The 143,582-nt window shown below is 45.6% G+C and overlaps 3 protein-coding genes, 1 long non-coding RNA gene and 1 pseudogene across 9 annotated transcripts in view; 2 read left to right on the top strand and 3 right to left on the bottom strand.

The window, feature by feature from the left end:
* The window catches only part of GSN (gelsolin), a 116,897-nt gene extending 104,008 nt beyond the window's left edge, over nucleotides 1-12,889 (top strand). For all 6 annotated transcript variants that reach the window (XM_032633809.1, XM_032633807.1, XM_032633811.1 and 3 more), the window contains 10 exons: nucleotides 239-327; nucleotides 497-712; nucleotides 2,551-2,684; nucleotides 5,908-5,998; nucleotides 7,883-8,053; nucleotides 8,663-8,837; nucleotides 9,921-10,045; nucleotides 10,291-10,368; nucleotides 11,818-11,878; nucleotides 12,469-12,889. In XM_032633809.1, coding sequence (XP_032489700.1) covers nucleotides 239-327; nucleotides 497-712; nucleotides 2,551-2,684; nucleotides 5,908-5,998; nucleotides 7,883-8,053; nucleotides 8,663-8,837; nucleotides 9,921-10,045; nucleotides 10,291-10,368; nucleotides 11,818-11,878; nucleotides 12,469-12,638 — 1,310 coding nt within the window. In that variant the 3' untranslated portion in view covers nucleotides 12,639-12,889. The remainder of the gene's footprint in view (nucleotides 1-238; nucleotides 328-496; nucleotides 713-2,550; nucleotides 2,685-5,907; nucleotides 5,999-7,882; nucleotides 8,054-8,662; nucleotides 8,838-9,920; nucleotides 10,046-10,290; nucleotides 10,369-11,817; nucleotides 11,879-12,468) is intronic.
* Nucleotides 12,890-59,159: 46,270 nt separating this feature from the next.
* Nucleotides 59,160-87,642, bottom strand: STOM (stomatin). The gene is made up of 7 exons (XM_032634694.1): nucleotides 87,470-87,642; nucleotides 74,185-74,288; nucleotides 73,186-73,258; nucleotides 72,077-72,159; nucleotides 68,694-68,897; nucleotides 67,585-67,719; nucleotides 59,160-61,239 (listed from the first exon to the last, which is right to left on the bottom strand). Exons 1-7 carry the CDS (start codon nucleotides 87,528-87,530, stop codon nucleotides 61,045-61,047), a joined length of 855 nt encoding a protein of 284 aa, XP_032490585.1. The 5' UTR covers nucleotides 87,531-87,642; the 3' UTR covers nucleotides 59,160-61,044.
* Nucleotides 87,643-87,902: 260 nt separating this feature from the next.
* LOC116755357 lies at nucleotides 87,903-92,599 on the top strand. The gene is made up of 4 exons (XR_004350334.1): nucleotides 87,903-88,270; nucleotides 90,498-90,605; nucleotides 90,941-91,020; nucleotides 92,202-92,599. It is a non-coding gene; the product is annotated as an uncharacterized LOC116755357 (long non-coding RNA).
* A 4,456-nt stretch (nucleotides 92,600-97,055) lies between these two features.
* LOC116755356 lies at nucleotides 97,056-98,472 on the bottom strand (annotated as a pseudogene).
* Nucleotides 98,473-123,900: 25,428 nt separating this feature from the next.
* Nucleotides 123,901-143,234, bottom strand: LOC116754960 (N-acetyllactosaminide alpha-1,3-galactosyltransferase-like 1). The gene is given in 4 exon segments (XM_032633850.1): nucleotides 123,901-124,588; nucleotides 125,033-125,173; nucleotides 132,362-132,410; nucleotides 143,210-143,234. Coding segments are annotated over 4 exon segments (903 nt in total).
* Nucleotides 143,235-143,582: the final 348 nt, after the last annotated feature.

The raw sequence follows: 143,582 nt of genomic DNA, 5'->3' as shown, positions 1-143,582 counted from the left end.
TCATTTTTGTATAGTTCTGAGCTCAGTAAATGGGCCACAGTGTGCTTGCCATCATCAGGCAGGACCCCCAGCTGGCGCCCCCGAGAGCTCATGGTGTGATCAGCTCTGAGTTCTCTGGCCTTGGCTGTCCACAGTCTAGGAAGAGGAGGGAGAGAGGTTGGCCTTCTGCTTTCCCTGGACCATTGGATGCGGGGGCGCAGCACTGACCCCCGGCCCCTTACCCTCCCTTTGCTGACAGGCAGGCAGGCCAACGTGGAGGAGAGGAAGGCTGCCCTCAAAACGGCCTCCAACTTCATCTCCAAGATGGACTACCCCAAGCAGACCCAGGTGAGTCTTGGAGCCAGGTAGGACAGTGAGAATGGGTCCATTTTGGGTGGGTATCCCACCTCAGTGTGGACTGGGTGTCTGAGGCTCCCTTGAGGACCCCTGCTGGGTTGCCCCTGTCCTCAGGGGGACCCCAAGCCAGCATGTCCTGCTCTCCCCCCTCCCCTTCCAGGTCTCCGTCCTTCCTGAGGGTGGCGAGACCCCACTGTTCAAACAGTTCTTCAAGAACTGGCGCGACCTAGACCAGACGGATGGCCTGGGCCTGACCTATCTCTCCAGCCACATCGCCAACATAGAGCGCGTGCCCTTCGACGCCGCCACCCTGCACACCTCCACTGCAATGGCCGCCCAGCACGGCATGGATGACAATGGCACAGGCCAGAAACAGGTACCTGGGGGGCTGGGGTGGGTGTGTCCAGGCCCCTTCCTTGCTCCCTCCCTGGCACCTCTGGCCCACCCACTGCCTCCTGCTTCTCTGAAGATGTTTCTCTAAGAGATTTTGACCACAGTTTTTGGTGGATGGAATTATTTTGTCTTGCTGGATTATTGCAACCAACATACCCTAAGCACCTACTGTCTTCCAGGCTCCATGCCAAGTGTCTGAGACCCCACCCTGCCCATGAAGAGTGCCTGGTCTGGGAGGGGAGGTGACCACAGCCACAGCTGGTTGCTCAGACCTGTGTGGTCAGTGGGAGATGGGAGGTGCACAGGGATTATGGGAACACAGGAAGGGAAGTGAAGGTGGGTGGTTGGGGCAGTCTTCACAGAGGTGGGGACCTTTTGGTTGGGCCTCAGAGTATGAGTAGGAGTTTGCTGCCAGAGAAGAAGAGTAGGTATTCCAGGCAGGGAGCTGTCCTGGGAGCCTGGTGCTGATGGCATCCTCAAGGAGGGGCCTTGAGTTCCATGTCCAGGGGTGTGGACTTGATCCTGTAACCATTAGGTGCTAGTGAGGGTTTTTTTTTCTTTTTCTTTTTTTTAAAGGCAGAAATATGACAGGCTCAGTTCTGTGCTTCCTAAACGCACTGTGAAAATGAATTTAGAGACAGGATAATGACGGTAGAGACCTCATGAGGAGGTTATAATAGTCTAGGGAAGAGATAATGACCTTGAGACCAGGAAGGTCACAGTGAAGATGGAGAAGTGTGGGGGGGTGGAATTCAGAGATGTTTATGAAGTAGAATCTGCTTCAGGCAAACACTGATTCCATCCTACATAATAGAAATAGCAAAAGTGTTAATTTTTATTTATTATTGTTTTTGTCATTGGTGTTATTATTTTTATTTCATCACTCATTCATTACTTCAGTGGGAGGGGAGGATGCAATGAAAATGATCAGGATAGGGCAGTGTGGAAAGAGCCCTGGCAGCTCAGCTGTGTGACCTCGGGCAAGTTACTTAACCTTTTTGAACCTCACTTTCCTCACCTGTAAAATGAGGCTTAGTCCACTCCATCACCTTCGAGAATTTTCAAAGTCTGGAGATTGTTTCCCGGGACTTGCAGCACCACCAGGTGGCGCTGCAGGGCTTTGTGACCACTTTGACACCGTGTTACCAGAGCTCTGCAAAGAGATCTGCCAGCAGGTGTCATTCTGAGGTCACTTAGTGATGGCCCCGCCTCTGCAGGTGATCTATAAAATTCAGACAACTTAATAATGATACAGATAATGGCAACATTAATAATAAAATAATAATAGTTCTAAAAATTAAGAGTAGCTGCCACCTGTAGAGCCATTACCCTGTGCCAAGCCCTGTGCTAGACTTTCATGAATAGACCAACGTCCTTTATTAGTCTCATACTGAGGCTCATAGACAGTAAGCAAGCTGTCCCAGGCTGCACAACCTCTAAGGGGGTGGATCCTGATTTGGATCCAGGTCATTCGTTGATTTGCACCCTTAGCCTGTGTTACACTGTGTAACACCCACTAAACCCATTTTGCAAATACTATCATGCAGGTCCAGTATACTGTCATGCGGCTACCAGTCCCTGTGCTGATTTCTACAAGGAGGAAGTGCAGGGTGGGGCAGGGGTGCAGTATAAGGATCCGGAGCAGGAAACATGGGTTTGAATCCTAGTGGCTCTGTGATTTGGGCAGATTATTTAACTTTAGTCTGAGTCCGAGTGCGGTCGTGTTTTGTAACCACTACCACCACTGTGTGGTTTCTCATCTGGTCTGAGTTGGGGACTGGGGGTGCTGCACTGTGTCTGAACCCAGCTTTGCTCTGGTAGATCTGGAGAATTGAAGGCTCCAACAAAGTGCCCGTGGACCCCGCCACGTATGGACAGTTCTACGGTGGTGACAGCTACATCATTCTGTACAACTACCGTCATGGCGGCCGTCAGGGACAGATCATCTACAACTGGTGAGGGTCTGGGGCCCTGTGCTGTGGGGCGAGCATGGCAGCAAGGAGGGATGTGAACAGGGCTGAGGGAAGCCTGCGAGTGTGTGGACCTGAGCCGGGGCAGCCACCATCCACTGGGAAAGGCTCTCGTCCACAGGGCAACACCTCTTGTCTTTTTTCTCTAAACAAATTTTAAACTATTCTCATAAAAGCATTACATGTCCATTGTAGGAGACATGGGGACTAGGGAGAAACAAACAAACAGAAAATCTCTCCCACAATCCCACTCTAAGTACTGTTCATCCTCCCACCTTTTCTAATTAAAAATTATTTTTAATTCTTTAAAAATAGATAATACATTCACAAGTCAAGGATCGAAACAGAATAAAAACGCATGTATTGAGAAAGCTTGTCCCCATTCTGTCCCTCCCCACCTTGCTCTATGACCCCCACCCCTGCATGGATGCCCACTTTCATTAGTTTCTTGTATACTCTTCCAGTAATTTTTGATGCAAATATAAGAAAATCTCACCCTATATTCCTAGTTCTTTTCCTTCCTTACAAAAGCTAGCAAACTATGTATTTTATCCTGCACTTTGCTTTTTTTCACTTAATACTTCCTGGAGCTTAGTCTCTGTCAGTACATAAAGAACTTCCTCACTCCTTTTGACAGCTGCATAATATTCCATCACGTGGCTAACCTGTAGTTTATTTAACAAATTCCCTGCTGTTGCGTACTTGAGTTGATTCCAGACTTTTGCTATTAGAAGCATTGCTGTGATTAGTAACCTTAAACAAACATCAGTTTGAATGTGTAGAGAAAAATCTTTGCAGCAAGTTCCCAGAAGTGGGATTGCTGGGTCAAACAGTAAATGCACTTGTCGTTTTGATAGACAGCACCCAGTTTCCGTAGATGGAGTTTGTAGTATTTGCATTCTCACCCGCAACAAATGAGAGTGTGTGTTTCCCCACGGCCTCACCAGTGGACTGTGTTATCAAACTTTTGCTGTTTGTCAACCTTATAGTTTATGAAATGGTATCTCAGTATAGTATTTTTCTTTTTTCATTTCGTTTCTCTTATATGCAGTCTCAAACTTTTTGAAGATTGACGGTTGGGTTTCTTTTTTTTAAAACTTTTTATTTTGAAATGACTTGCTGAAAAGTTGCAAAAATACTACAGACAGTTCCCATATACCCATTACACAGCTCCCTCTATGATCATGTCTTAACCATAGTTCAAGTTTCAAAACCGGGAAATTAACATTGTTGCAATACTATTTACTAATCTATAGACCTTACTTGAATCTCACCAATTCTCCCACTAATATCCTTTTTCTGGTCTAAGATCTAACCCAGGATCTCACATGCCATTTAGTCATCACGTCTCCTTAGTGACATTTAATCATGTCTTTAATCTGTGACAGTTCCTCAGTCTTTACTCTTTCTATTTTTTTTAATAAATTTATTTGTTTTATTTATTTATTTTTGGCTGCATTGGGTCTTCGTTACTGCACGCAGGCTTTCTCTAGTTGTGACAAGCGGGGGCTACTCTTCATTGCGGTACACGGGCTTCTCATTACAGTGGCTTCTCTTGTTGCGGAGCACGGGCTCTAGGCGCATGGGCTTCAGTAGTTGTGGCACGCGGGCTTCAGTAGTTGTGGCGCACGGGCTTAGTTACTCCGCGGCATGTGGGATCTTCCGGGACCAGGGCTCGAACCCGTGTCCCCTGCATTGGCAGGCGGATTCTTAACCACTGCGCCACCAGGGAAGCCCTCAGGCTTTACTCTTCTTTCACAACCTTGATACTTTGGAAGAGCACTAGTCTTATTCTGTAGAATGCCTCTCAATTTGACAACCTCAGATTTCTTTTTTAACATCTTTATTGCAGTATAATTGCTTTACAATGGTGTGTTAGTTTCTGCTTTATAACAAAGTGAATCAGTTATACATATGTTCCCATATCTCTTCCCTCTTGCGCCTTCCCTCCCTCCCACCCTCCCTATCCCACCCCTCTAGGTGGTCACAAACCACCGAGCTGATCTCCCTGTGATACGTGGCTGCTTCCCACTAGCTATCTATTTTACGTTTGGTAGTGTATATATGTCCATGCCACTCTCTCACTTTGTCACAGCTTACCCTTCCCCCTCCCCATATCCTCAAGTCCATTCTCTAGTAGGTCTGTGTCTTTATTCCCATCTTACCCCTAGGTTCTTCATGACCTTTTTTTTTTTTTTTTCTTAGATTCCATATATATGTGTTAGCATATGGTATTTGTTTTTCTCTTTCTGACTTACTTCACTCTGTAGGTGAAGTACTCTAGGTCCATCCACCTCACTACAAATATCTCAATTTCATTTCTTTTTATGGCTGATTCCATTGTGTATATGTGCCACATCTTCTTTATCCATTCATCCGATGAGGGACACTTAGGTTGCTTCCGTGTCCTGACTATTGTAAACAGAGCTGCAATGAACATTTTGGTACATGACTCTTTTTGAATTTTGGTTTTCTCAGGGTATATGCCCAGTAGTGGGATTGCTGGGTCGTATGGTAGTTCTATTTTTAGTTTTTTAAGGAACGTCCATACTGTTCTCCATAGTGGCTGTATCAATTTACATTCCCACCAACAGTGCAAGAGGGTTCCCTTTTCTCCACACCCTCTCCAGCATTTATTGTTTGTAGATTTTTTGATGATGGCCATTCTTACTGGTGTGAGATGATATCTCATTGTAGTTTTGATTTGCATTTCTCTAATGATTAACGATGACAACCTCAGACTTTGAAAAGCAGCTTGAAAGAAATTTTTTTGGACAAGGTAATACACACACGGTACAAAATTCACGAGAAGCCTTTTCTTTTTTTCTTAATAGCTGCATCAGCACGTTGATTTGTCAGATTGTTTGCTTATACAGATAACACATGTTGGTTATGAGAAATTTAGACAGTAATAGGAAGAGGTGGGGCAGAAAGCCACCCACTATAAATATCCCTGCAGGACAGATTTAGGATGAGGAAGTCTGTTGGTTGTGGTCAGATCTCTATAAGAGGTGAGATGCTGAGCTGGGGGATGTGGCATGTTGGTCTGGTTCCTGGCACTGGTTGCTTTTGAGAGAACCCCTTTTCCTCTCTGTGTCTCAGTTTCATTACCTGTAATCTGGGGATTTGTGGGTTTCTCAGGCCCAGGGTAAAGGAGAGACTCGGGGCTCTTTGCAATCCTCAGTGCTGAGTATCACTTCCCTTCCAGGCAGGGTGCCCAGTCCACCCAGGATGAGGTCGCCGCATCTGCCATCCTGACTGCCCAGCTGGATGAGGAACTGGGAGGTACTCCTGTCCAGGTGAGCCCATTGTGCCTCGGGGCCACACCCTGGGCCCTGTCCATCTGTTCACTCATCTGTCTGACTGTCCATCATTCCATTCATCCACCCATCCTTTCAGCAAACATTTATGCAGGGGTCTGACACTGCGTCTGCAGCCATGAACACACAGATCCCATCCCTGCCCTGCCCTGAGCTGCTGTGATGTGGTTTACAGTCTAGGGGGGAGAAAGATGTTCAGCAGACATGCAGGCAAAGGTTGGACAATCACACATAACGACGTGTGCAGTGAGTGAAAATGATAAGACACGAGAGGAGCAGGAGAGGCAGTGTGGTGGTTTAGTTCAGAGGATGGACATGGAGCTAGCCTGCTTGGGTTTAAATCTAGTCTTCACCTCTGGGCAGCCTTGGACAGGTCACTTAGCCTCTCTATGCCTCTGTGTTCTCAAACTGGGGTTAATAACAGTACCTATCTCACAGGATTGCTGTGAGGATGAAGAGTTAACATTTGTAAAGCATTTAGAGCCATGCTTGGCCCATAATAGACCCCTTATACAGGTGTGTTAAGTATAAGGACACATACATCCCAAGTAGGAACTAATTGGATTAGACAGGGCCCCCATCCAGGGAGGGAGTTTTCAGCTGGGACCCAATGGTTGAGTAGGAGTTAGCCAGGCATATTCCAGGTAGAGGGAAGGGTACATGTAAAGGCCCTGAGGTGGGAGGGGGCACTGGTTATTAAAGCGAGGGGAGGGTGCCACGATAGGAGCCTGGGGAGATGATCAGAGGGACCAGACCACCCAGAAACCACCGTGAGGATGTTGACCTTGACCCTGAGAACAAGGGGACGTTGCTAACATGGTAAATGTAACGTGAAGGGATTCATGGGTTTAAAAGGTTGCTCTGGCTACAGTGTTGGGCCCTGGAGGGCAGCAGGTGGGGGAGACATGGGAGAAGGAGACAGAATCCTCCTTTCTCTATCCTACCCTTGGAGTGAGCAGGGCTCTGGATTCAGATTCGGGGTTGGTGCCTTGAACTTTGACCACGACAGTGGGATCCTCTGGGTCCTGGAGGCTGGGTGCCGGGCGCCCAGTGGGATGGTTACTGCCTCAGCTCATCCCAGCATCAGCCTTACGAGTAGCGTTCTTGGCCCCATTTCACAGAGGAAGAAACTGAGAGGTTGAGGCCCGTGCCTGAATTCTCGCTGTCAGGACGGAGCTTGGATCTGAGCTCTGACCCAGCAGTGGTGGCCCACGTTGGGAAGTGACTACAATACCCCCGACCCACACGTGCGATTGTCTTCTAGATTTAGCTAGCCAGGGTCACAACTGGGATCCGAAATGAAATGGGCACACAGGGCAGAAGCAGATGTGATACATCTTAGACCTCCTTGCCCTCTCCCTCCCACCACTGAGCCCTTGACTGCAGTCTGCTTGTGGGGTGCACTGGCTGTGCAGGAGGGGTCTCTCCAGATCTGGAAGGCTCTATTCTCACCACTCTGCCAGCTTTCATGCCTGAGGCTGACATCACCATCCTGGAAGAAAGTGCACGAACAGTCCCTGTGCTTCCATTTAAGGGAATATTTGCAAACGTGGGCTCTCTTGGTTCTTGGACTAGACTCAGGCTCAGCAAGGCAGGGCCTCGTGGGAGGGGAGCGGCCGAGGCAGTGCCCGGGGGGCCTCAGGCAATAGTGCTGTGTCCGGCCTTCCTGGAACTCCTGTTCCCCTGCCAGCCCCTGTGTGCTGTAGGGTCATACACCACCCGTGCACAGACCCAAGTGTGACGGCCTTATTTGAGGGGTGAGCCCAGGCTGTGCTGGCTGCAGGGGGTGGCGGTGAGCCTGGTGTCGTGCAGGACTGACGTTCCCACCCCCTTTCCTGACTTGCTCTCCTGTCTCCCTCCCAGAGCCGTGTGGTCCAAGGCAAGGAGCCTGCTCACCTCATGAGCCTGTTTGGCGGGAAACCCATGATCATCTACAGGGGTGGCACCTCCCGCGAGGGTGGACAGACAGCTCCTGCCAGTACCCGCCTCTTCCAGGTCCGGGCCAGCAGTTCTGGAGCCACCCGAGCTGTTGAGGTAATACCCAGGCCCTGGACCCCAGGCAGGATTGGCCTCTCTGAAACCTCCCAGGCTTGATGGGGAGATCTCCGGGCATGGGATTGGGTGGGTTTGGCTGAGGGGTTAAGAAGCAGCTTTTTGTACCTTCCTGCCCTGGCAGCAAGATTGTATGTCTTAGATTTCCCCTTGTTTCAAGAAATGCCCATTGCCCCTTGCATACCTTCCATAACGGGCAGCTCACTACCTCACAGGCAGTCCATTCTTCACAATCCGGACGTTGTTCTTCATTACGTTCCAGTTGGCTGCTCTCCCTTTCATGGTGGAAGGTGCATATCTATTGAGCAGCCTAGAGAATGGGACTATCACCTTCTTTGTTCTGGGCGCCCAACTTCTGTTAATGCAGCCCAGATTTCTAGAATCTCCTTGGCTAGCCACAGTGCACTAATGACTCGTGGGAGTCAACTAAGGCCCTCAGTGCCCAAAGTCTGTGTCCTCAGCTCTGATGGGGTGTGTGCTCTTCCAAGCCCTCACCTGAGAGCTGGTCCTGCTGCAGCGTCTCCTGGGCTACGAGGAGGGGGCTGAGGACATTTTATCTGGTTCCTGATTAATCGAGGACTGCCCTCCCAGGTGATCCCCAAGGCTGGCGTGCTAAACTCCAACGATGCCTTTGTCCTGAAAACCCCCTCCGCCGCCTACCTGTGGGTGGGTACAGGAGCCAGCGAGGCAGAGAAGACCGGGGCCCAGGAGCTGCTCCAGGTGCTTCGGGCCCAACCTGTGCAAGTGGCAGAAGGCAGCGAGCCAGGTAGGTGCAACGGGTGGAGGGGCCTCTGCTGCTTCTGGGGATGCAGCTGTTACGTTTCCCTCCCTTCTGTCTGCTTGGGGGTTTCTATATCCTCCCCCCTCTCCTGAGCACCTGTCCCCTAATGTGCGTTAATAAAAGTGAGTTAGGGAATTCCCTGGCGGTCCAGTGGTTAGGACTCTGCGCTTTCGCCACAGGGGCACGTGTTCAATTCCTGGTCGGGGAACTAAGATCCCGCATGCCACAGCGCTGCCAAAAAAAAAAAAAAAAAGTGAATTAGATGAAAATGAGGGCTATGGTCAGTGAGAGGGAGGCGTCCACGAATTAGAGAAAGGAGAGCTCGGTGTGGGCTGGGGCAGGTGGGGAAGTCAGCTGGAAGAGGGGTCACAATGCCACAAGCCTGCTTTGTTTCCAGAGCATGGGTCAGGAACACCTTTGTTATGCCAACCCTAGGTCTTTCCATTCTTACTTTTAAGCCCAATCCTTCCTGCCTGATGCTTAGCAGAAATGGGGAAGAGTAGTTCTGTCTAGAGCAGCACAGTCCACTGGAACCTTCTGAGAGAATGGACATGTTCTATGTCTGCCAGGTCCAATTTGGTGGCCACTAGTCACATGTTTAGGTTAATGAATATTTAAATGTGACTGGTGGGAAAATGCAATTAAATTTAAATAGCACATGTGGACAGAGCAGGTATAGTGGAAATGATACGTGGCGTCAGGTAAGGTGGCTTTACAGCATACTAGCTGTGTGATGTTGGGTGAGTTGCCTAACCTCTCTGAGCCTCAGCCACCTCATAGGTTGAGCGGGGATAATTATCCCCATCCCGCGGTGCTGTCGTCAGTCTCAAACAAGAAGTAGTCCTGGCTGTGTGTCCACTGCCAAGTCTTCCCTCTCTGGGCCTCTGTTTCATCACCGTCGAATTCCTCAGGCCCCTTCCTTCTTTGGCGCCCTGGGATTTTGAGATGCAGGCTGCGGATTGAGAGCAGTTTGTTGTGCTAGGGTAGGGTTTGTCCCAGGGTCTAAAGAGAAGTGCTGGAGGGGGGAGGGTGGTGTCAGTTGGTAACTGGTGTGGCCTCCCCTCACAGACAGCTTCTGGGAGGCCCTGGGTGGGAAGGCCGCCTACCGCACGTCCCCACGGCTGAAGGACAAGAAGATGGATGCCCACCCTCCTCGCCTCTTCGCCTGCTCCAACAAGATCGGACGTTTTGTGGTGAGTCCCAGCGGAGGGCAAAGGGCGCTCCCTCTGCTTGCCCCTTGGGAGGTGTGTTCCAGGGAGCGGAGCTGTTGCAGCCACAGCAGGGGCAGGGAGTGTACCCTTCTGACAGACCAGCATAGACCCATGCAGGTTGGAGGCAGCTCTGCATCTCACTCAAGGGGGCAGATAGAGCAGGCCTACCGGGGCGGGGAAAGCGGCTTGCTGGTGTGCTGTTATTAACCTCTTCCATTCCTTCCCAGATCGAAGAGGTCCCTGGCGAGCTCATGCAGGAAGACCTGGCCACCGATGACGTCATGCTTCTGGACACCTGGGACCAGGTGGGTGGAGCACGGTGTTGCAAGTCACTCTCCCTTTCTGAGCCTCCATTTTCTCATCTGCAGAATGGGCATGGTGGTACCTACCTTGCATAATCCAAACTGATGAGAGGTAGATAAAACCTCCTTGCCAACTGCAAAGCACCATGTAAATGCAAATCAGACGACCAGGGTTATTTCCAAGGCCTTAGGGGAGCCTGAACTCTTCCTTTAAATCTGTTGGTAAAGAAAGTTGAACTTTGCAGCATGTCACGTGCAGGCATAAACTGTCCGGGGTGTCACCTAGAAGTAAACATTTCCCTGTCCCCACAGGGCTTGCATTCTCGTTGGGGGTGGCAGTCCATAACCCCTCCTATCAAGCTGGCTTCTCCCAGAGTTGTCAGGGTTAGAGATAGCAGCCATGCAGGTGTAAGACTCCCCTCGACCCGCAGGGCTGTTTCTTGGGCTCCCCAGTTGGAAGATCAGTACCAAAAGGTTTGTGGTTTAGCCGTTCAGCTGCTGGCAACTTTGTTCCGTTTACTACTTAATCTGTACGTTCATCTGTTTTTCACTCACTCAGCCAACATTTATGAAGCACCACTGTCTTCCAGGCAGAATGCTGTGATGCTGGGAGTCCTGTGATGAGCAGTACAGTCACAATACCTGGTGTTGCAGTAGGGAACACATTTGTAAATAAGTGAGGGCAAGGAAGTCTGGCATTTTATTGTCTGATACCATCTTATCAATGACACGCTCTGTATTTTAGATACACATCAAAATAAATGATACATAAAAATCAGCTGGATAGGTTTTTTGGTGTAACAAGCTTGTCATAAGATTCAAGATGGTGGTAGTGGTGGTTGTTTTTATTCCAAGCCTTAGACCATGTTGGCTCAGCACACGGAGACTGGCACATAGCAGACTCTTAATGCATATTCGTTGGGTGAAGAAACCAGTGAGCATATGTTAGGCTGCTCATTTGTTGAACGAGTAAATGCCCGGAAGGGGATCATTCCTGAACTGCTAGAGAGGGGTCTCAACCTCAGTGGCTGACGGTACCTGTTAGTGAGTGAAGCAGGCTGAGCTGGGGAGACACGAAGGCATGGTGGAGTCTGAGGCAAACTGGAACTTCCCATTGAGAGGGGCAGCTGCTACTCAGCTTCGTCCTTCACGTGCAGGTGAGGCTGCCAGATCCTCCCCGTTTGGAAGGGAAGTTGGAAGTCTGGATTGAATGTAATCCGCTAGTCACTCAGTTTGTCTAAAAGCAGACCACCCCCCCAGAGAGTGGTGGGCCTACAGAGCAGGTTGGAGGTCACCAGTTTGCCGTCTCTGTTCCAAATCCTTGGAATCCCGGTCCGCGGGCTCTGTCAGCCGAGGGGGTGTCTGGTCCACACCTGGAACCTGCCGCGCTTCCTCCAGGAGCGTGTAGAGTCAGCACGCCTCACGCCATTTCATCTCGCGCCTCTCTTCCAGGTCTTTGTCTGGGTTGGAAAGGATTCTGAAGAAGAGGAAAGGACAGAAGCCTTGACCTCTGGTGAGGACCCAAGGGTGCCTGTGGGTCTGTGTCATGCGGTGGGGTGGAAGCAGCTTCCTCTGCGGGTCTGGGCGTTTGTGACGGTGGAGGTGGGGACTTTCGCATCCGTGGTCAGCCCCCGGTGAGCCCTCCCTGGGATGGTGAAAGAACAGCTCACTTTCTGCAGAAGCCTTAGGTCCCACCAAAAGGAAGCAGCAGCTAGGAGCTGCTTCAGATTCCCAGAATGCCCAAGGACCAAACTTGTCAGGATTTAGATGTGGGAAAGCAGATCCCTGGTAGCTGAGCAGATCTGATTTGGGAGCTGGAAACCCAAAAGCTGGTTCTTTGATATCTTCCAGTAGGGAACGGCTAGAGAAAAATGACATAAGCTTCGTGAAGCTGGAGGTTAAACTGTGACCCCCGTTCCTTCCCATGTTCCTGGGCAGGGCGGTGGAGGAGTCATGTGGGTGTCATTGCCTTTAAGGGATGGTGGTGTCCAGTGCGGGGTTGGGCCTTGGGGACAGTGGGACCAAAAACCATCTTAGGCAGGGAACCATGTCTCCTTGGCGAGGGAGACCCTAAGGATTCTTCTCCTGCCTATGTGTCTGCAGCTAAGCGGTACATCGAGACAGACCCAGCTAATCGTGATAGGCGGACCCCTATCACCATGGTGAAGCAAGGCTTTGAGCCTCCCTCCTTCGTGGGCTGGTTCCTTGGCTGGGATGACAACTATTGGTCTATGGATCCCTTGGACAGGGCCCTAGCTGAGCTGGCTGCCTGAGGAAGGCCCCACCCTGTTACTGGTCAGTGCCTTTCAGAACTGTCCATCCCGCAAGGAGACCTTACAGCGAGCAGGGCCACTCTGGTGTGTGTGTGTGTGTGTGTGTGTGGTGGTTGTTTTGTTTGTTTGTTTGCTTTTTTACAGTAGCCAAAAACAGCCCTGCAAAAATTCAGGGTGCTTGCAAAATTGTCTCAAGTATTTGTGCTTTTGGAAATAATTGAATTCAATAAAAAGCTTTTTGAAGTGTGTTACCCTGCTGTGGCTCATTTGTCCTAGTCATTGTTCTGAGAAGGGCCCGAGTGGGGCGGGGGAGGGGGGGGGGGGGCGGGGGGGGGGGGGGAAGGGGGAGGCATGGCTTGTATCTGTGAACCAGTGAGTGAGTTTCATTCACCTCGTGTGTGAATCACGGTGCGCTTTGAAGCAGTGAGGTGAAAGGGGTATAGATTGTACTGGGGTAAAATGCTTATGTGGAAGGAAATTGGGAGGGAACCAGGAGGCTGGAGAGCCATCAGACTGAGATGCAAGTCTGACCCCAAGTGAAGGAGGGAGGAAGAGGGGTTGGGTGGATGCATCTTAGATGGCCGTGCAGTCCAGCAAGCTTCAGCAAAGCTTTTGGGGAGTCCTTGAGCCAAAGTAAAAAAAAAAAAAAAAAAAAATTTAATGTAGAGTCCCATTTTTGTTATTATTTTTTATTGTAGTAAACTATACATAACATAGTATTTTATCACTTTGACCATTTGCAAATGTACAATTCAGTGGCACTAAGTACATTTACAATGTTATGTAGCCGTCCCCACTGTCTATATCCAAACCTTTTTCATAATCTCCAACATAAACTCTGTGCCCATTAAACAATAACTCCTATTCCCCCCTCCCCTCTGCCCCTGGCAACCTTTCTTCCACTTTCTGTCTTCATGAATTTGCCTATTCTAGGTACCTCGTATAAGTGGAATCATGCATTTGTCCTCTGTCTGCATAATGTTTTCAAAATTCATACATTTTACAGCACGTGTAAAAATTACATTCCTTTTTGTGGCTGAATAATATTCCATTGTGTGTATATGCCACATTTCATTTATCCATTCATCCATCGATGGACACTCAGGTCATTTCCACCTTTTGGCTATTGTGAATAATGCCGCTGTGAACCTTGGTGTACAAATATTTGTTTGATTTAAAATGTTCTGGAGCCCAAGTCAAATCAGCCAACGAAGGATGTGAAGGTCTCCCAGGGGTGGGGTGTGTCTTATCTCCCCACTACACTCAGTCATTGGGAGGCCTGGCCTTGGAACACTGTCAGTAGGAGTTCAAAGCCAGCAGCTGGACCCCTGAGTCACTTACATTCCCTGTAGGAGAACGTGGGCAAGGTACCACACCCTGTAACATCTGCCTGCATCTTCCTCGCTTCCTCTGGTTCCTCCCACGAGTGTTTCTGCTGACATGAGGTGCTCCTGGATGCTCCCGAAATTTGCAGCCTTTGGGGTGTGGAAGAGGGACTTCCTCTGTGCCCCACTTGGTCCCCCAGACCCTGACTCTTCGCTGATGCTCCATTTGTCATGAAGTTCCTCTTAGATGTCTCCATGAACTTATGTCTCTAAACCTTTTCTCCATGGAGATCCCAAACCAGTCCAAGGAACTGCTGGGAGACAGATCCCCTTCCCTCCCCTCTATCCTTCTGGTCTTTTCTCTCCACGTTTTCCCCTTTTTTGTTCTATGCCTCTCCCCCACCCATCCCCATCAACTTACAGAGGGAAAACTCGTTCATAGGACCGCGGAAGAACAGAAACCAGTGTGAGGGTTTATGTGGTGGGATGGGTGTGTGTGTGTTTACACTGCTGTTTCCAAAGCTGGCTGATCACACCAATTGCCCAGGGAGTTTTTAAAACCGTAAATTCCCTAGGGGCCCTACCTCAATAGAGTCTGATTCATCGCAGAAGTGACGGGAGTAGTGGGGAAGGAATTTTCCAGGTGAAACATGGAGTGGTCGGGAGTCAGGTCATCTCAGGCAGGGTATGGAGCTATACAAAGATGGAGCTCTGAGGGAGAATGTTGTACTCAGGGACAGACTGCAGCCCAGGGGGCTGGAGCAGAAGGTGGGAAAGCAGAGAGTTCACAGAGGGCCTCAAATGCCACGCTGAGGGGTTTGAACTTGATCTTGTAATGCCTACCTCTACTCCAAAGGGCCACTTTCATGGTCAAAGCTATCAACTTGACAAATGCAAAGTTCTGGAACAAAGGCAGCCTTTACCACCTCGAGGTTGTAGGGCCTTCACTAGAGGAAGGTGGAGGCTTGTCTAGACAGAGCCAGCTCGCTGTGGAAGGTCAAAGGCAGGTGAACCTGCCATGCATTCTTCATTTCCAGTTATTGGCATTCAAGGCAGTTTATTGGCCAATTTCGGTTTATTGGTGTCTGTAGCTTGAGAGAGAGAGGTCTGCCTACTCTGAGAAAGGAAGTTGTCTGAGGCAATAGAGTTGCTTGGACTCCATATTTTTTTCTCTCAAAGACAAAATAATGAGTCAGGAACACTATCACTTCAACCATATAGTTTTATCTTCCTAACGTTTTTTGAGAGACGTTGGATTCCATCGTCTACAATGGAGAAGTCATTGTGAAATGCCATGACAGGTGCCCAGGGGGCGTCTCTTGGAAAGAGGTTGGTCTGGGCTTGGATCCTGAATCCTATCTTGGACAATTCAGTTCAACAGATACATATTTATGCCAGGCCGTGTGCAAGGCACTAGGGATAGGACAGAAAATTTCTGTGAGCCTCAGCTTCCCCACCTGCAAAATGGTAATATTGTATTCATATAGTACCTAACTGGAGGTGGTACAATATAGGGGCTGAAAGTGGGGCTTTGAAGTCAGACCTGGGTTCAAATTCTAGCTCCACCACAGCTACAATCAGCAGTGTAGTCTTACTTCAATTCTTTGTAGCTTCCTTAGCTGCAAAATGGGAATAAGAACAGAGCCTACCCAACGAAGACTTTTATGAGATCATGCTTAATACAATACCTGGCACATAGTAAATGCTCAAAAATGGTAAACATGTTATTATTTGGTAAAACCAAAGAGCCTAGTCCACAGCAGGACTTAGTACATAACCATGGAGGTAAAGACCCACTACACTGTCGATCAGACAGGATATTTTTGGCTGTAAGAAGTGGAAAACCGACTCAAATCAAATTAAACCATAAGCACACTTATATGCTCTCATAAATGGTAGTGCAGAGTTTCGGGGGCCATCTCGGTTGACTAAACCCATTGGGTCTGTCTGGGTTTCTTGTTGATTCTCTTGGCTCCGCCCCTCCCGATCTGGTACTGAAATACCTGTAGGCGTCCTGTCTGTCACACCCGTGCATGGCAACGCCCAAAGGAAAAGATAAAGGATTGTTTTGAGAAGTTCTCCCAGAAAAGGGAGGCGGAACTATCCCCCAGTCCATAGAGAACCTCTCCTCAGATCTCAAGAGCCCGTATGGGGTTACATGACCATTCCTGACCAAATCATGGGCTGGGGGATAGAATTATCAATAATAGCCAGTTAAATTCATGACAGGAGCTGGGATTGGATTCTTCTTCCCCTGAGATAAGAGCTCTAACGGGGAGAAACCTAAAGTCATGGTTCCTAGGAAGGAGGAAGGGGGTAAATGGACACTGGGTAGACAGCCATTTTGTGGGAGACTTTTTTGGAGTCAGATGCTAAAAATAATAATGAACGGTAATGGTTCCTTACGGTTTTATGACGTCTAGTAATTTTCAGAGGGCTTAATTTCCAACCTGTTTTTTTGTTTTGTTTTGTTTTTTGTTTTCAGAATCTTTGTGGGAAGATTCCCAGCCTCCATTATGGTTACTAAGTTTCTAGAGCTTCCTGAAATCTGTTAGTTGTTTCAATTTCCTTTGTCAACGAACTCTGGCTATAGGGTGGATTGAAAAGGGCTGCCTCCTATTCGCAAGTGTGACTCCTTTAGGCAAATCTCAGCCTGATCTGAGCCCGGAGCTGCTGAAATTGGGGAAGATCTTAAAGATCATCTATCTAGTCCAAAGGTTCTCGAGTCTTTGGACAGGCATGGCGGTGGGGTCAGAGGATCATCTGTCTAGTCCAATGGTTCTCGAGTCTTTGGATAGGCATGGCGGTGGGGTCGGAGGATCATCTGTCTAGTCCAATGGTTCTCGAGTCTTTGGACAGGCATGGCGGTGGGGTCGGAGGATCATCTGTCTAGTCCAATGGTTCTCGAGTCTTTGGACAGGCATGGCGGTGGGGTCGGAGGATCATCTGTCTAGTCCAATGGTTCTCGAGTCTTTGGACAGGCATGGCGGTGGGGTCGGAGGATCATCTGTCTAGTCCAAAGGTTCTCGAGTCTTTGGACAGGCATGGCGGTGGGGTCGGAGGATCATCTGTCTAGTCCAATGGTTCTCGAGTCTTTGGACAGGCATGGCGGTGGGGTCGGAGGATCATCTGTCTAGTCCAATGGTTCTCGAGTCTTTGGACAGGCATGGCGGTGGGGTCGGAGGATCATCTGTCTAGTCCAATGGTTCTCGAGTCTTTGGACAGGCATGGCGGTGGGGTCGGAGGATCATCTGTCTAGTCCAATGGTTCTCGAGTCTTTGGACAGGCATGGCGGTGGGGTCGGAGGATCATCTGTCTAGTCCAAAGGTTCTCGAGTCTTTGGACAGGCATGGCGGTGGGGTCGGAGGATCATCTGTCTAGTCCAATGGTTCTCGAGTCTTTGGACAGGCATGGCGGTGGGGTCGGAGGATCATCTGTCTAGTCCAAAGGTTCTCGAGTCTTTGGACAGGCATGGCGGTGGGGTCGGAGGATCATCTGTCTAGTCCAATGGTTCTCGAGTCTTTGGACAGGCATGGCGGTGGGGTCGGAGGATCATCTGTCTAGTCCAATGGTTCTCGAGTCTTTGGACAGGCATGGCGGTGGGGTCGGAGGATCATCTGTCTAGTCCAAAGGTTCTCGAGTCTTTGGACAGGCATGGCGGTGGGGTCGGAGGATCATCTGTCTAGTCCAATGGTTCTCGAGTCTTTGGACAGGCATGGCGGTGGGGTCGGAGGATCATCTGTCTAGTCCAAAGGTTCTCGAGTCTTTGGACAGGCATGGCGGTGGGGTCAGAGGATCATCTGTCTAGTCCAAAGGTTCTCGAGTCTTTGGACAGGCATGGCGGTGGGGTCGGAGGATCATCTGTCTAGTCCAAAGGTTCTCGAGTCTTTGGACAGGCATGGCGGTGGGGTCGGAGGATCATCTGTCTAGTCCAATGGTTCTCGAGTCTTTGGACAGGCATGGCGGTGGGGTCGGAGGATCATCTGTCTAGTCCAATGGTTCTCGAGTCTTTGGACAGGCATGGCGGTGGGGTCGGAGGATCATCTGTCTAGTCCAAAGGTTCTCGAGTCTTTGGACAGGCATGGCGGTGGGGTCGGAGGATCATCTGTCTAGTCCAAAGGTTCTCGAGTCTTTGGACAGGCATGGCGGTGGGGTCGGAGGATCATCTGTCTAGTCCAATGGTTCTCGAGTCTTTGGACAGGCATGGCGGTGGGGTCGGAGGATCATCTGTCTAGTCCAATGGTTCTCGAGTCTTTGGACAGGCATGGCGGTGGGGTCGGAGGATCATCTGTCTAGTCCAAAGGTTCTCGAGTCTTTGGACAGGCATGGCGGTGGGGTCGGAGGATCATCTGTCTAGTCCAAAGGTTCTCGAGTCTTTGGACAGGCATGGCGGTGGGGTCGGAGGATCATCTGTCTAGTCCAAAGGTTCTCGAGTCTTTGGACAGGCATGGCGGTGGGGTCGGAGGATCATCTGTCTAGTCCAATGGTTCTCGAGTCTTTGGACAGGCATGGCGGTGGGGTCGGAGGATCATCTGTCTAGTCCAAAGGTTCTCGAGTCTTTGGACAGGCATGGCGGTGGGGTCGGAGGATCATCTGTCTAGTCCAATGGTTCTCGAGTCTTTGGACAGGCATGGCGGTGGGGTCGGAGGATCATCTGTCTAGTCCAATGGTTCTCGAGTCTTTGGACAGGCATGGCGGTGGGGTCGGAGGATCATCTGTCTAGTCCAATGGTTCTCGAGTCTTTGGACAGGCATGGCGGTGGGGTCGGAGGATCATCTGTCTAGTCCAATGGTTCTCGAGTCTTTGGACAGGCATGGCGGTGGGGTCGGAGGATCATCTGTCTAGTCCAATGGTTCTCGAGTCTTTGGACAGGCATGGCGGTGGGGTCGGAGGATCATCTGTCTAGTCCAATGGTTCTCGAGTCTTTGGACAGGCATGGCGGTGGGGTCGGAGGATCATCTGTCTAGTCCAATGGTTCTCGAGTCTTTGGACAGGCATGGCGGTGGGGTCAGAGGATCATCTGTCTAGTCCAATGGTTCTCGAGTCTTTGGACAGGCATGGCGGTGGGGTCAGAGGATCATCTGTCTAGTCCAATGGTTCTCGAGTCTTTGGACAGGCATGGCGGTGGGGTCAGAGGATCATCTGTCTAGTCCAATGGTTCTCGAGTCTTTGGACAGGCATGGCGGTGGGGTCAGAGGATCATCTGTCTAGTCCAATGGTTCTCGAGTCTTTGGACAGGCATGGCGGTGGGGTCAGAGGATCATCTGTCTAGTCCAATGGTTCTCGAGTCTTTGGACAGGCATGGCGGTGGGGTCAGAGGATCATCTGTCTAGTCCAATGGTTCTCGAGTCTTTGGACAGGCATGGCGGTGGGGTCAGAGGATCATCTGTCTAGTCCAATGGTTCTCGAGTCTTTGGACAGGCATGGCGGTGGGGTCAGAGGATCATCTGTCTAGTCCAATGGTTCTCGAGTCTTTGGACAGGCATGGCGGTGGGGTCAGAGGATCATCTGTCTAGTCCAATGGTTCTCGAGTCTTTGGACAGGCATGGCGGTGGGGTCTGAGGATCATCTGTCTAGTCCAATGGTTCTCGAGTCTTTGGACAGGCATGGCGGTGGGGTCAGAGGATCATCTGTCTAGTCCAAAGGTTCTCGAGTCTTTGGACAGGCATGGCGGTGGGGTCAGAGGATCATCTGTCTAGTCCAATGGTTCTCGAGTCTTTGGACAGGCATGGCGGTGGGGTCAGAGGATCATCTGTCTAGTCCAATGGTTCTCGAGTCTTTGGACAGGCATGGCGGTGGGGTCAGAGGATCATCTGTCTAGTCCAATGGTTCTCGAGTCTTTGGACAGGCATGGCGGTGGGGTCAGAGGATCATCTGTCTAGTCCAAAGGTTCTCGAGTCTTTGGACAGGCATGGCGGTGGGGTCAGAGGATCATCTGTCTAGTCCAAAGGTTCTCGAGTCTTTGGACAGGCATGGCGGTGGGGTCAGAGGATCATCTGTCTAGTCCAATGGTTCTCAAGTCTTTGGACAGGCATGGCGGTGGGGTCAGAGGATCATCTGTCTAGTCCAATGGTTCTCGAGTCTTTGGACAGGCATGGCGGTGGGGTCAGAGGATCATCTGTCTAGTCCAATGGTTCTCGAGTCTTTGGACAGGCATGGCGGTGGGGTCAGAGGATCATCTGTCTAGTCCAATGGTTCTCGAGTCTTTGGACAGGCATGGCGGTGGGGTCAGAGGATCATCTGTCTAGTCCAAAGGTTCTCGAGTCTTTGGACAGGCATGGCGGTGGGGTCAGAGGATCATCTGTCTAGTCCAATGGTTCTCGAGTCTTTGGACAGGCATGGCGGTGGGGTCAGAGGATCATCTGTCTAGTCCAATGGTTCTCGAGTCTTTGGACAGGCATGGCGGTGGGGTCAGAGGATCATCTGTCTAGTCCAATGGTTCTCGAGTCTTTGGACAGGCATGGCGGTGGGGTCAGAGGATCATCTGTCTAGTCCAATGGTTCTCGAGTCTTTGGACAGGCATGGCGGTGGGGTCAGAGGATCATCTGTCTAGTCCAATGGTTCTCGAGTCTTTGGACAGGCATGGCGGTGGGGTCAGAGGATCATCTGTCTAGTCCAATGGTTCTCGAGTCTTTGGACAGGCATGGCGGTGGGGTCAGAGGATCATCTGTCTAGTCCAATGGTTCTCGAGTCTTTGGACAGGCATGGCGGTGGGGTCAGAGGATCATCTGTCTAGTCCAAAGGTTCTCGAGTCTTTGGACAGGCATGGCGGTGGGGTCAGAGGATCATCTGTCTAGTCCAAAGGTTCTCGAGTCTTTGGACAGGCATGGCGGTGGGGTCAGAGGATCATCTGTCTAGTCCAATGGTTCTCGAGTCTTTGGACAGGCATGGCGGTGGGGTCAGAGGATCATCTGTCTAGTCCAATGGTTCTCGAGTCTTTGGACAGGCATGGCGGTGGGGTCAGAGGATCATCTGTCTAGTCCAAAGGTTCTCGAGTCTTTGGACAGGCATGGCGGTGGGGTCAGAGGATCATCTGTCTAGTCCAATGGTTCTCGAGTCTTTGGACAGGCATGGCGGTGGGGTCAGAGGATCATCTGTCTAGTCCAATGGTTCTCGAGTCTTTGGACAGGCATGGCGGTGGGGTCAGAGGATCATCTGTCTAGTCCAATGGTTCTCGAGTCTTTGGACAGGCATGGCGGTGGGGTCAGAGGATCATCTGTCTAGTCCAATGGTTCTCGAGTCTTTGGACAGGCATGGCGGTGGGGTCAGAGGATCATCTGTCTAGTCCAATGGTTCTCGAGTCTTTGGACAGGCATGGCGGTGGGGTCAGAGGATCATCTGTCTAGTCCAATGGTTCTCGAGTCTTTGGACAGGCATGGCGGTGGGGTCAGAGGATCATCTGTCTAGTCCAATGGTTCTCGAGTCTTTGGACAGGCATGGCGGTGGGGTCAGAGGATCATCTGTCTAGTCCAATGGTTCTCGAGTCTTTGGACAGGCATGGCGGTGGGGTCAGAGGATCATCTGTCTAGTCCAATGGTTCTCGAGTCTTTGGACAGGCATGGCGGTGGGGTCAGAGGATCATCTGTCTAGTCCAATGGTTCTCGAGTCTTTGGACAGGCATGGCGGTGGGGTCGGAGGATCATCTGTCTAGTCCAATGGTTCTCGAGTCTTTGGACAGGCATGGCGGTGGGGTCGGAGGATCATCTGTCTAGTCCAATGGTTCTCGAGTCTTTGGACAGGCATGGCGGTGGGGTCGGAGGATCATCTGTCTAGTCCAATGGTTCTCGAGTCTTTGGACAGGCATGGCGGTGGGGTCGGAGGATCATCTGTCTAGTCCAATGGTTCTCGAGTCTTTGGACAGGCATGGCGGTGGGGTCGGAGGATCATCTGTCTAGTCCAATGGTTCTCGAGTCTTTGGACAGGCATGGCGGTGGGGTCGGAGGATCATCTGTCTAGTCCAAAGGTTCTCGAGTCTTTGGACAGGCATGGCGTTGGGGTCGGAGGATCATCTGTCTAGTCCAATGGTTCTCGAGTCTTTGGACAGGCATGGCGGTGGGGTCGGAGGATCATCTGTCTAGTCCAATGGTTCTCGAGTCTTTGGACAGGCATGGCGGTGCGGTCGGAGGATCATCTGTCTAGTCCAATGGTTCTCGAGTCTTTGGACAGGCATGGCGGTGGGGTCAGAGGATCATCTGTCTAGTCCAATGGTTCTCGAGTCTTTGGACAGGCATGGCGGTGGGGTCAGAGGATCATCTGTCTAGTCCAATGGTTCTCGAGTCTTTGGACAGGCATGGCGGTGGGGTCAGAGGATCATCTGTCTAGTCCAATGGTTCTCGAGTCTTTGGACAGGCATGGCGGTGGGGTCAGAGGATCATCTGTCTAGTCCAAAGGTTCTCGAGTCTTTGGACAGGCATGGCGGTGGGGTCAGAGGATCATCTGTCTAGTCCAATGGTTCTCGAGTCTTTGGACAGGCATGGCGGTGGGGTCAGAGGATCATCTGTCTAGTCCAATGGTTCTCGAGTCTTTGGACAGGCATGGCGGTGGGGTCAGAGGATCATCTGTCTAGTCCAAAGGTTCTCGAGTCTTTGGACAGGCATGGCGGTGGGGTCAGAGGATCATCTGTCTAGTCCAATGGTTCTCGAGTCTTTGGACAGGCATGGCGGTGGGGTCAGAGGATCATCTGTCTAGTCCAATGGTTCTCGAGTCTTTGGACAGGCATGGCGGTGGGGTCAGAGGATCATCTGTCTAGTCCAATGGTTCTCGAGTCTTTGGACAGGCATGGCGGTGGGGTCAGAGGATCATCTGTCTAGTCCAAAGGTTCTCGAGTCTTTGGACAGGCATGGCGGTGGGGTCAGAGGATCATCTGTCTAGTCCAATGGTTCTCGAGTCTTTGGACAGGCATGGCGGTGGGGTCAGAGGATCATCTGTCTAGTCCAATGGTTCTCGAGTCTTTGGACAGGCATGGCGGTGGGGTCAGAGGATCATCTGTCTAGTCCAATGGTTCTCGAGTCTTTGGACAGGCATGGCGGTGGAGTCAGAGGATCATCTGTCTAGTCCAATGGTTCTCGAGTCTTTGGACAGGCATGGCGGTGGAGTCAGAGGATCATCTGTCTAGTCCAATGGTTCTCGAGTCTTTGGACAGGCATGGCGGTGGGGTCAGAGGATCATCTGTCTAGTCCAAAGGTTCTCGAGTCTTTGGACAGGCATGGCGGTGGGGTCAGAGGATCATCTGTCTAGTCCAAAGGTTCTCGAGTCTTTGGACAGGCATGGCGGTGGGGTCAGAGGATCATCTGTCTAGTCCAATGGTTCTCGAGTCTTTGGACAGGCATGGCGGTGGGGTCAGAGGATCATCTGTCTAGTCCAATGGTTCTCGAGTCTTTGGACAGGCATGGCGGTGGGGTCAGAGGATCATCTGTCTAGTCCAATGGTTCTCGAGTCTTTGGACAGGCATGGCGGTGGGGTCAGAGGATCATCTGTCTAGTCCAATGGTTCTCGAGTCTTTGGACAGGCATGGCGGTGGGGTCAGAGGATCATCTGTCTAGTCCAATGGTTCTCGAGTCTTTGGACAGGCATGGCGGTGGGGTCAGAGGATCATCTGTCTAGTCCAATGGTTCTCGAGTCTTTGGACAGGCATGGCGGTGGGGTCAGAGGATCATCTGTCTAGTCCAATGGTTCTCGAGTCTTTGGACAGGCATGGCGGTGGGGTCAGAGGATCATCTGTCTAGTCCAATGGTTCTCGAGTCTTTGGACAGGCATGGCGGTGGGGTCAGAGGATCATCTGTCTAGTCCAATGGTTCTCGAGTCTTTGGACAGGCATGGCGGTGGGGTCAGAGGATCATCTGTCTAGTCCAATGGTTCTCGAGTCTTTGGACAGGCATGGCGGTGGGGTCAGAGGATCATCTGTCTAGTCCAATGGTTCTCGAGTCTTTGGACAGGCATGGCGGTGGGGTCAGAGGATCATCTGTCTAGTCCAATGGTTCTCGAGTCTTTGGACAGGCATGGCGGTGGGGTCAGAGGATCATCTGTCTAGTCCAATGGTTCTCGAGTCTTTGGACAGGCATGGCGGTGGGGTCAGAGGATCATCTGTCTAGTCCAATGGTTCTCGAGTCTTTGGACAGGCATGGCGGTGGGGTCAGAGGATCATCTGTCTAGTCCAATGGTTCTCGAGTCTTTGGACAGGCATGGCGGTGGGGTCAGAGGATCATCTGTCTAGTCCAATGGTTCTCGAGTCTTTGGACAGGCATGGCGGTGGGGTCAGAGGATCATCTGTCTAGTCCAATGGTTCTCGAGTCTTTGGACAGGCATGGCGGTGGGGTCAGAGGATCATCTGTCTAGTCCAATGGTTCTCGAGTCTTTGGACAGGCATGGCGGTGGGGTCAGAGGATCATCTGTCTAGTCCAATGGTTCTCGAGTCTTTGGACAGGCATGGCGGTGGGGTCAGAGGATCATCTGTCTAGTCCAAAGGTTCTCGAGTCTTTGGACAGGCATGGCGGTGGGGTCAGAGGATCATCTGTCTAGTCCAATGGTTCTCGAGTCTTTGGACAGGCATGGCGGTGGGGTCAGAGGATCATCTGTCTAGTCCAATGGTTCTCGAGTCTTTGGACAGGCATGGCGGTGGGGTCAGAGGATCATCTGTCTAGTCCAATGGTTCTCGAGTCTTTGGACAGGCATGGCGGTGGGGTCAGAGGATCATCTGTCTAGTCCAAAGGTTCTCGAGTCTTTGGACAGGCATGGCGGTGGGGTCAGAGGATCATCTGTCTAGTCCAAAGGTTCTCGAGTCTTTGGACAGGCATGGCGGTGGGGTCAGAGGATCATCTGTCTAGTCCAATGGTTCTCGAGTCTTTGGACAGGCATGGCGGTGGGGTCAGAGGATCATCTGTCTAGTCCAATGGTTCTCGAGTCTTTGGACAGGCATGGCGGTGGGGTCAGAGGATCATCTGTCTAGTCCAATGGTTCTCGAGTCTTTGGACAGGCATGGCGGTGGGGTCAGAGGATCATCTGTCTAGTCCAATGGTTCTCGAGTCTTTGGACAGGCATGGCGGTGGGGTCGGAGGATCATCTGTCTAGTCCAAAGGTTCTCGAGTCTTTGGACAGGCATGGCGGTGGGGTCAGAGGATCATCTGTCTAGTCCAAAGGTTCTCGAGTCTTTGGACAGGCATGGCGGTGGGGTCAGAGGATCATCTGTCTAGTCCAATGGTTCTCGAGTCTTTGGACAGGCATGGCGGTGGGGTCAGAGGATCATCTGTCTAGTCCAATGGTTCTCGAGTCTTTGGACAGGCATGGCGGTGGGGTCAGAGGATCATCTGTCTAGTCCAATGGTTCTCGAGTCTTTGGACAGGCATGGCGGTGGGGTCAGAGGATCATCTGTCTAGTCCAATGGTTCTCGAGTCTTTGGACAGGCATGGCGGTGGGGTCAGAGGATCATCTGTCTAGTCCAATGGTTCTCGAGTCTTTGGACAGGCATGGCGGTGGGGTCAGAGGATCATCTGTCTAGTCCAATGGTTCTCGAGTCTTTGGACAGGCATGGCGGTGGGGTCAGAGGATCATCTGTCTAGTCCAAAGGTTCTCGAGTCTTTGGACAGGCATGGCGGTGGGGTCAGAGGATCATCTGTCTAGTCCAAAGGTTCTCGAGTCTTTGGACAGGCATGGCGGTGGGGTCAGAGGATCATCTGTCTAGTCCAATGGTTCTCGAGTCTTTGGACAGGCATGGCGGTGGGGTCAGAGGATCATCTGTCTAGTCCAATGGTTCTCGAGTCTTTGGACAGGCATGGCGGTGGGGTCAGAGGATCATCTGTCTAGTCCAAAGGTTCTCGAGTCTTTGGACAGGCATGGCGGTGGGGTCAGAGGATCATCTGTCTAGTCCAATGGTTCTCGAGTCTTTGGACAGGCATGGCGGTGGGGTCAGAGGATCATCTGTCTAGTCCAATGGTTCTCGAGTCTTTGGACAGGCATGGCGGTGGGGTCAGAGGATCATCTGTCTAGTCCAATGGTTCTCGAGTCTTTGGACAGGCATGGCGGTGGGGTCAGAGGATCATCTGTCTAGTCCAATGGTTCTCGAGTCTTTGGACAGGCATGGCGGTGGGGTCAGAGGATCATCTGTCTAGTCCAATGGTTCTCGAGTCTTTGGACAGGCATGGCGGTGGGGTCAGAGGATCATCTGTCTAGTCCAATGGTTCTCGAGTCTTTGGACAGGCATGGCGGTGGGGTCAGAGGATCATCTGTCTAGTCCAATGGTTCTCGAGTCTTTGGACAGGCATGGCGGTGGGGTCAGAGGATCATCTGTCTAGTCCAATGGTTCTCGAGTCTTTGGACAGGCATGGCGGTGGGGTCAGAGGATCATCTGTCTAGTCCAATGGTTCTCGAGTCTTTGGACAGGCATGGCGGTGGGGTCAGAGGATCATCTGTCTAGTCCAATGGTTCTCGAGTCTTTGGACAGGCATGGCGGTGGGGTCAGAGGATCATCTGTCTAGTCCAATGGTTCTCGAGTCTTTGGACAGGCATGGCGGTGGGGTCAGAGGATCATCTGTCTAGTCCAATGGTTCTCGAGTCTTTGGACAGGCATGGCGGTGGGGTCAGAGGATCATCTGTCTAGTCCAATGGTTCTCGAGTCTTTGGACAGGCATGGCGGTGGGGTCAGAGGATCATCTGTCTAGTCCAATGGTTCTCGAGTCTTTGGACAGGCATGGCGGTGGGGTCAGAGGATCATCTGTCTAGTCCAATGGTTCTCGAGTCTTTGGACAGGCATGGCGGTGGGGTCAGAGGATCATCTGTCTAGTCCAATGGTTCTCGAGTCTTTGGACAGGCATGGCGGTGGGGTCAGAGGATCATCTGTCTAGTCCAATGGTTCTCGAGTCTTTGGACAGGCATGGCGGTGGGGTCAGAGGATCATCTGTCTAGTCCAATGGTTCTCGAGTCTTTGGACAGGCATGGCGGTGGGGTCAGAGGATCATCTGTCTAGTCCAATGGTTCTCGAGTCTTTGGACAGGCATGGCGGTGGGGTCAGAGGATCATCTGTCTAGTCCAATGGTTCTCGAGTCTTTGGACAGGCATGGCGGTGGGGTCAGAGGATCATCTGTCTAGTCCAAATGGTTCTCGAGTCTTTGGACAGGCATGGCGGTGGGGTCAGAGGATCATCTGTCTAGTCCAATGGTTCTCGAGTCTTTGGACAGGCATGGCGGTGGGGTCAGAGGATCATCTGTCTAGTCCAATGGTTCTCGAGTCTTTGGACAGGCATGGCGGTGGGGTCAGAGGATCATCTGTCTAGTCCAATGGTTCTCGAGTCTTTGGACAGGCATGGCGGTGGGGTCAGAGGATCATCTGTCTAGTCCAAAGGTTCTCGAGTCTTTGGACAGGCATGGCGGTGGGGTCGGAGGATCATCTGTCTAGTCCAAAGGTTCTCGAGTCTTTGGACAGGCATGGCGGTGGGGTCAGGAGGATCATCTGTCTAGTCCAAATGGTTCTCGAGTCTTTGGACAGGCATGGCGGTGGGGTCAGAGGATCATCTGTCTAGTCCAATGGTTCTCGAGTCTTTGGACAGGCATGGCGGTGGGGTCAGAGGATCATCTGTCTAGTCCAATGGTTCTCGAGTCTTTGGACAGGCATGGCGGTGGGGTCAGAGGATCATCTGTCTAGTCCAATGGTTCTCGAGTCTTTGGACAGGCATGGCGGTGGGGTCAGAGGATCATCTGTCTAGTCCAATGGTTCTCGAGTCTTTGGACAGGCATGGCGGTGGGGTCAGAGGATCATCTGTCTAGTCCAATGGTTCTCGAGTCTTTGGACAGGCATGGCGGTGGGGTCAGAGGATCATCTGTCTAGTCCAATGGTTCTCGAGTCTTTGGACAGGCATGGCGGTGGGGTCAGAGGATCATCTGTCTAGTCCAATGGTTCTCGAGTCTTTGGACAGGCATGGCGGTGGGGTCAGAGGATCATCTGTCTAGTCCAATGGTTCTCGAGTCTTTGGACAGGCATGGCGGTGGGGTCAGAGGATCATCTGTCTAGTCCAATGGTTCTCGAGTCTTTGGACAGGCATGGCGGTGGGGTCAGAGGATCATCTGTCTAGTCCAATGGTTCTCGAGTCTTTGGACAGGCATGGCGGTGGGGTCAGAGGATCATCTGTCTAGTCCAATGGTTCTCGAGTCTTTGGACAGGCATGGCGGTGGGGTCAGAGGATCATCTGTCTAGTCCAATGGTTCTCGAGTCTTTGGACAGGCATGGCGGTGGGGTCAGAGGATCATCTGTCTAGTCCAATGGTTCTCGAGTCTTTGGACAGGCATGGCGGTGGGGTCAGAGGATCATCTGTCTAGTCCAATGGTTCTCGAGTCTTTGGACAGGCATGGCGGTGGGGTCAGAGGATCATCTGTCTAGTCCAATGGTTCTCGAGTCTTTGGACAGGCATGGCGGTGGGGTCAGAGGATCATCTGTCTAGTCCAATGGTTCTCGAGTCTTTGGACAGGCATGGCGGTGGGGTCAGAGGATCATCTGTCTAGTCCAAAGGTTCTCGAGTCTTTGGACAGGCATGGCGGTGGGGTCAGAGGATCATCTGTCTAGTCCAAATGGTTCTCGAGTCTTTGGACAGGCATGGCGGTGGGGTCAGAGGATCATCTGTCTAGTCCAATGGTTCTCGAGTCTTTGGACAGGCATGGCGGTGGGGTCAGAGGATCATCTGTCTAGTCCAATGGTTCTCGAGTCTTTGGACAGGCATGGCGGTGGGGTCAGAGGATCATCTGTCTAGTCCAATGGTTCTCGAGTCTTTGGACAGGCATGGCGGTGGGGTCAGAGGATCATCTGTCTAGTCCAATGGTTCTCGAGTCTTTGGACAGGCATGGCGGTGGGGTCAGAGGATCATCTGTCTAGTCCAAAGGTTCTCGAGTCTTTGGACAGGCATGGCGGTGGGGTCAGAGGATCATCTGTCTAGTCCAAATGGTTCTCGAGTCTTTGGACAGGCATGGCGGTGGGGTCAGAGGATCATCTGTCTAGTCCAATGGTTCTCGAGTCTTTGGACAGGCATGGCGGTGGGGTCAGAGGATCATCTGTCTAGTCCAATGGTTCTCGAGTCTTTGGACAGGCATGGCGGTGGGGTCAGAGGATCATCTGTCTAGTCCAATGGTTCTCGAGTCTTTGGACAGGCATGGCGGTGGGGTCAGAGGATCATCTGTCTAGTCCAATGGTTCTCGAGTCTTTGGACAGGCATGGCGGTGGGGTCAGAGGATCATCTGTCTAGTCCAATGGTTCTCGAGTCTTTGGACAGGCATGGCGGTGGGGTCAGAGGATCATCTGTCTAGTCCAATGGTTCTCGAGTCTTTGGACAGGCATGGCGGTGGGGTCAGAGGATCATCTGTCTAGTCCAAAGGTTCTCGAGTCTTTGGACAGGCATGGCGGTGGGGTCAGAGGATCATCTGTCTAGTCCAAAGGTTCTCGAGTCTTTGGACAGGCATGGCGGTGGGGTCAGAGGATCATCTGTCTAGTCCAATGGTTCTCGAGTCTTTGGACAGGCATGGCGGTGGGGTCAGAGGATCATCTGTCTAGTCCAATGGTTCTCGAGTCTTTGGACAGGCATGGCGGTGGGGTCAGAGGATCATCTGTCTAGTCCAAAGGTTCTCGAGTCTTTGGACAGGCATGGCGGTGGGGTCAGAGGATCATCTGTCTAGTCCAATGGTTCTCGAGTCTTTGGACAGGCATGGCGGTGGGGTCAGAGGATCATCTGTCTAGTCCAATGGTTCTCGAGTCTTTGGACAGGCATGGCGGTGGGGTCAGAGGATCATCTGTCTAGTCCAATGGTTCTCGAGTCTTTGGACAGGCATGGCGGTGGGGTCAGAGGATCATCTGTCTAGTCCAATGGTTCTCGAGTCTTTGGACAGGCATGGCGGTGGGGTCAGAGGATCATCTGTCTAGTCCAATGGTTCTCGAGTCTTTGGACAGGCATGGCGGTGGGGTCAGAGGATCATCTGTCTAGTCCAATGGTTCTCGAGTCTTTGGACAGGCATGGCGGTGGGGTCAGAGGATCATCTGTCTAGTCCAATGGTTCTCGAGTCTTTGGACAGGCATGGCGGTGGGGTCAGAGGATCATCTGTCTAGTCCAATGGTTCTCGAGTCTTTGGACAGGCATGGCGGTGGGGTCAGAGGATCATCTGTCTAGTCCAATGGTTCTCGAGTCTTTGGACAGGCATGGCGGTGGGGTCAGAGGATCATCTGTCTAGTCCAATGGTTCTCGAGTCTTTGGACAGGCATGGCGGTGGGGTCAGAGGATCATCTGTCTAGTCCAATGGTTCTCGAGTCTTTGGACAGGCATGGCGGTGGGGTCAGAGGATCATCTGTCTAGTCCAATGGTTCTCGAGTCTTTGGACAGGCATGGCGGTGGGGTCAGAGGATCATCTGTCTAGTCCAATGGTTCTCGAGTCTTTGGACAGGCATGGCGGTGGGGTCAGAGGATCATCTGTCTAGTCCAATGGTTCTCGAGTCTTTGGACAGGCATGGCGGTGGGGTCAGAGGATCATCTGTCTAGTCCAATGGTTCTCGAGTCTTTGGACAGGCATGGCGGTGGGGTCAGAGGATCATCTGTCTAGTCCAATGGTTCTCGAGTCTTTGGACAGGCATGGCGGTGGGGTCAGAGGATCATCTGTCTAGTCCAATGGTTCTCGAGTCTTTGGACAGGCATGGCGGTGGGGTCAGAGGATCATCTGTCTAGTCCAATGGTTCTCGAGTCTTTGGACAGGCATGGCGGTGGGGTCAGAGGATCATCTGTCTAGTCCAATGGTTCTCGAGTCTTTGGACAGGCATGGCGGTGGGGTCAGAGGATCATCTGTCTAGTCCAATGGTTCTCGAGTCTTTGGACAGGCATGGCGGTGGGGTCAGAGGATCATCTGTCTAGTCCAATGGTTCTCGAGTCTTTGGACAGGCATGGCGGTGGGGTCAGAGGATCATCTGTCTAGTCCAAAGGTTCTCGAGTCTTTGGACAGGCATGGCGGTGGGGTCAGAGGATCATCTGTCTAGTCCAATGGTTCTCGAGTCTTTGGACAGGCATGGCGGTGGGGTCAGAGGATCATCTGTCTAGTCCAATGGTTCTCGAGTCTTTGGACAGGCATGGCGGTGGGGTCAGAGGATCATCTGTCTAGTCCAATGGTTCTCGAGTCTTTGGACAGGCATGGCGGTGGGGTCAGAGGATCATCTGTCTAGTCCAAAGGTTCTCGAGTCTTTGGACAGGCATGGCGGTGGGGTCGGAGGATCATCTGTCTAGTCCAAAGGTTCTCGAGTCTTTGGACAGGCATGGCGGTGGGGTCGGAGGATCATCTGTCTAGTCCAATGGTTCTCGAGTCTTTGGACAGGCATGGCGGTGGGGTCAGAGGATCATCTGTCTAGTCCAATGGTTCTCGAGTCTTTGGACAGGCATGGCGGTGGGGTCAGAGGATCATCTGTCTAGTCCAATGGTTCTCGAGTCTTTGGACAGGCATGGCGGTGGGGTCAGAGGATCATCTGTCTAGTCCAATGGTTCTCGAGTCTTTGGACAGGCATGGCGGTGGGGTCAGAGGATCATCTGTCTAGTCCAAAGGTTCTCGAGTCTTTGGACAGGCATGGCGGTGGGGTCGGAGGATCATCTGTCTAGTCCAATGGTTCTCGAGTCTTTGGACAGGCATGGCGGTGGGGTCGGAGGATCATCTGTCTAGTCCAATGGTTCTCGAGTCTTTGGACAGGCATGGCGGTGGGGTCGGAGGATCATCTGTCTAGTCCAATGGTTCTCGAGTCTTTGGACAGGCATGGCGGTGGGGTCGGAGGATCATCTGTCTAGTCCAATGGTTCTCGAGTCTTTGGACAGGCATGGCGGTGGGGTCGGAGGATCATCTGTCTAGTCCAATGGTTCTCGAGTCTTTGGACAGGCATGGCGGTGGGGTCGGAGGATCATCTGTCTAGTCCAATGGTTCTCGAGTCTTTGGACAGGCATGGCGGTGGGGTCGGAGGATCATCTGTCTAGTCCAATGGTTCTCGAGTCTTTGGACAGGCATGGCGGTGGGGTCAGAGGATCATCTGTCTAGTCCAAAGGTTCTCGAGTCTTTGGACAGGCATGGCGGTGGGGTCAGAGGATCATCTGTCTAGTCCAAAGGTTCTCGAGTCTTTGGACAGGCATGGCGGTGGGGTCAGAGGATCATCTGTCTAGTCCAATGGTTCTCGAGTCTTTGGACAGGCATGGCGGTGGGGTCAGAGGATCATCTGTCTAGTCCAATGGTTCTCGAGTCTTTGGACAGGCATGGCGGTGGGGTCAGAGGATCATCTGTCTAGTCCAAAGGTTCTCGAGTCTTTGGACAGGCATGGCGGTGGGGTCAGAGGATCATCTGTCTAGTCCAATGGTTCTCGAGTCTTTGGACAGGCATGGCGGTGGGGTCAGAGGATCATCTGTCTAGTCCAATGGTTCTCGAGTCTTTGGACAGGCATGGCGGTGGGGTCAGAGGATCATCTGTCTAGTCCAATGGTTCTCGAGTCTTTGGACAGGCATGGCGGTGGGGTCAGAGGATCATCTGTCTAGTCCAATGGTTCTCGAGTCTTTGGACAGGCATGGCGGTGGGGTCAGAGGATCATCTGTCTAGTCCAATGGTTCTCGAGTCTTTGGACAGGCATGGCGGTGGGGTCAGAGGATCATCTGTCTAGTCCAATGGTTCTCGAGTCTTTGGACAGGCATGGCGGTGGGGTCAGAGGATCATCTGTCTAGTCCAATGGTTCTCGAGTCTTTGGACAGGCATGGCGGTGGGGTCAGAGGATCATCTGTCTAGTCCAATGGTTCTCGAGTCTTTGGACAGGCATGGCGGTGGGGTCAGAGGATCATCTGTCTAGTCCAATGGTTCTCGAGTCTTTGGACAGGCATGGCGGTGGGGTCAGAGGATCATCTGTCTAGTCCAATGGTTCTCGAGTCTTTGGACAGGCATGGCGGTGGGGTCAGAGGATCATCTGTCTAGTCCAATGGTTCTCGAGTCTTTGGACAGGCATGGCGATGGGGTCAGAGGATCATCTGTCTAGTCCAATGGTTCTCGAGTCTTTGGACAGGCATGGCGGTGGGGTCAGAGGATCATCTGTCTAGTCCAATGGTTCTCGAGTCTTTGGACAGGCATGGCGGTGGGGTCAGAGGATCATCTGTCTAGTCCAATGGTTCTCGAGTCTTTGGACAGGCATGGCGGTGGGGTCAGAGGATCATCTGTCTAGTCCGATGGTTCTCGAGTCTTTGGACAGGCATGGCGGTGGGGTCAGAGGATCATCTGTCTAGTCCAATGGTTCTCGAGTCTTTGGACAGGCATGGCGGTGGGGTCAGAGGATCATCTGTCTAGTCCAATGGTTCTCGAGTCTTTGGACAGGCATGGCGGTGGGGTCAGAGGATCATCTGTCTAGTCCAATGGTTCTCGAGTCTTTGGACAGGCATGGCGGTGGGGTCAGAGGATCATCTGTCTAGTCCAATGGTTCTCGAGTCTTTGGACAGGCATGGCGGTGGGGTCAGAGGATCATCTGTCTAGTCCGATGGTTCTCGAGTCTTTGGACAGGCATGGCGGTGGGCTCAGAGGATCATCTGTCTAGTCCGATGGTTCTCGAGTCTTTGGACAGGCATGGCGGTGGGCTCAGAGGATCATCTGTCTAGTCCGATGGTTCTCGAGTCTTTGGACAGGCATGGCGGTGGGGTCAGAGGATCATCTGTCTAGTCCGATGGTTCTCGAGTCTTTGGACAGGCATGGCGGTGGGGTCAGAGGATCATCTGTCTAGTCCAATGGTTCTCGAGTCTTTGGACAGGCATGGCGGTGGGGTCAGAGGATCATCTGTCTAGTCCAATGGTTCTCGAGTCTTTGGACAGGCATGGCGGTGGGGTCAGAGGATCATCTGTCTAGTCCAATGGTTCTCGAGTCTTTGGACAGGCATGGCGGTGGGGTCAGAGGATCATCTGTCTAGTCCAAAGGTTCTCGAGTCTTTGGACAGGCATGGCGGTGGGGTCAGAGGATCATCTGTCTAGTCCAATGGTTCTCGAGTCTTTGGACAGGCATGGCGGTGGGGTCAGAGGATCATCTGTCTAGTCCAATGGTTCTCGAGTCTTTGGACAGGCATGGCGGTGGGGTCAGAGGATCATCTGTCTAGTCCAATGGTTCTCGAGTCTTTGGACAGGCATGGCGGTGGGGTCAGAGGATCATCTGTCTAGTCCAAAGGTTCTCGAGTCTTTGGACAGGCATGGCGGTGGGGTCGGAGGATCATCTGTCTAGTCCAAAGGTTCTCGAGTCTTTGGACAGGCATGGCGGTGGGGTCGGAGGATCATCTGTCTAGTCCAATGGTTCTCGAGTCTTTGGACAGGCATGGCGGTGGGGTCAGAGGATCATCTGTCTAGTCCAATGGTTCTCGAGTCTTTGGACAGGCATGGCGGTGGGGTCAGAGGATCATCTGTCTAGTCCAATGGTTCTCGAGTCTTTGGACAGGCATGGCGGTGGGGTCAGAGGATCATCTGTCTAGTCCAATGGTTCTCGAGTCTTTGGACAGGCATGGCGGTGGGGTCAGAGGATCATCTGTCTAGTCCAAAGGTTCTCGAGTCTTTGGACAGGCATGGCGGTGGGGTCGGAGGATCATCTGTCTAGTCCAATGGTTCTCGAGTCTTTGGACAGGCATGGCGGTGGGGTCGGAGGATCATCTGTCTAGTCCAATGGTTCTCGAGTCTTTGGACAGGCATGGCGGTGGGGTCGGAGGATCATCTGTCTAGTCCAATGGTTCTCGAGTCTTTGGACAGGCATGGCGGTGGGGTCGGAGGATCATCTGTCTAGTCCAATGGTTCTCGAGTCTTTGGACAGGCATGGCGGTGGGGTCGGAGGATCATCTGTCTAGTCCAATGGTTCTCGAGTCTTTGGACAGGCATGGCGGTGGGGTCGGAGGATCATCTGTCTAGTCCACTGGTTCTCGAGTCTTTGGACAGGCATGGCGGTGGGGTCGGAGGATCATCTGTCTAGTCCAATGGTTCTCGAGTCTTTGGACAGGCATGGCGGTGGGGTCGGAGGATCATCTGTCTAGTCCAAAGGTTCTCGAGTCTTTGGACAGGCATGGCGGTGGGGTCAGAGGATCATCTGTCTAGTTCAAAGGTTCTCGAGTCTTTGGACAGGCATGGCGGTGGGGTCAGAGGATCATCTGTCTAGTCCAATGGTTCTCGAGTCTTTGGACAGGCATGGCGGTGGGGTCAGAGGATCATCTGTCTAGTCCAATGGTTCTCGAGTCTTTGGACAGGCATGGCGGTGGGGTCAGAGGATCATCTGTCTAGTCCAATGGTTCTCGAGTCTTTGGACAGGCATGGCGGTGGGGTCAGAGGATCATCTGTCTAGTCCAATGGTTCTCGAGTCTTTGGACAGGCATGGCGGTGGGGTCAGAGGATCATCTGTCTAGTCCAATGGTTCTCGAGTCTTTGGACAGGCATGGCGGTGGGGTCAGAGGATCATCTGTCTAGTCCAATGGTTCTCGAGTCTTTGGACAGGCATGGCGGTGGGGTCAGAGGATCATCTGTCTAGTCCAATGGTTCTCGAGTCTTTGGACAGGCATGGCGGTGGGGTCAGAGGATCATCTGTCTAGTCCAATGGTTCTCGAGTCTTTGGACAGGCATGGCGGTGGGGTCAGAGGATCATCTGTCTAGTCCAATGGTTCTCGAGTCTTTGGACAGGCATGGCGGTGGGGTCAGAGGATCATCTGTCTAGTCCAATGGTTCTCGAGTCTTTGGACAGGCATGGCGGTGGGGTCAGAGGATCATCTGTCTAGTCCAATGGTTCTCGAGTCTTTGGACAGGCATGGCGGTGGGGTCAGAGGATCATCTGTCTAGTCCAATGGTTCTCGAGTCTTTGGACAGGCATGGCGGTGGGGTCAGAGGATCATCTGTCTAGTCCAATGGTTCTCGAGTCTTTGGACAGGCATGGCGGTGGGGTCAGAGGATCATCTGTCTAGTCCAATGGTTCTCGAGTCTTTGGACAGGCATGGCGGTGGGGTCAGAGGATCATCTGTCTAGTCCAATGGTTCTCGAGTCTTTGGACAGGCATGGCGGTGGGGTCAGAGGATCATCTGTCTAGTCCAATGGTTCTCGAGTCTTTGGACAGGCATGGCGGTGGGGTCAGAGGATCATCTGTCTAGTCCAATGGTTCTCGAGTCTTTGGACAGGCATGGCGGTGGGGTCAGAGGATCATCTGTCTAGTCCAATGGTTCTCGAGTCTTTGGACAGGCATGGCGGTGGGGTCAGAGGATCATCTGTCTAGTCCAATGGTTCTCGAGTCTTTGGACAGGCATGGCGGTGGGGTCAGAGGATCATCTGTCTAGTCCAATGGTTCTCGAGTCTTTGGACAGGCATGGCGGTGGGGTCAGAGGATCATCTGTCTAGTCCAATGGTTCTCGAGTCTTTGGACAGGCATGGCGGTGGGGTCAGAGGATCATCTGTCTAGTCCAATGGTTCTCGAGTCTTTGGACAGGCATGGCGGTGGGGTCAGAGGATCATCTGTCTAGTCCAATGGTTCTCGAGTCTTTGGACAGGCATGGCGGTGGGGCTCAGAGGATCATCTGTCTAGGCCGATGGTTCTCGAGTCTTTGGACAGGCATGGCGGTGGGCTCAGAGGATCATCTGTCTAGTCCGATGGTTCTCGAGTCTTTGGACAGGCATGGCGGTGGGCTCAGAGGATCATCTGTCTAGTCCGATGGTTCTCGAGTCTTTGGACAGGCATGGCGGTGGGGTCAGAGGATCATCTGTCTAGTCCGATGGTTCTCGAGTCTTTGGACAGGCATGGCGGTGGGGTCAGAGGAATCATCTGTCTAGTCCGATGGTTCTCGAGTCTTTGGACAGGCATGGCGGTGGGGTCAGAGGATCATCTGTCTAGTCCAATGGTTCTCGAGTCTTTGGACAGGCATGGCGGTGGGGTCAGAGGATCATCTGTCTAGTCCAATGGTTCTCGAGTCTTTGGACAGGCATGGCGGTGGGGTCAGAGGATCATCTGTCTAGTCCAATGGTTCTCGAGTCTTTGGACAGGCATGGCGGTGGGGTCAGAGGATCATCTGTCTAGTCCAATGGTTCTCGAGTCTTTGGACAGGCATGGCGGTGGGGTCAGAGGATCATCTGTCTAGTCCAATGGTTCTCGAGTCTTTGGACAGGCATGGCGGTGGGGTCAGAGGATCATCTGTCTAGTCCAATGGTTCTCGAGTCTTTGGACAGGCATGGCGGTGGGGTCAGAGGATCATCTGTCTAGTCCAATGGTTCTCGAGTCTTTGGACAGGCATGGCGGTGGGGTCAGAGGATCATCTGTCTAGTCCAATGGTTCTCGAGTCTTTGGACAGGCATGGCGGTGGGGTCAGAGGATCATCTGTCTAGTCCAATGGTTCTCGAGTCTTTGGACAGGCATGGCGGTGGGGTCAGAGGATCATCTGTCTAGTCCAATGGTTCTCGAGTCTTTGGACAGGCATGGCGGTGGGGTCAGAGGATCATCTGTCTAGTCCAATGGTTCTCGAGTCTTTGGACAGGCATGGCGGTGGGGTCAGAGGATCATCTGTCTAGTCCAATGGTTCTCGAGTCTTTGGACAGGCATGGCGGTGGGGTCAGAGGATCATCTGTCTAGTCCAATGGTTCTCGAGTCTTTGGACAGGCATGGCGGTGGGGTCAGAGGATCATCTGTCTAGTCCAATGGTTCTCGAGTCTTTGGACAGGCATGGCGGTGGGGTCAGAGGATCATCTGTCTAGTCCAATGGTTCTCGAGTCTTTGGACAGGCATGGCGGTGGGGTCAGAGGATCATCTGTCTAGTCCAATGGTTCTCGAGTCTTTGGACAGGCATGGCGGTGGGGTCAGAGGATCATCTGTCTAGTCCAATGGTTCTCGAGTCTTTGGACAGGCATGGCGGTGGGGTCAGAGGATCATCTGTCGAGTCCGATGGTTCTCGAGTCTTTGGACAGGCATGGCGGTGGGCTCAGAGGATCATCTGTCGAGTCCGATGGTTCTCGAGTCTTTGGACAGGCATGGCGGTGGGCTCAGAGGATCATCTGTCTAGTCCGATGGTTCTCGAGTCTTTGGACAGGCATGGCGGTGGGCTCAGAGGATCATCTGTCTAGTCCGATGGTTCTCGAGTCTTTGGACAGGCATGGCGGTGGGCTCAGAGGATCATCTGTCTAGTCCGATGGTTCTCGAGTCTTTGGACAGGCATGGCGGTGGGCTCAGAGGATCATCTGTCTAGTCCGATGGTTCTCGAGTCTTTGGACAGGCATGGCGGTGGGGTCAGAGGATCATCTGTCTAGTCCGATGGTTCTCGAGTCTTTGGACAGGCATGGCGGTGGGGTCAGAGGAACATCTGTCTAGTCCGATGGTTCTCGAGTCTTTGGACAGGCATGGCGGTGGGGTCAGAGGAACATCTGTCTAGTCCGATGGTTCTCGAGTCTTTGGACAGGCATGGCGGTGGGGTCAGAGGATCATCTGTCTAGTCCGATGGTTCTCGAGTCTTTGGACAGGCATGGCGGTGGGGTCAGAGGATCATCTGTCTAGTCCGATGGTTCTCGAGTCTTTGGACAGGCATGGCGGTGGGGTCAGAGGATCATCTGTCTAGTCCGATGGTTCTCGAGTCTTTGGACAGGCATGGCGGTGGGGTCAGAGGATCATCTGTCTAGTCCGATGGTTCTCGAGTCTTTGGACAGGCATGGCGGTGGGGTCAGAGGATCATCTGTCTAGTCCGATGGTTCTCGAGTCTTTGGACAGGCATGGCGGTGGGGTCAGAGGATCATCTGTCTAGTCCGATGGTTCTCGAGTCTTTGGACAGGCATGGGGGTGGGGTCAGAGGATCATCTGTCTAGTCCGATGGTTCTCGAGTCTTTGGACAGGCATGGCGGTGGGGTCAGAGGATCATCTGTCTAGTCCAATGGTTCTCGAGTCTTTGGACAGGCATGGCGGTGGGGTCAGAGGATCATCTGTCTAGTCCAATGGTTCTCGAGTCTTTGGACAGGCATGGCGGTGGGGTCAGAGGATCATCTGTCTAGTCCAATGGTTCTCGAGTCTTTGGACAGGCATGGCGGTCGGGTCAGAGGATCATCTGTCTAGTCCAATGGTTCTCGAGTCTTTGGACAGGCATGGCGGTGGGGTCAGAGGATCATCTGTCTAGTCCAAAGGTTCTCGAGTCTTTGGACAGGCATGGCGGTGGGGTCGGAGGATCATCTGTCTAGTCCAAAGGTTCTCGAGTCTTTGGACAGGCATGGCGGTGGGGTCGGAGGATCATCTGTCTAGTCCAATGGTTCTCGAGTCTTTGGACAGGCATGGCGGTGGGGTCAGAGGATCATCTGTCTAGTCCGATGGTTCTCGAGTCTTTGGACAGGCATGGCGGTGGGGTCAGAGGATCATCTGTCTAGTCCGATGGTTCTCGAGTCTTTGGACAGGCATGGCGGTGGGGTCAGAGGATCATCTGTCTAGTCCGATGGTTCTCGAGTCTTTGGACAGGCATGGCGGTGGGGTCAGAGGATCATCTGTCTAGTCCAAAGGTTCTCGAGTCTTTGGACAGGCATGGCGGTGGGGTCGGAGGATCATCTGTCTAGTCCAATGGTTCTCGAGTCTTTGGACAGGCATGGCGGTGGGGTCGGAGGATCATCTGTCTAGTCCAATGGTTCTCGAGTCTTTGGACAGGCATGGCGGTGGGGTCGGAGGATCATCTGTCTAGTCCAATGGTTCTCGAGTCTTTGGACAGGCATGGCGGTGGGGTCGGAGGATCATCTGTCTAGTCCAATGGTTCTCGAGTCTTTGGACAGGCATGGCGGTGGGGTCGGAGGATCATCTGTCTAGTCCTATGGTTCTCGAGTCTTTGGACAGGCATGGCGGTGGGGTCGGAGGATCATCTGTCTAGTCCAATGGTTCTCGAGTCTTTGGACAGGCATGGCGGTGGGGTCAGAGGATCATCTGTCTAGTCCAATGGTTCTCGAGTCTTTGGACAGGCATGGCGGTGGGGTCAGAGGATCATCTGTCTAGTCCAAAGGTTCTCGAGTCTTTGGACAGGCATGGCGGTGGGGTCAGAGGATCATCTGTCTAGTCCAAAGGTTCTCGAGTCTTTGGACAGGCATGGCGGTGGGGTCAGAGGATCATCTGTCTAGTCCAATGGTTCTCGAGTCTTTGGACAGGCATGGCGGTGGGGTCAGAGGATCATCTGTCTAGTCCAATGGTTCTCGAGTCTTTGGACAGGCATGGCGGTGGGGTCAGAGGATCATCTGTCTAGTCCAAAGGTTCTCGAGTCTTTGGACAGGCATGGCGGTGGGGTCAGAGGATCATCTGTCTAGTCCAATGGTTCTCGAGTCTTTGGACAGGCATGGCGGTGGGGTCAGAGGATCATCTGTCTAGTCCAAAGGTTCTCGAGTCTTTGGACAGGCATGGCGGTGGGGTCAGAGGATCATCTGTCTAGTCCAATGGTTCTCGAGTCTTTGGACAGGCATGGCGGTGGGGTCAGAGGATCATCTGTCTAGTCCAATGGTTCTCGAGTCTTTGGACAGGCATGGCGGTGGGGTCAGAGGATCATCTGTCTAGTCCAATGGTTCTCGAGTCTTTGGACAGGCATGGCGGTGGGGTCAGAGGATCATCTGTCTAGTCCAATGGTTCTCGAGTCTTTGGACAGGCATGGCGGTGGGGTCAGAGGATCATCTGTCTAGTCCAATGGTTCTCGAGTCTTTGGACAGGCATGGCGGTGGGGTCAGAGGATCATCTGTCTAGTCCAATGGTTCTCGAGTCTTTGGACAGGCATGGCGGTGGGGTCAGAGGATCATCTGTCTAGTCCAATGGTTCTCGAGTCTTTGGACAGGCATGGCGGTGGGGTCAGAGGATCATCTGTCTAGTCCAATGGTTCTCGAGTCTTTGGACAGGCATGGCGGTGGGGTCAGAGGATCATCTGTCTAGTCCAATGGTTCTCGAGTCTTTGGACAGGCATGGCGGTGGGGTCAGAGGATCATCTGTCTAGTCCAATGGTTCTCGAGTCTTTGGACAGGCATGGCGGTGGGGTCAGAGGATCATCTGTCTAGTCCAATGGTTCTCGAGTCTTTGGACAGGCATGGCGGTGGGGTCAGAGGATCATCTGTCTAGTCCAATGGTTCTCGAGTCTTTGGACAGGCATGGCGGTGGGGTCGGAGGATCATCTGTCTAGTCCAATGGTTCTCGAGTCTTTGGACAGGCATGGCGGTGGGGTCGGAGGATCATCTGTCTAGTCCAATGGTTCTCGAGTCTTTGGACAGGCATGGCGGTGGGGTCGGAGGATCATCTGTCTAGTCCAATGGTTCTCGAGTCTTTGGACAGGCATGGCGGTGGGGTCGGAGGATCATCTGTCTAGTCCAATGGTTCTCGAGTCTTTGGACAGGCATGGCGGTGGGGTCGGAGGATCATCTGTCTAGTCCAATGGTTCTCGAGTCTTTGGACAGGCATGGCGGTGGGGTCAGAGGATCATCTGTCTAGTCCAATGGTTCTCGAGTCTTTGGACAGGCATGGCGGTGGGGTCGGAGGATCATCTGTCTAGTCCAATGGTTCTCGAGTCTTTGGACAGGCATGGCGGTGGGGTCGGAGGATCATCTGTCTAGTCCAATGGTTCTCGAGTCTTTGGACAGGCATGGCGGTGGGGTCGGAGGATCATCTGTCTAGTCCAATGGTTCTCGAGTCTTTGGACAGGCATGGCGGTGGGGTCGGAGGATCATCTGTCTAGTCCAATGGTTCTCGAGTCTTTGGACAGGCATGGCGGTGGGGTCGGAGGATCATCTGTCTAGTCCAATGGTTCTCGAGTCTTTGGACAGGCATGGCGGTGGGGTCGGAGGATCATCTGTCTAGTCCAATGGTTCTCGAGTCTTTGGACAGGCATGGCGGTGGGGTCGGAGGATCATCTGTCTAGTCCAATGGTTCTCGAGTCTTTGGACAGGCATGGCGGTGGGGTCGGAGGATCATCTGTCTAGTCCAATGGTTCTCGAGTCTTTGGACAGGCATGGCGGTGGGGTCAGAGGATCATCTGTCTAGTCCAATGGTTCTCGAGTCTTTGGACAGGCATGGCGGTGGGGTCAGAGGATCATCTGTCTAGTCCAATGGTTCTCGAGTCTTTGGACAGGCATGGCGGTGGGGTCAGAGGATCATCTGTCTAGTCCAATGGTTCTCGAGTCTTTGGACAGGCATGGCGGTGGGGTCAGAGGATCATCTGTCTAGTCCAATGGTTCTCGAGTCTTTGGACAGGCATGGCGGTGGGGTCAGAGGATCATCTGTCTAGTCCAATGGTTCTCGAGTCTTTGGACAGGCATGGCGGTGGGGTCAGAGGATCATCTGTCTAGTCCAATGGTTCTCGAGTCTTTGGACAGGCATGGCGGTGGGGTCAGAGGATCATCTGTCTAGTCCAATGGTTCTCGAGTCTTTGGACAGGCATGGCGGTGGGGTCAGAGGATCATCTGTCTAGTCCAATGGTTCTCGAGTCTTTGGACAGGCATGGCGGTGGGGTCAGAGGATCATCTGTCTAGTCCAATGGTTCTCGAGTCTTTGGACAGGCATGGCGGTGGGGTCAGAGGATCATCTGTCTAGTCCAATGGTTCTCGAGTCTTTGGACAGGCATGGCGGTGGGGTCAGAGGATCATCTGTCTAGTCCAATGGTTCTCGAGTCTTTGGACAGGCATGGCGGTGGGGTCAGAGGATCATCTGTCTAGTCCAATGGTTCTCGAGTCTTTGGACAGGCATGGCGGTGGGGTCAGAGGATCATCTGTCTAGTCCAATGGTTCTCGAGTCTTTGGACAGGCATGGCGGTGGGGTCAGAGGATCATCTGTCTAGTCCAATGGTTCTCGAGTCTTTGGACAGGCATGGCGGTGGGGTCAGAGGATCATCTGTCTAGTCCAATGGTTCTCGAGTCTTTGGACAGGCATGGCGGTGGGGTCAGAGGATCATCTGTCTAGTCCAATGGTTCTCGAGTCTTTGGACAGGCATGGCGGTGGGGTCAGAGGATCATCTGTCTAGTCCAATGGTTCTCGAGTCTTTGGACAGGCATGGCGGTGGGGTCAGAGGATCATCTGTCTAGTCCAATGGTTCTCGAGTCTTTGGACAGGCATGGCGGTGGGGTCAGAGGATCATCTGTCTAGTCCAATGGTTCTCGAGTCTTTGGACAGGCATGGCGGTGGGGTCAGAGGATCATCTGTCTAGTCCAATGGTTCTCGAGTCTTTGGACAGGCATGGCGGTGGGGTCAGAGGATCATCTGTCTAGTCCAATGGTTCTCGAGTCTTTGGACGGGCATGGCGGTGGGGTCAGAGGATCATCTGTCTAGTCCAATGGTTCTCGAGTCTTTGGACAGGGCATGGCGGTGGGGTCAGAGGATCATCTGTCTAGTCCAATGGTTCTCGAGTCTTTGGACAGGCATGGCGGTGGGGTCAGAGGATCATCTGTCTAGTCCAATGGTTCTCGAGTCTTTGGACAGGCATGGCGGTGGGGTCAGAGGATCATCTGTCTAGTCCAATGGTTCTCGAGTCTTTGGACAGGCATGGCGGTGGGGTCAGAGGATCATCTGTCTAGTCCAATGGTTCTCGAGTCTTTGGACAGGCATGGCGGTGGGGTCAGAGGATCATCTGTCTAGTCCAAAGGTTCTCGAGTCTTTGGACGGGCATGGCGGTGGGGTCAGAGGATCATCTGTCTAGTCCAAAGGTTCTCGAGTCTTTGGACAGGCATGGCGGTGGGGTCAGAGGATCATCTGTCTAGTCCAAATGGTTCTCGAGTCTTTGGACAGGCATGGCGGTGGGGTCAGGAGGATCATCTGTCTAGTCCAATGGTTCTCGAGTCTTTGGACAGGCATGGCGGTGGGGTCAGAGGATCATCTGTCTAGTCCAATGGTTCTCGAGTCTTTGGACAGGCATGGCGGTGGGGTCAGAGGATCATCTGTCTAGTCCAATGGTTCTCGAGTCTTTGGACAGGCATGGCGGTGGGGTCAGAGGATCATCTGTCTAGTCCAATGGTTCTCGAGTCTTTGGACAGGCATGGCGGTGGGGTCAGAGGATCATCTGTCTAGTCCAATGGTTCTCGAGTCTTTGGACAGGCATGGCGGTGGGGTCAGAGGATCATCTGTCTAGTCCAATGGTTCTCGAGTCTTTGGACAGGCATGGCGGTGGGGTCAGAGGATCATCTGTCTAGTCCAATGGTTCTCGAGTCTTTGGACAGGCATGGCGGTGGGGTCAGAGGATCATCTGTCTAGTCCAATGGTTCTCGAGTCTTTGGACAGGCATGGCGGTGGGGTCAGAGGATCATCTGTCTAGTCCAATGGTTCTCGAGTCTTTGGACAGGCATGGCGGTGGGGTCAGAGGATCATCTGTCTAGTCCAATGGTTCTCGAGTCTTTGGACAGGCATGGCGGTGGGGTCAGAGGATCATCTGTCTAGTCCAATGGTTCTCGAGTCTTTGGACAGGCATGGCGGTGGGGTCAGAGGATCATCTGTCTAGTCCAATGGTTCTCGAGTCTTTGGACAGGCATGGCGGTGGGGTCAGAGGATCATCTGTCTAGTCCAATGGTTCTCGAGTCTTTGGACAGGCATGGCGGTGGGCTCAGAGGATCATCTGTCTAGTCCGATGGTTCTCGAGTCTTTGGACAGGCATGGCGGTGGGCTCAGAGGATCATCTGTCTAGTCCATGGTTCTCGAGTCTTTGGACAGGCATGGCGGTGGGGTCAGAGGATCATCTGTCTAGTCCAATGGTTCTCGAGTCTTTGGACAGGCATGGCGGTGGGGTCAGAGGATCATCTGTCTAGTCCAATGGTTCTCGAGTCTTTGGACAGGCATGGCGGTGGGGTCAGAGGATCATCTGTCTAGTCCAATGGTTCTCGAGTCTTTGGACAGGCATGGCGGTGGGGTCAGAGGATCATCTGTCTAGTCCAATGGTTCTCGAGTCTTTGGACAGGCATGGCGGTGGGGTCAGAGGATCATCTGTCTAGTCCAATGGTTCTCGAGTCTTTGGACAGGCATGGCGGTGGGGTCAGAGGATCATCTGTCTAGTCCAATGGTTCTCGAGTCTTTGGACAGGCATGGCGGTGGGGTCAGAGGATCATCTGTCTAGTCCAATGGTTCTCGAGTCTTTGGACAGGCATGGCGGTGGGGTCAGAGGATCATCTGTCTAGTCCAATGGTTCTCGAGTCTTTGGACAGGCATGGCGGTGGGGTCAGAGGATCATCTGTCTAGTCCAATGGTTCTCGAGTCTTTGGACAGGCATGGCGGTGGGGTCAGAGGATCATCTGTCTAGTCCAATGGTTCTCGAGTCTTTGGACAGGCATGGCGGTGGGGTCAGAGGATCATCTGTCTAGTCCAAAGGTTCTCGAGTCTTTGGACAGGCATGGCGGTGGGGTCAGAGGATCATCTGTCTAGTCCAAAGGTTCTCGAGTCTTTGGACAGGCATGGCGGTGGGGTCAGAGGATCATCTGTCTAGTCCAAAGGTTCTCGAGTCTTTGGACAGGCATGGCGGTGGGGTCAGGAGGATCATCTGTCTAGTCCAATGGTTCTCGAGTCTTTGGACAGGCATGGCGGTGGGGTCAGAGGATCATCTGTCTAGTCCGATGGTTCTCGAGTCTTTGGACAGGCATGGCGGTGGGGTCAGAGGATCATCTGTCTAGTCCGATGGTTCTCGAGTCTTTGGACAGGCATGGCGGTGGGCTCAGAGGATCATCTGTCTAGTCCGATGGTTCTCGAGTCTTTGGACAGGCATGGCGGTGGGGTCAGAGGATCATCTGTCTAGTCCAATGGTTCTCGAGTCTTTGGACAGGCATGGCGGTGGGGTCAGAGGATCATCTGTCTAGTCCGATGGTTCTCGAGTCTTTGGACAGGCATGGCGGTGGGGTCAGAGGAACATCTGTCTAGTCCGATGGTTCTCGAGTCTTTGGACAGGCATGGCGGTGGGGTCAGAGGAACATCTGTCTAGTCCGATGGTTCTCGAGTCTTTGGACAGGCATGGCGGTGGGGTCAGAGGATCATCTGTCTAGTCCGATGGTTCTCGAGTCTTTGGACAGGCATGGCGGTGGGGTCAGAGGATCATCTGTCTAGTCCGATGGTTCTCGAGTCTTTGGACAGGCATGGCGGTGGGGTCAGAGGATCATCTGTCTAGTCCGATGGTTCTCGAGTCTTTGGACAGGCATGGCGGTGGGGTCAGAGGATCATCTGTCTAGTCCGATGGTTCTCGAGTCTTTGGACAGGCATGGCGGTGGGGTCAGAGGATCATCTGTCTAGTCCAAAGGTTCTCGAGTCTTTGGACAGGCATGGCGGTGGGGTCGGAGGATCATCTGTCTAGTCCAATGGTTCTCGAGTCTTTGGACAGGCATGGCGGTGGGGTCGGAGGATCATCTGTCTAGTCCGATGGTTCTCGAGTCTTTGGACAGGCATGGCGGTGGGGTCAGAGGATCATCTGTCTAGTCCGATGGTTCTCGAGTCTTTGGACAGGCATGGCGGTGGGCTCAGAGGATCATCTGTCTAGTCCGATGGTTCTCGAGTCTTTGGACAGGCATGGCGGTGGGGTCAGAGGATCATCTGTCTAGTCCGATGGTTCTCGAGTCTTTGGACAGGCATGGCGGTGGGGTCAGAGGATCATCTGTCTAGTCCGATGGTTCTCGAGTCTTTGGACAGGCATGGCGGTGGGGTCAGAGGAACATCTGTCTAGTCCGATGGTTCTCGAGTCTTTGGACAGGCATGGCGGTGGGGTCAGAGGATCATCTGTCTAGTCCGATGGTTCTCGAGTCTTTGGACAGGCATGGCGGTGGGGTCAGAGGATCATCTGTCTAGTCCGATGGTTCTCGAGTCTTTGGACAGGCATGGCGGTGGGGTCAGAGGATCATCTGTCTAGTCCGATGGTTCTCGAGTCTTTGGACAGGCATGGCGGTGGGGTCAGAGGATCATCTGTCTAGTCCGATGGTTCTCGAGTCTTTGGACAGGCATGGCGGTGGGGTCAGAGGATCATCTGTCTAGTCCGATGGTTCTCGAGTCTTTGGACAGGCATGGCGGTGGGGTCAGAGGATCATCTGTCTAGTCCGATGGTTCTCGAGTCTTTGGACAGGCATGGCGGTGGGGTCAGAGGATCATCTGTCTAGTCCGATGGTTCTCGAGTCTTTGGACAGGCATGGCGGTGGGGTCAGAGGATCATCTGTCTAGTCCAATGGTTCTCGAGTCTTTGGACAGGCATGGCGGTGGGGTCAGAGGATCATCTGTCTAGTCCAATGGTTCTCGAGTCTTTGGACAGGCATGGCGGTGGGGTCAGAGGATCATCTGTCTAGTCCAATGGTTCTCGAGTCTTTGGACAGGCATGGCGGTGGGGTCAGAGGATCATCTGTCTAGTCCAATGGTTCTCGAGTCTTTGGACAGGCATGGCGGTGGGGTCAGAGGATCATCTGTCTAGTCCGATGGTTCTCGAGTCTTTGGACAGGCATGGCGGTGGGGTCAGAGGATCATCTGTCTAGTCCGATGGTTCTCGAGTCTTTGGACAGGCATGGCGGTGGGGTCAGAGGAACATCTGTCTAGTCCGATGGTTCTCGAGTCTTTGGACAGGCATGGCGGTGGGGTCAGAGGAACATCTGTCTAGTCCGATGGTTCTCGAGTCTTTGGACAGGCATGGCGGTGGGGTCAGAGGATCATCTGTCTAGTCCGATGGTTCTCGAGTCTTTGGACAGGCATGGCGGTGGGGTCAGAGGATCATCTGTCTAGTCCGATGGTTCTCGAGTCTTTGGACAGGCATGGCGGTGGGGTCAGAGGATCATCTGTCTAGTCCGATGGTTCTCGAGTCTTTGGACAGGCATGGCGGTGGGGTCAGAGGATCATCTGTCTAGTCCAAAGGTTCTCGAGTCTTTGGACAGGCATGGCGGTGGGGTCAGAGGATCATCTGTCTAGTCCAAAGGTTCTCGAGTCTTTGGACAGGCATGGCGGTGGGGTCGGAGGATCATCTGTCTAGTCCAATGGTTCTCGAGTCTTTGGACAGGCATGGCGGTGGGGTCGGAGGATCATCTGTCTAGTCCAATGGTTCTCGAGTCTTTGGACAGGCATGGCGGTGGGGTCGGAGGATCATCTGTCTAGTCCGATGGTTCTCGAGTCTTTGGACAGGCATGGCGGTGGGCTCAGAGGATCATCTGTCTAGTCCGATGGTTCTCGAGTCTTTGGACAGGCATGGCGGTGGGGTCAGAGGATCATCTGTCTAGTCCGATGGTTCTCGAGTCTTTGGACAGGCATGGCGGTGGGGTCAGAGGATCATCTGTCTAGTCCGATGGTTCTCGAGTCTTTGGACAGGCATGGCGGTGGGGTCAGAGGAACATCTGTCTAGTCCGATGGTTCTCGAGTCTTTGGACAGGCATGGCGGTGGGGTCAGAGGATCATCTGTCTAGTCCGATGGTTCTCGAGTCTTTGGACAGGCATGGCGGTGGGGTCAGAGGATCATCTGTCTAGTCCGATGGTTCTCGAGTCTTTGGACAGGCATGGCGGTGGGGTCAGAGGATCATCTGTCTAGTCCGATGGTTCTCGAGTCTTTGGACAGGCATGGCGGTGGGGTCAGAGGATCATCTGTCTAGTCCGATGGTTCTCGAGTCTTTGGACAGGCATGGCGGTGGGGTCAGAGGAACATCTGTCTAGTCCGATGGTTCTCGAGTCTTTGGACAGGCATGGCGGTGGGGTCAGAGGATCATCTGTCTAGTCCGATGGTTCTCGAGTCTTTGGACAGGCATGGCGGTGGGGTCAGAGGATCATCTGTCTAGTCCGATGGTTCTCGAGTCTTTGGACAGGCATGGCGGTGGGGTCAGAGGATCATCTGTCTAGTCCAATGGTTCTCGAGTCTTTGGACAGGCATGGCGGTGGGGTCAGAGGATCATCTGTCTAGTCCAATGGTTCTCGAGTCTTTGGACAGGCATGGCGGTGGGGTCAGAGGATCATCTGTCTAGTCCAATGGTTCTCGAGTCTTTGGACAGGCATGGCGGTGGGGTCAGAGGATCATCTGTCTAGTCCAATGGTTCTCGAGTCTTTGGACAGGCATGGCGGTGGGGTCAGAGGATCATCTGTCTAGTCCAATGGTTCTCGAGTCTTTGGACAGGCATGGCGGTGGGGTCAGAGGATCATCTGTCTAGTCCAATGGTTCTCGAGTCTTTGGACAGGCATGGCGGTGGGGTCAGAGGATCATCTGTCTAGTCCAATGGTTCTCGAGTCTTTGGACAGGCATGGCGGTGGGGTCAGAGGATCATCTGTCTAGTCCAATGGTTCTCGAGTCTTTGGACAGGCATGGCGGTGGGGTCAGAGGATCATCTGTCTAGTCCAATGGTTCTCGAGTCTTTGGACAGGCATGGCGGTGGGGTCGGAGGATCATCTGTCTAGTCCAATGGTTCTCGAGTCTTTGGACAGGCATGGCGGTGGGGTCGGAGGATCATCTGTCTAGTCCAATGGTTCTCGAGTCTTTGGACAGGCATGGCGGTGGGGTCGGAGGATCATCTGTCTAGTCCAATGGTTCTCGAGTCTTTGGACAGGCATGGCGGTGGGGTCGGAGGATCATCTGTCTAGTCCAATGGTTCTCGAGTCTTTGGACAGGCATGGCGGTGGGGTCGGAGGATCATCTGTCTAGTCCAATGGTTCTCGAGTCTTTGGACAGGCATGGCGGTGGGGTCGGAGGATCATCTGTCTAGTCCAATGGTTCTCGAGTCTTTGGACAGGCATGGCGGTGGGGTCGGAGGATCATCTGTCTAGTCCAATGGTTCTCGAGTCTTTGGACAGGCATGGCGGTGGGGTCGGAGGATCATCTGTCTAGTCCAATGGTTCTCGAGTCTTTGGACAGGCATGGCGGTGGGGTCGGAGGATCATCTGTCTAGTCCAATGGTTCTCGAGTCTTTGGACAGGCATGGCGGTGGGGTCGGAGGATCATCTGTCTAGTCCAATGGTTCTCGAGTCTTTGGACAGGCATGGCGGTGGGGTCGGAGGATCATCTGTCTAGTCCAATGGTTCTCGAGTCTTTGGACAGGCATGGCGGTGGGGTCGGAGGATCATCTGTCTAGTCCAATGGTTCTCGAGTCTTTGGACAGGCATGGCGGTGGGGTCAGAGGTCATGTCCTGTCTAGTCCAATGGTTCTCGAGTCTTTGGACAGGCATGGCGGTGGGGTCAGAGGATCATCTGTCTAGTCCAATGGTTCTCGAGTCTTTGGACAGGCATGGCGGTGGGGTCAGAGGATCATCTGTCTAGTCCAATGGTTCTCGAGTCTTTGGACAGGCATGGCGGTGGGGTCAGAGGATCATCTGTCTAGTCCAATGGTTCTCGAGTCTTTGGACAGGCATGGCGGTGGGGTCAGAGGATCATCTGTCTAGTCCAATGGTTCTCGAGTCTTTGGACAGGCATGGCGGTGGGGTCAGAGGATCATCTGTCTAGTCCAATGGTTCTCGAGTCTTTGGACAGGCATGGCGGTGGGGTCAGAGGATCATCTGTCTAGTCCAATGGTTCTCGAGTCTTTGGACAGGCATGGCGGTGGGGTCAGAGGATCATCTGTCTAGTCCAATGGTTCTCGAGTCTTTGGACAGGCATGGCGGTGGGGTCAGAGGATCATCTGTCTAGTCCAATGGTTCTCGAGTCTTTGGACAGGCATGGCGGTGGGGTCAGAGGATCATCTGTCTAGTCCAATGGTTCTCGAGTCTTTGGACAGGCATGGCGGTGGGGTCAGAGGATCATCTGTCTAGTCCAATTGTTCTCGAGTCTTTGGACAGGCATGGCGGTGGGGTCAGAGGATCATCTGTCTAGTCCAATGGTTCTCGAGTCTTTGGACAGGCATGGCGGTGGGGTCAGAGGATCATCTGTCTAGTCCAATGGTTCTCGAGTCTTTGGACAGGCATGGCGGTGGGGTCAGAGGATCATCTGTCTAGTCCAATGGTTCTCGAGTCTTTGGACGGGCATGGCGGTGGGGTCAGAGGATCATCTGTCTAGTCCAATGGTTCTCGAGTCTTTGGACAGGCATGGCGGTGGGGTCAGAGGATCATCTGTCTAGTCCAATGGTTCTCGAGTCTTTGGACAGGCATGGCGGTGGGGTCAGAGGATCATCTGTCTAGTCCAATGGTTCTCGAGTCTTTGGACAGGCATGGCGGTGGGGTCAGAGGATCATCTGTCTAGTCCAATGGTTCTCGAGTCTTTGGACAGGCATGGCGGTGGGGTCAGAGGATCATCTGTCTAGTCCAATGGTTCTCGAGTCTTTGGACAGGGCATGGCGGTGGGGTCAGAGGATCATCTGTCTAGTCCAATGGTTCTCGAGTCTTTGGACGGGCATGGCGGTGGGGTCAGAGGATCATCTGTCTAGTCCAATGGTTCTCGAGTCTTTGGACGGGCATGGCGGTGGGGTCAGAGGATCATCTGTCTAGTCCAATGGTTCTCGAGTCTTTGGACGGGCATGGCGGTGGGGTCAGAGGATCATCTGTCTAGTCCAATGGTTCTCGAGTCTTTGGACAGGCATGGCGGTGGGGTCAGAGGATCATCTGTCTAGTCCAATGGTTCTCGAGTCTTTGGACAGGCATGGCGGTGGGGTCAGAGGATCATCTGTCTAGTCCAATGGTTCTCGAGTCTTTGGACAGGCATGGCGGTGGGGTCAGAGGATCATCTGTCTAGTCCAATGGTTCTCGAGTCTTTGGACAGGCATGGCGGTGGGGTCAGAGGATCATCTGTCTAGTCCAAATGGTTCTCGAGTCTTTGGACAGGCATGGCGGTGGGGTCAGAGGATCATCTGTCTAGTCCAAAGGTTCTCGAGTCTTTGGACAGGCATGGCGGTGGGGTCAGAGGATCATCTGTCTAGTCCAAAGGTTCTCGAGTCTTTGGACAGGCATGGCGGTGGGGTCGGAGGATCATCTGTCTAGTCCAATGGTTCTCGAGTCTTTGGACAGGCATGGCGGTGGGGTCAGAGGATCATCTGTCTAGTCCAATGGTTCTCGAGTCTTTGGACAGGCATGGCGGTGGGGTCAGAGGATCATCTGTCTAGTCCAATGGTTCTCGAGTCTTTGGACAGGCATGGCGGTGGGGTCAGAGGATCATCTGTCTAGTCCAATGGTTCTCGAGTCTTTGGACAGGCATGGCGGTGGGGTCAGAGGATCATCTGTCTAGTCCAATGGTTCTCGAGTCTTTGGACAGGCATGGCGGTGGGGTCAGAGGATCATCTGTCTAGTCCAATGGTTCTCGAGTCTTTGGACAGGCATGGCGGTGGGGTCAGAGGATCATCTGTCTAGTCCAATGGTTCTCGAGTCTTTGGACAGGCATGGCGGTGGGGTCAGAGGATCATCTGTCTAGTCCAATGGTTCTCGAGTCTTTGGACAGGCATGGCGGTGGGGTCAGAGGATCATCTGTCTAGTCCAATGGTTCTCGAGTCTTTGGACAGGCATGGCGGTGGGGTCAGAGGATCATCTGTCTAGTCCAATGGTTCTCGAGTCTTTGGACAGGCATGGCGGTGGGGTCAGAGGATCATCTGTCTAGTCCAATGGTTCTCGAGTCTTTGGACAGGCATGGCGGTGGGGTCAGAGGATCATCTGTCTAGTCCAATGGTTCTCGAGTCTTTGGACAGGCATGGCGGTGGGGTCAGAGGATCATCTGTCTAGTCCAATGGTTCTCGAGTCTTTGGACAGGCATGGCGGTGGGCTCAGAGGATCATCTGTCTAGTCCGATGGTTCTCGAGTCTTTGGACAGGCATGGCGGTGGGCTCAGAGGATCATCTGTCTAGTCCAATGGTTCTCGAGTCTTTGGACAGGCATGGCGGTGGGGTCAGAGGATCATCTGTCTAGTCCAATGGTTCTCGAGTCTTTGGACAGGCATGGCGGTGGGGTCAGAGGATCATCTGTCTAGTCCAATGGTTCTCGAGTCTTTGGACAGGCATGGCGGTGGGGTCAGAGGATCATCTGTCTAGTCCAATGGTTCTCGAGTCTTTGGACAGGCATGGCGGTGGGGTCAGAGGATCATCTGTCTAGTCCAATGGTTCTCGAGTCTTTGGACAGGCATGGCGGTGGGGTCAGAGGATCATCTGTCTAGTCCAATGGTTCTCGAGTCTTTGGACAGGCATGGCGGTGGGGTCAGAGGATCATCTGTCTAGTCCAATGGTTCTCGAGTCTTTGGACAGGCATGGCGGTGGGGTCAGAGGATCATCTGTCTAGTCCAATGGTTCTCGAGTCTTTGGACAGGCATGGCGGTGGGGTCAGAGGATCATCTGTCTAGTCCAATGGTTCTCGAGTCTTTGGACAGGCATGGCGGTGGGGTCAGAGGATCATCTGTCTAGTCCAATGGTTCTCGAGTCTTTGGACAGGCATGGCGGTGGGGTCAGAGGATCATCTGTCTAGTCCAATGGTTCTCGAGTCTTTGGACAGGCATGGCGGTGGGGTCAGAGGATCATCTGTCTAGTCCAATGGTTCTCGAGTCTTTGGACAGGCATGGCGGTGGGGTCAGAGGATCATCTGTCTAGTCCAAAGGTTCTCGAGTCTTTGGACAGGCATGGCGGTGGGGTCAGAGGATCATCTGTCTAGTCCAAAGGTTCTCGAGTCTTTGGACAGGCATGGCGGTGGGGTCAGAGGATCATCTGTCTAGTCCAAAGGTTCTCGAGTCTTTGGACAGGCATGGCGGTGGGGTCGGAGGATCATCTGTCTAGTCCAATGGTTCTCGAGTCTTTGGACAGGCATGGCGGTGGGGTCGGAGGATCATCTGTCTAGTCCAATGGTTCTCGAGTCTTTGGACAGGCATGGCGGTGGGGTCAGAGGATCATCTGTCTAGTCCAATGGTTCTCGAGTCTTTGGACAGGCATGGCGGTGGGGTCAGAGGATCATCTGTCTAGTCCAATGGTTCTCGAGTCTTTGGACAGGCATGGCGGTGGGGTCAGAGGATCATCTGTCTAGTCCAATGGTTCTCGAGTCTTTGGACAGGCATGGCGGTGGGGTCAGAGGATCATCTGTCTAGTCCAATGGTTCTCGAGTCTTTGGACAGGCATGGCGGTGGGGTCAGAGGATCATCTGTCTAGTCCAATGGTTCTCGAGTCTTTGGACAGGCATGGCGGTGGGGTCAGAGGATCATCTGTCTAGTCCAATGGTTCTCGAGTCTTTGGACAGGCATGGCGGTGGGGTCAGAGGATCATCTGTCTAGTCCAATGGTTCTCGAGTCTTTGGACAGGCATGGCGGTGGGCTCAGAGGATCATCTGTCTAGTCCAAAGGTTCTCGAGTCTTTGGACAGGCATGGCGGTGGGGTCAGAGGATCATCTGTCTAGTCCAATGGTTCTCGAGTCTTTGGACAGGCATGGCGGTGGGGTCAGAGGATCATCTGTCTAGTCCAATTGTTCTCGAGTCTTTGGACAGGCATGGCGGTGGGGTCAGAGGATCATCTGTCTAGTCCAATGGTTCTCGAGTCTTTGGACAGGCATGGCGGTGGGGTCAGAGGATCATCTGTCTAGTCCAATGGTTCTCGAGTCTTTGGACAGGCATGGCGGTGGGGTCAGAGGATCATCTGTCTAGTCCAATGGTTCTCGAGTCTTTGGACAGGCATGGCGGTGGGGTCAGAGGATCATCTGTCTAGTCCAATGGTTCTCGAGTCTTTGGACAGGCATGGCGGTGGGGTCAGAGGATCATCTGTCTAGTCCAATGGTTCTCGAGTCTTTGGACAGGCATGGCGGTGGGGTCAGAGGATCATCTGTCTAGTCCAATGGTTCTCGAGTCTTTGGACAGGCATGGCGGTGGGGTCAGAGGATCATCTGTCTAGTCCAATGGTTCTCGAGTCTTTGGACAGGCATGGCGGTGGGGTCAGAGGATCATCTGTCTAGTCCAATGGTTCTCGAGTCTTTGGACAGGCATGGCGGTGGGGTCAGAGGATCATCTGTCTAGTCCAATGGTTCTCGAGTCTTTGGACAGGCATGGCGGTGGGGTCAGAGGATCATCTGTCTAGTCCAATGGTTCTCGAGTCTTTGGACAGGCATGGCGGTGGGGTCAGAGGATCATCTGTCTAGTCCAATGGTTCTCGAGTCTTTGGACAGGCATGGCGGTGGGGTCAGAGGATCATCTGTCTAGTCCAATGGTTCTCGAGTCTTTGGACAGGCATGGCGGTGGGGTCAGAGGATCATCTGTCTAGTCCAATGGTTCTCGAGTCTTTGGACAGGCATGGCGGTGGGGACAGAGGATCATCTGTCTAGTCCAATGGTTCTCGAGTCTTTGGACAGGCATGGCGGTGGGGTCAGAGGATCATCTGTCTAGTCCGATGGTTCTCGAGTCTTTGGACAGGCATGGCGGTGGGCTCAGAGGATCATCTGTCTAGTCCGATGGTTCTCGAGTCTTTGGACAGGCATGGCGGTGGGCTCAGAGGATCATCTGTCTAGTCCAAAGGTTCTCGAGTCTTTGGACAGGCATGGCGGTGGGGTCAGAGGATCATCTGTCTAGTCCAATGGTTCTCGAGTCTTTGGACAGGCATGGCGGTGGGGTCAGAGGATCATCTGTCTAGTCCAATGGTTCTCGAGTCTTTGGACAGGCATGGCGGTGGGGTCAGAGGATCATCTGTCTAGTCCAATGGTTCTCGAGTCTTTGGACAGGCATGGCGGTGGGGTCAGAGGATCATCTGTCTAGTCCAATGGTTCTCGAGTCTTTGGACAGGCATGGCGGTGGGGTCAGAGGATCATCTGTCTAGTCCAATGGTTCTCGAGTCTTTGGACAGGCATGGCGGTGGGGTCAGAGGATCATCTGTCTAGTCCAATGGTTCTCGAGTCTTTGGACAGGCATGGCGGTGGGGTCAGAGGATCATCTGTCTAGTCCAATGGTTCTCGAGTCTTTGGACAGGCATGGCGGTGGGGTCAGAGGATCATCTGTCTAGTCCAATGGTTCTCGAGTCTTTGGACAGGCATGGCGGTGGGGTCAGAGGATCATCTGTCTAGTCCAATGGTTCTCGAGTCTTTGGACAGGCATGGCGGTGGGGTCAGAGGATCATCTGTCTAGTCCAATGGTTCTCGAGTCTTTGGACAGGCATGGCGGTGGGGTCAGAGGATCATCTGTCTAGTCCAATGGTTCTCGAGTCTTTGGACAGGCATGGCGGTGGGGTCAGAGGATCATCTGTCTAGTCCAATGGTTCTCGAGTCTTTGGACAGGCATGGCGGTGGGGTCAGAGGATCATCTGTCTAGTCCAATGGTTCTCGAGTCTTTGGACAGGCATGGCGGTGGGGTCAGAGGATCATCTGTCTAGTCCGATGGTTCTCGAGTCTTTGGACAGGCATGGCGGTGGGCTCAGAGGATCATCTGTCTAGTCCGATGGTTCTCGAGTCTTTGGACAGGCATGGCGGTGGGCTCAGAGGATCATCTGTCTAGTCCAAAGGTTCTCGAGTCTTTGGACAGGCATGGCGGTGGGGTCAGAGGATCATCTGTCTAGTCCAATGGTTCTCGAGTCTTTGGACAGGCATGGCGGTGGGGTCAGAGGATCATCTGTCTAGTCCAATGGTTCTCGAGTCTTTGGACAGGCATGGCGGTGGGGTCAGAGGATCATCTGTCTAGTCCAATGGTTCTCGAGTCTTTGGACAGGCATGGCGGTGGGGTCAGAGGATCATCTGTCTAGTCCAATGGTTCTCGAGTCTTTGGACAGGCATGGCGGTGGGGTCAGAGGATCATCTGTCTAGTCCAATGGTTCTCGAGTCTTTGGACAGGCATGGCGGTGGGGTCAGTGCACCTCTTAAAGTTGTGCACAGATTTGTGCTTATAGCTTCCAACAGTTTCTCTAAAGGTCTGAGACCCAAACAGGTGGAACTCAACTTCTTATTTTACAGGTGAGGAAAATGAGGCTCAGAAAGGAGCATGACCTGAGGTCACGTTACACGTTAAGGGTGTAGTGGGAAAAGCATTAAGAGCAGTGACTCTAAAATTGGGATCTGGTGGTGCAGTCGTTGAGAGTCTGCCTGCCGATGCAGGGGACGCGGGTTCGAGCCCTGGTCTGGGAAGATCCCACATGCCGTGGAGCACCTAGGCCCGTGAGCCACAACTACTGAGCCTGCGCGTCTGGAGCCTGTGCTCCGCAACAAGAGAGGCCGCGACAGTGAGGCCCGCACACTGCGATGAACAGTGGCCCCCGCTCGCCGCAACTAGAAAAAGCCCTCACACAGAAACAAAGACCCAACACAGCCAAAAATAAATAAATAAATTTATTTAAAAAGAACAAAAAAAAAAACTGGGATCTGTAGAATTCTATGAGGTGCTTCAGTGATTTTACAAAGGTTTGATTCAAATTCCGTTTTTAAAGTGGTAACAAATATCACAGACACTTGAAATTGAATGTAGAGCCTAATTTAAGGCTGTAATTGCCTTTTGTAACTCTGATTAATTATTTTCAAAACAGCCTCATCGATTGACATTAAGTAAATGTTATAAATGTGGACTTAAGAATTTATCCTGATAAGAGGCATTTTAAATCTTTTACTTTATAGTTTCCTTTGGAAAAAGAAAAAAGGGGGTTGCTGCTAAAAAGAAGTTTGAAAACAGGTGGTTCACCATTTACTAGCTAGTAACCTTGTGAAGCCCAGCGTGGTGAAGCTCACAGAGATAATAAAGTTTAAAAGGCCACGAAACTTCAAAGATCCATGGAACCCTGGTTTCCTCCCACTCAGGCCAGTGTGTTCTAACAATGTTGTGGTTACCAACACCCAATCTACTTACTTCATTTGGACCGAAGCCTAGATCTGATGGTCCAAACCTAGAGTTTAAGGCCTGCTTGGGTATGAATGCAAAGTTTCACAAGTCAAATGAACCTTGACAGTCTTGAAAAGTGATCTACATATAAAAAGGCTGTGGGTGGTGGTGTGTATATGAAAGTGGAGGAGGCAGGCACTGCCTCACCAGGATACATTCAGACAACTTAGGAGTCTTTGGAGTTAGAGCCACGTTCAAATGCCGAGTCAGCTCCTCACTACCCATGTGACTTTGGGTAACTTTTAACCTTTGAGCCCCAGGGTCCTCATCGATAAAATGGCTAAAAATATGTCTCATCGAGCTGTTTTTTTTCTTTTATAAACATTTTTATTTATTTATTTGGCTGCATTGGGTCGTCGTTGCTGCGCGTGGGCTTCCTCTAGTTGTGGCGAGTGGGGGCTACTCTTCGTTGCGGTGTGCGGGCTTCTCATCACGGTGGTTTTTCTTGTTGCGGAGGACAGGCTCTAGGCTCGTGGGCTTCAGTAGTTGTGGCATGCGGGCTCAGTAGTTGTGGCTCGTGGGCTCTAGAGCACAGGCTCAGTAGCTGTGGCGCACGGGCTTAGTTTCTCTGCAGCATGTGGGGTCTTCCCGGACCAGAGCTCGAACCCGTGTCCCTGGCATTGGCAGGTGGATTCTTAACCACTGTGCTACCAGGGAAGTCCTTTTTTTTTTTTAAGTTTTTTTTTGATGTGGACCATTTTTAAAGTCTTTATTGAATTTGTTACAATATTGCTTCTGTTTTATGTTTTGGTTTTTTGGCCCCAAGGTATGTGCTCTTAGCTCCCTGACCAGGGAATGAATCTGCACCCCTTGCATTGGAAGACAAAGCCTTAATCACTGGACCGCCAGGGAAGTCCCTCATCAAGTTGTTTTGAAGATGAAATGATAGAATGTATGTATAAGTATTCAAGCACAGGGCCAGGTACCTAGTGCTCCACAAGCGGTAGCCATTAGTTCAAGATGGTTCTTTGAAGGTTGGATGTGGCAGGTAACACCCATTAGTTTTATATCATTTATTTCTCTTTTATTTATTTTTTGCGGTACGCGGGCCTCTCACTGTTGTGGCCTCTCCCGTTGCGGAGCACAGGCTCCGGACGCGCAGGCTCAGCGGCCATGGCTCACGGGCCCAGCTGCTCCGCGGCATGTGGGATCCTCCCGGACCGGGCCACGAACCCGTGTCCCCCGCATCGGCAGGCGGACTCTCAACCACTGCGCCACCAGGGAAGCCCTATTTCTTTTTAAGTAGGGGGTATGCCAGTGTGATTAGCTGGGTGACAGTAAGAAGTGAGGTCCTGTCCTGTTTGGATTAAGGCAAAGGGAAATGAGCCCAGCCAAGCATTCAGCGATCTCAAACTCCCCAGGGAAACTGCAGGCAGGTACACCAGAGGGAGCCAAGACATGAGAGACGGCAGATGGACCACGGCCTCTCCTCCTCCTCTGGCCCAGGAAAAGCACACGGAAGCCAAAGCGGCTAGTCCAGGACTGGAGGAACTGATGTGCCGCTTCTGAAAAATGAAATCCACATACACGAAATGCAGGCAGAACCAGACTCACCCAAAGAAAACTCTCACCCAAAGAAAATTAGTAAAAGTGCACAGTTTATTATGTACAGCATTGGAAAGGGAGGCCACCTGGAAAAAACTCTCGTACTAACACTGTCATCCTAGAGCTCCTTCTATGCCTCCTCCCTCCCAGGCAATTTAATTCCAACCTTTTGGACTATGAATCCACAAGGCAGGAGGGCGAAGGTTGTTTGGTATCTGGAGATAAGACTCTAGGAACGGAAAGCACTGAACCTCTAAGTCTGACAAGAGATTTTCAGCCAGGATATGTGGTTGTCTCCTGGTCCTCAGTGGTTGAGGGTGAGCCACCTCACAAAAGAGACAAAATCATTATTTAAAAACTCAAAATATAAATGCAGCTTGAGTTCCAAGCCAGAATGCTCTGTATATTGTATATCTAATGAACTCAACCAGGCACCTAGATCCACGGTGGTTCAAGGTTTTGTAAAATAACCTTAGAAATGGGCTGTCGGGAGGGGACTCTCGTAGGCTGGGATTTGACAGAGTGCCCCGGCTAAGGACAGATATGAAGGGCAGCTTTGGGTAAGGAAGCTGCTATTCTTAGACTTTTCTAGGTGAACTCAGAGCTTCAAAGAGGAAGTGGTACAAATGTCACCAGGCGGCTTTCCAGACCAACAGAAGAATGCCAGGCTACTTGGCTTCACAGGCATTTGTGAAATGGAAGATGCGTCTTAATATTACAGCAGTGGTGGTTCAGAAGGGCTGACCACTTCCTCCTTCAGCATCACCATGTACGACAGAAAAAAAAAAACCACCAGGGAAATAAAAAGGATCTATACCTATATAGATATGCTAAGCTTGAGAGCATCTTCCCAAGCTCCTTGGATATTGTGTGCCCGAGAGACTATGAATTCCTTCTACTACTTAATGAATGGTAACCAAGATAGCTCACAGTGTACACGAGTCGATAGCATGCAGACAGTAAAATATAATGGTTTTCTGAAGATATATTTTTTTAAAGTATTAGTCCCTTAAGCTATTCAAATGGGTATATAAACAATGGCTTATAGAACTTAGAGAAAATTTTATTTAAAAAAATCGAAACTATTTAGAACCTGATATATGAAAATAGGCAAAAGTGAGAAAAAAAAAAAGCACTTTTGTGACAAGTATTTAGCTGGTTTGAAAGACCACAGAGGAATCATTTACTCATAAAGGGGCTCAAAGAAGTTAAAAAAACAAACCACCCACGTTATTTTAAAAGGACGTCTACAGCAATGGATTTAGAAGTCTTTCAAGGGTTAGGGTCATCATTTTCCTTGGTCTTCCCCTTTTTCTCCAGTGCTAACAGGTACTGGCAAGGACATGTCTACCCTTAAGTAAGGATTATTTTAAAGCATCGGGGGTGTGGGTGGGGCAGTTTGAGTTTAGAAGGTAAACTGATGTTAGGGAAATTTCCTTAGCTGAGACTCCGCGGAAGTAAGGCACATGTGGCCCAGAGAAGCTGGTTGTAGCCCGAGGCCACTGTTCTCTGCAAAACATTTGTCCAGCCAGGGTGTCGGGTTGGGATGATAGTCTGCCTTCCTCCTTTTGGCCTGGCTGCTGACAGAGGGCACAGAATGACTCAGTGAGATTCGAAAGAAGATGGACTTAACCTATCGCGTAACAATCTAAAAACACGAACTTTGAAGTATTTTAGAGTGAGAGATTATCTTACATAAATCATCACTCTCACGTACTATTTACAAGCTAACAACCTTCGTCTGTGGCTAGGAGCACTACACGTTCTAAGAACATCACACTCAACATATGGAGAAAGGAACGGAGGGAGGAAAGTCAAGGTTCCCACCCTATTCCCTCCTTATGGGTTAGAGGCTGGTTTGGTCCCCACTTCATCCTTAGGAGGGAAGAGCTCATCTTTGCATCGGCCTACATGGCTCACTGTTTTGCCCCCATGATGCCTTGCAGCATATCTATGGGCAGAGGGAAGACGATTGTCGAGTTTTTCTCAGCAGCAATGGTGGTCAGTGTCTGAAGGTACCGGAGCTGAAGGGCAGCAGGAGATTCGGTGATGACCATGGAGGCTTCTTTCAGAGCCCTGGATGCATTCATTTCTCCCTCAGCTGCAATGACCTACAGAACAGTGGCAAGGAGAAGTCAAACCAGAGAACACCGGTGGGTGTTGAGCAGTTCAAACCGGGGTATGTCTAGCTCAGGTGGTACACAAAGCCTTCCTGAGAGTCAGCCAGAATAATTCTAAGGAAATCAATTTCCAGACTCAGTTCCTGTATGTTCTTTTTCCTGTAACTGATTTGCGTGAATATGTGCCTGAGGGCAAGACATTCTCTTTTACTATTTATTGCCTTTCTCCCGTTTCTAGGGCACCAAACAAGGGGACAATTCAGAATACTGTGTAGGGGCTGAGAAAGTGAATGACCCCAGTGACTGTATACAAAGCCTTTTGCAAGTCAGATGGATTTCCAATTCTTTGATTTCAAAGAAAGGGAAGAGGACCTTATTGTACTGCAAGCAGATGGATAATTAAAAGTATTTTTTGATGAAAGATCACTGTAGGATTTTTTAGCACGTAAATTCAGAGGGAGTGCTAAGAATTGTATAAAGTTACTTAAAAAAAACCTTCCAATTCCATCTACTTATTTATATAAATAAGGTTTCCTACTCCTTATACCTGTAAAAATGAAAAGTAGAATTGATGCTGAATATTGTCTTATTCTAGCAATAAGTAACAACCATCTACAAAGACACGGATTCATTCCTCATTCATCTCGTTGAGACCCTTGCTTGTAGTCAGAGAAATTTTAAAAATATTTTAACTTATATACTAAATGTGTTCCAGAAGGGTGAGAAAATAATTCATGACAAAATACATTATATTAGGAAAAGACTCTGTGGGGGAGGTGGAATGGAAATAAAAGTTCAAGGAGAAAAAGAAAAAATGAAAAATTCCTAATTGCTAAAAGAACTTATTCTTTCATCATTCTATAAAACAGAGGATGAAATCATTACGTTATCGAAATTTCACTGGATACATTTAAAAGAATGATGTTAACAGTTTCATTTCAAAATGTCAATTTTTAAAACATGCCAGGACTTATATGCTTGACAAGTATATACATTCAAAATGAAAAATTGTACATGTCTATTTAAAATGTGACATGGGACGTAGAGTTTTTCTAAATTCTTTGAGGGGTTACGTGAGCAAAAAGTTTGAAGATCACTGGAGTGGTGGGGACGGCAGGGGCGTTGGAGTCTGGATGGTCTTAAGCTCAAATCGCAAACCTAACCCTTCCTAGCTGAATGTCCTCAGAAAGGTTACAGTAAGTCCCCCACAAACGAACGAGTTCCGCTCTGAGAGCACGTTCGTAAGTCCGATTTGTTCGTAAGTCCAACAAAGTTAGCCTAGGTACCCAACTAACACAATTGGCTATATACCGCTGCTTCTACACTTGCTTCCAAACATCCTGGGCTTGGAATAAAGATACTGTGCTACTGTACTCTACACAGGACTGTGAAGTACACAGAAGCACAACCACTTGCAGAGGGTGCACGCACACGACAACGTAACCCAGACACGTGCACTACCTTATGTGACTGGACACGCACTAACACACGTTTGCATCTTTGAAAGTTCGCAACTGGAAGGTACGTGACTTGAAGGTTCGTATGTAGGGGACTTACTGTATTTAACATTCTGAGCCTCAGTTTCTTATTCTTAAAATGGGAGAGCACCTACCTCATGGGACCACTGTGAGGAAGACAGAGAAAGCCTGTTATATGTTGAGTGTACAAACGGAGGCTAATTATGTAGGAAGGGCAAGCGCCAAGTCGAGACCTAATTTTTGGATCCACTTATACCCTAATTCCTAAAAGATTCAGAAGCCAAATCAAGGCAGTTACTTCTAATTCGTAATCCTAGGAGAAGAGGTGTAAACATACCATAATCCTCAAGACTAAAAGGGTCGTTAGGTTGTTCTCACAGGGATCTCAAAATATTAATGGTTCTTAACACTGCTGTGAATATCAGAATGGAAAGCAATGGTCTTACGACCAGTACAATTTCATTCACGTATACAGTAAACGTTGGGGGCCTCCCAGGTGTCAAGCCCTGTGAGGGGCTAGGGATGGAGGGGGACTCCCCCGCCTCCCTCAGCTCCTGGCCAAGTAGGGGAGACAGACTGGAAGCAGATCATTTCATTCCAGTGTGACAAATGCTGACAGAGACATGTACAAATGCCGGCACTGAGAGGAAAGCAATTTTTGCAGAAGGTGAAGTGGTGAGGTTACAGAAGAAGCTGAACATTACAGGACGAAAGCCTTGCTGTCTGGATTAAGATAAGAAAGAATATTGCAGGCAGAACGCATGAAAAGGTACTGAGGTGCAAAAACGCTGGTGTATTCCAGGACCCTGTAAGGGGATGAGCACTGTGGGGAAGAAGGGAAGGTAGGGGGTGAATCAGGCAAGGTGGGAAGGTGGGGGGTGAACGGGGCAGAAGGGAAGGTGGGAGACGAATGGGACAAGCTGGGAAGGTGGGAGGGGGGGAATGGGGCGGGGTAGGAAGGGCAGCACAAGATCGGGTGTTCGTCTTCATCCCGGAGGCGATGGGAACCCTCATCAGATCTAGTTTGAGCAAACACTCCGACAGATGTCTGAGCATCAGTAAGAGAAAAGACAGAGAGGGAGAGCTTTCAGAGTGATTTGGTGCCAGTCACCGGCAGTGGGGATGGAGGAGGAAACAGACTGGGGCGCTGCTCAGGAGGGTGACTCAACAGTGTGGGGCGGACTGGGACGGGACCAGAGGGGCACAGAGGCTGAGTCCAGGTTCCTGGATTGCGGTGCATTCGGTGAGACAGGGGATACTTACTGGGAGATGGAACCCAGATTAGAGGATAAAAACCTCAATTTATCAAGGCAAACCATTATGCCCTACTAGACGTGTGAGAAGGGGCCAGTGCCAGCCATACTGAAAGGGACTCTGGGAACCGTCCTCCCAGGCAAACACTGGAGAGAACGCACAAGCCGACCCTGCCACGAGAATGGCAGGCTCTGATTTTCTTTCCATGTCATCTCAGATGCCCAGTTAGGTCCTTTTTTCTGTCTGGACATGGACCAACTGCAAAGATAGCTCATCTCCCACTACCAATCAATACACCATCTCTTGGCTGGGAAGCCAGACTCACCCGGCTGTCTCACATTTTGTTAATAGAACAGCTGCTCTGAGTGAGCTGCCCGAGGTGAACACGATACCACAGGCCGTGTCTAACACAGGCCAAGCGGGCACTGTGGGTAGGATGTTAGGAAGCAACGCAAGCTACCCACGGGCGTGTGTGCCTTCTGCAAAAAGTGCAGTAGTCCCCTGTCGATCGGCACTTCGTCTTTACAGACTGTCGTGTCGAAAGCTGGCACTTTCAGGTACGTGGGCCGTCCTGCTGTCTCCTCCTGTGGCCTAGGGGGGCTGCTCTGAGGCAAGCGCCAAGAAAGGTGACCTGCGTTCTTGCACCCCACCCTCTCAATTATTAGATGAGTAGCCCCAGAGATAGGAGCCCGAAAGCACACGCCAGGCACTTTTCTGAGAACTGTGAAAAAGGAAATAAGGGAGAATTTGCAAGCACGGAAGACATTCCATTTCCAGTCATTAAGAGTTGGTCTGAAAACTTTAAAAAGAGGTCCCCCTAACGTATCATAACGCGTTCAGGAGAATCTGTCCTCTTTTGTGACCTTTCTTCTCACAATTACGCTTGTGGGCACTTACATGTTCATTCTCTTTGCTGTGCAGTACCCCTTCGTATGAATCAACCATGTTTATTTATCCAGCCAGCCAGCAATGGATATGTGGGTAGTTGCCAGTCGGGGGTAATTACAAAGTGCTGCTGGAGTACTGGAGTGAACACTCCAGCACGTGCCCTTTGGTAAACAAACGTGTGCATTCCTCGCAGATACAGACAGACAGTTTTCCAGAGCGGCTGTACCGATCTATATTCTCACCAACAAAACCTCCTCCCTCGCCCACACTTGCATCTTTTGCTTCCTTTTTTCTTTTTTTAAGCCATTCTGGTGGATGGTTAGCGTGGCATCTGCTTGTGACTTGCATTTGCGTTTCCCTGACGGCCAATTAACTTGAGGAATTTTTCTCTGAAGTCTCTTCATCTATAGACTCTCCCACCCTTTTCCTCTGCAATTTATTGGTTGAAGAAATGGTGACCCCTATTTCCCTGAGGACTTGAGTACAGGGCCTTGCGGGGTTACTGTACCTTATGGAAGGATGAGACTCATTGTGATTCTGCGTGTTAACCGCACCCTTAAAGACAGCCTCACCCAAGTGAGAGCACAGTAATTCAGAATTCTAACCAGCTTCCTTTATCTCTTCTTATTGTTAGAAAGGGAAGTCAGGAGCTCTCTTTCTTAACTGGTGAGAATGCTGGTAGAAGAGACTTGGTCCACCCTGGAAAGTCCCAGAGGAGGCAGTGGGGAGCAGAAGAAATTCTAATCTCCATGGTCACTAATCAACTGTGTGCTTTTCAGGGAAACACATAACTTTTCTGGGCTTTGACGTTTTCATCTAAAGAGTGAGATGGCAAATAAGTTTCATGTTCAGGGCCAATTCCAAGCAGCTGCAGGTTGTCACCTGGAGTGTTTCAGCACGGTTCTAAGGTCAAGTCAAGCTCAGGGGAAAACGGTGCTGTGGTTAATTACCGGCCTGGGAGCCTGAGGGTGGAGTGGCAGCCTCTGGGCCAGGTATTTGTCACCTTCAGAAGATAGTCCCTAAGGACCCTTCAGGCTCCGAAACTCTATGTATTCTATGTATAATAAATTCTATTATTCAATATGGTTTGGAAACGGGGCTTTTGGTTAATGACATATTCTAGGTAAAAGCGATTCCTAATCTTCCAAATAACTAAATTATAGTGGGGCATATTTAATATCATTAACACAAATGTAATTTAATCTTTTAAATAAAATATGATGGTTTGGAGACAAAGTACTTGAGGGTGTTGTAGTGTTATCACAAGCATCAATGAACACATCAGGCAAATCTAAAAATCCTGGTTAGTAGAAAATTCTGGATGCAGTGTGTCAAATGAACTACTATTTTTTTTGGTGCTGGCTAAGAAATTACAGTGACCAATCCGTGGCTTACAGGGCATCCTAACAGAAGGGCAGGGTCCTGTGGTTAGCCAATTATCACCAGTTACTACTGTTTTCTAACGGCAACAAATTGGTTCGCTCCTGGTATCCCGGGAGACCTGTCACATCCACAGCAACCACTCCTATGAAAACTGTCCCTCTTCCTCCACCCATTCATAGGTAAGGGGCTGTGGGACCTTATTAGGATCTCTGAGTGAAGGTGGACTGAAAAGAATCACTCTGCTGTGAATTTGGAATCGGGGCTGGTGTGTCTCCTTCAGCGTTCAACTGGGGAGACGTGCACTTGGGAGTCAGACATTCTCCCCCTCCAGCTGTCTGCAGCGAGACGTGGCCCAGGATATGGAATGCCTGCCTCCCCTGAGGCTGCTTTCTGGTCTCTGGCTCCAATTCTGGAGAGGCTTGACTCTACTTCCTACCCTTGGGTGTGGTGAGATATCCCTTATACACTATCATCTCAATAGATCCTCTTTTCCAGGTTCACAAATATTCCCTCAGCACCTCCCATGGGGGTCGTGTACCCATGTAGGGTTAAGACACAGGCAGGGATAATGATTTAAAAAAAGAAGGGTGGGGAGGGCTTCCCTGGTGGCGCAGTGGTTGAGAGTCTGCCTGCTGATGCAGGGGACACGGGTTCGTGCCCCGGTTCGGGAAGATCCCACATGCCGCGGAGCGGCTGGGCCCGTGAGCCATGGCCGCTGAGCCTGCGCGTCCGGAGCCTGTGCTCCGCAACGGGAGAGGCCACAAACAGAAAGAGAAGTGAAAAAAAGAGAAGAGGAGAGAAAGGAAGAGCAAACCGTAAGAAGAAAGAAGAACCTGGGAAAAGACAGAGAATGAAACAGAAGACAAAAATAAGGAAGGGATGAATGGTAAGCAAGCTGATGCGATTGCCCATCTGCTCTGAAGTCAGAACTGTTAATGTGTCCTTAATAGGGGACTGGGAGAATAATGTATGGGATGTGCAGTTAGAACGAGGTAGATCTCTGTGTACTGCTATTCCCAGGAGATACTGTTGAGTGAGAAAAGCAAGGTGAAGAACAGTTATGTATTGTATGATCCCACTTTTTTAAACCAAACAAGCCAGTAGACTAACAACCTAGTCAAATAAACCCCAAATGGAAATCTTCCAGTATGTACACTAAGCTGTTCAGAGTGCTGGCCTCTGGGGGAAATGTAAAGTGACGGGGAGAGCCTTCATCTTCACTACTTCAGGATCGTTTCAATTTTTTACAACAAACACGTTTTACTTTGTGTAATTAAAAAGGAAAACTCAACAGGAAAAACAAATGGGCTACAAAAAAAAAAAAAAAGGTTACCTTGGCCCGGGCCTCCCGGGATGCCTCTGCTTCCGCAGCCATGGCTCTCTGCAGCTGCACAGGGAGCTTCACATCCTTAATCTCCACACGCTCCACCTTTATTCCCCAGTCATCAGTGGCATCATCCAGAGTGGTCTGTGACGAAGACAGAAGGAAGCTAGAAATGTTCAGCCCCCGCCCAGTGGCCTAAGGTAGCTCTGTTCACTGGGATTTGGAGCGGGAAAGGCACTGGTGGAGGGTTGCAGAGAGATCAGTTATCCATGCAGGCAGGGAGGCTGAAGTGGGATGCTGGGTTACTGGGGAGCGGCTCCTGATTCTGTTACTAATAAGCTAACGTGGGCTGGCAAACTTTTTCTAAAAGGGTCAGATAGTGATTGTTTATTTTCAGTCTCTGTTGCAACTAACCCTACCCTTGCAGGTCAAAAGCAGCCATGGGTAGTACATTAATCAATGGATGTGGCTGTACTCCAATAAAACTTCACTTATAAAAACAGGTGGCCAGCAGACTCCTGAGCCAATGTGACTGTGTGAGCCACGTTCTTTCTTTGTGCTTCAGTATCCTCCCTTTACAACGGTAGGAATGAAATCACTCTATTCTATTTCATATGGTTGTTGTGGGCATCAAGTAAGACCAGAGGTTTCACACACAGTGAAGTCTATACAAATAATAACAGTTCAGATTTATAGTACTTGATCTTTTTTGAACAAGTCAGGTTTGATTCGTCATGTTACGTAAGCAAGACTGGAAAGCGTAAGAGTTGCAAAGGCAGTCACGGGACTCGCACAGAATATGGCTTTAACTACACTTGTGCTATCTTGTAGAACGGCCTCTGAACTCTTATGCTAAAGAAAAAGGTTAACACTAATTCTGGGAGAAAAAAATACACACTGGAGGGAATTAAAAAACAATGCACACATCGGAGTGTTATTAACCCATGAGCTAATTATGTGAAAAAAATCCCCTTCCATCAGGTTTGGGAAAACTTTTCTACAAAGAAAAAAAGGCCGGTGATTCCCCAACTTGACTTGATGAAAAGTTCTCAAATACCCATTGACCCTTTGCTTTATTTTCCAACTTCTGTGAGTTGCAGCACTGGTACACTCCTCACCTGCATGTTGTGTGCAATTTCTTCCCTGTCGGAGAGGATCTGGGAAAGGTTCTTGGTGCCCAGGACATTCCTCAGAGTCGTCTGTGCCAAAAGACGGGTTGCTGAGTCAGCGTTGGTGATGTTCGCCACAGCTAGGGTAGCGTTCTGAACACGGTAGTAGACCACGCCGTCCACACTAATTGTCACTGAATCCTTAGTGAGGATCTACAACACAAAGGAAGCAATTTTACATCTGCCAACCACCTCTTTCTTTAATAAAACTGTAAGGAATGTTATGTGACAGAACACCTTAAAACACTAGCTGATTGTCTTTAGTAAGTGCTGTTGACTAAATGTTTGTGTTCCCCCAAAATCCATGTTGAAACCCAATCCCCAATGTGTTGGTGTGTGGAGGTGGGCCTTTGGGAGGTGATTAGGTCATGAGAGTGAACCCCTCGTGAATGGAATTAGTGCCCTTAGAAAAGAGGCCCCAGAGAGATCCCTGCCCCCTTCTACCATGTGAGGACACAATGAAAAGACAGTGGAAGCAGGCCTTCAGCAGACACCGAATCTGCTGGTGCCTTGATCTTGGACTTCTCAGACTCCAGAACTGTGAGCGATACACTTCTGTTGTTTATAAGCCACATAGTCTACGGTGGTTTGTTACAGCAGCCCAAAGGGACTAAGAGAGCAAAGCATTAGAATGTTAACTATGTCTATAAAATGTTAACAAAGTACATTCATTTATTTATTAATTCCATTCCTTCATTCGATCACTTAACAAATACTGAGACTTAGTAGCAGTTAGCAGCAGGCGCTGTGCTATGTTCCAGGGATAAAGGTATGAAAAAACTTGGTTCCCACTTTCAAAGAGGTTGAGGAATCAAGGGGAGCTCTAAGGGACTAAGGATGGACAGTTTTAGGTGGCAGAGGTGATACATGAACTGAGTCTTGAGAAAGGAAATAAACATTTTCTGAGGATAGAGTGAACGAGTATTCAGGGCAGAGAGAATAATGTGTGAAAGGAACAGAGGTCCCGGGGAGCCGAGGTTTCATGAACTGTAAGTAGCAGAGTGTTACTAGAACGAAAAGTGAATGGAACTGTTTTCGTAGGGTGAGGTCAAGGTGGAAGTACATTTACAGCAGGCTACGTGAAAATGCTCAACAGGACACAATGAATCAGTGCTTCCTATCACATTCAAGGGCAAAGTCCTTGGTTTGGTGTAAAGCCCTTTGACATCTGCCCTCTGGCTTCATTCCTCCCCACTCCTGCACACACTCTATGCTAGACGTGCAGGTCCCCACGTGCACCATGTTCCATGCCCCAGGCCTTTCTGCAGATGGCCCTCTCCTTGCATGTCCTCCCTTCTCTCTCCCCCACGGCTTCAGGCTGGAGTGTCCTTACTCATCATTTAAGACACAGCTCAAGTGTCCTCTTCTCTATGGAACTTCCCTGATTCATTCGGCAGAGTTAAACACTCTTTCCTTTGCCCCTTCACTGCAGTGACATGAGTTATCTACATCATCACTTCTCTGTTAGACTATGAATTTCCTGAGGGCAGTTTGTCTTTGTATCTCTAGCACTGGCAGAGAGCTTGACACACAGCAGGTAGTCAGTAGACAAGAGATGAACGGGACTGAAACGTGGTCCCAGGAATACAGTGAGGGATGAAGAGTGGGAGTGAGAGAGTCAGGAAACCCCAACTATAGTTTCAGCTCTGCTGGCACCTCCCTCGGTGACCTCCAGCAAGGCCTTTAGACTGACTTAGCGATTCCTCATTTGTGAGATGGGGCTAATAATACGGCCCAAGTCTATGCAAATTTCTCTGAAGGTCAAAGAAGAAGATGTTTGGAAACGAAGCCCTTTTGAGAGTGTAAAGAGCTATGTACGTGGAAAGTAATAAAAACAATGATAATACATAGCAGTTTAGTTCTGCAAGGCATCAAAGCAGTAATCCTTTTTTTTTAGTAACCTAAAAATACTTCTAACCTGGAAGAGAAGTGGGGGATTTGTAAATAGATACACAGTGTATTACCATCTTGTGTGAAGGTTAATCTTTTCCTACGATGTGATGGGAAAATGTGTATCGTTGCTAAATGAGTTCTTGCCACTGTGACTCTACCACAGCTGGAGCTTTGTAAAGCTGCATCCTCGCTACCTACTGATTATTGTAGGCAGAGTGTTTATCTCCCTTCGCGGTAAGTTCACAGGGGATCAGAAAAAGGACTGCTTGCCAAGTTCCAATCCGCTCTGTGTTTAGAGAGCAGCTGGAAGGCAGAAGCTCACAGTGACCCTGCCAGACGCCTGCCATGTTTACAGAGGAAAGTGCCAGGAGAATTCCCCACTACCCTGAATGGGGCTCCTAAGGGTCAATCTTGCACGCAGAGAATACAGCAATGCTCTCAGTCTTGCTCTTGTGGGTGAAAATGATTTCCGGTTTCACCTGGTATGTGTGGATTATGAAGTCTGACCTCCCTAACTACTTGGCTCAGTGCCAGCAGGGAAGTGCCTTTGTGACAAGGCTCCACCACTCTGCTGAGTACCTGGCCTGTGGCCAGAAAACACCGGCCGTTTTCTTCTGTCCCTCCCGTCATCATGTTTTTAGGCTTTCTATCTGCAACGGTTATTACAACTCCTTAGACATGAGCGCCAGGATGGCCATCACTGCGTCAAGGGCCAGGACGGAGCTGCTGTAGGATGCACTTAGCATGGAGCCGTGGGGAAAGCACTGCACAGGGAATCCGAAGGGCTGGCTTTGAGTCCTGGCTCCACCACTGTAGTATGGAGGAATTCCTCTGTCTCACTGCAACCATCTACTTTCTGGGTTCTGCTGTGCGTTTCAATGGTGATTTGTGGAGCAATTTGAAAAAGCCTGAAATAATTACTAACATAAAACATTATATGCTTATCTAAAGTACCAAAGGGGCAGTTTCTAATTCTTTGGCTTCTAACCAATTTATTTAGAATACAGTCAAGAACCGTAAGAAGAATATCGTATCAGAAACCCAGAGAGAAGTGTGGTAGTAAAAATGATGACAACGGTGATGACAGTAATATTATATTACATTAACGTGACAGTACGTTTTGTAATAATAGTAACGACAAGCACTTTCATAGCACTTACTACCTATCAGCCTCTGCTCTAAGCACTTTACATAGAGTATCTCATTTAGTCCTCAAAAGAACCATATAAAGTAGGTCCTGTTATTATAACCTCTATTTTATAGATGAGGAAACGGAGGCACAGAGAAGTTAAAGAGCTTGCTCAAGGTCACACAGCCAGAAAATGGTGAGGGCAGACAGCCTCTAAAGCTGTGCTCTGACTACTGTCCCCTGCTGCCTCTCAACGCCAGGCCCCTTCCCCGGTGATAGCTCAGTTACTCACAGCAAAAGACAACCTTACCTCCTGAGGAGGAATATCAAATGAAATAGTTCTCATGTCCACTTTGATGAAGCTGTCAGTGCACGGGAGAATAAAAAACAAACCTGCAACAGAGACATACACGAGATTAGAAAGAGACACCAGCACCTGACCAGCTCACCGCACCATTCAGTTCTAACAGAATCAACCTGATAAACCGAAAGAAAGCAGTTCATCTCAGTGAATGAGCCAGAAGCCAGGAATGTCATCCTTGACGCCCGCTGCTTTCTTCCCACATCTAACTGTCCCCACAAGACCTGTGGATTGCATCTCCTTACTTCACTGTTACTGTCACCCATTTGTTTTCCCTTAGACCAGCGCAATCACTTCCCAAGTCATCTTTCTAATCCTTCTAGTTTCTCTCCTATGAACCAACACAAACCCCTGAACAAGCCGTACAAGGTCCTGCACGACCTTGACTCCGCTTACCTCTTCACCCACTACCCTCTCCTCCCGTCCTGCACTCTGGCTGGGCCGCCTGCAGTTCCCTGAGCCTACAATGCTCTCCTCTGCATTGCTCTGCACATATTCTGTGCCGGGAACACCTCTCCCCTGCCTCACACCCTTTCCTGGCAAGATGTCACCTCCAGAAAGCATCCACTAGTTGGGGTCATCACTCTTCTCTGGGTTTCCACAGCCATCTGTGACTGTTTGACCATAATACTTATCACGTGGGATTGTAACTACCTGTTTCCTTGTTGGTGTCCCACCTCCAGGCAGTAAGATCCTTCAGGGCAGGGACTGTGTTTTCATCTCCCTTGAATTCCCAGAGCCTGGAACTTAGTGGGAGCTTAATCGAAGTTTGCCAAAAATAATGACTGAAAGCATTTATTTCAGTAGGGACTCTCACGCTCTAATTTCGATAGCTGTGGCTATTCTTGGCCTAAGATAAACTTATCAACTCAAGTAGGAAAGGGAGGGGAGAGGCAGGAAGGAAAGGGTAATTTCTGGTAGGCAGCACTGCTATTGTTGCACAACTTCTGCTATGAGAACTCTCTTCTGAGTCAACAGAGACCCTCATAAGGGAAATCACATCAGTAAAAGGACGAATCTCGTTCTGCAGGCACACAGTTCAGAATCCTAGTACTGACCAGGTCCTTTGGCGCCTCCTTGTAAGATGCGACCCAGTCTAAAGATGATGGCTCTTTCATATTCTTTTATGATCTAGATTAAAAGCACAAATAATAATTTAACATGAGGAGTACAAGTATTTATATGCATAGCTTTTAAAATACATATTTCTGCTCTAAACAAGTGAGATGCCTCTATTTTCTTTTCTTCTCTATAATCCAGATAATAGCTATAGGTAACATGGTTAATGTTTAATCATCCCTGCCAAAATAACCAAGTTATTTACTTTTATTATGGATCATAAAAGCAATAGATACTCCTTGTATAAAATCTGGAAAGCATAGAAGAGTATACAGAAGCAAATCCACACTCCTCAGCTGTTAACATTATTATCCAGTTACTCATGCTTTGTCAATACAGGAAAAAAAGCGCTAAAGTCCTCATAGTTTGTCTCCTGATTCCTTAAATTATAATAGTAACATAATCTGAAAATTCTTAGAGCATATTTTCTCTTTTTAGGAATATGAAAGTCATTTATCACAGTATTAATAACTTTATAGACGTTATTAACGTTATTAATGTATTACTAACACATGCCAGGTGTTGTGATAAGTACGTAATTCATTTAATCCTCACAACAGCCCTATAAGGCAGGTGTTGCTATTTCCTCACATTATACATGGCAAAGGTCACACAGTAAATAATGGCACCAGCAGTCACACCTCAGCATCCTGACTCTGGAGGACTTGCTCTCACAGGACCACCCCACATCCCTGACTCCAGAAAATTTTAGATGGTGATCCCTACTTTAATCGTCAGGAGGGGCTACCTGGGCAGTGGCTGAAAAGAAGTCTTAAGATTCCATGATAATTGGTGACTAGAGTTAAGAATTATAGGCCAGTATGGTCTCTCTCTGTCTCTCTTACACACACACACACACACACACAAACACACACACACAGTGGGCTTATGTACTTAGGAGTTGACCCCTTTCCAGATGTTGATGAAATATTCTTTACCTTTATGCACATCCATACTGACAACGGGAAAGTTAAAACTGTGAACAAGAATGATATAGCCACCAAAATCCATCCACAAGGTCCCAGGCCTGCACTGGGGCTATCTGTGAAAACCAAAAACATACAGCTCTTATCACTGTTCTTAGCATGGTCCCCCCATCACCTTCATCCTTGCTATTCACTGAACACCAGCTGTTTACATGTATTTTCCCATCAAATCCTCATAAAAACCTTGAAGTGCAGGTGCTACTTTCCCTAATTTTTATTATGCAGTGAAGTGATGAAAGTAAGAGCCAATCCCAACTACCAAGAAGGTTACAGTTTAGCAGGCAAGATAGACAAACAGATCATTATAATTCTAAGTGCAGATATAGTGTCCGTTCAGCATATTTTGAAAACACAGAATAGGGGTAACTCACACCACACCGTTGGGATGGAGGTGAAAGTAGGGTGGGGTGGGGTGGGTAGGCAATGGTGATGGTTGTCAGAGGGGCTTCTTGCAGGATGTAATGGTTAAGGAAAATACCAATGAAAAGGGGAAGGAGGGCAAAGTGAATTTAAGCCGAGGGTACAGCACAATTAAAGGTGAAAATCATATGATACACGCATATAAGCTCATTTAGGTCCTCTTTTTAAAAAGGCCACCTGTAAAATATCTCACTGGGTATATGCACAATGTATCATCCATATTGGTTCTGATTTCTTACTATTATGAACAATGCTATAATGAACATCTTTGTACATAGCTTCCCTCTCACATTTCTAATAGTTTCCCTTTTCTGTAACATGGAATAGTTTTTTTCCTTCTTTTTTTTTTTGGCTGCGCCATGAGGCTTGTGGGATCTTAGTGCCCCGACCAGGGATTGAACCCGTACACTTGGCAGTGAAAGCATGGAGTCCTAACCACTGAACCGCCAGGGAATTCCCTGAAATAGCTTTTGTCTAATCACAAAGATAATACATGCCCCACTGCAAAAAAATTTAGAAAAGTATAAGAAGGGAAAAATCATTCAATTCAGAGATGGTAAATATTCTTCCAAACTTTCTATGTGCACGCACATTTTTCGAAGTACATAAATAAAATTTGTCACCTATGTTTCTCCCCTCTAGATATTGTTCTTTCACCTTTTTTAGCCTGTCGCTATGCATTTGTGCTTTTTCTGTTTTAGTTTTAATTTTTTATCAGTTCAACTTGCATAAAGTTAAAAAAGTCAAATAGTTCCACGAGTACAAGAGGGCGGTTCCCTGCTCACCTCTTCCAATTTCTTCTACTCAAGGCAACTGCTCTTTCGGCTGAGTATTTAACCCCCCTGTTTCTAAATAATACACTGGTTTGGTTATTTGTTGTTTTTTTCAGTTTTGAGCTTTATCTGTTGACTTTCTACCCCTCCCCCACATAAAATATACCCATCCTTTGAATTGCATCATAATTTTGGTTAGATCAATATCAAATTCTATATTTCATGAATATGCAAATGCCATTCAGAGCTAAGCCACGTAGTGAAGCATAATTCGTTTTCTTTTCCTGTACAACTTTTTTTCTTTCTGGAGTCAATGTCTGTCTTTTTCCCCTTTGCTTAGTTTTCAATATACTTATTGATTCAACCCCAAACGTTTCATCAATCGTCTACACCTCCTTTCAGCAGGCTCAGGTATTCTACCAATTTCACCTTCCAAAGAAGAGTCCTGGAGTCGTGTCTGGACCTATTCATGTTCCTGGTGCAGCAACCATCCCTCTGATCGCCTTTCACTGTCATCCTGGGAAACTGCCTTCCCTTCCTAAGTTGTGTTTCCCACTCTCTGTGTCCAATGTCTTCCTCGTTTTTAGTTTGTTTTTCCTTTCTGTGGGGGACAGAGGGACTGAATAGGCCGAGGGATAGATCGCTTTTCTTATCAACCACAGAAGGCGTCTGCTGTCTTTCCAGAAGCTGTTTTAATAATGGGAGGGAGGGAGGTGGTCAGAGGGGAAGAGGTAGGCCTGGCATGGGTTACTACTCAGATCAGGAGGGGCGAAGACAGCAGCAAGATGGGGCTTTGAATAAATAGGAGGCCAAGAAAGAAGCAGTGATGGCTGGGAGCACGAAGAAAAGACACACGTGGGTATCCAGGTCAAGTGCTCTAAAACATAAGATGAAAAACCAGAAATACACATGACTACTTTGGTTATACACGACTTTGTAGTTTTCCGATCCTGTGTCAGTGTCAGGTTAACATCCTAATGCGTACTTAAGTAAAAGTGAACTAAGTTAATCCTGGAGGCTTCTAAGTTGTCATTTTGACGGGTACAGACATGTTCAGTGAGAGAATACTCCAAGCAACGCCACTTCTCCACAGGTGGAGAAGCCCTATCAGGTGCTGTCATAACGGATATGAATCATAGCAGCCTTTTTAGACAGTTCGTTATACTTCATGCAGTGTAATAAATTACTTTAGACACGTATCTCATTTACTCCTTATAAAGCCCTGGGGAGTTAGGTGTTTTTAATTCCACTGCACAAATGAAGTAACTGAAGCAACATCTTTCCCAAGGTCACAAAATGGAGGACTTGGGATTCAAACACAGGTCTTCTCACTCCAAAGGCCACGTTCTAAATCAATTCACTCTTTGACCCTTTGCCTCTGAATTAAAAAAAAAAAAAAAAAAAAAATCCTTATTAAAGAAGTTGTTGTGTTTGGAGCACTTCCTCAAGACAGAATCCAAGCTGGGAAAGCATGGTAGGAGTTCCAAGAATGAATCTGATATTCTTACAGAGGAAGCCCCCTTAATTCCAGCTGTGCCTATTTATAGCAAGAGACAGTCTCAAGGCTCATTGCCAGCCTCAGGTCTAGGTTTCCAAAATGAAAGGAATTCCAAACAAGGAAGAGATGGGCCACAAATACTTATCTGACAGCATTTGGTGCTTTCTAAAATACTGCCCCAAGTCTCCCATATTCCAGGCAAAGCTCTGTGTCCTGATAGATGATAAACTCCCTGAGGGCAGGGATGTTTCTTTTTTATTTTTATATTCTCAATGTCTAGCACAGTACCTTGCAGAGAGTGGATATAAAATACTTAGCTAGCTTTCCAACTAGATATGTAATTTCTTGTGCATTTATATCCCTTATTAGATGAATTTCCCGAGAATAGGGAATGTTTAAGTTTCAACTTTCTGTGACTTCTTAGTTGTGCGATCTTTACCTCTCTGAACCTTTGTGTCCTTACTTGAAATAATCAGACTGGCCTTGCAGGACTGAGGCAGTGCTCAGGAAACACAGATGACAGTTTTCTGTCATTCTCCTATTTCACTCAAGTGTTCAATTTCCATGACGAAAAATGGGAAAATAGGTGGCTTTTACCCTTCTTGATAAAAGCCTCTGAAACTACTTATTTTTCCCTCACTTCATGCCTCCCTCCTGCCAGGCTAGGCCTGGACATTCAAAGACCTTCAAGAAGCTGATTAGTGAATCAAATTATTAAGTTATTGAATTATTATCTACATAAGGACAAACGGGAAAGTACAGCCCAGGTTTTTTGTGCTCAATTTCCACTATGTTAAAAACCCCAGATGAGTATACGGGATTTGAATGCAAATCAAGAGGAAGAAGAAATTAAGCGGATTTTCTGAAAACTGGACTTGGTCTTTTTTTGCGGTACGCGGGCCTCTCACTGTTGTGGCCTCTCCCGTTGCGGCGCACAGGCTCTGGACATGCAGGCTCAGCGGCCATGGCTCACGGGCCCAGCCGTTCCACGGCATGTGGGATCTTCTCGGACTGGGGCACGAACCCATGTCCCCTGCATCGGCAGGCAGACTTTCAACCACTGCGCCACCAGGGAAGCCCTGTCTTTCACTTTTCAAATGCTCAGCTAGAAATAATCCGAGCATACACACTGGAGAAATGGTGCTATTTCATAATATTTAGTGCCTTTAAAATGAAACGATCCCATTCTCAACCCTGAAACTCTTCCCCACCTGGTGATAGCTTAAAAAGGTGCATAAATCACATTCCTCAGAGAGGTGAGGCTTAAACTCCACCAGGCTGTAAACAAACCCTTAGTCATTTCCAGTCACTACAGCCCAAAGAGGAAAAGAAATCTCAGTTACTCCCCCAAATTTTATGAAATTCATTTCCTTCAAGATTCCCATTTATTACCCTGAGGACTGAATCCTCCCTCCTTCCTTTATGAGGTAAAAGACAAATAATGAACAATAGGTATTTCTGAGACATTTTGGTTGATATACTTGTTGATATTTGCTGGGTAGGAACAATCTTAAAGATTAGGGATCCCATGATACTTGGTTGTAAATAGTACTTTGCCATGGTTTAGAGTATTTTTTTTTCTTTTACTACCAAACTCTTTCCTGAAAACTGTGGTAGAATAAAATTTTAACCAAAGCGTGGTATTGAAAATGGATATGAGCCCATACATTAACATTTTTTAATTGAGCATTCAAATTGAGCTTACCTCCAGGAAACTAATGTAAATTTTTAAAATATTACTTTTTTTTTCTTATTTTAAAAGTAAAATACTGTCACTATAACATTTAAAAATATAGTTTAGAATAGAGGAAGAAAAATAATCTATACTTTTATATCTCTGGATGGTGATTATTTTCTGCCTTGCTATTGGACACACAATATATATGTGTCCTTTTTTTTCAAAAATGAAATAATGGTATACATAATAATTTTAAATCTGTTTCCCCCCCTATATTGTGGACATTTTTTCATGTCAGGAAATACTCTTTATTATTAAAGGTTGAATAATATTCTATCGTTCCATATGATGAACATTTAGGTTGTGTCCAGTTTTCTCAATTAGAAACTCTTTTGCTTTGAATATACTTTCAGCAAAGTTTCCATACATCCTTATTGTGTAAACTAATTTTGCTGAAAAGATGAAATTACACAATTCTTAAATTTCTCTTATTCTGGAGGTACATTTTATTAACACCAATAATAACCATTTATTAAATGCCTATCACACGTCAGCCACAAGCTAACTCCATATATACATTATTTCTCATGTTTACAAAAATCTGTAAAGTAGGTATAAAATATTCCTTCCAGAGTCCCAAAGTACTAAAGCAAAAGAATTTCTGGGCAGAGACAAAAGAAAACAAAACAAAACCATGAAACAAATGGAAAAAACAAAACCAAGTTGTACAGTAATTTTTGTTGCAGTAAAATATTCTTTTCAAGATTATAACAGGCCTAATTTCAGAGTACTGCGTATTGTTAATGATCCCATATCAGCCGATTTCCTTTACGGTTGATTGAATTTGGCACTACTAGAAATCATGTGAAATAATAAATTCCATTTACCATTGGGACTCTATTCTAAAGTTCAAAAGATACGGGATTTCTTCTTCAAGCAAAGGCCAGAAACATACCTTCACGCAGTATGTGAAAATCTGACTGAGTCATACACATTACTACACAAAGAAAAGGTAAGCCAAAGAATTATTGAAATACCAACATTTAAAGCACAATCTTTTCCTTCCTCTTTCCCAGTATACAGGTGAAATGCTTCATGTTGTAAATTGCCAAAAACGTTGTTGTTTGGGTGGGGAAAGATAGCATGGCTAGGAATTTAGTCTCAAAAACACGTTATCTGGTTCTAATAGCAACTTTTAAGGGGTAACAGTAGGTCAAAACGAAAGGTCTTGGCATTTTTTGAGTTTTCTTAAAGCATATATATTCAGCATACAAGTGTTCTTTTTGGCCACAACTACTGCTCATTGGAGATTCCATGTCAAGGTGTGGTAAACTTTTCCTGTAAAAGGCCACAGAATAAACACTTAAGGCTTTACAGGCCAGAAAGTCGGTCTCAACCACTGAATACTCTGCAAAAGCAGTCACAGACTATACATATATGAATGAACACAGCTGTGTTCCAGGAAAACGTAATTTATGAACACTAAAATCTGAGTTTCCATATAAGTTTTCAAATCTTCCTCTTTTTTAAAAAAAATGTATAAATATAATAAAAACTATTCTTAGCTTGTGCGGCATACAAAGCAAGCAGTCGGCCAAATTTGGTCCACAGGCCATACGACTCATTCCAGTTCTATGTCATATAGTCATCTATTTGAGGAGGAGGACATCGTGAGTTAAAGAAGACATCTGATCTTTCTTCTGGCATTTCAAGTAAGGGTACAGTTCCCAGATTGCTAGTTTCTCTTCCCTTTCATTGTTTTGAAACAAGGTCTTTTTTTTTTTTTTTTTTTTTTTTTTTTTAAAACAAGGTCTTTAAAAGACCTGGTAAATAAGAATTCAAGGCGGAAACAGGCAAAAGGGCAGATAAAATATTTTATTTGAATATAAATACATCTTCAATTAATCAAAATTTTACTATAACTGAGTTTTTCAAATGACTGGGATTTTAGGAGAAAGACAGAAGGGAAGGAAATGATAGAAGAAAAGGCAAATAAGAGAAATGGAAAAAAGGAGTTAAGAGAAGAGAGACAACAAAAGTGAAGGCAGCATCCTGTAGAGAGAAAGATTCAAACAGGTAGAGGGGAGAAAAGCAGAGTTTAGCACATAGTAGGGTGTCAATAAACAGATGTTGAAAAAATGATGCTGTTTACTTGGCGACCGCAACTTGCAGTTCATTGGGCAGAGGCTTTGAAAGCAAACAAGCACACACCATAACCCATCTTTCAAAAGACTATTTTAATTAGGCATGGTTTACAGTTCTTTGAATGCCCTTAACCTTAAACCTCTAGGGAAGAAATTATGCTCTGGACTGGAGTGGCTACAGGCCAGATGGTATCAAGTTAAGAACCATGACTGAAGACCATAACTTTTCCGCCCTATTATAAACCTGTAGATACTAGATTAAAAGAACTAGTACTGATGAAGCATTATGTGACTTGAATTACAAAACTCAAAATGTGTTTACCATGAGATAGTAAGGAGAGGAAATGGACTAGTCCTTTTAAGAAGGATTTTCAATAAAAGTTGAAATAAAGGGAATGCTGTGCTTAGCTCAAGAAGAATCAGGAGGGCTTCTCTGGTGGCACAGTGGTTAAGAAACCACCTGCCAATGCAGGAGACACGGGTTCGAGCCCTGGTCTGGGAAGATCCCACATGCTGCAGAGCAACTAAGCCTGCGAGCCACAACTGCTGAGCCAGCGTACCACAACTACTGAAGCCCACGCGCCTAGAGCCTGTGCTCTGTAACAAGAGAAGCCACCGCAATGAGAAGCCTGCGCACCGCAACAAAGAGCAGCCCCTGCTTGCCACAACTAGAGAAAGTCCACGTGCAGCAACGAAGACCCAATGCCGCCAAAAATAAATAAATAAATTAATTTTTTAAAAAAAGAAGAATCAGGAAATTAAATAAATATAAATATTTTATTTCCCAAGCATCTTGAGGATTTTCTGTAGCTTTCCTTCATTCAGATATTTCTAGCCATAAAACAGGAGGAAAAAATAGGTGAGACTATCATCAATGATTTTAAATTTGAACCCCTGAGTCTTTAATAGGGTCCCCTCTCCTAACCTATAGCACTTCACCCTCTCTAAACACTACTTATCATACTTGTAATTATCTTATTCAGTGTCTTCTTCATGAGATTTTGGTCTTGTTAAAGTAGTACAGCATAAGGCTTCAGAGTTGGCTCTGCCACTTATTAGCTGTGTGATCTTTGGCAAGTGTCTTAGCTCTCTGTGCTTCACTCTAACCATCTAAGAGGGCTAATAAGAGTACCCCCTCAAGGGTCAGTGTGAAGAGTCAGTGAGCTATCACGGAAGACACCCAGTGCATAACAGATGCTTGAACAACATTTGTTAAGTAAACAGCTGTTGAATGAACTGAGGGATTCTGCTGGTTTTTGCTTGTTTGTTTTGTTTTGTTTTTGGCCGTGCCATGCGGCTTGTGGGATCCTAGTTCCCTGACCAGGGATTGAACCTGGGCCCTTGGCAGTGAAAGCGCAGAGTCCCAACCAATGGACCACCAGGGAATTCCCAGGTACTGCTGTTTTCTGGGGAGGGGAAGAAAAGGTTGAGTATTACAGAAGGTAAATGGACATTACATGTCTGCATACAGGATCCCAGAATACAGTTCATCAATTTTTGGTGGTGAGCATGCTGTATGGTAGGTAGATAGGAACAGAAATACAACGTTGTATTCGTGAAACTTATAAACCAATGTTACTTAAAAAAAAAAAAAAAAAATACAGTTCAGAATCGTCCTCTGTCCCAAAGCAGTGGTCATAATGCTTTCCCAAAATGTTTTCTTTCCTTTTCTCTTTTTAAAATCAGCCCTTTTCACCTGTGAGGTGAGAGAATTCAGGAAGGTAGAAGGATGGGCTGAATATGACCCATGTCTGGAAAGATAAAAATAGTTATGTTCAGAAAAACTGGAGAGAAAAACAATTTCATAATGTTATTAAGTTAATTAAATTTAGACTAGGCCTGAAATATACTAAACAGAACAAAACCCCCTCTCCTTCTTCAGTTTTGTTTTTTTTTTCCAGCTCTTTTACTTGGATATCTTAAAAGTAACTATAATTAGGTTTTTCTCATAAAAGTCTTTGGAGGGCAACATCATTTTCATTAAATAATGGGAAACAGAAGCATAAGGAAACTAGATCATGAGGTTTCCAATTCTTCAACTGAGGCTGAGTAGCTAAACAGTGGCTAAGAGCTTGGCGTTTTGGTGCCAGATTTCCATTCTACCACTAAATATTCTCATTAGTAAAATGAGGGACGAGAACAGTCATTATCTTCCAGGAGAAAATATGTAAAATGCTTGACACTTAGGAAGCGTTCAATAAATAGTAGCCATTATTTTTATCAGAACCTTAAGGTCATTACTGATACAGTTTATAGGAATAAACTTTGTATTAAGTGAATTGCCTTCTGGGACCTGAACACCATAGAGAAAATATCGACTAACAACCTGCTTGGGGACTCTGTCTCTGGAGGAGAAACAGACCACATTTGGGGAGGTAAGTTGGAGTCCTGAAGTTTCCTGGACCGTCTTTTATACAACTTTTTGTGCATAAATTTTAATTTCCTGTATAATTACTAGGCTTCCCGAATAGTCATTGTTAACCTTTTTTTTTTTTTTTTTTGCGGTACATGGGCCCCTCACTGTTGTGGCCTCTCCCGTTGCGGAGCACAGGCTCCAGACGCGCAGCCTCTGCAGCCAAGGCTCACAGGCCCAGCCGCTCCGTGGCATATAGGATCCTCCCAAACCGGGGCACGAACCTGTGTCCCCTGCATCAGCAGGTGGACTCTCAACCACTGCACCACCAGGGAAGCCCCCATTGTTAACCTTTTTATTCTTTGTTTTCCCCATTAAATAATATCTTAATAATTTACACTTTCAAGTTTCAAAAGTACATTCATATAAATTTTCTCATTTGATACTTAAAACCTTGGGAGCTAGATACCACAGTAAGATTAAGCCCAACATGAAGACGAGGAATTGACTCTGGAGACTGAGACTTCCCAAAGTGACGTAGGTAGTAAGTGATGCTACTGAGGTCTCAATTCAGATCTTCAAATTGGAGATTCCACTCTCATTTCGCTATCCTATACCATCCTACCATCAGTGCATATCTACAACTAGGTAAGGCTGGTATCTAATTTTCATTGTCTGATATTTTAGGACAGACACATTATTGCTCGTATCTTCAAGGCTAATCTAGAGTATAGAGGCTCAGAGTATAGACAAAGGTTCAAAAAGAATGGAGGAACGATTTGTGTGTTAACAGGCAACTGACACACACTTCCTTCTTTCTACTGTGACCGCTAACTGCTCTTTCCACACTTTCATAAGAGGAGATTCCTTAAGTACAGTATATTATCGTAACAATTATAATCCCCTTATTGGTAGTATGAACCCAGACAGTCTATCTGTATGAGGAACATGTCCACACCCTAAAATCAACAGTTTGGGTTGTAACAAACTTAATAAAAATAAACTGTAAACAGAAAAACATCTCCACCAACGTAAGCCAAACATTTAACAACTTGATCTACTGTATGGGTGTTTTTATCTCCCTGCTTCCTTTTACTTTCAACAAATTATTTTTGCAAATCTACTATGCACTTGACCCTGAACTTATTACAGTGATGGAAGGACACAATCTCTGCTTTCAGAAGCGCTCCTGGTCTAACACAGGTGATTATAATTGATATAATACCGTGCAATAAACATTATGACAGAGGTAGGCACAAGATGCCAGGCAGACACAGAGGAGAGGTGCTCATTTTTTCTGGTTACAGTAATTTTCAGGAAAACGTTTTCCCACATCTTCTTAAAAAGCAGACTTTGAATCCAATCTTTATCACTTTATCAACATTAAAAATTTTTTTCTTCAAAGCTGACCAGGTGATCAGTGACTCTGTCTTTTACAGTGTACAAGTTACACCATCAGGTGGAAACAATGACCAACTCTTGTAAATGCCAACTTTTGTAGACTTGGTTGTCATTTGAGTTAATCTATGACCATTGATGGTTTAACTCAGATTAATTATTAAATAAATTACAAAGTTCTCCCCAATCTGGTCGGCTGTAACAACTGAAATAAACAAATCAGTCCCTTGATTCTGCTTATTTTCAGGCGTTCTTCCGAAGGGATTTATTCTGTTGACATGGCTCTTAATTATAACCATACATTTCTTTGCAATCCACCTGCATTATTTCATTAGAAAGCGAATGCACTGGCTTTAAGAAAAACTAGTCTTGCCCTAGGTTTGGTCATATTTATATTCCTAAGACTGATTATCAGCAAAATCATAAAGGGGCAGTTTGGGCTTTTATATTCCATTGCTTCTCTCAGAAGCAGCCCTCTGGAGCTGTCTAGCCAGGGGGTCTTGATTGAAGCCAGGTTCCTTTGGGCTTTATTTACTGTCTCTCACCTTCAGTGAAGTACTGATGTTTGACAAGTTCCTCCTTCTGGGTATGCAATTTGGAAGCAGCTCTAGGATAGGTAAAATGATTTGGAAAATCAGCCCAAGTTTGAACCTCGTTCACAGGTGTGGGTGATTTTTCCACTCTGAGCCTCCGTTTTCTTGCTGTAAAGTGGTAGATAATGACACTCTCCTTGTGGAACTGCTAGAGGATTGCATTCGATAATGCTTTCAAAGCATTTAGGCTGTATTTGGCATATGGCAAGCACTCGATAAATTCTATTTAATAAATTCTAGTAGTGGTTTTCCTACCAGTGTCAGGTCTCTAAGGCGTACATTTTTAGAAAGGTGACAGCGGGACTTCCCTGGTGGCACGGTGGTTAAGAATCCGCCTGCCAATGCAGGGGACATGGGTTCGAGTCTGGTCCAGGAAGATCCCACATGCCGCGGAGCAGCTAAGCCAGTGAGCCACAACTACTGAGTCTGAGCTCTAGAGCCCGCGAGCCACAACTACTGAGCGCGCATGCCACGAGCCCGTGCTCCCCAACAAGAGAAGCCACTGCAATGAGAAGCCCGTGCACTGCAATGAAGAGTAGCCCCTGCTCGCCGCAACTAGAGAAAGCTCGCGCGCAGCAACGAAGACCCAACACAGCCAAAAATAAATTAAAAAAAAAAAAAAAAGGTGACAGCGACCAAGCAAAATTTTGTTTGTATATATGATTTTCAGAGGAAAGGGTGCACAGTTTTCAATAGATTTTTAAAAGACTTCTGTCTAAAAAGTAGTGTAGAATCAACAAAAAGAGTTTAGGAGTGAAAGCTGTTCTGTGACCGTGAAAGACAACTAACATTAAGTACAAAGATCATGTTTATTCCCGAAGAACTTCTACAGATTTCCCACTGCAGTTTCACCAAACTTCTAACATTGTCCTCACAGTCCTTTAGATTCCCACCAGGATATCAGGGTACAGATGAAAGGATCCCACCTACCTTCCTTTCTAGGAAGAGACAACTGACTATCAAAGAGGCCGGGACTGCATAATTTTTATACGGGCAGGTTTTAGAATCAGTCAAACCCATACTTCAAATATGACTCCATTACTTATAAACTGTGTGATTTTAAAGTAATTTAACTTCTCTGAGTATCAGTTTCTTCAAGTACATCCTCTCTGTCACACATCCTGATTTGGGAAAATAACTGTCCAAGGTACAGAAAAGAGGAAATAAGATTTCTGTAATTCTTTTGATGTTCCTGGGGAGGAACTAAAGACAAAGATTGCTGGGGAAAGGAAATGGGGACATATGGGATCGGTGGACAAGGCTGGCATTACAAATAATCAGAATAAATGAGTCCAGTATAGTGTTCTTTGTGGGGTGATGGAAAAGCCCACCCAGTCTCCTAAACTTCTTTCACTATGTTATTCTGTCTGAAATTCCATCCTGAGAAATAATTCCTTTGGATCACTAAGAGCCCCGGGGAGGCAACCAGTACTCCCAGGTGGGTTATTGCCTGTCTTATGAATCCCTCCTCCCCCGCAAGGATAGACAATAAAGGTTCTAGGTGATAGCCCTCTCAAGGGTACTAGACACAGGGCAACAAATTGAGTCACTCACACAATTTCTGCCTCAAGACTGGGAAGGCCCTGGTAGGGTAGGGAACTTACAGTTCCTTGTGAGGGACAAAAGTCCCCAAGGCGAGGTTTCCAGAACAAAGGAAGTTAAGTGGAGGGGGCAGAATGGGGAAGAAAGTGAAGCTGGAAAGAGATGCAGGAAGGATGCTAAAACAGACTTCCTTCTTTTCTTCCGCAAATGTGTCGGGAACATGTGGCGAACTACACAGGTCGGTCTTGCGGCTTAATAGGAATTGGCAGGGGTGGGGGGTAGGAGTTCTTTTTAGTTCGGGAGGACGGCGGCGCACTCTGGGGTGGGCGAGGTTTGGGTAAAGGAGCTGGCCTCCGATGGGGAGGGAAGGAAGGGGGAGTGGGGCGAAGACGCAGGCTCCCGGGTGTGGCGTGCAGGTCTGGGCCCGGCTCCACCACTCGCTGGCCGCCAGTCACTCAGGCACGTCCTCGTCCGCGTGCATGCCACGAGATAATGAGCGGAAAGCGCTGGCACAGGGCCTGGCATCTGGCAGCCGCTGGATAACGCGAGCCCCTGCTCTGGCTGTGGGCACTGGAGACGCGCCCTCTGTTGCAGTGTCCATAGTGTGCCGGGCACTGGGCTTGCACTCAGCACCCTAACATCCCTAAACCTGACCCCAGCCCGCGAAGTAGGGCTCGTCATTCTCAGCGTACAAGTGGGGAAACCGCGGTTTTGAGCAGCGGTTGCTCGGCTAAGAACATCCGAGACCTTCCTGGGACCTTTGGGCTAAGGTTCGTTCTCGAAAAGGTTAAGGGGCGGCGGGTGACCCCAAGGGCCTCGCCAGGGGCACAGGGCTCACCCGTGAAGGAGTCGGGAAGTCGCCGGGCTTGGGCTTCCGCTGATGGCCGCTTGTCAGACATGATGCCCGAACCGGAGTCGCTACTCTCAGGTCGCTGTAGCCAGGGCCGGAGCGGGAGCGGCGAGGAATGCCCGGAGGCGACCCAGGAGCCCGCGACCCAGCCAGCAGCCCCGCCCACTGCCCGCGGCCCGGCCAATCGACGCCCAGGACCGAGGAGGACACGCCCCCACCCTCCACCGCCCTCCCCTCCCGCGCGGCAGCTTCTGGGGAGCTTCCCGCTATCCAAGGGCTGAGGGGCGTGGCCTGAGGGGCGAAGGATCCCTGAGGCGGGGGTCCGGGCCGGGGGCAGCACCGGAAGGGTGGGGCGGTGGCGGAAGGGAGGGGCGGAGGCCACAGGGTAGGAATTGCGGCAGAAGAGACAGGGGAGGGGGTAGAGAGGATGGCCTGAGAAAAGGCTACGAAGAAGAAAAAGGCGCCCCTTCTGGGCAAAAGAATTAGAAGAAAATGGTGCCTTCCTTGGGCGGGGTAGGGTCTGAGTGAAGGGAGGAGGCAGAGAGGCACCTGTGTTGTGTGGCCAGAGTGAGGACGCCGCGCCCAGCCCTAGACTGGGAGCACCCATCGTGTGAGGGGAAGAAAGCGGCGCGACCACCCTCGAGCCCAAGGGAGTGAATTCGAGTGTGGTGCCCTTTATTCAAGTAAAATCCTTTCCGAGCCCTTGCCGTCGCCAAGCAGCGTGCTCTTTGCTAGGGGCGGAGCGGGCAAGGAGCAGACACGGGGCCCGCCCTCGTGGAGTTGACACAGGTAACAAGCAAGTAAACAAGTCATTATACTGGGGGAAGAGCGCGACGAAGGGCACAGGGGACTCAGAGGATAGCCGAGGGCATCTACTCTAGTTAAGGGGACAAGGGAAGGCCGCTGTAAGGAGGTGGCATTGAGGTGTGACCTGAAAGATGAGAAGGAGCCACCCTTGGGAAAGGGGACTGGCGGGGCGGGAGGTCGGAAAGGGAATCCCAGGCGGAGGGAAAAGCACAGGCAAGACCTCACGCTTTGTGCTGGGTGGTGGCTGAAACCTCACCTTTGAAAACCAGGCTGTGTTTTATTCTCGATAAAACTTGTCCGAATGCAAACCGTTCAAAGTATGGTGATGCACACAAGCAGGTGCACTTTTAAAAACATTTCATGCAGGAATAAATACAGATTCTCAGGAAGTTGCAAAGGCAGTGCAGAGAGGTTATAGGTATCCTCTACCCAGTTTCCCCAATAGTTTACGTCTTACTTATCTGTAGTATCAAAGCCAGGAAATTGACAGTGGCGCAAACGTATATATAGTTCTATGCCATTTTGTCTCAAGCATAGATTTGTATAACCACCACTACAGTCAATACAGAGCTATTCCATCACCACAAAGTTCTCCCTTGGCCTTGTAATATCTAACACTTTGTGGTGTTTGGGTAATTGAAATGGGAGACTTTCTAGTTTTAGGTCTGGAGCCTTGTGGTGGTCAGGGTAGAAAGTGGAGCACACACGATTGTTAACAGGTGTTAAGAGAGTGGCTGATCATCGTTGCTTTGGGGTACAGACACTAGTGTGTGGTTCACGGCTAATGCAGAGCTCTCAAGTTGATCTCCAGTCACATGTGGGAAAAGAACTGCTTATATTCCTGGGGGTGGAGTACAGCTTGTGCAGTCACTTGGTTTATAAGCCTTCTGGAGCAGATAAGGAGGGGAGTACAGTTATTTAATGATCCTTTCCCTCTAAATTATCCTGGAGAAAGTCCACAGCTTCATTTTTTCCATTCCATAGGCGAATAAGCCCCAGAGGCATGAACTTCCTGTTTATGCCGCGGTTCCCAGGAATGAGGAGCAAATGCACAGGCGGCTAATTAAACTTTTAATAAAGGAGGGTTTGATTACACATTGCATAATCAATTTGTGAAAAAGTATTTAGCTTGCCTTTTTGCTGGAAAGGAAAATATTTCAGAATGAATTTAATGTTTGTACTCCTGCCTGCTGCGTTGATTCAATTCTCAAGGCAATTCCAACAGCATCACTTCTGGAGAATTAGAAAAGAGGCTTCACCCTTTGGGACAAAGAATTTGGTAAACACTTGTTGGCCCTGGTTTCAGGTTGCATCAGTTCGGCAGCTAATTCCAGGCCCCAAGCTGAGAACAAGACTTGACTTGATTTTTAGATTACTTTCAGAATAGATCGGAATTTACAGATTTAGATTTTAAAACGCTGAATTTCACTTGCCCCTGAAACTGTTGTATTCTGGCTTTCTTATGCATATTATGTATAAATGTATTGATTAAATGTACTTTAAAAATAAATATTATTGTATCACCCTCTCCCTTTGGGGGAATTTCTAGTCCTAAAATTTCTTCCAGTAGTGATTAGAAGTTAGAATGTTTTTTGAGAACTTTATGCTTTAAAAACTGAGACTTATTATATGAAATTACAAATAATTTGAAGAAAGAAAGAATTACTTCTCCTATTATTGCCTCTAACAGAACTATTATCATTTTGGTGAATTTTTCCTCTAGCTGTTATTTAAAGTATATTTGCATATAAGTTAAAATCAGAGTATTTATTCCATATTTCTTTCATGTTTTATTTTGCTGTTATTTCCCTAGCATATTCAGGGTACCAAATTAAGTATTGATTGATGGTGACAGCGATGACATTAAGACATGGAGATGGGTTTGAGACAGACATGCACCATGAATTCATAATTGAATAAGTCAGAAGGAAATTTAATTAGTCTTTTTCCTGTGTCCACGTAAGAAATGCTTTAAGAACAACAGAGAAAAGTCCTTATTTATTTTCTTTTCCTTTAAATTATGATTCCAGGCTGTTCACAGTGACTGCAGTGAAATCAGCTAACCAAATGCTTTTGAGGGAACAGCAGTACCAGCAAGCTATGTCTGTATGTGGCATTTTCACCAGGATGGGTCTAACTAGGTTGATCTGTTTCTCTGTGTGGACTAATTCACTTTTATTGTATTACAGCAGCATTTTTGTCTTCTTAGCTCTTCTGTTCTTCAGGAAATTAACGGAACTGAATCATAACAGGAGTTTCACCAGTGGATTTTGTACATTTGGGCTGTGGCAGCAGACCAATTACACCACAGCACTTGGTAAGAGCTCTGGGTGTTTGTGTCCTCAGGTCTTATGAAAATAAAAAGCATTACTGAAACATTGGTGGTATTTAATAGAGTCATCTATGGCAAGAATTTTATTAATCTGCTTTATTTATCAGTTCACAAAGCAAATATTTGTTGAATACCTATTATGTGCCAGGCATCGTTGTAGGTGCCTGGGATAAAACAATGAACAAAAAAGACAAAAATTCTTGCCCTCATGGAGTTTTCTTTCTGGTATTCCTTTCCACATGTATTAGTTTGCTAGGGTTTACATAACAAAGTACCACAGACTGGGCGGCTTAAACATCAGAAGTATATTTTTCTTACAGTTCTGGAAGTGAGAAGTCCAAGATCAAGGTTCAGCAGAGTTGGTTTCTTCTAACGGGCCTGAGGGAAGCATCTGTTCCAGGTCTCTCTCTTTGACTTGTAGATAACTGTCTTCTTCCTGTGTTTTCACATCGTCTTCTCTTTGTACACTTCTGTGTCCAAGTTTCCTCTTCTTATAAGGACACCAGTCGTATTGGATTAGGGCCCACCCTAATGACCTCATTTTAACTTAATTACCTCTTTAAAGACCCTACCTCCAAATACAGTCACATTCTAAGGTCCCAGGGTTTAGGATTTCAACATGTGAATTTTGGGGGAACACAGTTCAGCCCATAATACCACGTATGACTATGGTGTATTCAAATCTTTGTCCTGCTTGTTTTCTCATATTAATATCTCTGAGGTATTCAAAGTCATGTATGTTTCCCTGTAAAATGTATCCAGGTAACCTATAATTATGAGTAATTATTTTTCTAGACATGATTTATTTTTAATAAATACTGAAAGTTCTTGGTTAGGAAGGATTACTCTGCTAGGAATGTTGCTCCATCTAGTGGCCGCTGTATTCAACTACTTCTGTCAAAGTTATAAAAATGAATAAAGGGGCACTATGTTGGAGAAAGGATTCTCTTTTCAACAGGCTATTATTCACAGGGCACTAAGGATTCATGATAAAAAATATTTTATCCATCACTGTATGTGGAATGAAAGAGAGGTCTACATAATGACACTGTTTTTAATAATTCAAGTAATATCAGTACCATCATTTACTATCACTACCAGTTACTGTTTATTTTTTATCTCCATGAGGAAACTGAGGCTTGGTTTACTCCCTTGTCCAAGATCTCACAGGCTATAAGTAGTGTTTGTTTGAAGTCTATAGGACTTCAGAGTGTAAGCGCTTAATCATTCAGGATAAATAAAAAGAAACAAAAAGACTCAAACATTTTGTAATGCATTCCTAATAAGTGACACATCTAAGCATACACCTAAATGAGTACTCACGTTTGTCTTCAATCTTGATATATACTTAACCTTTATCTTGAAATGATACTTTATTGTTCAGTGTTTGTATCATCGTTGATGTGCTGTGTCAAAGTGTGTCTGTCTGTCTTAGATAATGAATTTATAAAGGACACGATCAACAACCAGGTCAGTATTTATTTCATACCTTGAATTACGTCAAACATTTAAAATAACTAGTAAAAAGTTTGGACTCTTTTGGTAATTTTAAAGAATAATTTTTGTTTCTCTATTATACAGGTTGAATGCGGCAGCTAACTTGCCTGGAAACATCAGGAAACGCTTCTGCAGAAAGCTGAGTTCAGTAGGATAAATACAAGTTAGAAAAGGATGCCTTAGGAATACAGAGAAGCCCTTGTAACTGCATGGGAGTATGACAGTTTGACATTTTGGGAGAAATGTAAGTAGTCAGATATGCAGGGAGTGGGAGTGATAAGAGATGACAATGGACTAAAAGGCATATGCCAAACTGAGAAGGAAATTATGAAGCCATAAGTTATGGAAGATCTTAGCAAGAGAGGTGGAATGAACCCTTCTTATCAAAAGATCATGTAATAGACAATCTGAATAGGTCTTTATCTATTAAAGAAATTGAATAAGTAATAATCTTCTAAAACAGAAAGTCCAGGCCCAGATGGGGTCACTGGTGATTTCTACCAAACATTTAAGAAAGAAATTATACCAATTCTCTACGGTCTCTTCAATAAGATAGAAGCAGAAGGAGTACTTCCTAACTCATTCTGTGAGGCCAGGATTACTCTAATATCAAAATCAGACAATGACATTACATAAAAGAAAACTACAGATTAATATCTCTCATGAACATAGGTGCAAAAGTTCTCAACAAAATATTAGCAAATGGAATCCAACAGTGTATAAAAGAATTATATACAGTTACATATAAAATGGTGTAACATTTGAAAATCAGTCAGTGTAATCCATCACATCAACAGGCTAAAGAAGAAAAGTCACATGATCCTATCAATAGATGCAGAAAAAGCATTTGACAAAATCCAATAGTCATTAATCATAAAACTGAGTAAGGTAGGAATAGAGAGGACTTCCTCAACTTGATAAAGAACATGTACGAAAAACCTGCAGTGAACATCATGCTTAATGGTGAGGCACTAGAAGCTTTCCCACTAGGATCAGGAACAAGGCAACTCCTTTTCAACATCATATTGGAAGTCCTTGCTAATGAATAAGACAGGAAATGGAAGTAAAAGGTATACAGATTGGGAAGGGAGAAAATAAAACTGTCTTTGTTTGCAAAAGACATGACGGTCTATGTAGAAAGTCTGTACTTGTACTCTTACAGTATTATATAAGGAAGCAAAAGAAAGGAGGAAATTAAACAAACGAAGAAAGGGCCCAGAACAAATGGCTTCACATTTAATAATGGTGTTTTCTTATGTAGTTAACAATTGATATATGAACGTAAGGTTATTAAAATGAATGATCCCAGTATATTATTTGCGGCTAGCTGAGCGTAAAATATCTTCTCGCTATTCTTGAAAATTTTTTCTTGGACTTTAAGACATAATGGTTTTGGAGCTACTGGATACAGTTACTACATCATTGGGCATTTTATGGGTGCTATTTGTGTTGTACACTGTATCTTTACTTTAAAAAACCTTTCTTTAAAGAAGTTAACAGTGATCATTTCGATACTAGCTATTAAGTAATGCAAGCATAGTAATGTAGCATTTGATTATTGTGCCTGTGCTCCCCGTCTTTTTACAGTACTGCATTCCCGTAGGTCATGATAAGTAATCACTCATGTTACCTTTTTGCATATTGCCTATCTCCATTTATAGAAGAGGCAAATGAGTGAGGCAAATAGAGGTGTGGTTAAGATCACAGGCTCTGTGCCTCCATTGCCTGTGTTAGAATCCTTGTTGCACCATTCCTAGCTCTCTGACCTTGGGCAAGTTATGGAAGAATAAGTGAAATAATCCATGTTAAAGCGCTCAGCACAGTGACTGGCACATAGTAAGCACTTCATAAGTGTTAGTGGTTACTAAAAGTAGTTGTATATTACACAGACATTATATACTATTTTTATTATTACAACAAACAATGACACCATGGATTTAAACTTAGGTAGCTCGACCCTAAAGCTCCCCCGTTTCCCTCTATCAACACCGTCTCTGTAAATTTTACTCATTGATGAAGACAGAACTGATTCTCTTTAAATTGCTTTGGCCTCCGTGAAAGAAGGTTTGCCAGTTTATCAGTCCAGATAGAGTAATTATGCTGCATTAATGAACAACTTCCATATTTCCATGATTTTCCACAAAAATCTTTATTTCTTACTCCCATTTCATGTCCTGGGATGACAGAGGCTTTTTTCATCATAGTCACCCAGGGATCTCAGCACATTTTAACATGTGCTTCCACCATCACAAGGGAGGGAAAAGGGGATGTGGTGACTTGTGCACATGTCTCTTGAAGTCTTCTGCTTGGAAGTGACACATGCACTGATGCTTATATTTCATTGGCCAAAGCAGTAACACAGCTGGTCCAACTTCAACGAGCAGGGGAAAGTGCAGTTTTCTGGGTTTAGGAAGAGAGAATTAGACATCAGTGAGCAGCATTAATAACTACCAGACCAACAATTTGAATTTTTTTCAGTTTCCTAAGTTGATATTTATCTTTTCAATTTCTAAATCTGCCCCCATCCTTTCTTATGTATACAGATCTTCCTCAACTTATGATGGGGTTATGTTCCAGTAAACCTAAGTTGAAATCATAAGTTGAAAATATTATAAGTTGAAAATGCGTTTAGTACATCTATCCTACTGAACACCATAGCCTAGCCCAGCCTACCTTAAACGTGCTCAGAACACTTACGTTAGCCTGCAGTTGGGCTAAATCATCTCACACAAAGCTATTTTATAATACAGTGTTGACTGTCTCATGCGATCTATTGAATACTGTACTGACAGTGAAAAACAGTATGGTTGTCTGGGTACAGAATGGTTTTAAGTGTATCAGTTGTTTCCCCTTGTGATTGTGTGGCTGACTAGGGGCTGTGGCTGCCCAGCATCAAGAAAGAGTGTCGTCGCTAGCCTGGGAAAGATCAAATTCGCAATTCAAAGTACAGTTTCTTCTAAATGCATATTTTCATGCCATTGTAAAGTAAAAAATCGTTGAGTTGAACCATTGTAAGTCAGGGATGTTGTATAGATTCTTCAGGAAAAAGCCTAAGTATAGTTTCAGAGAAACACCTTTCAGAGAGGTATATCAGAGTTATCTGGAGACTTTTTCAAGGTCATGTGCCCAAGGCCCACCCAAGAATGGAAATATCTATAGGTCAGGCTCTGGGTGTGTATCTTTTGAAAAAGCTCCCCAGATGGTTCTGGTTTGCTCCCTGTTGTGACTATGCAATTGTAAACTCATATTTGTTTTCAAGGGTTGTCCTTAAGACAGATGGGAGGAAACAGAGCCGAAAGGGTCAGAAAGAGGAAGGCATCAGGAAGGCACTATGACTCAAGTGTAGCAGGGTTCTCAGCTCAGGCTGAAGCTGTGCTCACATCACAAGTCAGTATATCTGGCTTCTGGCAGGGGTAGATGACTCCAGGGTTCCATTTACATAAAGGAACACCAATCCTCATGAGAAAGACCTCACTTAAGTTAAGGGAGACTTGACCCTGCCCCAACTTTTTATTGAAAATATGTTTTTCAGAAGATTAAAAGAATTTACCCACCACTTAATTCAGTAAGTGCTAGCATTTTGCCATATTTGTTTATTTAGTTATTTTTTTGACATCCACTGATGGTTGTTGCTTGAATCAATTATTTCATGGAGGGGCGGGGGTGCCAAATGGTGATTTTCTGATTCTCCCATTCTTTCTACATTTATTATCACTGTCTAGCATTCTTCAATAAAGAGGAGCTTTCCTTTATCAACTGGAGATGAATTAAGTTTTTCCTAAAAAGGCAGAATAAATAATATGCTTAATTTTTTAAACTAGGGAAGATTTTCAGGAGCCTATGTTTGATTGAAGGACATTTGGCCAGCATTGTAGTGGACAGATGATCTGAGTATAGCAGAGGCTTATGCATTTAGTTCTACAGCCCAGCTCTCAGAGTCAGAATGATAGAGCATGGTAGCTAAAGTGGAAAATGGTGTAGGAATTATAGTGGCTGTAAACACTGAGAACAGAAAGTGTCAATAGCATCAGTTGCAAGGCTTGGGAAGTGTTAGAGGACAGGACCCATGGCACAGACATCGGCAAGTTCCATCAGGACTGGTAACCTGTTGGTGGGGTCCCAGTAGCTAGCTATAGTACCGTCGGTGGCCACGGCAGCATGGCTGCTGTTTTGTTCATTAGCAACGCCAGGAAACAGCAGCAGCAGAAGAGCAAATGGCGCCAACCAAGTGGGTGATCAGAGGATTTTTCTGTAGAGCATCCCATGAGGCAGCCATTGGGGCACCCAAAGCTGTGCAGGGAAACTGGAGCTCTTGACGTGCTGGTAGAGTCCAAATCTGGAGTCAGAGACATACGGATTTGGGAGACTTAATTACTTTACTCTTGGGCTGGTGTGATCTGGGGAAAAAAGTGCTGCATCTTACCAAGAACAGAAAATGGTGAAGAAAGGGTTCTTTTTAGGCAAAGGAAACTCAAGGGATAAAGTGATGTATACAATTCAAAAGGCAGGGAGATGATGGCAGGTGGATTAGATGAAGAGGAAAATCCAAAGATACCAGTTGACTAGTTGAGGAAGCAGGGAATCCATCGGTATTTCATGACAAGCTTAGGGAAGCTAACACCTGGCAGAAGTCCGTAGTGCATGGATGGCTGAAGGGCCAGTTTTCTGATCCACAAGTATATCTCTCTCCATATTATTCAAATCTTCTTTTCTGCTTCTCAGTGCCATGTGATTTTTTAATAGTAAACAGTTTCAATTAAAGAAAAATTAAAAGTTTATTCCTGATAGAATCCACATACCCTGAAGAGTTAAAATGGTCTGAATATAAGGTTTCTTCTAATCTGTACTGAACATAGGGGTTGTGGTTAATAAAAGTTAGTCAAACCACATATAGGAAGTAAACTAATGATTGCTTTTTCCTTCCACTTTTAGGTTTTTTTTTATTTAAGGGAAGGCCGTTTTTATTAAACTTGTACATTTTACTTCTTCCTTTGAGAATCCTAATTAAAAAACATGTTTCTGCTTACTTTAAAAACAAAACAAAACAGAAAACAAAGGAACTATTAAACATTACTTTTGTGATCGGAAGGAGACAATATGGATTCAACGTAAGCTAAGAAAACTAATACGTGGAGCAAAGAAATAAATCGAAGAGGAACCAACTCCGATCTAGGGCTAAGACATTTGCAACGTGCACAGCCCTTCACTAAGAGAATTTCCAGAGCAAACCCATCCCGGGAGACCAGGAGCAGCCCTCTTACCTTCTGGATTAACAAACAGACCAAAAGCCCTAATGATCAAGCAAATACAAACCAATCACTCTATTTGAAAAAGCACAGATGCGTTCAACACTTGTCTCCCCTCCCTTCCCAGATTCTCTTCATTAACGGGGGATTGAGGAGGGCAGCCCCTTGGCGACAGGGCATTCACAGGACGTAAGTGTTCTTCACCAGCTGCTCTTTGTCGTCCCCAGAGCTCCGCACAGTGCGGGGGGCGCGCTCCTGGTTCCTCCGCGCCACCCTGATCAGGCGGACCACGGAGGCTCCCAGCAAGAGCGTCAGGACCATCACGAGCAGCCCTGCCAGGACCACCGCTTTAGTGCGGGCCAGGGCAGGACACAACTGCTTGCCGAAGCGGCGCTGCACGCACTCCTCCTTGGAGGGGTGGCTGTTTTTATTGCCCCGGCATCCGCCGTAGGTGTAGTTATCACAAGAGGAGTTCTCGGCATTAAAGTACCAGCGTGGGAAGGATGCGCGGCAAGCCCCAGGAACGGCCTTGGCAGTGCAGTATTCTTCATAGTTGAACATATCATATCACTGGACAGATCATCAGAATCCTGCCTTCCGGGAACACTTGGGACAGAGGAATCTGCTCCATTCCTGGACAGGTCATCGATGGTGTTTACTGTGACACCAGCACACTTTGCAAGACACTCCTCCTTGGTCATGGAATTATTGTCATTCCCTCCACAGCCTCCGTACACAAACTGCTGGCAGGATCCGTCAGTGACGTTGTACCACCACTTAGGGATGGAGGCCGGGCATTTCCCCACACTCTTCGAAACTCGGCAAAAGTCTGTGCAGCTGTGTGTGGCTGGAGAAACACCTCACTCTTAGTAGGTGCCCTTGCTTCCATGGACGCCACATTCTCCGTCGGCCGCCTCAGCGGGAGACGAGCAGCGATGCCAGCAGGGTGAGGAGTGCCCAGTACCGCCTCAGCCCACACAGCTGCGCCATGAGGGGCTCCACCCCTAGGATTTTTTTTCTGAAATATAAAAACAAAGTGACTTTTTGTCACACTTCCCGTAAACATTGGTTTATCCATGGAGAAATGGAAACTTTTTCTACTGGAAGAAGGTAAGCTGAGAACTACTGCTGTGTTTGGTTCTATTTTTATTATTTATTAATCAAATATACATAGACTGAAAGGAAAATAAAAAACAAGCTATGCATTAAATCATGGCAAACAGTCTATTGTAATCTGCATTTCATAAAATTAAGGAGTGATTTCATACAAATCCCCTCAAAATTAATAAAATTAAATTATGCTTAGCATTCAACTAAGTGATTGTAATTCAGCATAGTGGAACCATCTTTTTTTACTATAAAAGCTACCATGTGTTTATGGAATGGCAGTACAGTAATTAGTAAAAGTGTTGGTTTTGTCAGTGATTTTTTCCCCTTGAGTGGAATTAATCAGTTTTTATACTCTGTAAGCAGTCATTGAATCATTCTTAGCTCTGTGTCAGGTAATTTAGTCAGGTGATGAAATCATCACAAGACTTTTTTGAGAGCTCTAGACCTTCCAAAGTGGCAGAAAGTTAATTGTTGCCTCAACAGTACTAACAGGGGCATTGGGCATGCACAATTTTGTGGCTGCAAGGAAAGTGAGCAGCACAGTGGTGGTATTTAGTGGACTTCATGTTCAGAAGAAGCCTCCTCCCAGAATCCATCATGTAATCCTTAATTTCGAAGCAGGTGAATCACAGTACTAACCAGAGAGCAAGTGAAGTGCAGAAACAAGAGCCGAAGATGTTCTCTAAGTCTTTTTTTAAAAAATTTATTTATTTATTTTTGGCTGCGTTGGGTCTTCGTTGCTGCGCACGGGCTCTTTCTCTAGTTGCGGTGAGCGGGGGCTACTCTTTGTTGTGGTGTGCGGGCTTCTCATTGCTGTGGCTTCTCTTTGTTGTGGAGCATGGGCTCTAGGCGCCTGGGCTTCAGTAGTTGTGGCTCGCAGGCTCAGTAGTTGTGGCGCATGGGCTTAGTTGCCCCACAGCATGTGGGATCGTCCCAGATCAGGGCTCAGATCCGTGTCCCCTGCATTGGCAGGCGGATTCTTAACCACTGCGCCACCAGGGAAGACCTATGTTCTCTGTCTTGAAGTGATCTTAGGCAGTTTGTAAATTGGTGTATATTGTCTTCAGCATCCTTTCACTTCTCTTATCTGCTTCTCTTCTACTTCATAGTGCTTGGTGCTAACTACCCTAGTTACCACGTTGCCCCAGTCCATTCAAGCCTATCTTCTCCTGTCAGAGCTCTCTTTGCACCAAAATTACCTACATTCCTGTTTTGGAGAGTCTCTGATATTAGAAAAAAAGTAACTTTACTGTAGTGATTTGCCCTAATGAGTACATGGATTATTAATAGCCAACCTCTTAACATTTTCAGATATAATTGTTATTTTAAAGAAGAATGCCTGTTCAAATGAATTTAAATTTGAAAGAATTTCTTTCATTATTAGGATGTAAAAAAAAAATTCAGGCCGTTTCAAGAGGGCATTTTTGGGGAGGATAGGAGTGAAAGCAGTTTGGTTATCTCTTGGAGACCAGTACTGCGTGTACTTAGAAACGTAAGCTATTCAGCCTTTCCACAGTTTTACTTCCCTATGTGAAGAGCCTATAAGTTCTTAAGCTCTCAGTTCTTTCACACTGTCTCTTTTGACGATGGTAGCAGGGATGTTGGTTTTATTGTATGAGTTGTTTGAAAGGTGTTTCCTGTACTTTGGTAACTAGGTTACTAAGTATCTTTGTTATATTAGGTCTCTGTCTTGAGAGACTTAGTTGAGGAGGAAAAGCAGATGAAGAAAACATATGTAATAAGCACTTTAATAAAAAGTTTCTTAGAGAAATTGACATTTGACTTTACCAATTAATTCAACAAATATTAACTAGGTGCCTGCTATGTGCCAAGTACAGCCTGGGTGCTGGGAATACAGTGATTTATAAGATAGGCTTGGTCCCTGGCTCCATGGAGCTTACTATCTAGTGGTTCCAGACAGTGGGCTGCAGGCAACATGTCCTCAGGGAAATGGTTATTACATAGAGGTCAGACAAAATGCAGAAACTTTCTTTCATATTCCATGATGGTAAAGTGGCATTCCGTATGCAGTGGAAAAATAGCCAATCAAGTTATTTTGTATGATTATATGGAACTATGTACGCACTGAGGAGGAAGCTCTGGGGAATCAGATAGCTGTTGCCATAGTTCAATTTAAAGGGGAACAGGTGTGATTAAACCATGATGGTGCCTTTAATCGCATGGGGTAGTTTAAAGCAAGCAGGTGACATACTCAAATTGCAAAAGTGTTGCCTTAATAGAATAAAACTCAAAAGCCTTTATGGGATAGTGTTGTAAAAATCTCTTATTGCTTGTAGTCATAGGGCTGAGGTAACTGAAAACCAAATTCAGAGACTGATTCTGTGATTTGGTAAATTATATTAGTATGTGAATCCACATACTTTGCCAAGCATTTTATATGAATGTCAGGTTAAGCTAAATTAGGGAAGAGTGGGGTCTTGACAAGTGGAATAGTAGTATATGAGAGACATCAAAGCTTAGAGAACCCCAAGCTCCTAGATTTATCTAAAACAGACTTCTCAGCTGTGGCACTATTAACATTTTGGAATGGATTATTTTGCTCTGGGGGGCTGCCCTGTGCATTGTAAGATGTTTAGTAGCATCCCTGGCCTCTATCTACCAGATGCCAGTAGCACCCCAGCCCTGAGTCATGGCGATCAAAAATGTCTACAGATATTGCCAAATGCCTGCCCCCCAGGTGAGGCAAGGGAGGAAATTGCCTCTGCGTGAGAAGCATTGGATAAATGTTACCTGTTGTGCAAACCTTGCCTAAGGAAACCATGACTCATTGAGGGAGAAAACTGAGAAGTCGTCTCATGCTCCATCTCTCATTATTGCTTATCTGGTAATTCAAACTTAGCGTTTTGTTTAAATCATATTAACCATTTTATAAAACTAAAACAAATTACAATTCTAGAATTAGTATCCATCTGTCAGTGTGAAATACATAGTTTGCTTCACACTTGTTATATCTAGACATATATACACAGAGACTTAAGAGTAATATGAATTATTTAATATTACAAAGTGTTTCTCGGTTGCTGTGTATAATGGTATTGAATAGTATGCTAATTAGTGCATATCACTGGATACTCCAGCTAGAATTTGAAGTGAAATTTAAAAAGATGGACCTCCGACACTCTTGAGACTTTAATATGCAAGTATCTATTTCATCTGTGCTCTCAGAAAGATTGTCAAACTAATTAATTTGTATTTTCTCTTACCGAAGTGCTTCTGCTGTTCATATTCCTTCTGTAGCAAAGTCTGTGTTTGACAGCAGAAGCACAACCCACACTCCTATACAGCATTCAGGGACAGTCACCTTTTATTTAGAGGAGAAAGGAGGACAGGAGCAAGCGATGGGGAGAAGCATCTTCAAATGAAGTTAGTGTCACAAAAGGGACATACTTAAGGTTATAGATTGCACTGTGCCAGCACTGGGTGCTGGACCTTGATTGATAATGATACCCATGTGTTCTTTCATGAATTTATTCTCTCCATCTCTCTGATTCATAGGGTTCTCTAACAAGTGGGGCCCAGGCACTCAGTTCTAAGGCTGGCGTCGGGTCTTATCATTCAGTGTGCACAGTTTAGGTCCTGCTCCTGATTCCCAGTAGGGTACCTGCACCACAGCTGTTCAGTCATTCTGTATTTACCAGTTCCAGTCTTCTGCAGGAAGAGTTAATGCCATGAGGGAGGGGAAGTAGAGCTCTATCTCCTTTCCTCCATTTTATATTTTTATATCTTTTTATTTTGAAATTTTAGATTTACAAAAAAGTTGCAAAGATAGTACGGAGTACCTGTACACACTTCCCCAAGCTTCCCCAAAAGGTAACATCTTCCATAATCAAGCTGCATTTACCAAAACTAAGAAATTAACATGAGTACAATACTGTTGAGAAAACCACAGACTTTATTTGGAGTTTACCAGTTTTTTCACTGATGCCCTTCTCTGTTTCAGGATATTACACTGCATTCAATCATCATGATCTCTTAGTCTCCAAGCTGTGACAATGTTTTGGTCTTTCCTTGTCTTTTGTGACCTTGGCAGTTTTGAAGAGTACAGGTCAGGTGTTGTAGGCTGCCCTCTTTTTGGGTTTGCCTGATGTTTGGGTTTGTCATGATTACATCAGGAATATGGATTTGGGGGAAGAATGCCACAGATGAACTGCCCTTTTCACTGCATCGTATCAGGAGAACATGACACCAACATGACTTGTGACTGGTGATCTTAAACTTGAGTGCTCACGTGGCTAAGGTGGTGTCTCTGGGTTCTCTCGTTACCTGTGTCTCTCTTCCCATACCCTAGTCTTTAGAAGAAAGTCGCTAAGCTCAGCCCACACTCAAGGGTGGGAATGTACTTTATTTTTTAAATTAATTTTTATTGGAGTATAGTTGCTTTACAATGTTGTGTTAGTTTCTATTGTACAGCAAAATGAATCAGCTATACATATAAATATATCCCCTCTTTTTTGGATTTCCTTCCCATTTAGGTCACCACAGTGCATTAAGAAGAGTTCCCAGTGCTATACAGTATGTTCTCATTAATTACCTATTTTATACATAGTATCAATAGTGTATATGTATGTCAGCCATAAAAGGGAACGAAATTGGGTCATTTGTATAGACGTGGATGGACCTAGAGAGTGTCATACAGAGTGAAGTAAGTCAGAAAGAGAAAAACAAATATCGTATATTAACGCATATATGTGGAATCTAGAAAAATGTTATAGATGATCTTATTTGCAAAGCAGAAATAGAGGCACAGACATAGAGAACAAATGTACGGATACCAAGGGGGAAGGCGGGGTGGGAGGAATTGGGAGATTGGGAATGTATTTTAAAACTGCATTCTATCAGTCCTTATTTAATATCCCTTCTTGCCCTGCCCCCCTCCCCCCACTTCCAAAATTCCACTTAGTTCCTGAGCCTTTGGAAGATTCTGTGATATACATCAATTTAGTTCTTGGCTTTCCCCACTATATCCTAAGTCACTTTTCCACATTCCAGCCTTAATATTTTGTTGCTATTGTCTCTTCTTCTCTTCTCTCTGGATTTATAGGTTTATGAGTTAAAAAAAAAATCCCTTTACCATACTTTCAGTGGAGCTTCAGAGGAAGTGAAATTGAATTATTATACTCAATCTGCCATCTTTATCTGGAAGCCTTGGGGGAAACATTTTTTAATCATCAATACTGACACTTAATCTGTGTTATTTGCCATTTCTGTTTGTCATAATTCTACCATTGATATAATCCATGGAATCACTGAATGCTTTTTTTTGGTACCATTGTTGTGTTTCATAAAACATTGTGATCAGTCAAGAAACTCAGTTCACAGCTAGAGAAGTAAGGCTTCTAGTATTGGTTGATGTGATTGGCCCTGATTATCAAAGGGTTACTGTATTAGGGTTATAGTATTAGGGTTACTGTTATAAAGCTAGCGGCATCTGGATGCTTTCTTTTACATGCCCAGTTATTAAGTTTAACAAAAAACAAGGCAGGCTTAGACACCTCAGGAATCAAAGGTGTCTAAGGGTCAGTTGACTAGGCAAAGAACTTTAACTGACTTACACTAGCCAAAGGCAACCAAAGCTTGAATTGATGGAGGAAGGGAGTTAACATATCCACTATGGCTTCTTTACCATTTGTGTAAATGAGGACTGTAGCTCTCCACGTATATGCTCTCTTTCTCTCTCCCTCCCTTGGCTTTCACCTTTCCTCTAATTTCTTTTAAGAATTTTAAAGAGCAGTTTTAGGTTTATGATAAAATTAAGAAGAAGGTACAGAGAGTTCCCCTATACAGGCATACCTTGTTTTATTGTGCTTTGCTCTATAGTGCTTGCAGATACTGTGTTCTTTTACAATTGAAGGTCTATGGCAACCCTGCATCAAGCAAGTCTGTTGGTGCCATTTTTTCCAACAGCATTTGTTCACCTAATATCTCTGTGTCAATTTTGGTAATTTTCACAATATTTCAAACTTTTTCATTATTATTACATTTGTTGTGGTGATCTGTGATCAGTGATCCTTGATGTTAGTATTGTGTAATATTTATTTGGGGGAGCCATTAACCATGCCCATATATGATGGTGAACTTAATTGATAAATGCTGTGTGTATTCTGACTGCTCCGCCGACTGGCTGTTCCCCCATCTCTCTCCCTCTCCTCAGGCCTCCCTATTCCCTGAGACACAACAATATTGAAATTCGGCCAGTTAATAACTTCACAGTGGTCTCTAAGTGTTCAAGTAAAAGGAAGGGTTGCACGCCTCTTACTTTAAATCAAAAACAAGAAATGATTAAGCTTAGTGAGGAAGGCACATTGAAACCAAGGTGGGCCAAAAGCTAGGCCTTCTGCACCAGTTGGCCAAGTTGTGAATGCAAAGGAAGTGTTCTTGAAGGAAATTAAAAGTGCTATTCCAGTGAACTCACAAATGCTAAGAAAGTGAAACAGCCTTATTGTTGATGTGGAGAAAGTTTTAGTGGTCTGGATAGAAGACTGAACCAGCCATAACATTCCCTTAAGCCAAAGCCTAATCCAGAGTAAGGCCCTAACTTTTCAATTCAATGAAGGCTGAGAGGTGAGGAAGCTACAGAAGAAAAGTTTGAAGCTAGCAGAGGCCGGTTCATGAGATTTAAGGAAAGAAGCCATCACTATAACATAAAAGTACAAGGTGAAGCAGCAAGTGTTGACATAGAAGCTGCATGCAGCAAGTTTTCCAGAAGATCTAGCTAAGTTAATTAATGAACGTGGCTACACTAAACAACAGATTTTCAGTGTCAACAAAACAGCCTTATATTGGAAGAAGATGCCATCTAGGACTTTAATAGCTAGAGTGGAGAAGTCAATGCCTGGCTTCAAAGCTTCAAAGAACAGACTGACTCTCATGTTAGGGGCTACTGCAGCTGGTGACTTGAAGTTGAAGCCAGTGCTCATTTACCATTTTGAAAATCATAGGGCCTCCCGGAATTCTGCTAGATCTACTCTGCCTGTGCTGTATAAATGAAACAACAAATACCAGATGACAGCACATCTGTTTACAACATGGGTTACTAAATATTTTAACCCCATGGTTGAGACCTACTGCTCAGAAAAAAGGATTCCTTTAAAAATATTACTGCTCTTTGGCAGTGCACCTGGTCACCCAAGAGCTCTGATGGAGATGTACAATGAGATTAATGTTGTTTTCATGCCTGCTAACACAACTTCCACTCTGCAGCCCATGGTTAAAGAGTAATTTCAACTTTTAAGTCTTATTATTTAAGAAATACATTTCATAAGGCTGTAGCTGCCATAGATAGATATTCCTCTGATGGATCTGGAAAAGTAAATTGAAAACCTTCTTGAAAGGATTCACCATTCTAGATGCCATTAAAAGCATTCATGATTCACGGGAACCGGTCAAAATATCAACATGAACAGGAGTCTGGAAGAAGTTGATTCCAACACTCATGGATGATTTTGAGGGGTTCAAGACTTCAGTGGAGGAAGAAACTGCAGAGGTGGTGGAAATAGCAAGAGAACTGGAAGTAGAAGTGCAGCCTGAGGATGTGACTGAATTGCTGCAATCTCATGATAAAATTTTAATGGATGAGGAGTTGCTTCTTATGGATGAGCAAAGAAATTGGCTTCTTGAGATGGAATCTACTTCTGGTAATGATGTTGTGATGATGGTTAAAAGACAACAAAGGATTTAGAATATTACATAAGCTTAATTGACAGCAGCAGGGTTTGAGAGAATTGGCTCCAATTTTGAAAGAAGTTCTACCGTGGGTAAAATGCTATCAAACAGCATTGCAGCCTATAGAGAAATTGTTCATCAAAGGAAAAGTCAATTGATGTGACAAACGTCACTGTTGTCTTATTTTAAGAAATTGCCACCCCAACCTTCAGCAACCATCACCTCGATCAGTCAGCAGCCATCAACACTGAGGCAAGACCCTCCACCAGCAAAAAGATTACGACTCACTGAAGGCTCAGATGATGGTTAACAATTTTTCTTTAGCAATAATGTATTTTTATTATTTTTTTTGCGGTATGCGGGCCTCTCACTGTTGTGGCTTCTCCCGTTGCGGAGCACAGGCTCCGGACGCGCAGGCTCAGCGGCCATGGCTCACAGGCCCAGCCGCTCCGCGGCATGTGGGATCTTCCCGGACCAGGGCACGAACCCGTGTCCCCTGCATCGGCAGGCGGACTCTCAACCACTGCGCCACCAGGGAAGCCCTCAATAATGTATTTTTAAATCAAGGTATGTACATTGTTTTTTTAGACATAATGCTATCGCACACTTAATAGACTACAGTATAGAGTAAACATGACTTTTCTATGCAATGGGAAAATAAAAAAATTCATGTGACTTGCTTCATTGCGATATTTGCTTTATTGCAGTGGTCTGGATCTGAACCCACAACATCTCTGAGGTGTGCCTGTACTCCCTACCCCAACATATGCACAGCTTCCACCATGATCAACATCACTCACCAGAATGGTACCTTTGTTATCAAGGATAAACCTACACTGACACATCATAATCCCCCAAAGTCCATAGATTACCTCAGGCTTCACTCTTGGTGTACATTCTGTGGGTTTGGACAAATGTATAATGACATGTATCCATCATTATTATATCATCCAGAGTATTTTCACTGCCCTAAACATCCTCTGGGCTCCACCTATTCATCCCTCCCTCCCAGACCCTGACAACCACTGATCTTTTCTTGTCTCCATAGTTTTGCCTTTTTCCAGAATGCAAAGTAGTTGAAATTATACAATATGTAGTCTTTTCTCATCTTTCATTTTCCTATAATTTTATATAAAGTGTTTTGATATTGGTTATGTTTATCATTTAGTGACTAGGTTGCAGTTTTTTCCTTTTTATGCATTTTAATAATTTTTATTACTTTTTCAATAGGTAATGCATCTTTGTGGCTCAAAAACTAAAACAACATAAAGAGTATATATTGAAAATTCTCTGTCCTGTCTCTGTCTGCCTTGTTCTTCCTTGCCCCACCCCCATTAGTAACTGGTTTTATTATTTTTCTTGTGTGTATTTTTTGGTGTTTCTTTATGTAAGTACAAACATATTCTTATTCTTCTCCTTCTTACACAAAAGATAACATACTATTTAAACTGTTCTGTGCTCTGCTTTCTTCACTGAATAATATGCATTGGTATATTTACAGCTCTGTGGTTGTCCCAGTGTTTGTTTAACAAGTTCCCTATAGGAAATGGGGTTTGTTTCTCGTTTTTGGCATTGCAAACAACACTGCAATAAATAACCTACTACAAACCTCATTTTGTGGGACTTCCCTGGTGGCGCAGTGGTTAAGAATCCGCCTGCCAACTCCGGGGACACGGGTTCGAGCCCTGGTCCAGGAAGATCCCACATGCTGCGGAGCAACTAAGCCCGTCCGCCACAACTCCTGAGCCTGCACTCTAGAGCCCATGAGCCACAACTACTGAGCCCGCGTGCCACAACTATTGAAGTCCGTCCGCCTAGAGTCCGTGCTCTGCAACAAGAGAAGCCAACGCAATGAGAAGCCCACACACTGCAATGAAGACCCAATGCAGCCAAAAGTAAATAAATTTATAAAAACAACAACAACTACAAACAACAACAACAAAAAAAAACCCCTAATTTGTAAGTGGGTAGGTATATTTGTACCTAAATACCCAGAAGTTGGAGCATTGCAGAATATTGACTTAGTATTACGGTGGATCTGGAGTGGGATTAGCTGCCAGGGACAGGGACAACCAGAAAAATAGCACCCACTTCTAGTATTTACAACAGAGAAAATGTAATGCAGGGAAATGGTTACCAGGTGATAGAAGAGCTGAGAGCCTAACTGAGAAAGTTAAGCAGAAGAGCCACAGCTTGTAGCATGGAGAGACATAAATGAAAAACTGTGTTACTGAATCCCAGAGCTGCATGTCATCTGTTGGAGACCAGAACCTCTAAGGATCTGTCTAGTGGGAGCTGGGTCCACTAAGGAGGTGCAGTCCCTGCCAAAGAAGTGCCTGAGTTAGAAGAGAGAGGAGAGAAATGTCCTGGCATATTCCTTCCCTCCCTGTCTTCCAGTCTTTCAGAAATCAGCTGATAGTGAGTTTGGGTATCACAGTTAACAGAGGTCAGCCCCCTGCAGTCCAGAGCAGTGCAGCAGAGGGGCAAAGAATGGATTTGAGGACAAGCAGGTTCAGAATCTAAATAGCCAGCTCTTTTGCTGCTTAGCATTTAAGTTCACCCTTCTGCCCATGTTTAATACCTTCATACTTCTGCCTGTCATACAATGACACTCTCCCTTTCTCCCCAGACGAGAAGAGAGACTCAAAGTCCCATTAGTCATTGTCTCCTTCTCATGTTCAGGATCTACTGCTGAGCCTCACTCCTCTCTAGCAGCTCCAGATGTGACTTTTTGTGACCTGGTGACCTATGAACTAGATTGTAAATTAAGTTCCACCAACACTCCATACAAAACTGCAGGAGAAGGGGAAGGGGGAAAAGTAGAAATCATTGGTTAGTAGGTACATAACAAAAATATGCATTAGTGCTATCATCCTTGTATAAAGTCACAAGGTCATAGTTGATATTTATCACGTCCCTCTTTTACTTCTTATTCCATATTTCCTTTGTTTTTAGCTAGCACTTCAGGTGGTTGTGTTCTTTACTTGGCAGGTGACTGTATCAGTCAGGATATAGTCACAACAACAGAAAACACACTTGGCATTTCAACAGAGAGAATTTAATACAAGGAATTAGTTAAGCAGTTTTGGAGAACTGAAAGGCAAAAAAGGGCTACTGAGCTAACCCAGAGATAGGAACTGTATGATGAAGCTGTCACTCCTGGGGTTGGGGGGACAAAAGGAAGCTTGAAGGAGAGGATCCTGAGACCTCCGAGGTGGTCTCAATAGCTGACTATTGCTGATATCTTTGATTAGACATGTGAGGCTGGTTCTAGGAGTGCCCCCTCCAAGCTGAATACTGTAATTGATAACCACTTGTCAGGAAAGGAGTGCATCCTTTCTCCCTCCTCTTCCTTGCAGGAAGTCAAGTGGCAAAGTAGAAATATAGTTCTCATAGTCCCAACCTAGCATCACAAAGCAGAGTATAAAAGTGTGGGTTTGAACTGAGAGACAATGGTGTAATAACTGGGACAGCTCATCACTTTACCTATTCAATATCCATACACAACTTTCTACATGTATTCAACTTCCTGTACAGCAATAACAAATTTCAACTTTTCTTTAACAAGACACAGCTGTCCTTTGTAGAAATAGGCACTCTCACCTTTTCCACAAAAAGAAAAGGTCACAAATGTCATTTTATTGATCTTTGAATGATGTCAATTACTCCTCAAGTTCAGTTTAGAGTCCCTCTTGAATATCCTGTACACTAAAGATGAAGCTGTAAAGTTAACCACTGTCCATTAATTCTTACATTGCGAAGGAAGAAAAAATTAGTTTGTATATACACAAATACTATAACACACACATATACAGACATACAGTGAGCAAAAAAGAAACTAACGTTTAGATATTAATCCTTTTCTTCTCTCTGGTCATGAGCTTGTAGTTGATACTTGTAACTTCCTTCTTCCCCTACTCATTCTATATTTCCTTTACTCTGAGCCAGCACCTGTACCAGGTGGTGTGATCCAAAGCTTCATTCCTGAAGGCTCTGGATCTTCAGTGGTCCTGTCTTGTCTTGGTTACTGTAGTTTCCCACTAACTTTTGCAGTGAGAATATAAAGGAGAAAATGAATATAGTGACAAAAGGGAGATAGAATTGACCGATGTGGTGACTGATGACGTGGGTGGGAGGAGAGAACAAAATATATGCATTAAAAATTTTACACAGATGTGACACAGTTCTGGTTTGAGTTTGAATGGAGTGAGATCTGGGATTAATGTAGGGTTATCAACTGCCCTGGTTTGCCCCAGAGTCAGGGATTTCCTAGAACGTGAAACTTCCTGCATTAAAACAGGGAAAGTCCCTGGAAAACCGGAATGAGTTGGTCACCACAACCTAGTATGAACTGGCAAAGACTGATTAGTGACAGTAGCTTCTTGGCATGAGCACTGAGTCACCTTCTGGGATAACCAGTCTTTAGGGAGTGAGTAGTCAAGATGTGCTAAAGTTGTCCCAGTAAGAGAGCCTTTAACTGGTGCAGGGAAATGGTGATTCTTAAGACTCCATGGTAGCTGTCATTCAGATCCATCCCCAACCCTTGGAACCCATGGATCCAATGTGAGTTCTGGGGAGAGAGGAGGTTGGGGGTAAAAATCTGTGACACCTACCCCCACAACAGAGTGTGACCCAAAGGGGACAGATTCTTTCTCACCACAGACCACCCACAGCTCTGGAAATTTGAAGGCTCTAGTGCATTAATGACTTCAGTTGCAGGTGGGTTGGGAGGTTACAAGGGTTGGGGAGGAGGAACTTGGTAACATGGACTGGCACATGGAAGCACTGAAATCCTCAACAGGGCAGAATAACATTTATGCAGGTGGGGTATAAATCAGTGAAATTTGAGTTATTACAGCAAAACATAACATCTGCAGGCTGGGGTGTGGGGAGGCCAGAGGAAACTTGGCAACACTTAGGCTTTTCTTGAAGCAATTCCAGTCCAGAGGAAAGGATTAGGTTACTTTCTTTGTAATATTGTGCCATCTAGTGTTAATTTTCATGTACTCCTTTGTCCTAGTTAGATGCTTAAAAAGCAAATGAATTAAGACAGTTTCCAAAGTCATCAGTCATGTTTATTTCATGTCCATCAGTTCTATTGTTTATTTGACAAATACTGATTGAATACTTTCTATATGCCAGTTACTTTTCTAGGCACTGAGATTAGAGCTGTGAACAAAATGGACAAAAACCCTGAACTCATGGAAGCTTACATTTTTGTGGGGAGAAAGACAATAAATAAGATAAATAAGTAAATACAATATATAGTATGCTATATAGTTATAAATGGTAAAGAGAAAAAATAAGGAAGGAAGAATTAAGTTTAAAATTTTGGAGCGAGGGGACTCTGTAATTTTAGACCAGGTGACCAGGGAGGCCTGACTGAGAAGATGACCTGTGAGTAAAAAACAGAGATAGTGAGGGAGTATTCCAGGCAGAGGGAATGGTGCAAAGGCCCTGAGGTAGAAGCATGCCTGGTGAGTTCAAGGAACAGTGGGGAGGAGTAGACTGAACTAGGGGGACAGTATTAGGAGATGAGGGCCTTCGGGATCACAGCAAGGACGATCACATTTATTCTGAATAAGATGGGAAATCAAAGCTTTGAGCAGGGGCATGGTCTTATGTACAATTTAATATTATCACCCTGGCTGCTGTGTTGAGAACAGACTGAAAGGAGGCAAGGGCAGAGGAGAGTGATCAAGATGACAGAGTAGAAAGACCCTGAGCTCACCTCCTCTCACTAACACACCAAAATCACAACCATCTGTAGAATAACCGTGGTTGAAAAAGTCTGAAACCTGCCAGAAAAGGTTTTCTACAACTAAAGACATAAAAGAAGGAACCACAATGAGACCAGTAGGAGGAACGGATATGTGATATAATAAAATTTCATACCTCACAGGTGGGCAACCCACAAACTGGAGAAAAATTATATTACAGAGGTTCTCCTGTGGGAGAACCATGTCAGGGCCCCCAGCCTGAGAGTCCAGCACTGGGAAGGGGAGCCATCAGAGCATTTGGTGTGAAGGCCTGTGTGCCTTGATTGCAAAATCTCCACAGGACTGGGGAAATAGAGACTTTACTCTTAAAGGGAGCACACAAAATCTCACATGCACTAGGACCAAGGGCAAAAGCAGTAATTTCATAGAAGCCTGGGCCAGATCTACCTTCTGGTCTTGGAGGGTATCCTGCAGAGGTAGGGTGCAGTTGTGGCTCACTCTGGGAGCATAGACAATGGAGGTGGATGTATCAGGGAGCATTCATCTGCATGAACTCTCCTGAAGGCTGACATCTTGTTTGGGTCATAGCACCAAGACTTGGCCCAACCTAGTAGCCTGTAGGCTCCGGTTCTGGGACACCTTGGGCCAAACAACTAACTGGGTGGGGACACGTTCCCCACCCCTAAGCAGACAAGCTGCCTAAAGACTTCCTGAGCTCACAGCTGCGTCTAGACATGCCCCTAGAATGGCCCTGCCCACCAGAGGGCCAACACCCAGCTCTAGCCACCAGGGGGCAGGCACTGACCCTTCCTGCCAGGAAGCCTGCACAAACCTCTAGACCAGCCTCACCCACCAGGGGGCAGACACCAGAAGCAAGAAAATTACAGTCCGGCAGCCTGCAGACCGAATCCAAATGCAGGCCAGACACTACTCTGGGACCAGTTGGCCCCTGGCCCTTGGGTGATGAGAGGGGAGTGCACTCCTGGGATGCATAGGACATCTCCTTCAGAGGGCCACTTCTCCAAGGTTGAGAAACCTAACTAACCTACCACATACATAAAAATACAAGTAGCAATTTAGACACAGTAAGGCAACAGAGGAATATGTTTCAGATGAAGGAACAAGATAAAACCCTAGAAGAAGAACTAAGTGACATGGGGATAGGCAATCTATCTGAGAAAGCGTTCAGAGTAATGATTGTAAAGATGATCAAGGAACTCAGGAGGAGAATGGAGGCACAGAGTAAGAAATTAGAAGTTTTTAACAAAGAATTAGAAAAAATAAAGAACAAAAAACAGAATTCAAGAATACAATAACTGAAATGAAAAATATGCTAGAAAGAATCAGTAGTAGACTAAATGAGACAGAAGAACGGATCAGTGAGCTGGAAGACAGAGGAGTGGAAATCACTGTTGCTGAACAGAAAAAAGAAAAAGGAATGAAAAGAAATGAAGACAGTTTAAGAGACCTATGTGACAACATCAAGCATGCTAATATTCACATCATAGGGATCCCAGAAGGAGGAGAGAGAGAGAAGGGGCCTGAGAAAATATTTGAAGAGATAATAGCCGAAAACTCCCCTAACCTGGGAAAGGAAACAGTCACCCAATCCAGGAAGTGCAGAGAATCCCATACAGGATTAACTCACAGAGGCACACACTGAGACTCATTGTAATCAAAGTGACAAAAATTAAAGATAAAGAGAGAATATTAAAAGCAACAAGGGAAAATCAACAAACAATATACAAGAGAACTCCCATAAGGCTATCAGCTGATTTTTCAGCAGAAACTCTGCAGACCAGAAGGTAGTGGCGCAATATACTTAAAGTGATAAAAGAGGAAAACCTACAACCAAGAATACTTTACCCAGCAAGGCTCTCATTCAGATTTTTTTTTTTAAATAAATTTCTTTCTTTCTTTCTTTAATTTTAGCTGTGTTAGGTCTTCAGTGCTGTGCGCGGGCTTTCTCTAGTTGCAGTGAGTGGGGGCTACTCTTTGTGGCAGTGCGCAGGCCTCTCATTGTCGTGGCCTCTCTTGTTGTGGAGCACAGGCTCTAGGTGTGCAGGCCTCAATAGTTGTGGCACGCGGGCTCAGTAGTTGTGGCTTGCGGGCTCTAGAGCTCAGGCTCAGTAGTTGTGGTCCACAGGCCCAGTTTCTCCGCAGCATGTGGGATCTTCCTGGGCCAGAGCTCGAACCCGTGTCCCCTGCATTGGCAGGCAGATTCTTAACCACTGCGCCACCAGGGAAGCCCTCTCATTCAGATTTGATGGAGCAATCAAAAGCTTTACAGACAAGCAAAAACTAAAAGAATTTAGCACCACCAAACCAGCTTCACAACAAATGCTAAAGGAACCTCTCTAGGCAGAAAAGAAAAGGCCACAACTAGAAACAAAATTAAGAAATGGAAAAGCTCATGGGTAAAGGCAAACATACAATAAAGGTAGGAAATCACCCACACACAAAGCTAGTAGAGAGGTTACTAAACAAAAGTAGTAAAATCGTTTGTATCCATCTGCAGTTAAGGGATATACAAAACAAGTAGATGTAAAATATAATATCAAAAACAGTAATCATGAGGGGAAGAGAGTACAAATGTAGGGTATCTAAAATGTATTTGAAATTAAGAGATCAGCAACTTAAAACAAGTGCACACGCACACACACGTGTGTGTGTGTATATATATATATACATAAATACATACATATATACAGGCTGCTATACAAAAACCTCATGGTAATGGCAAAACAAAAATCTACAATAGTTATACACACAAAAAAGAAAAATGAATTCAAACAACACTAAAGATAGTCATCAAATCACAAGAGGAGAGAACAAAAGAAGAAAGACCTACAAAAACAAATCCAAAACAATGAACAAAGTTACAATAGGAACATACATATCAATAATTACCTTAAATACAAATGAACTAAATGCTCCAACCAAAAGACATAGACTGGCTGAATGGATACAAAAACAGGACCCATATGTATGCTACCTACAAGAGAATCACTTCAGATCTAGAGACAAATACAGACTGAAAGTGAGGAGATGGAAAAAGGTATTCCACACAAATGGAAATCAAAAGAAAGCTGGAGTAAGTAATACTTATATCAGACAAAGGAGACTTTAAAGTAAAGACTGTCACAAGAGAAAAAGAACGACGCTACATAAAGATCAAAGGATCAATCCAAGAAGAAGATATAACAATTGTAAATATATATATGCACCCAACATAGGAACACCTCAATATATAAGGCAAATGTTAACAGACATAAAAGGAGAAACTGGGGACTTCCTCAGTATTCCAGTGGCTAGGACTCCCAATGCAGGGGGCCTGGGTTTGATCCCTGCTCACGGAACTAGATCCCATATGCTGCAACTAAGAGTTTGCACACTGCAACTAAAGATCCTGCAGGCCACCGCAAAGATCCTGCGTGGTTCAACTAAGATCCAGTGCAGCCAAATAAGTATTAAAAAAAAAAAAAAAGGAGAAATTGACAGTAACCCAATAATAGTGGGGGACTTTAACACCCCACTTACATCAATAGACAGATCATCCAGACCGAAAATCAATAAGGAAACACAGACCTTAAATGACACATAAGACCAGATGGGCTTAATTGATATTTATAGAGCATTTCACCTGAAAGCAGCAGAATACACATTCTTTTCAAGTGCGCATGGAACATTCTCCAGGATAGATCACATGCTGGGCCATAAACAAAGCCTCAATAAATTTAGGAAAGCTGAAATCATATCAAGCATCTTTTCCAACCACAATGCTATGAGGCTAGAAATCAACCACACACACACACAAAAACTACAAAAAACACAAACACATGGAGACTAAACAATATGCTACTAAACAACCAATGGATCACTGAGGAAATCAAAGAGGAAATAAAAAAATACCTAGAGACAATTGAAAATGAAAACACGATGATCCAAAACCTATGGGATGCAGCAAAAGGAGTTCTAAGAGGGAAGTTTATAGCGATACAAGTTTACCTCAGGAAACAAGAAAACTCTCAAATAAGCAACCTAACCTTATGCCTAAAGCCACTAGAGAAAGAACAAACAAACCCCAAATTTAGTAGAAGGAAAGAAATCATAAAGATCAGAGCAGAAATAAATGAAATAGAGACTAAAAAGCAATAGAAAAGATCAATGAAACTAAAAGCTGGTTCTTTGAAAAGATAGACAAGATTGATAAACTTTAACCAGATTCATCAAGAAAAAAGGATAGGGCTTCCCTGGTGGCACAGTGGTTAAGAATCTACCTGCCAATGCAGGGAACACGGGTTTGAGCCCTGGTCCAGGACAATCCCACATGTCACGGAGCAGCTAAGCCCATGTGCCACTACTACTGAGCCTGCGCTCTAGAGCCTGCGAGCCACAACTACTGAAGCCCACGTGCCTAGAGCCCAAGCTCCACAACAAGAGAAGCCACCACAATGAGAAGCCTGCGCACCACAGTGAAGAGTAGACCCCGCTCGCACCGCGACTAGAGAAAGCCACACGCAGCAACAAAGACCTAATGCAGCCAAAAAAAATAATAAATAAATAAATAAATTTATTTTAAAAAAAAAGAAAAAGAAAAAAGGATAGAGGGTTCAAATCAATAAAATCAGATATGAAAAAGAATTTACAGCTGACACCACAGAAATACAAAGGATCATAAGAGACTACTACAAGCAACTATATGCCAATAAAATAGACAACCTAGAAGAAATGATAAAATTCTTAGAATGGTATAATCTCCCAAGACTGAACCAGGAAGCAATAGAAAATATGAACAGACCAATTACCAGTACTGAAATTGAATCAGTAATTTAAAAACTCCCAAATAAGCAAAAGTCCAGGACCAGATGGCTTCACAGGTGAATTCTACTAACATTTAGAGAATAGTTAACACCTAACCTTCTGAAACTATTCCAAAAAATTGCAGAGGAAGGAACACTTTTGAATTCATTCTATGAGGTCATCATCACCCTGATACCAAAACCAGACAAAGTATCACAGAAAAAGAAATTGCATGCCAATGAAATGATGAACATAGATGCAGAAATCCTTAACAAAATACTAGTAAACTGAATGCAACAATACATTAAGAGGATCATACACTATGATCAAGTGGGATTTATCCCAGGGATGCAAGGATTTTTCAATATCCACCAATCAGTCAATTTGATACACCACATTAACAAATTGAAGAATAAAAACCATGTGATCATCTCAATCGATGCAGGAAAAGCTTTTGATACAATTCAACATCCATTTATGATAAAAACTCTTTAGGAAGTAGGCATAGAGGGAACATATCTCAACATAATAGAGGCCATATATGACAAACTCAGGGCTAACATCATACTCAATGGTGAAAAGCTAAAGCATTTCCTCTAAGATCAGGAACAAGGCAAGGGTGTCCACTCTCACCACTTTTATTCAACATAGTTTTGGAAGTCTTGGCCACAGTAATCAGAGAAGAAAAAGAAATAAAAGGAATCCAAGTTGGAAAAGAAGAAGTAAGATGGTCACTGTTTGCAAATGACATGATACTATACATAGAAAATCCTAGAGACACTACCAGAAAACTACAAGAGCTCATGGATGAATTTGGTAGAGTTGCTGGATACAAAATTAATATACAGAAATCTGTTGCATTTATAGACACTAACAGAAAGAGAAATCAGAAACGGAATTTAAGGAAACAATCCTGTTTACCATCACATCAAAAAGAATAAAATGCCTAGGAATAAACCTATCTAAGGAGACAAAAGACCTGTATTCTGAAAACTATAAGATGCTGATGAAAGAAATTGAAGACAACACAAACAGATGGACAAATAAACCGTGTTCTTGGAGTGGAAGAATCAATATTGTTAAAATGATCATAGTCCCCAATGCAATCTACAGATTCAATGCAATCCCTACCAAATTACCAATGACATTTTTCACAGAACCAGAATAAAAAATTTTTAAATTTGTATGGAAACACAAAACACTCCAAATAGCTAAAACAATCTTGAGAAAGAAGAACGGAGCTCAGGAATCACACTCCCTGACTTCAGGCTATAGTACAAAGCTACAGTTATCGAAACTGGTTTTGTGCCAGTGTGTGTGGTACTGGCACAAAACCAGACATAGCGATCAATGGAAAAGGATAGAAAGCACAGAAATAAAACCACACACTTACAGTCAATTAATCTATGACAAAGGCGGCAAGAATATACAATGGAGAAAAGACAGTCTCTTCAATAAGTGGTCCTGGGAAAACTTGACAGCTACATATAAAAGAATGAAATTAGACGATTCTCTAACACCATATACAAAAATAAACTCAAAATGGATTAAAGACCTAAAGTAAGACTGGATACTATAAAACTCCTAGAGGAAAACATAGGCAGAATACTCTTTGACATAAATTGCAGCAATATATTTTTGGATCCATCTCCTAGAGTAATGGAAATAAAAATAAACAAATGGGACCTAGTTAAACTTAAAAGTTTTTGCACAGCAAAGGAAACCATAAACGATGAAAAAACAACCTAAAGACTGGGAGAAAATTTTTACAAATGATGCTACAAACAAGGGATTAATTTCCAAAATATACAAACAGCTCATACAGCTTAATATAAAAAGAAACCAAACAACCCAATCAAAAAAAGGGCAGAAGACCTAAATAGACGTTTCTCCAAAGAAGACATACAAATGGGCAACAGGCACATGAAAAGATGCTCAATATCGCTAATTATTAGAGAAATGCAAACCAAAACTAAAATGAGTTATCAACTTATACCAGTCAGAATGGCCATCATTAAAAAATCTACAAATAATAAATGCTGGAGAGGATGTGGAGAAAAAGGAACCCTCCTACACTGTTGATGGGAATGTAAATTACTGCAGCCACTATGGAATACTGTATGGAGGTTCCTTAAAAAACTAAAAGTAGAGTTACCATATGATTCTGCAATCCTACTCCTGGGCATATATAGGGAGAAAACTCTAGTTCGAAAAGATACATGCACCCCAAAGTTCATAACAGCACTATTTACAATAGCCAAGACATGGGAGCACACATTTAGATTTTTGATCAATTTTGAATTAATTTTTGTAAATGGCCTAGAGTTATTTTTGTGAAAAGATTTTTTCCCCTCTGACTCAGTTTCCTTAAGATATTCTAATTTTCTATTTCTTCTTTAATATTTTTATTTAAAAACTTTAAAAGTTAAAGCAGGGCTTCCCTGGTGGCATAGTGGTTGAGAGTCCACCTGCCAATGCAGGGAACACGGGTTCGTGCCCTGGTCCGGGAATATCCCACATGCCGCGGAGCGGCTGGGCCCGTGAGCCATGGCCGCTGAGCCTGCGCGTCCGGAGCCTGTTTCCGCAACGGGAGAGGCCACAACAGTGAGAGGCCTGCGTACCGCAAAAAAAAAAAAAAAAGTTAAAGCAAAAATTAACCACATTAAGCTCTAATGCTTTGTTTAAGGTACTAAGTGAAAAGTTTCAAACGATAAGAGATAGACATCACTTAGTAGAATTTTTCAATAGTCATTTTTATTATGAAATATTTCAGACATAGAAATGTAAAGACTATTATGATGAACATGTACCAACAATGAAGCTTAAGAAACAAAACATTTCACATCTAGATGAAACATACCGTGTATCCCTTTCTAATTGTATTTCCTTCCTATCACAAAGGTAACCACATCACAAATTTGCTGATCATTCTTGCAATTTGTATCCTTATATTTTTACCTATATGTGTATATCCCTAAATAGTATGTAGTGTTACATTGCATTTTATAAAGTAATATATAAATGATAGGATATGGTATGTGTCCTTCTACCGATAGAAATGTTCCTGCTGAAGTTTTCTATTTTTTCATCTGTTTTGAGATGAGTTGGAATTGCTTGTTAAAGCTTTTTTTTTCCAGCAAAATCAAGAGTTGGATTTTTATTTATTTATTTAAATTAATTTTTTATTGGTGTATAGTTGATTTACAATGTTGTGTTAGTTTCTGCTGTACAGCAAAATGAATCAGTTATACATATATCCACTCTTTTTTAGATTCTTTTCCTATATAGGTCATTACAGAGTATTGAGTAGAGTTCCCTGTGCTATATAGTAGGTTCTTATTAGTTATCTATTTTATATATAGCAATGTATATATGTCAATACCAATCTTCCAAATTATCCCTTGCCCCTGAAGCATTTTTTATGATAGCTGCTCTAAAATCCTTGTCAGATAATTCTAACATTTGGTTATCTCTATATTGATATCAGTTGATTGCCTTTTCTCATTCAGGTTGTGACTTTTCTGGTTCTTGGTATGATGAGTGGTTTTTTGTATCTGAACATTTTGAGAATTAAGTTATGAGACCCTGAATCCTATATAAGTCTTTTCTTTCAGCAGGCAGTCACCCTGTTTATGTTTACTGCATAGTCCCTTGCCTACTTTTTTCAGCTGTGACAATATAGGTTTCAGAGCCTATACAGCGATTTTCTGGTCCACTTCTTTCCCCTGGCACCACCGGGGCTCCTGTTTGATCCTGCAGATGCTGCCTGCAGGGGCCGAGTGTGATTTCCCAGGCAGATCCTGCTAGGGGGAGCATGGGAGATGCTGGGCCAAGGGGTAGTGAATGTTTCCCTGAGCCTGTTCTCAAGGCTACCACCCAATGCCTGCCTAATCACTGATGGTGTTGCCTAAGGGGTGTGGAAGGCGCTTTTCTGGGGTCCCCAATGCTGCTAGGTGGTAGGAAGCTGAGTCTATGGGAGAGAGTGTTTCCCAGGAACTTCTCTTTATCTTCTCTCTATCTTCTTCTCTCTAGCTTCTCTCTATCTTACCTTGTGCCAACAGGCTTCTTATTCCATCTGTGCCAGTGCCACTGAGGGAGGAAACATCTGCCTGGGCCTCCTTCTGCCTCTGGTGGTAGTGCTGGGAGTCCTTCTTTGCCACTGAATGGAGGCCAGGAGATTTTGGATATAGGTCTCCCTCTGCTGCTGAGTGGAGGGCCAGGAGACACTGGGCCTATTGATACTTCTGGTAGAGTCAGCTGCCTACTCTTGCAGGTGCTGCTGGTGCAGGCAGAGCAGGCCAGCCAGGTACAGAGTGAAGATGGGGTTCCCCACCAGGTCTCAGCTTTGCTGCCTCTTTTCTGGGTCTTCAGCCAGAGAGAGCTGGCTTTTCCTAGAACTTTTAAAAATCTACACCTTTTGGTGGTTTGAGTTGTGGGCCTTCTTCAGTGCCCAGTCTGGGATATATGGGAGACAAAAAGAAATCTCAGGGACTCACCATCATGTTGTTCCTCAAGTCCTAAGGTCCCTAGCCAGCCTGCTTCCTCTTTCCACTTTTCCGAGTCCTTTTATGGTTGTCTGTAATTATTTCCAGGATTTTATTTTATTTTGAGGGAAGTAAAAGGGAAAGTGCGTCTTTGTCATCTTGTCTAGGACCAGAAGTTGCAAAGAAAGTAGGCTATTTTATTTTATAGTTCATTTCCTAACATTTTATTATAAACAGCAAGAAGGAAGCTTAGAAATCTCCTTATCTACAAAACCAAGCTCATTAGGTACATGTTCCATTTTCCACATATCTGAAGGGGGCAATGTTGTCATGCTTTCTGTCACTACATAACAAAGATCCCCCTTCCTACACTTTCCAATAATATCTTCCTCACTTCCTTTTGAGCTCTCACGGACAGCATCCTCAAAGTTCAGATTTCTACTAACAGTCCATTCAAAAAAATGTAGGCTCACTCTATCATGAGCTGGAAAATCTTTCCAGGTTCCATCTACTGCCCAGTTCCAAAACCGCTCCCACAATTTTAGTATTTTTCATGGCATCACACCACTTTCAGGTACGGTATCTGTATTATTTATCTATTGCTGCGTAACAAATTACCCCAAAACTTAATGTCTTAAAGCAGCACATCTTTATTATCTCACAGTTTCTGTGGTTCAAGAATCTGGGCATGGGACTTCCCTGGTGGCGCAGTGGTTAAGCATCCACCTGCCAATGCAGGTGACACGGGTTCCAGCCCTGGTTCAGGAAGATCCCACATGCCGCGGAGCAACTAAGCCCGTGTGCCACTACTGAGCCTGCATGCCTAGAGCCTGTGCTCTGCAACAAGAGAAGCCACTGCAATGAGAGGCCCTCGGCAACTAGAGAAAGCCCGTGCACAGCCACAGAAGACGCAATGCAGCCAATAAATAAATAAATTAAATAAATCTATTTTAAAAAAAAAACAATCTGGGCATGGTTTAGCTGGACCTTCTACTTCTGGGTCTCTCACAAGGCTGCAATCAAGGTGTTGGCTGGAGATAAGGTCTCATGTGAAGACTCAACTGGGGAAAGATCTGCTTCTAAACTCACTTACATGGTTGTTGGCAGAATTCAGTTCCTTGAGGGTTGTTGGACTGAAGGCCTCAGTTCCTTTCTAGCTGTTGGCTGATGACTGCCCTCAGTTCCTTGCTATGAGGGCCTCTCCAACATTTCAACTTGCTTCATCAAAGACAGCAAGAAAGAGAGTCTGCTAGTAAGATGGAAATCACAATCATATGCAACCTAATCATGAAAGGGACATCCCAACATCTTTGTTATATTCTATAGATTGGAAGGAAGTCACTACATTCAGCTCACAATGCAGCTGGACAGGTAGGGGGGACTACACAAGGACATGAATACCAGGATATGGGGATCATCAGGGACCATGATAAGGTCTTCCTGCCACAGTCATCATCAATATTCCTTATAATTTTAGTGTTTTCAATAGCCAATAATCCTTATCTTTTATAGACTACTTACTAAGACTCAGTTTTTCTCCCAAAAAAGAGGATTAAAATAATAACCTATTTTGACTTTAGAACCTCTAGCTCTTATAACTATGCGATAATACTTCACTAGTTTATGGAAACATAGTGGATATGACTACATAAAGGTTCTTATGAAGATGATTACTCCCTTTCCTGAACCACCATGCGTTTTAGCCGTGTCTTCCTTATGAGTTTTTGGCACTTTTAAACTCGTAAAAGAGATATTTATCATTAGTTTTATCTCCCTTGCTAGACTATAGGCTGCTTGAGGGCACATTATATATTTTTGAAACATTTTTTCTATCCCTGACTGCATCTCATATACTTACCGTGGGATTCAGTAGATATCTAATTTTTTTTTTTTTTGCGGTACGCGGGCCTCTCACCGTTGTGGCCTCTCCTGTTGTGGAGCACAGGCTCCGGACGCGCAGGCTCAGCGGCCATGGCTCACGGGCCCAGCCGCTCCACGGCATGTGGGATCTTCCCGGACCGGGGCACGAACCCGTGTCCCCTGCATCGGCAGGCGGACTCTCAACCACTGCGCCACCAGGGAAGCCCGATATCTAATTTTTTTAAATAAAATTCTTGTAGCATTAAAAAGAAAATGAACTCAATATCTTTGTAACAATAAAAGTAAGATACGTATTTCATAGAATGTCTTTAGTTCACTTAAATTCAATCAGGCACTAGATAGAATGAATACTAATTGTGGAGATTAATCACAAGCAATATATATCCCAACACTAAAAAAACTGAGTAAATATTTGATGAGTGAGTTGGTGAATATTTTTCCCTTGCACATATCCCTTTGATTATTTGTGTGTATATCTATCTGTCTATCTGTCTCTCTGTCTACCTATGTACCTATTATCTATCCATCTATTATTATTTTTTGAACTACAGTCTGGATGTGTTTCTTCATGAAACATTCATTTTATGCCTTCAAAAGCATTTTTACATTATTTATAATTATATCTATATTTTATATATAATAACATCACTGTGCATTAACATTAAATTAATAACCATTTATTCTTAATCCAGCATAGGTAGATTTAGATATTTCAAAATTGGAAGGAGAAAAACAATTTCTTTAGGAAGATTGCACATTTTTGTAAGTTTCTAAAACACTGAAAACTTTAATGAGTTTTATATTTGAGGAATTATTGTAGTGAACTTGTTAATCCATAAATCTAATAATAATACCATCAAACACTTTTTGTCTGCCATGGTATCTTAACAGATTTAATTTGTGGAGGAGTTCTAAAACTTGGATCCCAATTATATTCTGGTGATAATAATTTAGTGGGTTTCTTAATAAAAATATATTTGTTCAGGTGATGTTCATATGTGCTGGTAAGTCTATTTTCAGTGTCTTGAATAGCTCCTTTCTGATACACTTTAAGGAGGTTTAAAACCTCCTGGACTGTGTCACCAAAAATTGCACTATGGTAATAGAAATCTCCCTCTTCAAAAGGGATGAAAGCTGCAGATTTACGTCTTCTCTCATAGGGGAAAGTTTTACCATTTTTAAAATACCACCATGCACTAAGTTGAGCTACAGATTTTCCCAGGGTTTCCACTCCAAAGTCATCCTTGAAGATCTGGTTTGCAGTCATAATGAAGAGAAAGTTGACTTCATGCTGGATGTGTGTTGTGATGTAGTCAAGTAAGTTCTTCATGTATATGAAATGTAAGTCTTCCCATATATTATCTTTTTTTTCCCATATATTCTCTTTGATCACCAAAAATACTTTAAATGTTCAAAGGGGACCTAACACTATGGGAGGCAGCTTGGAGAAGCTATCCAGCAAGATGTAAAAGATAACATCGTAGCCAACCAAAAGGTACTTATTAGCAGATTGGATGAACTCTTGCAAGTTCCGAGCAGAAGACCTGTGGAACATGAAAAACAAACAAACTAATACACAACGGAAAAGACTTGTTTTGCTAAAAATCATCAGGAGATTACCTGTCATTTAAACATGATGTCTAACACGTGTCATTGTTGCTTAAGAACTGTCAACATGTAAGAGTAGAGCAGTTGGGTCTAGAACTTAACGGTATTGGTTAGTGAAAGAGAATGTAGTGTGAGCTTGGGAGCCTGACAAGAGCCATAGAGTTTGTTGCGAAAGCTAACTGGATACTAATGAAAAGATTCCCAAATAGTTTAAGGACTCAGACACAGCTGAAGAAAATAATCACTAAAAATAATTATATAGTCAGCCAGATATAATGGTTAGAGTTAAATATGAATAGCTCTTTGAATGTAGAAAGTCTATGGGTACTCATCCACATTTTTCCAAAATAAATAAAAGGATGACTATTAGTAGCACCTACTTTCTGGGAGCACATATTACAGCCAAGCCTATGGTAATGTCCAGCCTTTTGTAATATTTTTCCAGGACCTGTCTACTGTAAGTTCCATCTCATATGACTGGAGCAAGCCAGTCAGTTGTTGTTATTACATCAGGACGTTTTCTGTTTAACAGACAAGAAACAAGTTAAGCAGCTACCACTTTATTATGACAGGAAAAGTTGTTGTCTAAGTGATAATAGCTAATGATTATCAAATACTTACTATGTGCCTGGCATGGTGATTAAGTGCTTTCCATTACTCATTTAATCCTTGCAATGTCCTGTAAGTACTATTATTATCCCCGTTTTTCATAGGAGGAAATTTAGGTCACAGATTGGTTGAGTAAATTGCTTACTATCACACAGCTAATAAATGGCAGAGTCAGGGTTCAAGATCAGCCAGTGGGCTTCAGAATCTATACTTTAGTCATTATGACATACTGCCTTTTGAGCCCGAGGATTTTTTATTTGAGCTCTGACTGGAGCTTAAACTGAAATAGCCTGGTGTCTGAACATTTCTCTGATTGTTGCCTAAAGCAGGCAGCACCACTGTCTCCTTATATCTTCCTTTCTCCCTCCCCGCAACTTCTTCTTTTCCTCTTTCCCCCTCCTCTTTTCCTAGAAGACCCAGAGTATTCTCTTTTCACCTTCTCCTTAATGCTTTAGGCCCATCACTACAACCTGGAAGAAAACGTGATTAGTCCATAAAGGAAGAATGACATTAGATTTGCTTCTAATAATAACAAAATGACAGCAGAAGTAGCAGTATTCGTAATAATAAATAGTTTGGCTGGAGGCAGGGCGTTAAACTATTAAAGTCAATCAAGACCTTCATTTTGGAAGGAATTGAATACAAAGTGAGAAGCCATTTTGCTATTAATGATCGCAGGTTTTAATCACAAATCCAGACCCAGACAAGTGTAGGATTTGGCAACACTTAATAGTATATTAATAATAATATGATAACAAATTCTTCTAAAGTGACCCTTTTACTGTTTTAGCTTATACATTTTTTTTTTTATACATTTATTTTTAAACCCTCTCTGTTCTTAGAATTAATAGTCATGCACTTCTATTTGACTGTAAGTCTCAAACTCTACCTTAAAACTGGCCAGATGTATCCTTGTCACAGTGATGATACTTAGTAATTAGGCATGCTACAGATGCAAATCAATATCTATTTAAGACAATGAAAGGGTTTGAAGATTATCTCTCTTTCCTCATTAGATCTGGTTAAAGATTTGCTGCCAGAATGAAAGAAAAAGAGTCTCTGAAAGCAGAAAGCAATTAAGAACCTGTGTTTAGAAATTGTTAGATAAAACAGAAGAGGAAGCAGTAAGAGCAGAGACTTAGAGTCATTAGATTTATACTCTAGGTATGAAACTCTTTGCCTGGGAGGTAAATCTGACCAGAGGATATCCTCTGCAAAGGTGGCTTTCAGTAGTCAGGTCGACAAGATGATCTACCCTCTGGATGTTAGCAAGATGCCTTGCTTAGCCTCCCTTGTGGTGGGCTTAGTGTCTGTATACGAAGAGGCGCCAGGTACTTGGACTCCGGTGGAGATGATGATGAGCTCAATGACATGAATATCTCCCAGTGATGAGTGCCCAACCTGCCAACAGCAGGGGCCAACTCTGAGCCCACTATATGACACCATTTTTCAGGGACCAGCAGCCAACTGATGGCTGCTTGATTATATTAGACTCCATGATGAAAGGGACAGCAGCTTTCCCTCAGGAAATGTTTCATGTTCAGGATAGGGATTTGCTTTCCCAGCCTACAAATCTGTCAGTTTTGTTGACTTGCAGATACCTTATTCATTGCCATTATATCACACATAACATTGCCTCCGCCTAAAGTATACATCTCAGGGTGAAATGACATTTGGCTCAATTCCATGAAGTTCTCTTGTCTGACTATGTGCCTCACTCTCTAGAGGCAGCTGGCCTAGTAGAAAGTGGAATGGCCAGGGAAAGTCTCAATTTCAGTGATAGTTTGGAGATAATTCCCTGAAAGTTTGAGGTACTATCCTATTGTATACCATTCATGTTTTGAATCAATGAGCGATATGAGATACCATTCCTTCCAAAGCTAAAATACACGGTCCAAAAAGCAAGGTGGGTGTGGAGATGTTCCAGCTCATGATTGCATCTAATAACTCACTTACAGAATGTTTACTTGCCATTGTTGTAACCTTGGGTTCAGTGAGTTTAGATCTCCTAGATCCCAAGGGAGGGGTTCTTCCTCTAGGAAATAAGTCATGGTTCTATGAACCTGATAGCAGGTCACTTGGGGTTCTTCATGATGCTTAGCTAAGAGGCAGAAAATGGCATTACTTCACTGGCTGGGGTGGCTGATCTTCATCACTGAGAGGATATTAAGATGTAGTTACACAATGATGGCAAGGAGGGCTGCATATAGAACCCAAGAGATTCTCTGGGGTGCCCAACAGTACTCCCATTTCTAGTAATAATTGTCAATAGGAAATTGTGGCATCTCAATAAGTTGGTACCACTAAAGGACTCAGAATCTTCAGGAATGGAGGTTTGGGTCACCCTAACAGATAAGAACTCTGGCTGACCCGGGGGTTAGCAGAGGATAAGGATACCATAGATTACCAGCATCCTGAACAGTTACAGAGGTGGGATTGTAGCCATGATTTATTATGTTAATTATATTTTTCCCCTTTCTCTGCCACTTTATAAGAAGACCACTGGAGATGGCTGTTACATTTTAGGTTCCAGGTGGGAATATGGCTGAATTGCCATTACCTCATCTCTTGACAACACCTTGTAGCTGATGGGACTGTGTTTCTCCTGTTTGGGGAACATGAGCTTCTTCATCTAAGTGAAGGTTGAGAATTGATGCTAAGAGGCAAAAGGGGGGATTGTGCTAGTTATTTACCTTCTCCTTATTTATCCTTAGACCTTCTCTGCCCGGTGTTATATCCTGGAAGCAGACTGGTCATCCAGTCCCCTGCTCTGTGGCTTCCAACTGGTTCTTCTAATGGGAGGCCCCAACACAAGATCAGAGGGCAGGAAGAGAGGTTACCTATTCTCCTCTCTTCCTTCCAGCTTTGTTGAGATCTTGACAGTGGCTGTATCCATATACAGCTGCAACTTCTATTGGTTGACTCTTTCATGGTTTCAGGAATCCCTGGTCTCCAGGAGCATCATTCCTTCCCTGGTCCCTTTAGGCTTAGGGTGGTCACAGCTTCCTGCTCTTGCAAGCCCCTGTGTGCCTCCATTTCCTTTGCTGGGTCCCAAATCTCTGCTAACAATCTCTTCATTAAAGTTTCTTCATGTCACTTGAGTTGCTTCTTTCATACCGTGATATATTCAGTATCTGAGAAGCTTAGACAACACCTCATGAGGCCTGAGTATTCAGCAGGACACAAAGTGACCTGCTCATGAAGTATATTGTTTACAACGAAAATTTCCAGAAAGAAGATACACAGATAAAATTCTGGTCTCATGGTACTATAGACTATCATAGGTGTGACATAGAAAGAAGCACAATGATGAGGGAGGGAAATAATATATATGGCCTAAGATATTTACATTCTTAGAAAAGAGAGAATAGGTATTAAAATGATTTTGATGCTAGAATGTGTCACTAAAATTTGATGAGATGTGAATCATGATAATAATATGGGAGGGAATAATTTGTTCAAAAAGTGTATCTGGAGAGAGAAGGTGGGGACCCTTTCTATAAGTCAAGGCTATATTGACCTATATCTAGTTCTAGGAAACTGAGTATAAGTCTAAAAGGAGTAAGAATCAGAAGTGATATATTGGAAATAAATTTACTATGAATGGATAGAATCATGATAGAATAGTACTAGAGAATTTCCACCTCTACTCCTGCTCTATCAGTATACAATTTCTCCACCTCCTGGCTGGATCCCCATATTAGCAGCCTAGTTTGTGTTCTTTTCTTTTTTCCTCCATATTCACTTAATTCTATAGATAATATGTGTATAATATACACATATACATAGATACACATATGTATCCAGGCTTTTAAAATCTTGTTTGTTTTACAATAATGAAATAATGCACACCTTTCTGCATCTTGTTTTTCTTACTCAATACAACCTTGTGAAAACCCTTCCAGGTTATCTGGACTAATTCTTTTTTTTTTTTTTTGTGGTACACGGGCCTCTCACTGTTGCGGCCTCTCCCGTTGCGGAGCACAGGCTCCGGACGCGCAGGCTCAGCGGCCATGGCTCACGGGCCCAGCTGCTCCGCGGCATGTGGGATCTTCCCGGACCGGGGCACGAACCCGTGTCCCCTGCATTGGCAGGCGGACTCTCAACCACTGCGCCACCAGGGAAGCCCTCTTATTCGTTTTTTAAAATGGCTGCATAATATTCCACAGTGTGGAGTTTAGCCACTTCCTCACGAATAGGTATTCATTTTATTTTTGAAATTTTTCTCACTATGAAAAATGATACAATAAACTTTCTTAATCTTATGTCTTTGTGTACTGTTGCTGTTATATTTATCAGCTAGTCCTAGAAGTAGGATTCCTTTTATGTATGTTCATTTTTAATAGATGTTACCCAATTACTTTTTTTTTTTTAAGTTTTTTTTTTTTTTTTTTGGCTGCACTGCATAGCTTGTGGGATCTTAGTTCTCTGACCAGGGATTGAACCCCGGCCCATGGCAGTGAAAGTGCTGAGTCTTAACACTGACTGCCAGGGAATTCCTGGTCATTTCATTTTAAACTAAAATCCATGATGCTTAATAGTAAAGCACAAGCCTCTAATGAAAGAATGCCTTCTACCACTATTATGTAATGGTATGTTATTTATGAAATGCTGGACATTTCGATTAGTCAAAAGGTTTTCATGTATTTATTTAATCCACAAATATTGAGCCTCTGCTATGTCTAGGATTCTTTTCTAGGCACTTTCTATTGGGAGAGGCAGATAATAAATGAATAAACAAGCAAATAAGTAGTATACCAGATGTTGATGAATGCAATGGAGAAAAATAAAACTGGGTGAGGGAAAAAGGGAATGGGAGGGGCCATTTTTTATGAGTGGTTGGAGAAGGCTTCACTGATAAAATAACATTTGTGTGGAGTCTTGATGGAAGTGAGAGAATGAGCCATTTGACTATACAGAAGATGCATGGTTCATGCAGGAGAACAGAAGGTGCAAAGGCCCTAAGGTGAGAGCATGCTTGGTGTATCTGAGGAATATCAAGGAAGCCAGTACGATTGGAGTGGAATGAGGAAGACAAATGTTGAAGATGTTGGGCAGCTATTTTATCTATAATTTTTTTTCACCTTTTAAACTCTTTGAACTCTCTGGAAAGGCATCTTAAAAGAGCATTAGTTCTTAATGTTAGTAGCAGCAAAAACCTAGAAACAGTTCAAAAGTGGCCCTTTAATGAAGCAGTAGAGATGAACAAACTGTGGTATATTTCCACAGTCAATTATGCAGCCATGCAAAATGAATGTCAGTGATAATGCGAATTTGGAGATGAATTTTAGCAATCTAACATTAAGGGAAAAAATAAATCCCTGAAGATTACCTACATCAATGATATCCTCCTTTATAAAGTTACTGATATAACAACTAAAATTTTAAAATAGACTTTTCCAGAATACACATGGAGGATATAAGTTTATACTTAAAAATACCGTATGCTAAACATATATATGGAATCTAAAAAAAAAAAAATGGTCATGAAGAACCTAGAGGCAGAATGGGAATAAAGATGCAGACCTACTAGAGAATGGACTTGAGACACGGAGGGGGAAGGGTAAGCTGGGACAAAGTGAGAGAGTGGCCATGGACATATATACACTACCAAATGCACAGGGATATCGGCTCGGTGCTTTGTGACCGCCTGGAGGGGTGGGATAGGGAGGGTGGGAGGGAGGGAGACACAAGAGGGAAGAGATATGGGAACATATGTATATGTATAACTGATTCACTTTGTTAGAAAGCAGAAACTAACACACCATTGTAAAGGCAATTATACCCCAATAAAGATGTTTAAAAAAAAATGTAAAATAGATAGCTAGTGGGAAGCAGCCGCAGAACACAGGGAGATCAGCTCGGTGCTTTGTGACCACCTAGAGGGTGGGATAGGGAGGGTGGGAGGGAGGGAGATGCAAGAGGGAGGAGATATGGGGATGTATGTATATGTATAGCTGATTTACTTTGTTATAAAGCAGAAATTAACACATCATTGTAGAGCAATTATACTCCAATACAGATGTTTTAAAAAAATAAATAAATAAAAATTTAAAAAAGCAAGGGGATGATGAACCAGGATTCAGGACTGTGGGTTATTTCAGGGGACTAGGGCAAGGAAACAGAGTGGGGGTATTGAAAAGGACACAAAGCTAGACATTTGACGTTATAGAAGGTTGTAATTTTTGCTTCATTAAAAATAAGCAAGAAAGCACACAAATAAATAAAATAAGTGGATTTTGCATGAACTAATGATGAGAGTAAGTCATGAAGCAAGAATTATTATTCCTCTAATTCTCTGCACCGGCAGTCCATTAAAAATATAAATATAAAAAAGAATTCCGATAAAATGAAATACAAATAAATAGTAAACATAGAGGATGCTCAAATTCAATAATACAGAAATACAGATTGAATTGAGATATTTCAACTAAGTTTTTCAAGTAATAAAATGTTTGATACTACTAGAATAAAATGTAGATATATAAAATAAAAATTATTAACATTTATCCTCTGTAGATTAGAAAATAAATAGTATAATTGTTAAAGGGCAATTTAGCAGCCTGAAGCAATATTTAAAATGTTCACAACCTCTTAAACCAATAATGCCATAATGGGAATTTATATTACAGATAAATTCACACAGCAGTTTACAAAACATATGTGTAAGGCTATTTGTTGAAATATTACTTACAATAGCCCCCAAACTGCAAACAATACAAAACCAACAGTGAATGGCTAATACTTAAATTATGGTATACAGCCATTATAAAGAATGAAATTCTCCCCCGAATGTTAATGCCAAAATCAAGAGGAGTCATTAATGGCAATTTTTCAGGCTGTTACTAAAGAGGTTTTTTCTTTTCTCCTAATAAAACCAGGAAAGTTAAACCAGAAAACATCTTTCTCATTATGACCCTTAATTGCCTAATTCTTGATAAATAGGTCCTAGGATTGTATATAAAAGCCTTAAAAGTAAAAGTTCCAAGTCCTGGAAACTCCCAGGTTAGCTAAAATTTGATGATGAAAAACAAATCTTCCCCATTCAAATAGAGTTATATTATTATTATTACTTCATGAGCAGAATTTTTGGTTCTTACTTAGGATTAAACCAGTCTGAGAGCTGAGGTTCTCCTGCTTCTTGATCCCCTGGGTACAAATATGAAAATCATGTTAAGAGTAATCTGCTCATTCAACAAATATATGTTGCACCCCTATAATATGACAGGCACTGTTTGGTGCTGGTTCTATAACTATGAACATTTAGATAGTCTCCTGTCCTCAGGAAGCTGATAGATGAGCAGGAAAGATGATATTAAATAGATAATTACAGTACAGAGTGATAAGTGCTAATAGGGAAAACAGAGCATATAAATGGGGCATCCAACCTAAATTTGGGGTTAAGGGAAACCACTTGGAGAAGAAATAGAAACTGAGTCTGGAACAATAAGGGCTACATTCGGGTGAAGAAGTTATGATCAAGGGCAGGAAGGCAAGGGACAGTATGGTTTCTTTTGCGGGGGGTGATATATTTTAAAAATTAACAGAGCCAGAAAATAATGTATATCCATAGAAAATACAGATTTAATTTATCAAACATTAGTAGCTTATTATGTGATAAATACTCTTATGTATTGAAATAAAGGGGTTGGAGTAGGGGTCCAGATGTTCACCTTTGATTTCCACTTAAAGATAGGATGCACCTAAGGTTTTGTGGTACTTTTAAGTTAATTACATAATTGACAAGGTTATGAGAGAACTTCCCTTTCATACACTGAGGATTTTTGTAAAATAAGAATAACTTTTAAGTGACTTGTGCTTCCAGAAAAATGGAATAGTCCTAATTTTTCCTATTCCTACCCCTAAATATAGCTACAATCCCTGGACATTATATAGAGAGCAAACAAAAGAACACTCTGAAAGCAAAGAAGCCAGTTCAGGTAGGCACCTCAGAACTCATGGATTGACATGGCAGTGAGTTCCTTGGGTTTTCTGCCACATGTATCCCAGATGAAATGCCAATGGATATAGACACAAAAAGAACCCTGAGAAAAACCTGCTCTTTACAACTAAAGGACTAGGAAAAGGGCAGCCTAGCAAGGCAGAAAACTTTTAGGCACTACTCACTCTACTCCAGCCCAATACCACAGAAAAACTGTGACCCCATATCCATGCCTCCAGCAAAGACCAAGTGGAGAACTGAAACTTCCACCCCTCACCAGCCTGTAATGAGGCTCCCCCGACCCTCCTTACTGGTGTGGAGTTGGAGGAGGTTAGTGGGGGTTAGAACCTTCACCACTGCTCAGCATCTGTGGCCATCTCTCTGTGGTCAGTGTCAGTGGAGACCATGTGGGGAGCCTAAACTCTCATCCCCCCTCATTAGTAACAAGGAGCCCCTCCCCACTAAGTTCCATTAGAGGCAGAGTTGAGAACCTGAAATTTCACCTCTCAACTGACAGTAATAGGGAGGTGCCAACCCATTTTCCAGCTGGAGCAGTATCAGAGGATGCCTGTGAAAACGCAAGATTTAAATAAGATCCAGAGTCTCATAATACCCAAAATATCCAGTTTCAATAACTAATCACTCATCATTCCAAGAATCAGGAAGACCTCAACTTGAGTGAGAAAGGGACAATATGCAGATGCCTTGATAACACAGATATTAGTTTTATCTGACAAGGATTGTAAAGCAGCCATTGTAAAAAAAGGCCTCAGTGGGCAATTGCAAATAGTTGAAACATGAGAAATAGAAAGTCACAGCAAATTAAGTTGAAAGTCACAGCAAAGAATTTGAAAGTCAAAGATATAGAAAATCAAAGATATAGAAGATATAAAAACCAAATAAATTTTAGAACTTAAAAAATACAATTCCTTAACAGTAGAATGAAGAGGATGGAGGAAAGAGTCATGAACTTGAAGACAGAATAATAGAAATCACTCAAGCTGAACAACAGAGAGAAAAAAAATGAAAAAAAAAAAAACAGCATCTCAGAGACAAGTGAGACTATAACAAAAAAACTAATATTCATTAATTGGAGTCCCAGAGGGAAGAAAGAGGTGGGCTGAAAATTATTTTTTAAATGGATGAACACTTTCTAACATTTGGCAAAAGAAACAAACACACAGATTCAAGAAGCTGAGTGAATCCCAAACAGGATAAACCTAAAGAAATACATGCTAAGGTACATGATAGTCAAATTTCTGAAAACTAAAGATGAAAAAATCTTAAAAGCAGTCAGAAATGATTCACCTATAAGGGGAAAATAATTTGAATGAAAGTGGATTTCTTATCCGAAACCCTGGACCCAAAAGGAAGTAGAACAGTATTTTTCACGTGCAGTAAGAGCTATCAATCAAAATGTCCCTCAATAGGTGAATGCTTAAACAAACGTTGGTACATCCCTTCGTGAAATACTACACAGCATGAAAAAGGAATGACCTACTAATATACACAACAACCTGGCTGAATCTCAAGACATTATGCTGAGTGAAAAAGTCTCATCTCAATAGATCATAACTATATGATTCCATTCATAAAACATTCTCAAAGAGACAAAATTATAGAGATAAAAATAGATTAGTGGTCCTAGGGTTTAGGGAAAGTCAGGGAGAGGAACTGGGTGGGTCTACAAATGGTAGCTCTGAGATCTTTATGGTGATGGAATAGTTTTGTATCTTGATTGCTGTGGTGGTTACAGGAATCTACACATGAGATAAAATGTCAAATAATTATACACATACATTGTCCCAACATTGATTTCCTGTTATTAGATTACCATTATGAAAGATGTAACACTGAGGGAAATTTGGTGAAAGGTACATGTGACTTCTTTGTACTACCTTTGCAACTTCCTGTGAATCTATAATTATTTCAAAATCATATATTAAACGTAAAACCTTTAAAAGTGTATCCTTTTTGACATTTCATAGATGTTTTTAGCCAAAGACATTTCATTATAGGATTGCTCAATATTTGTGCTCTTTCAAAATCCAAATCACCCAACTTTATTAAAAATATACAATGACAGGGCTTCCCTGGTGGCGCAGTGGTTGAGAGCCTGCTGATGGGTTTGTGCCCCGGTCCGGGAAGATCCCACATGCCGCGGAGCGGCTAGGCCCGTGAGCCATGGCCGCTGAGCCTGCGCGTCCGGAGCCTGTGCTCCGCAACAGGAGAGGCCACAACAGTGAGAGTCCCGCATACCGAAAAAAAAAAAAAAATATATATATATATGTATATATATATATATATATATATATACAATGACAAATGGAGAGCTTAAAAAAAAGGTTTTTTTTAAGGTTGGTTTCACTAATTCTTGGGTTCTACACAATGGTCAGTGGTAGAAAACATGGTTGACTAAGGAGGGCTATCAATCTAAAGAAAAATATCAACCTGGACAGAGATACTTAAACTATAGAAAATGTCAAAAACTTGTCTGGTATAAGCAAATGAGTATGTCAAGTGAGCAAAATTGGGAGATGTCCATATAAACTCAAAGTGAGCAGTCACTTTGTGTCTGAACTGATAACCCAAGAAATTTGTCAGTGGTTGCCTCTAGGAAATTCAGTCTAGTTTTCTGTTCTTTCTGACTGCCATTGCCATTAGAATCCACCTGACCTCCAGCCAGTTTGCCCTCAATACAGTTTGTAAAGTACTTACAGAACAAAGATTCTTACCAGCAGAGATTGATCTCCTCTAGGTTCTTCTTTATTCTTTAGATACAAGAAAAAAAGGCATTTTAGTGTTAAATTTGAACAAATGCCTATTGCAATTGAATAACAAAAAAATCTAGAATTCAGATCCATTCATTCACTCACTTGTTAGCCAGATAATTACTACAAAACTACTATGTGCCGGGCACAATACTCCTGTTCTGGACTACGTGGCATCTAGTTCTGATGTGACATTCCAGTTCTGGAATCCAGGCCTGCAATGAGCTTACGATCTATTATTTCTTTTTCAACTAAGATAGCACATTATCTTCAAAAAGATGATATTGATACTGTTACAAGTGACCACAAGTCCTTTCTATTAAGGCGCAACACCTCAGGAGGGCAAATAACATGGAGAACATGATACCAAAGCAATAGGGTTAATTTTAAAAGACATTAGCTCCCACAAATAGCTGACTTTCAAATAGCAGCAGTAGCATTGCATTGCTTATTTTAAAAATATAAAAAAGGAAGGCATGGAGGTGGGAAGACTTTGAGTTTTTCTATGTGAGAGAATTTTAGCAGGTTAAAAAATTTGTTTCCCAGTATAGTTGTGTTTCTGTAGCAGGTTACTTTGAATCTTATTCCTATTAGATGGAACTTTGATGTAGTTTAAAATGTATCTGAAATAGCCCCCAACGCTCTATATCCTCTTATCTTGTCTAATTTCTTTCTTCATAGTATTATTACATAAAATACAATGCTCCTGACATTATATTGAATATTTCTTTGCATATTGTCCATCTTCTCCACCTAGAATGTAAAGCTTCATAAGAGCAGTCACTTTGTGTTATTCCTGTTTTCCCAGCACTTAGAATAGGGCCTAGCACCAAGAAGGTGCTCAATAAATATTTGTTGAATGTTGGAAAATGAAAGAATTAATATATTTATGATTCGATTTGTTCCCCAAAGGGGAATTAATTTCTGATTAATTTAGGGAATATTTATTAATATTTTGGGGCCACACTTAGCATTTTAGATCAACTCTGCCAATCATTAAAGATAACTCATCAATCTTTTGTATTTACCGAAAATGATGCTTCATCACATCAAGGATAAAGCAAATGCCATCAATAACAGCTTTCTCCATTTGGTATTCATTCCCTCCTAGAAAAAAAGAGGATAAAAAGTTTTGGGGGGAAGTAGAAAACAACCTTCTTGCCACCTTCTAACAACAGACTAATTTGTGGAAGCTTGGCCATCAATCCAAGTGTCTGATTCCAGAATGCTCAGCCTTAGGAAGAAGGCAGACTTGAGTCAGGAGAACCACCTATTCTGTTTGAAGTGCTTCAGAAATCTCCCTCAGGGTGGGCCCTCTAGGAGGGATCCATTTTAGATTAGGTGCAAAGTGTCTGTGGTATTCTTTTTGTATTCCTTTATCAAATTCCACCCTGTTTGTGTAAAAGAAATTCAATAAAACTCATTCTATTTCACTTGGGCTTCTGTGACAATAAAATGGAGTACTAAGGGAGACATCATTATGCATTAGGATATATTCTGCCCCCAAAGTTGATTTATGTATCCCTATCTATCTATGTATTTTCCTCACAAAGATATTAAGACTGATAATTTATTCAAAGTCTATAGGACCAGAAACCTAAAAATATATGAGCTTTTTCAAAGGTATATCCTAGTAAACAGTGATTAAAAATATAAATTAAAGGCATTAAGCTCTAAAATGGAATATTTGGCTTCAGCCAATGACCAAGCTTGTGTTGAAGGCCTTAGGCAGGATTTTCGTTTACAAACATAAACTGGTTTTCAGTAGGCATCATCCAAAAACAGGTCCTGCTTTTAGATTATATGTTGGAGTAAAATGGACGTCTCTGATATTTACTTTTTGAACCCTCACTTAATGAGCAAGATGTTTTAGATCTGTACCTTCCAATATGGTGGCCACTAGCAACAAGTGACTAGCGAATACTTGAAATGTTTCTGGTCCAACAGTGGACTTTGAAGACTCACTATGAAAAAAATAATGTGAGATATCTCATTAATAATTGTTTATATTCAATACATGTTGAAATGAAATTTTGGATATAGTGGGTTAAATTAAATATATTATTAAAATGAATTTCGTATTTCTTTTACATTTTCGCAGTGTAGCTCCTGGAATATTTAAAGTTACAAATGTGGCTTGCATTATATTTCTATCTTACAGTTATTCTATAGATAATACCACACTGGGAAGGCTTTAACTGGGCACAATTTTAGTGTCCTTGCAATGCGAAATGACCACCTTTTAAATTCAAGACCACTAGAAATGCCCTGTGTATGTGGTAAGATTCCACTTAGCCAAATTATTTTCTGACAATCTGCCCTCAATGACATTATTTTTAAAGGTCAGGAGTATGTTGATGTGTCGCCTATTTTGTACAATATATTTTTAAGGCCGAGGTTTGGGGATGATCCTTATCTGTGATTTTGCCAGATCATCCAAACTTTCATACAGCTCCTTCCTAAGAGCCTTACCTTTAGTTTTGGTGATATAAAGTCCTAGGATGTTTCCCAAGCATTATATTTTGGGGTCTCTGTAAAAAAAATCAGATATTGTTTAATACTTTCCTGGTGTTTGAGTCTTATACTAATGGTGATGTCACCACTCTTTTTGATGATGAGAACATAAGAAAGTCATAATGATACTGTCATAATGATACATTTGGTAGGAAGTTTTTCTCAGGCTACCAGATGGTAGAACTTTGTCTTATTTGAAAAACTAAAGGACTTAAAGAATGGTTTGCTTTTACTTTCCTTTGTTGTACTTCCTTACATTTTTTTCGATGACTTTTGCTTATGGAAGTAGATTTTGAGCGGTGTGTGTATATGAATGACAGAACAAGTGCAGCATCTTCTTTTAGGCATTGTCTAATTATCTCAGGTAAAGCTAATTTTTTCTTATGCTTTCTAAGAATATCTTAAAAGTACTTATTTTTCTGATTATGGAAGTAACACATTTTCATGTTATAAAATTTTTCAAGTGCAAAAGAGCACAAAGAAGAAAACGATCAAATCATGTCACACTTCCTGAGATATTCACTCTTCGTTTGAGATAAGCATGCATCTTTATTTTGCCTCCTTTATAGTTTTTCTTATTGAAAGAGAAAGACACATTCTAACAGAAAACAAAGTTATATAATGTACACTAACTCTTCTTCTACCTCAGCATCTGATTTTTCCTATTATCCCACCCCCAGTGGCAGCCACTATTCATAGTTTCTTGGGTTTTATTCCGTAACTATTCTGTGCCCTGAAAGCATATATACATTTTTAAGTATACAGTTCCCCTTTTCACACAAATGTGAGCATACTAAAAACACTCTTCAGTACTTTCAAACTATCACTCATCAGTATATTTTGAAGATCATACCAGTACATCTCATACATCTGACTCATTCTTTTTCTGGTAAACTGTATTTTGTTATATGACTATATCATAATTTATTTCACCAGTTTTCTATCGCTAGAGATTTTGGTTATTTATTGTCTTTGCTATTCTAAGAAATGCCACAGTGAAAATATTTGAACATGCTCTATGAGCACATGTTGAACTATACTGCAGGATAAATTCCTAGAAATGGAATTGTTGGATCAAAGGTTAAACCCATTTAAAATTTAAATAAATGTTACTGAATTGTTTTTCATAGAGATTGTTCCAGTTTAACTTTGTACCATCAGTGGATAAAAGTAATCAGTTCCTTGCACCCTCATCAATATAGTGTGTTGTTATAATTTTTAGTATTTGACAGTCCGAAATGTGGGAATTGTATCTCAGTGGAGTTTTAATTTGCATTTATTTTATTATGGTTGATGTTGAGCATCTTTTTGCATGTTTAAAAGCCATTGTAATTCCTTCTCTGTAAACTGTCCATACCTTTGTTCATTTTCTATTAGGTCTCTGAATTTTTATATTTTTATTATTTATTTTTACTTATTTCTTTTTGTGGTACTGCGGAGCACAGGCTCCGGACGCGCAGGCTCAGCGGCCATGGCTCACGGGCCCAGCCGCTCCGCGGCATGTGGGATCTTCTCGGACCGGGGCACGAACCCGCGTCCCCTGCATCGGCAGGCGGACTCCCAACCACTGTGCCACCAGGGAAGCCCTGAATTTTTATATTTTTAAATAATTTTTTTTATTTAGACATAATTTTAGATTTAAAGGTAATTAAGACCATATGGTTTTAAGATAGACAAAAAGATTAATGGGACAGGATCAAGAGTCCAGAAATAGATCTACACCTATACGTACAAGTGATTTTGACAAATAGGAAAAAGCAATTCATTGGAGAAAGGATAGTCTTTTTTTTTTAAAAAAAAAAAGGCTCTAAAACAATTGGATATCCATATCCCAAAAGAAAAAAAAAGAGAGAAGAACTTTGATCAGCACTTTGCACCATACAAGAAAAATTAACTCAAAATGGATTACTGACCTAAATGTAAAATTTAAAACAATAAAATATATAGGAGAAAAAACAGTTAAGACAATGAAAAGGAAACTGGAGATTGGGAGAAATACAATTAAAAATGGGCAAAATATTTGACCAGACATTTCACCACAAAATAAAACAAAACACACACAGAAGGCAAATAAGTATATGAAAAAACCATGTTAGTCTTTATCGTCATTAGTCTTTAGGCAAATGCAAATTAAAATCACAGTATTTACCACCACATACCTATTAGAATGGCTAGAATTTAAGAAAACTGACCACACCTAGTGTTGGTGAGGTTCCAAGAACTGGAACTCTCATACACTGTTGGGGTGAAAGTAAAATGGTACTACTCTGGAAGAGTCTGGCAGTTCCTTAGTAATTTAAACAAGCACTTACCATTCAATCTGGCAGTTCCTCTCCTAGATATTTACCCAAGAGAAACAGAAGCCTATGGCCGTGTAAAGACCTGTTCATGACTGTTCACAGTAGCTTTCTTGGTAGTAGCCAAAAGGTGGAAACACCCCAAATGTTCAACAACAAGTGAATGTATAAACAAACTGTGGCATGGAATGTCCATAGAATGGAATAGTATTCAGCAATAAAAAAAAGAACAAAGTATTGATATACGCAACAACATGAATGGACCCCAAAATAGTTATACCGTGGAAGAAGCCAGACAAAAAAGAACATATATTGTGTGATTCTACTTATATAATATCCTTAAATATGCAAAACATTCAAACTATATAATGCACATTTTTATATTTTGGCTGCCCAAAACCTGAACACCCTTCATTTAGAGGGAATCCTAAATTCAAGAAACAAAAGCATCCTTCTGTCCAGTATGGAAACTGAAATAGGCAGAAATTTCCTTTCCCTGCCAGTTGCAGCTAAAACCTGGGCACATGATCTAGACTGCCTGACATGCTAATCAGATTCTGCTACCTGGAACTTTGAGACTTAAGGGAATTCATTTGGAGATTATTTGTAATACAGTCAAGGACTAACATTATGGCAGATGTTTCCAAGGGTTTGGAGGTCAGCAGGGAGATAATAAGTGATGCAGTCAGGGTTGGTGCTCAAAGAGCTTTATATCTATGGCATAATCTTATCTGTGCATTTCCTTCCTAAGTCCCTTTATACTTCTTCAGCTGCTGATTGCTAAGTACTGTGAACTGCTTCCTACCGTTCTGTAGTAAACATTGCTATTACTCACTACGATCTAGTTCCCTCTTCCTTCCCAAGCAGATGGCATATAGCACTTCCTAGCCCTTTTGCACTTGGCAGGGGCATGCGATAAGTCCAGGCTGAGGCACTGAAAAGTCTCTCTTCCACTGACATTGTGACTAGCAATATCACAAATAGTGGACCCACTACCATTCTGGGTCCCCAAGGGACAATATGGAGCAGATTGCTTGGCTCCAACCCTCACTGGTAATGTATGGTGAGTAAGGAAGGTTTTTTTTGTGTTAAGGTCACTAAGATTTGAGGGTTCAACTTTCCTACCCAACATGCCATTCCATAATTTTTTTCTCTGTTTAGATGAATCAGAATCATTTTCAATGTCCTGACAAATTCGGGTACTGGTACAAGAAAGCGGGGTTGTAGGCAACATAAACTTGGGGAAACTGGGGGGCTCTAGAATTGGTTATTAGGCCTTGCTTGGGGCTTAAAGGCAACTGAGAAATCACATTAGTGTTCAGAGAGAGGTATGTGGCAGGCTATGAAATATGGCATTAAACAGCTAATTAAATTATCCCTGGACTCCATGAATGAGGTGCTCATTGATGACAAAGGCCTTGGGGAACAACAGTTCCTGCCATAAAAATATGATGATGATGATGATGATAACTGGTATAATACTGACTTATGGGCCAGGCACTACACTACATACATATATTAACATACAATGAAATGAAGGACATAGAGAGATCGAGGACCAACTGGCAGGTTAAATGGCTGTATCTAATGGCACTTTAAAGGCTTGAAGAAAAATCACAAAGCTGGAGTTAAAATCTCCTTTGTGATTCCACCTTCCATCAGATAGCTGTGCCCTTCATAGTTGTAAGGGGTTCCAACTCTCCTGATGGCCCTGGTTTTGGGCCTTTAGTAAGACCACCTCCTTCTGGTTCTTGGGTTGGTCACAGCTTCTCAGTCACCTCACTGTCCCACTGAGCTCCCTAGCAATTCCTTCACCTGTGTAACCAATTCTTGAATTAAAATCCCTTGTTTTAAAAACCCAGATTTTTCTGACTAGACCCTGATTGATATAGTTCCTAGTATATACTTGGGGTACTCTGGTATCAAATAGCTTTTGCTGTATAAAAACCCACCCCAAACCTTAATGGCTTAAAGCAACAATGCTTGATTTTTGCTCATGAGGCCATGCATCATTTTTGCTGATCTGGGCCAGGTTCAGCTGATCTCAGCTGGGAAAGCACTCGTGTATCTACAATACTCTGGTCGGTTGGTTTGGGGATTGCTGGTCTATATTCACGTATCTGGCTGTTCAATGCATTAGCTAGGGCAATGCAAAAAGGCCATGGATACAGAGAGGGGATAATAATGTCAGTTTTGCAAACTATCTGCCAAAGACCCTAAGCAATTGTCTCTCAAAATGGGATTCTGATATTGGGTTGCTCACCTATTTAAGTTTGACTACCATGAAACTGAAACCACTAGGTGGCATTTCAGGGGGCTCCAAGGAGCTCTGGTTCTTTATGTCTCAGTGCAGAAAGAATTCAGTGAGAGGCAAAGTGATAGATAAGAAGCGTTTTATTAGAATAGGACACATGTGAGGCTTACAATCGGGCAGGTGAGAGGGTGCCATGCCCCGAGAACTTAGTGGGCTACAGTTTTATAGTCAAAGGAAAAGGGGGGAGGGAGAAAAGACCACTTCCTTCCTCATTCTTGAGTAGACATCACACTTCCATCATCAGCTCCTTCTCCAGGTTGGGCAGGGGAGTTTTCTTGTCCCTGCGCAGTCAAGCTAGGACTGTCATGGCACTATGGAAAAATTATTTCACGTCTCAGTACAATGAGAGTCTTTCACTTTGAAATGTCACCTTTCCACAAATTATTGTTTTTTATGTGTGCAGAGAGCATGTCCTATGGGTCATTAACTTGCTGAGCTCACTGGGCAAGATGTGGGTCTCATGCCACCATTGTTTTATTGTTT

The sequence above is a fragment of the Phocoena sinus genome, chromosome 6, assembly GCF_008692025.1.
Source record: "Phocoena sinus isolate mPhoSin1 chromosome 6, mPhoSin1.pri, whole genome shotgun sequence".
In the NCBI taxonomy this organism is placed as follows: domain Eukaryota; kingdom Metazoa; phylum Chordata; class Mammalia; order Artiodactyla; family Phocoenidae; genus Phocoena; species Phocoena sinus.
This window is presented reverse-complemented; position numbering and strand designations above follow the sequence as displayed.

Bases quoted from the DNA above. Each gene is read 5' to 3' on its own strand.
- STOM (XM_032634694.1), bottom strand. From the start codon at position 87,530: ATGTCTGACAAGCGGCCATCAGCGGAAGCCCAAGCCCGGCGACTTCCC. The intron at 74,289-87,469 runs GTGAGCCCTGTG...TGGTTTTCACAG, and splicing joins ACTTCCCGACTCCTTCACGG to ATAGCCCCAGTGCAGGCCTG. The intron at 72,160-73,185 runs GTCAGTACTAGG...TCTCTGTTGCAG, and splicing joins AGGAGGCGCCAAAGGACCTG to GTTTGTTTTTTATTCTCCCG.